General features: G+C 40.5%; 2 protein-coding genes and 1 pseudogene across 10 annotated transcripts; 2 read left to right on the top strand and 1 right to left on the bottom strand.

Annotated features, from left to right (window-relative positions):
- Positions 1–26,720: 26,720 nt before the first annotated feature.
- On the top strand, positions 26,721–27,782 carry LOC122898885 (annotated as a pseudogene).
- An 8,026-nt stretch (positions 27,783–35,808) lies between these two features.
- On the top strand, positions 35,809–83,303 carry HEATR1 (HEAT repeat containing 1). 3 transcript variants are annotated; one of them, XM_044239400.1, is made up of 45 exons: positions 35,809–35,854; positions 36,169–36,342; positions 36,886–37,102; positions 39,273–39,414; positions 40,456–40,557; positions 40,976–41,116; positions 41,879–42,090; positions 42,243–42,376; positions 44,044–44,146; positions 45,029–45,139; positions 45,556–45,673; positions 46,688–46,792; positions 49,395–49,490; positions 49,926–50,014; positions 50,879–51,090; positions 51,969–52,090; positions 52,569–52,760; positions 55,035–55,218; positions 55,363–55,499; positions 56,194–56,386; positions 59,231–59,400; positions 59,772–59,930; positions 61,211–61,453; positions 61,726–61,857; positions 62,663–62,766; positions 62,930–63,073; positions 63,713–63,831; positions 63,944–64,065; positions 65,633–65,761; positions 67,341–67,571; positions 68,949–69,075; positions 70,857–71,017; positions 73,849–73,895; positions 73,993–74,116; positions 74,727–74,867; positions 75,333–75,622; positions 76,278–76,428; positions 77,569–77,727; positions 77,885–78,019; positions 78,174–78,278; positions 78,368–78,536; positions 79,017–79,171; positions 79,728–79,886; positions 81,939–82,047; positions 82,997–83,303. In XM_044239400.1, the coding sequence occupies exons 2-45, from the start codon at positions 36,201–36,203 to the stop codon at positions 83,083–83,085; spliced, it is 6,426 nt and encodes a 2,141-aa protein (XP_044095335.1). In that variant the 5' UTR covers positions 35,809–35,854; positions 36,169–36,200; the 3' UTR covers positions 83,086–83,303. The 3 variants fall into 3 exon arrangements, with proteins under 3 accessions (XP_044095335.1, XP_044095334.1, XP_044095336.1); XM_044239399.1 differs by having other exon boundaries at positions 35,813–35,890; XM_044239401.1 differs by lacking the exons at positions 78,368–78,536; positions 79,728–79,886; positions 81,939–82,047; positions 82,997–83,303 and having other exon boundaries at positions 35,813–35,890; positions 79,017–79,165.
- Positions 82,041–132,031, bottom strand: LGALS8 (galectin 8). 7 transcript variants are annotated; one of them, XM_044239403.1, is made up of 12 exons: positions 131,941–132,031; positions 104,317–104,463; positions 95,320–95,408; positions 94,187–94,397; positions 92,406–92,525; positions 91,682–91,738; positions 90,882–90,908; positions 90,633–90,755; positions 90,075–90,163; positions 89,157–89,322; positions 85,725–85,859; positions 82,041–82,931 (listed from the first exon to the last, which is right to left on the bottom strand). In XM_044239403.1, the coding sequence occupies exons 2-12, from the start codon at positions 104,356–104,358 to the stop codon at positions 82,806–82,808; spliced, it is 1,185 nt and encodes a 394-aa protein (XP_044095338.1). In that variant the 5' UTR covers positions 104,359–104,463; positions 131,941–132,031; the 3' UTR covers positions 82,041–82,805. The 7 variants fall into 7 exon arrangements, with proteins under 7 accessions (XP_044095338.1, XP_044095339.1, XP_044095340.1 ...); XM_044239404.1 differs by lacking the exon at positions 131,941–132,031 and adding an exon at positions 131,824–131,931; XM_044239405.1 differs by lacking the exon at positions 91,682–91,738.
- Positions 132,032–144,179: the final 12,148 nt, after the last annotated feature.

Here is a 144,179-nt window from a genome sequence, read left to right as displayed (position 1 = left end):
TCTGCAAAGCAGGAAGAGAATTCTCACCAGAAGCTGACCCGTGCAAGAACCTTAATCTTGGCCTTCCAGTCTCCAGATCTGTGAGAGAGTACATTTTTGTTTGTTTAAGCTTCCCAGCCTATGCTATTCATTATGGCAACCCAAGCTGACTAACACAGAGGGTAATACCAGAAAAAGTAAGACTAGCAGGCAGGGAAACAGATCTTTTAGAGCCTCATGCACTGGGGTAAGGAATGTACAAACTTCATTACCTGCTGTGTGCTAGCTAGTGGTAGGTATTTCAGCTGTCTCTTGCTGCCTAGACACCATCCTAAAACTTAGTGTTTCACAACAACTCTCACCATTTTTTTGCTCATGATTTTGTAAGTTGGGCAAGGCTTGGTGGGGACAACTTGACTCTACTCTCTGAGGTGTTGGCTGAGGTCATGAATGCAGTTGCACTCAGCTGGGGGCTTGCCTCAAGGTAGAACAACAAAGACAGCTTCCCTGCTTACATGTTAGGGAACATACACCTCAGCCATGGCAGCTGGGATGGATGGGGATTGGCTGGGTCTTTCACTTGCCATGTGATTTCTCATGATTTAGTAGTCTACCCTGATCTCTTCTTTAGCAACTTGATCCCAAGAGGGTGAAAGCAGAAGCTACAATTCCTCATAAGTTTTGTGACTGGAAGTCTGAGAATGTCATTTCTACCGCATCTGCCTATATCAAAGGAAGGCAATTATATTTTACTTCTTGATGAGATAAGTGGCACACATGGATGGGTAAATTGTTGGCACAAATCTTCAGGACCCATCCATTATCATCCTCCATCTGGCCACAATGATTCACTTCCCCCCTAATACTCTTCAGAGTCTCATCCAATTATGGTACGAGGCTTGAGGTCTACTATCTTGTGGTTTGCTTCAGATCTGGATGTCGAAGAGGCCCTTCAGATATGACTCTTCTTGCTTTAGATATCCATGGATTATATGTTACCTACGTCCCCTGCATCTAATCTCTAATAATGAAACAGAGATAGTTGCTATTTCTGATGCACAACAGTCACTGGTCCATAGCAATTATGAAATCCATCCAAACACGTATCATGAGCTCCCTCGACTCAGGACTGAAAGAGCACAAGAAGGTCCTCATTTATGGCCCCATTCTCCTGTCGGCGATGTGGTTTCCTGATGCTGTATTTCCCATTGCTCTTGGTTCCACCCTCTGAGCTCTTGACTCTGCCCTCTGTGTCATCTTCCATTTTACATGGTGATTGAGCTGGTTCTGCTTTCAGCCTTCATCTCATTCAAAGAAAGTGGGGCTCCAAAGTCTCATTTCATTTTGAACTTTGTCACCTTTAGTCTAAACTGGTACAATTCTTTTAAACTCTTTGTGGGCTCTCATTTATCAAATTATAATCCATTTCATTAAACAAAAACCACATTCACAATTCTTTCCAAGACAACCTCCTCTCTATTTGGGGCTATAAGTCAGGGTGCTGTGGAGTAATGTTCTTTAGTTTCCCAGAAATCTCAACAAAGGGATGTGGGAGGGCATCACCTTATAGCTTTATGAGACATTAACAAAGAGTCTTAGAGAAATTCTTATCTTTATCTTGATCCTAAAACCATGTTTAACTAGCAATACCCTGGATTTCATCTTTGTCTTGAGACTATTCTTATTTTAAGAATCTTCTGGAGGTGCCTGGGTGGCTTAGTCATTTGAGCACCTGACTCTTGATTTCAACTCAGGTCATGATCTCAGGATCATGAGATAGGATCCTGTGTGGGACTCTGTGCTCAGTGGGAAATCTGCTTGAAGATTCTCTCCCTCTCTCTCTATTCCCTTCTGCCTGCTTGTGCTCTCTCACTAAATAAATAAATAAAATAAAAAAGAATCTTTTGTTCATCTGGACATGTTGAAAATAAGAAATAGTTTCACCTCCTAACTCATCAATTCCTGGATCAGAAATACATCCCCTAACTTGTGCTTGAAACTGAATCATTCCCTCTTTAGCTCATCTCTCTCTTTCCTTTCTTTATCACAGACAGTTAAAATAAGTCAGTTGGCACTTTCCACATTCCACTAGAAAATCTCTTTGGCAAGCTTGACAAATACATTAGGTACATGTGTTAGCTTAGTACATTTTGCCCCTCTGTAGCACACACTGTCCTTTCTCCAGCTGTCAGGGTGGTTCCTTCATTGCTCTTCCAGCCTCCATCATGGTCTTATCACCACTCCTGTGGTCCCCACCTGTCTGAAACCATAGCCAACAGCATGCATGTTAGGTTTTTTGTTACAGCAGCAGTCCATTTTCAGGTACTCATTTCTGTAGCAGTTACTATTGATGCATGACAGAACAGCCCCAAACCTAATGATTCAAAACAACTGTTGTTTATTATTTCTCACAATTCTGTGAGAATTGTGAGGATTGAATGAGAAATTCTTCTGCTCTCCAAGTTGTTGGCCAAATCTCACTTATGTGTCTGTATTCAGCTCATAGACTCAGTTTCCTGGAGAGAAGACTTCTTTCATATGCCTAGGGCCTTGGGCTGACCATTCTCCTTCACGTAGCCTTTGTCTCCATGTGGCATTTCATCCCCCAGCACCTCTCCACGTGGCCTCTCTTTCCAGCAGAATAGTCAGGACTGCCTTGCTGTATGGCTGCTGGGTTCCAAGAAAGCCAAGTGCAAACTACCGGGCACGACATCACTGCTTTTTGACTCTACTGGTCAAAGAAAGTCCCAGAACCAACACTGATTCTAGGAGAAGAAAAACAGATGGGAGGAGCATGCACAGATGGAAGAAATTGTTAGTAGCCATATTTATAGAAACAACTCCCCCATCAGGTCCAGCCTCCCCTCTGCATCCCTCCTATTTCCTCCCCTAAGGCCTTGCAGAATTCTGAGCTTCTCTGGTGAGGACTCAGGAACTCCTCTGAGTTCCTTTTGATGCAGATTTCAGCTCTGACTTTGATCCCTGGTTTGCATTCATAGGTTTCTACGTTGCTCCTAATGTGACAACTTTAGCTTGAACTCTTTCATGGGTATGGTAACTAAATCTCTTTCTTGCTCTTGTTGAGGTGAAAATGGCTATTATTATGAATAGCTAATACGTATGAAACCCATTCTCAGTACCAAGCAAACCTTGAGAGTGTTTCATTATTTCTGAATTGCAAATAAAGAAACTGAAATCCAGAAGGGTTAGTTAGATGGCCCTTGGTGGCAAATGGGATGCCAGGGACTGGAGCCTAGGCTCTTTGGGTTAAAAGCTATCTGCATAGGGGCACCTGGGTGACACAGTCAGTTAAGTGTCCAACTCTTGGTTTTGGCTCAGGTCATGATCTCAGGGTCTTGAGATCACGCCCCACACTGGACTCTTTGCTGAGTGCAGAGTCTGCTCAAGATTCTCTCCCTCTCCTTCTGCCCCGACCCCCCTGCACTCTCTTTCAAAGAAATAAATAAATCTTGGGGGGTTAAAAAAAATCTGTCTGCATAATTCCAAATCTCTACTTCTCTTTTCCTGAATCGTGGCACTGTAACTCCTGTCAATTCCCCTCATCCATATTAGGTTCTAATTCCTCACTCCCCTCCCCAGGGTTAGGGCCATGCAATGTCCTAAGATGTTTCCTAATGCTGGTTCTGTGTTTTCTTTCTTTTTTAAAAAATTAAATACATACTTTGTTGAGATATATTATACATACAAAAAAGTATAGTGTATAGCTTGAAGACTTTTTTTTACAAGAAGTACTTACTACTCAAACCAAGAAATAGAACATTACCACTCTCCCAGAAACCCTCATGGCCCTTCTCAGTTACTAGCTCTGCTCCACAAAGATAACTATTACTATTGTTTCCTTTATTACAGATTAATTTGGACTATTTTTGCACTGCATGTAGTTAGAATTCTGTGTATTTTTTTAACCTGGCTCCTTTCTGCTTGACATTCATAAAAGAATCAGTCATATTACTATGTGTAACAGTGGCTTATTTATTTTCATTTCTTTTTTTTAAGATTTTTTTGAGAGAAAGAGTATAAGCAAGAGGGGCAGAGGGAGAGGGAGAATCTCAAGCAGACTCTGTGCTGAGCAGGGAGCCTGATGCGGGGTTCAATCCAACAACCCTGAGATCATGACCTGAGCCAAAACCAAGAGTTGGGCACTTAACTGACTGTGCCACCCAGGCACCTCTTCATTTTTGTTTCTTCATGGTGTTCCATTGTATGACCATTCCACAATGTATGTGTCTCTTCTTCAGTTGATAAACATCTGGATTGTTCCTATGGTAAGCTATTACAAATAATGTTGCAGCAAACATTCTTGGACAACCCTTTGGGCACACGTAGCTGTTGAGCTTATACCTGAGAGGTCTGCAATTACAAAAGAATGACTTTACAAAGCATTGGTACCAATTTTCACTTCCACCAGCAGCATAAGAGAATTTCAGTTGTTGCACATCGTTTCCAACACCTGGTATGGCCGGTCCTTTTAGGCTTAACCCTACTGGCAGTGTGTAGTAAGATCTCGTTGCAGCTGAATTCAACCACAGGCTGCAAATGTGTTTATATGTTTATTAGACATTCAGATGTTGTCTTTTTTGAAGTGAGTATTAAAGTCTTTTGCGTTGTCTTTCTTTTCCATTGTAAACAGTTCCTTAAATATTCAGTTCCTTAAATATTAAACACTTGTCCGATAGACCGATCGCAAATATTTTCTCTATTCTTTGGCTTGCTTTTGCAACAGTCTTAATTGTGTTTTTCAATAAACTTGTTTTTTAAGTATCACTGCTCCTAGGTGGCCAGTTGCTAAACTACTTCCCCTCCTGGGGGTCACAATATTTCCTCTAGGCCCTCTCTAATGCTACCAACAAGGACAACATCTCTTGTTGGCTACACTGAATACCCTCAGAGTTCAGTGCACCTGTTCCTGTCCTTCCAGAAGCTTGCTCCATCCCAGTAGCAGATCTGGTTCCAAGTTCTGGCACTTTCCTGTCTTCTCAGGCTCCTTGCAGTTAACTAGCTGTGCCCAATCGTGTTCTGAAGAAGAGTTCAGGGTGTCCAAACAATTGACTTAAACATGAACTTTAGAACCCATCACCCTGTGCATTGGGGGAGTCCTAGGTACTCTATTTCCTTCTGTCTCAGTAACTTAGGATCAAATACCATTTCTAGCTGAAGGGAACTAGAACATTACAACCATGGTTATGGATCACCCAAGATACCTCCGAAATTTAGTGCCAGGCCCCTAATCTGTGAAAGAAATTGTGCTATGAGAAAATGACACCCGTAAGCCAAATTGAGAAATTCAACAAATAATTATTGAGTGCCTGATATGTGTTTTCACTGTTCCAAACGCTACAGAAATAGCAAATGAAAAAAGAAGACACCAACCCATGCACACATGGCACTTATGTTTTAGATGGAGAAATGAGTAGCACACAAGCCAAGTAAGACCTCTAACATGTTAGTAGTGCTAAGGAAAGGAGGAAAGAGTGTCATGACAGTGGTAGTGGGTTGATAGTTTTAGACAAGATTTCTAGGTAAGGGATCACTGAAAAGGCGACATTATAGCAAAAACCAGAAAAAGAAAGAGAGTCAAGATGATACTTGGGGGGAGGAACATTTATGACAGAGGAAACAGCAAGTGCAAAGATCCTGCAGTCAAAGTATAGCTCTTGTGTAAGAAAAACAGTGAGGGGGCACCTGGGAGGCTCAGTGGTTAAGACTCTGCCTTCAGCTCAGGTCATGATCCTAGGGTCCTGGGATCGAGTCCCGCATCGGGCTCCCTGCTCAGCAGGGAAGCCTGCTCCCCCCTCACTCTCTGCCTGCCTCTCTGCCTACTTGTGATCTCTGTATGTCAAATAAATAATCTTAAAAAAAAAAGAAAGAAAAGAAAAATAGTGAGTATCAAAAAGGCAAGAATAGCTGGAGGTGAGAGAGAAAAGCAGAGAAATAAGAGAAGAGGTCAAATAGATATAAGATGGGTAAGCTTTATAGGTCATTGACCTACAGTATGACATAGGCCTATACTAATTTGGTATAGTGCTGCTCAGATGCCAAGTTCACTGTGTGTTTAAATAGTGAGGTGGTTGTAATTTAAGAGTTGTTAAGAACAGCTTAATGCACTTGTATCAGTCTCTTTATCTCTTTTTGTTTGTCTACTTCATAAATCCTACCTTGGGGGCCATCTGGGCTGAACTTTCTTTTTCATCTTCCCTTTATTTCCTGTCTCTCTCTCTCTCTCTTTTTTTTTTCTTTTTCTTTTTCTTTTCTTTTGTCTCTCATTTGGGTGGGGAATCCTGATTGCTCAGAAGTGTTCCAGGGTGCACCTTGACTGCACCAGAGTTGATACATCCAGCTACATCTGTTCAGTCATCTCCCACCAAAATGACTAGGAGGCAGAATGCCCAACAGAAGAAAAATACAGAGGATGGACCTTCTGCAACAGAGCTAACGGCTATCAACATAGACAATATGTCGGAAAGAGAATTCAGGCTAACAATTATCCAGGCAATAGCTAGGTTGGAGAAAGCCATGGATGACCAAACAGAATTGATTGGGGCTGAACTGAAAGTGACCAGACAGGATGTTCACAATGTTAGGGCGGAGCTTAAAGCTACCAGGGAGGAGGTCCGCAATGCTCTCAATGAGTTCCAATCTAATCTAAACTCTCTCAAAGCTAGGGTAACTGAGACAGAAGATAGAATTAGTGATCTGGAAGACAAACAGATAGAGAGAAAGGATCAGGAGGAAGCCTGGAACAAACAGCTTAGAAACCATGAAAACAGAAGCAGGGAAATAAATGATGCCATGAAGCGTTCCAACATCAGAATTATTGGTATCCCTGAAGGGGAGGAGAAAGAAAGAAGTCTAGAAGATATAGTGGAGCAAGTTCTTCATGAAAATTTTCCCAATCTCGCGAATGGAACCAGCGTTCATGTACTAGAGGCTGAAGAGTCTCCACCCAAGATTCTACATTCCAAAAAAACATCACGACACCTGATAGTCAAATTGAGGAATTATAATTGTAGGTATAATCTCTTGAAAGCCGCCAGGGCAAAGAGGCTCCTTACTTACAGAGGGAAGCCCATCAGAATAATGTCAGACCTGTCCACAGAGACCTGGAAAGCCAGAAGAGGCTGGCAAGATATATTCAGGGCACTAAATGGGAAGAACATGCAGCCAAGAATATTTTATCCAGCAAGACTGACATTCACAATGGATGGAGAGATAAAGAGTTTTCAAGACCGGCAAAGCTTAAAAGACTATGCAAACACCAAGCCGACACTGCAGGAAATATTAAGGGGGGGTTCTATAAAAGAGGAAAAATCCCAAGAATAGCATTGAACAGAAATATAGAGACAGTCTACAGAAAGAAAGACTTCAAAGGTAACTCGATGTCAATAAAAACGTATCTATCAATAATCACTCTCAATGTGAATGGCCTAAATGCACCCATAAAATGGCTCAGAGTTGCAGATTGGATAAAACAACAGGACCCATCCATATGTTGTCTACAAGAGACCCATTCTGAACCTAAAGATACACGCAGACGGAAAGTGAAGGGATGGAGAAGCATCTTTCATGCCAATGGGCCTCAAAAGAAGGCTGGGATAGTGATTCTCATATCAGATAAATTAGACTTCAAACTAAAGACTGTAGTCAGAGATACAGAAGGACACTACATAATCCTTAAAGGGACTATCCACCAAGATGATCTAACAATTGTAAATATCTATGCTCCCAATATGGGAGCAGTCAAATACTTAAGAAAACTGTTAATCAAGATAAAGAGTCATATTGATAAGAATACACTAATCGTAGGAGATTTTAACACACCTCTCTCAGAATTAGACAGATCATCGAAGCAGAAAATCAATAAAGAAACAAGAGGATTGAATGACACATTGGACCAGATAGAGCTCATAGATATATACAGAACATTCCACCCTAAAACAACAGAATACTCATTCTTCTCAAGTGCACACGGAACCTTCTCCAGAATAGACCACATACTGGGTCACAAATCAGGACTCAACTGATACCAAAAGACTGAGATTATTCCCTGCATATTCTCAGATCACAATGCTTTGAAACTGGAGCTCAATCACAAGGAAAAGTTCTGAAGGAACTCAAACACCTGGAAGCTAAAGACCATCTTGCTTAAGAATGCTTGGATCAACCAGGAGATCAAAGAAGAACTGAAACAATTCATGGAAACCAATGAGAATGAAGACACTTCGGTCCAAAACCTATGGGATACAGCAAAGGCGGTCCTAAGGGGGAAATACATAGCCATCCAAGCCTCCCTCAAAAAAATTGAAAAATCCAGAATACACCAGCTGTCTGAACACCTTAAAGAACTGGAGAATCAACAACAAGTCAAACCAACTCCACACATAAGAAGGGAAATCATCAAGATTAGAGCTGAGATCAGTGAGGTAGAAACCAGAGATACAGTAGATCGTATCAATGAAACTAGAAGCTGGTTTTTTGAAAGAATCAATAAGATCCATAAACCATTGGCCACACTAATCCAAAAGAAAAGAGAGAAAGCCCAAATTCATAAAATTATGAATGAAAAGGGAGAGATCACAACGAACACCAAGGAAGTAGAAACAATCATCAGAAGTTATTATCAACAGTTATATGCCAATAAGCTTAGCAACCTAGATGAAATGGATGCATTCCTGGAAAAATATAAACTACCAAAATTGAACCAGGAAGAAATCGACAACCTGAATAGTCCGATACCTGGTCACGAGATTGAAGCAGTGATCAAAAACCTCCCAAAAAACAAGAGCCCAGGACCTGACAGATTCCCTGGGGAATTCTACCAAACCTTCCAAGAAGAAATAACACCTATTCTCCTGAAGCTGTTTCAAAAAATTGAAGCAGAAGGAAAACTTCCAGACTCTTTCTATGAAGCCAGCATTACCCTGATCCCCAAACCAGGCAAAGACCCTACCAAAAAGGAGAATTTTAGACCAATATCACTGATGAATATGGATGCTAAGATTCTCAACAAGATCCTATCCCACAGGATCCAACAGCACATTAAAAAGATTATCCACCATGATCAGGTGGGATTCATCCCTGGACTACAAGGATGTTTCAACATGCGCAAATCAATCAATGTGATACAACAAGTTAATATGAGAAGAGAGAAGAACCACATGGTCCTCTCAATTGATGCAGAAAAAGCATTTGACAAAATCCAGCATCCGTTCCTGATTAAAATGATTCAAAGTATAGGGATAGAGGGAACATTCCTGAACCTCATCAAATCTGTCTATGAAAGACCCACAGCAAATATCATCCTCAATGGGAAAAAGCTTTCAGCCTTCCCGTTGAGATCAGGAACAAGACAAGGATGCCCACTTTCACCACTCTTGTTCAATATAGTATTAGAAGTCCTAGCAACAGCAATCAGACAACAAAGAGAAATAAAAGGTATCCAAATTGGTAATGAAGAAGTCAAACTCTCTCTCTTCACAGATGACATGATTCTTTATATGAAAAACCCAAAAGACTCCACACCCAAACTACTAGAACTCATACAGCAATTCAGCAACGTGGCAGGATACAAAGTCAATGTGCAGAAATCAGTGGCTTTCTTATACACTAACAATGAAAATACAGAAAGGGAAATTAGAGAATCAATTCCATTTACTATAGCACCAAGAACCATAAGATACCTGGGAATAAACCTAACCAAAGAGGTAAAGGATCTGTACTTGAGGAACTACAGAACACTCATGAAAGAAATTGAAGAAGACACAAGAAGATGGAAGACCATTCCATGCTCTTGGATGGGAAGAATAAACATTGTTAAAATGTCTATACTGCCTAGAGCAATCTATACTTTTAATGCCATTCCAATCAAAATTCTCCCGGTATTCTTCAAAGAGCTGGAGCAAATAATCCTAAAATTTGTATGGAATCAGAAGAGACCCCGAATCACTAAGGAAATGTTGAAAAACAAAAATAAAGCTGGGGGCATCACGTTACCTGATTTCAAGCTTTATTACAAAGCTGTGATCACCAAGACAGCATGGTACTGGCATAAAAACAGACACATAGACCAGTGGGACAGAGTAGAGAGCCCAGATATGGACCCTCAACTCTATGGTCAATTAATCTTCGACAAAACAGGAAAAAATATACAGTGGAAAAAAGACAGTCTCTTCAATAAATGGTGGTGGGAAAACTGGACAGCTCTACGTAGAAGAATGAAACGCCACCATTCTCTTACACCGTACACAAAGATAAACTCAAAATGGATAAAAGACTTCAACGTGAGACAGGAATCCATCAGTATCCTAGAGGAGAACATAGGCAGTAATCTCTTCGATATCAGCCACAGCAACTTCTTTCAAGATATGTCTCCAAAGGCAAAGGATACAAAAGCGAAAATAAACTTTTGGGACTTCATCAAAATCAAAAGCTTCTGCACAGCAAAGGAAACAGTCAAAAAAACAAAGAGGCAACCCACAGAATGGGAGAAGATATTTGCAAATGACAGTACAGACAAAAGGTTGATATCCAGAATCTATAATGAACTCCTCAAACTCAACACACACGAAACAGGCAAACACATCAAAAAATGGGCAGAAGATATGAACAGACACTTCTCCAATCAAGACATACAAATGGCTATCAGACACATGAAAAAATGTTCATCATCATTAGCCCTCAGGGAGATTCAAATTAAAACCACATTGAGATATCACCTTACACCAGTTAGAATGGCCAAAATTAACAAAACAGGAAACAACATGTGTTGGAGAGGATGTGGAGAAAGGGGAACCCTCTTCCACTGTTGGTGGGAATGCAAGTTGGTGCAGCCTCTTTGGAGAACAGTGTGGAGATTCCTCAAGAAATTAAAAATAGAGCTTCCCTATGACCCTGCAATTGCACTCCTGGGTATTTACCCCAAGGATACAGATGTTGTGAAAAGAAGGGCCATCTGTACCCCAATGTTTATAGCAGCAATGGCCACGGTCGCCAAACTATGGAAAGAACCAAGATGCCCTTCAACGGACGAATGGAGTATTATGCCTCCATCAGAAAGGATGAATACCCAACTTTTGTAGCAACATGGACGGGACTGGAAGAGATTATGCTGAGTGAAATAAGTCAAGCAGAGAGAGTCAATTACCATATGGTTTCACTTATTTGTGGAGCATAACAAATAGCATGGAGGACAAGGGGTGTTAGAGAGGAGAAGGGAGTTGGGGTAAATTGGAAGGGGAGGTGAATCACGAGAGACTATGGACTCTGAAAAACAATCTGAGGGGTTTGATGCGGCAGGGGTGTGGGAGGTTGGGGTACCAGGTGGTGGGTATTATAGAGGGCACGGATTGCATGGAGCACTGGGTGTGGTGAAAAAATAAGGAATACTGTTTTTTGAAAATAAATTAATTAATTTTAAAAAAGTAAACCTGAAAAAAAATAATGAATACTGTTATGCTGAAAATAAATAAAAAATAAATTAAGAAAAAAAAAAAGAACAGCTTAATGTAGCCCTGAGGGAAAAGAAGGAAGAACCATGGGAAGGGAAGGGCTGGGACCCATACTTAAAGACCAGGGGCTTCACTGGCTGGCGGGTTGGGGCACTGAGATCCTGAGTCCACAGAGACAAGAAGATTCAGGGAAAGGTGAAAATGTGGGAGGCCATCGACAAACTAAGACACAGAGGTTCAACTGAGTCTGGCTGACTTCCAGAAGACAATTAATAAATGAGAAGAAGACTGAGATCACACTGAGAGATCTTACTGGCTCACAGCTCATTATTCAAGAGTCAACTTCTCTCCAGTGTCACCCTGCTTCAGGGTCATTCTCTACTACTTTAAGTTATTGTAAACATATTTTGAATATGTTTTTCATATTTTCATATTTTTATATTTCAAAATATGTTTTTCATATTTTGTGAAGATTTTGTAAATCTAATCTGTAAAAAAAATAGTCCATCTTAACTACTGAGTACTAGAAGTGAGACTTCTTTTATTATTATTTTTTTTAATTCATGGTGTTGTCTGTCATCTTTAGCAACTCCAACTTGCTAGACATATTTTGTTAGCTCTGACTCTCTTCTTTTTGACTAGTCTATCTTCCTTCTTCCCCTTCCTTCCTTTCTTCCTTTCTCTCCCTCCCTTCCTTCCTTCCTTCCTTCCTTGCTTCTTTCAGAGAGAGAATGCAGATTCCATGCTGAGTGTGGAGCCCAACATGGGGCTTGAATCCCAGGACCCTGAAATCATGACCTGAGCCAAAATCAAGAGTTGACGACTTAACCAACTGAGCCATCCAGGTGCCCCTGGCTAGTATTTTTTTTTAATAAAATGTATTTTTCTTTGTTGACTCGTTAGAACTCTGATTTTATGTTGAATTGCCAAAGTTGTTAGTGATCCTTCGTATAATAAAAGTTGAGCACAGCTTGCATGGAGCACTGGGTGTGGTGAAAAAATAATGAATACTGTTTTTCTGAAAATAAATAAATTGGGGGGGAAAAAAGTTGAGGTATCTCTACTCCTGTGGGCTGGCAATGTGAAGTAGGCAGGTGAACAGTGATGCAGATCACACAGTCTTTCTGTTCTCGCTTTCTTCTTACTTTCAGAGGCTCAGGATAAGTGAAGACTTAGGGCATCATTGATACGTACCAAGGTTACTGAAAACTTAGTGGTTCAAAGTGGTTCAAAACAACATACATTACATCACACTTCCTGTGGGTCAGGAATCCAGGAACAGCTAGCCTGGTCATCCACTTTTGCATTTTATAAACCTGCAACCAAGGGGTCAGCTGGGGTAGTCGGTGTCCACTCATCCAGACTGAACTGGGGAAGGATCTGCATCCAAGCCCACTGGATTGTTGGCAACATTCAATTTTTTTTTTTTAAGATTTTGTTTATTTTATTTATTTTTTTTTGTCAGAGAGAGAGAGAGAGAGAGTGCACACAAGCAGGCAGAGGCAGAGAGAGAAGCAGGCTTCCTGCTGAGCAGAGAACCCCACGCGGGACTTGATCCCAGGACCCTGGGATCATGACCTGAGCAGAAAGCAGATGCTTAACTGACCGAGCTACCCAGGCATCCCTCAACATTCAGTTCTTGGTGGGTTGTTGGACTGAGGGTCCCAGTTTCTTCCTAGCTGTCCACAGGAGGCTGCTTTCAGTTCCTTGCCATGTGGGTCTTCCCCTTAATCACTTGTTTCCTCAGAGTCAGCACGAAAGAGAGTCTTCTGATGAGACTGGTGTTACAGTTGTATGCAATGGAATCACATACAAGTTTTTCACCTTTGCCGTGTTCCATGGGTTAGACTCAAGCCCCAAGCCTCAACCACATGAAAAGGAGATTTGGATAAAAGTAACGAAAGCTAGTACAGGGGCTGTGGGGCCACTTTACAGTCTGTCTGCTGTACGTTTCTTTGTGACATGTTGGGGCCAGAAACACTAAACATACTCAAGAATTCCAAGTCAACCTACCATCAGAGGGGGCACACATTTTGGCAGGACCTGGTCTTCCCAGGAGCCTCTCCTTCGTGTTTCACACAGGAGTTTCCTGATGTTATCTGCCTCCCTTCCTTGGCACCCAAAGACAGCTAAACCTTATAGAGGAAAAAGGTTCTACTTCTCCTCACTGTTGCCACAACTCTCTGGACCAGGTGAGGTATAGATTGTAAGGTCACAGATGAGCTTCATTTGGGTGACACATATTCAGAACTTCTTGCATACATTTTTTTTAAACACATCGTATGTCTTCCATAGCCTAAATGTTTGGAAAGTACTTAAATACATTATGATACCCATACATTAGAGTACCCTCAAATTATGTAGCTATTAAACAGAGATTTTAGCATGGAAAAATGTTTCAGAGGGTGGAGAAAACATTAAATAACAGTAACTATTTCAAAATTGATTCCTTTGAAATATATGCATCTATGTGTGTAAATGTTAAAAGTGATTCTCTCTAGGTGGGTAGGATAATGGGTGATTTTATGTGTCTTCCTTTAACTTAGCTGTATAACAAAATATAACAAAATGTATTGCTTTTGTAATAAAGGGCCAAGCTTTAGAAGTTTTTTGTATCTTAAGTATTGCTAGGTTCCCCAATAATGGGTCTGTGATTAAAGGAGCGAAACTGATATAAAGTGAAAGTCAAGCAAAGCTTTATTCTGCACCAAGCATCAAGAATCAGACCGAATGTTCAGGGCCATACCTCTTACAGAGAGGGCGACCTCTCTCTGCTTCACAGACTAGCTTTTAAGGGCAAAGGCCATGTGGTTGGGCCTGGCCACACACAGGTGGCCAATGAAATTGTAACACACAGAGAAAGCTGCACAGTCATGTTAGGTCACACATAAGTGACCAATTGAATTACAATTTACCCTAGTAGATATTTGAACCAGCCTATCACCTTGGTCAGAACTGGCGCCCAAAAGGTGCCCAAAGGGTGGGGCTCATACTCCTTGGTAAATAGGGAGACAGTATGTGCCCCTCCACTGATCGGATGTCTCCACCTGGCCTGAACCACCCTTGTGTATTTGGGCTTTGTTACCTGGGACTGGTTTCCGGGACTTGTTTTTAAGTAAGTCCCCTGGGGGAAGGGTGGCAGGGACAGTTTAAGTTTTAAACAACAAAATTATCGTTTAACTGAATGGAAGTGTTCTGGCTAAATAGGTCCTTACAGTATGATCTGTCTGCAATGAAGGACCTGGGTTCTTTATCTCTGTATTTCTATCCCCCAGCATAACTCCCTTGATCATATTAGGTTCTTAATGGATTTTTTAAAAGATTTTATTTATTTGAGAGAGAGAGAGAGAACGCATGAGTGGGGAAAGAGACAAAGAGAGAGGGAGCAGACTCCCTGCTAAGCAGGGAGCCCAATGAGGGGCTCCATCCCAGGACCCCGAGATCATAACCTGAGTCACCCAGGCAGCCCAGGTTCTTAATGTTTTCTAAACAAATACATGGATTTCAAAATATTTAAAACTAACATCAAGATATTCTATGGGACTATGCAAACAACGCTAATTTATATACTTCATTACAAATAAAACACAAACAAAATCTCCCAAACCTTTGCTCTGTTTTTTCTAAGAAACCAACTCCATTCACCTGCCCCAGTGAATCAACTATTCTAGGAGGTAAGTGTGGCAGACCGCATGGCTATTGGTAAAGGATGGCTTAGACAAGTGAAATTTACAGATAATCAAATATTTCTTGTTTTATTCTATAGTTCAAATTGTCTTCTCTGATAGAACTTTGGAAAAGAGTACTAATATGTAGAAAAATCAATGGAGTTGCCATTACACTTCCTGCTTTGGATCACCCCTAGAAAAGGTGACCATGAGCACTCAACCCGGTTTTGATCTTCGGGATGGAGAACGAGGAAAAATAATGAACCAAACTCGTAACACTTGAAATAGTGGGAATTTACTGTACATAACCCTTTGGTATTTTGTTTACTTCACCCAAAATAAACTGTTGGGTAAGGGATTTTTTCCCAAGAATACTGAATGGTAGCATATCATAATATGTTCATAAACTGTTATGTCCACATTGCCTTTTCATGCTTACGTCATTTTTAAGGCTAAGGAGGAAAATACAATACTTATTTTCTGAAGGAGAATATTGGAGCACTGAAAGAGCCTGAAGAACTGTTATAATGTTATTGGGAAATTCAGGCCCATTAAATCATAGAAATTGATGTTTTTGATCAATCTATCTGCATTAAGTGTGGCTGAGTTCTTTTCACCCCTCTTTATCGGTTTCCTGATCCCTAAAAAAATAAAACAACAAATAACAAGGTAGTTGGTCTTTTCATTTTCCCCTCATAATTTCTATACATCGTGATGGTTAGCTCCGTTTCCTCCTTTTAGCCCACTCTGCCGAGCAAATGTTCTCAGGCACACGCAGATGAGCAACAAAGCCATCCACCATCATGACTCTACCCAGAGTTCACTGGTGTATTTCATCTTGTTGGGTTTTCCTTTATGCTTGTAGGTTCAGCCCCAATCCCGTCTAGGTTCAGACAACTGCTCCATTTTCCTCCGTGTGCCGTTTTAACAAAACAAACAAACATACAAAACAAACAACAACAAAACCCTGGAGAGCCTGCCATGTGCTGGACACTATGCTAACCTCTTGCTGAAGGATGGGATGGAAAAAGAAAAGCAAGCAGATAGCCCAGTTTCAGCAGCTCCTTTCCTGTGCCCAGATGAGTGATTTCATTTCTCTCTCATTCTGCAACATACCTTCTTCCTCTACCTTTTCCCATGAAGTCCCTGCTTGGAAGTCCCCTGCCTTTGTACCTGCTGTTCCAAAATATGAGATCCTCCCTGGCAAATTGGCGGCCAGTCTATTTCCCTCCTTTCTCTCTTTTCGTCTCCTTTCCTTCTTTATCAAAGTTCATTTTTCCTTCAAAAAGGGCTTGCATGGAGCACTGGGTGTGGTGAAAAAAAATAACGAATAATGTTTTTCTGAAAATAAATAAATTAAAAATAAATAAATAAATAAATCCGATTTGACTTCTCCACCAACAAGTGTTCTCACAAATCAATCTGAGGTTTCACTCTTCTTTGAGGAGTACCTAGAATTGAATATTATTCCCAGGAAAAATGTTCAGTAAGTACTCTTTCAGGTTATATTGGCTTCCAAATTTTCTTTAAAAAATTTTTTTCTGTTGTCAAAGGTAAACATTCTTTTGATGAAATGAGAGAACACAAGGAAATATAGAGAAGAAAATGGAGATCAGAGGCTCACTCACCCTCCAGAGCAAATGTTAATATTTGCATACATTTTTTCAAGATCTTATTCTATGCATCTGTGATTGCATATAAAATATATGTGTTTATTGAATGGGTATAATTGGAGATACACATTTGTTGTACTTCTTTTTCTTTTTTTTTTAAGCATATTTTATTTATTTATTTATTTATTTGACAGAGATCACAAGTAGGCAGAAACAGTCAGAGAGAGAGGGGGAAGCAGGCTCCCTGCCAAGCAGAGAGCCCGATGCGGGGCTCGATCCCAGGACCCTTGGATCATGACCTGAGCTGAAGGCAGACACTTAACCAACTGAGCCACCCATGTGCCCCTAAATATTCTTTTAAACACAGTATTTTTTTTTAATTTTTAAAAAAGATTTTATTTATTTAACAGAGAGAGATCACAAGTAGGCAGAGAGGCAGATAGAGAGAGAGGAGGAAGTAGACTCCCCAGTGAGCAGAGAGCCCGATGCAGTGCTCGATCCCAGGACCCCAGAATCATGACCTGAGCTGAAGGTAGAGGCTTTAATCCACTGAGCCACCCAGACACCCCTAAACATTGTATTTTTAATGCCTACCCTGAGGTACTTTCAGATGTTACCCTTCATTTATTAATTGAAAAAAAGACCAACCCAATAATTATGGGCATTCCTAAACACTGGAATAGTTTAGAAACCATCTAAGGAAACCTAATACATATATGTGGGGATATATACACCAATGTGCTAGTTGCAGGATTTTTAAATGGTTAAAAATTGGATTCAGTCTAAATGGCCATCATAATGGGAATTGTTAAATAAATTAATTTATCTCAGTACCAAGAAATATGAGGCTACAGTTGGAAAAAGTGTCCATGATATACCGTTCAGTGGAAAAAGCAAGTTATAGGACATATATAGGGTTTGAATTTTATTAAAAAGGATATATTTATAGGGTTTCCTGGGTGATGCAGTTGACCCTCCGACTCTTGGTTTCAGCTCAGGTCATGGTCCCAGGGTTGTGGGATCAGAGCCCCTTACATAAGGGCCCTGCATTGAGCAGAGAATCTGCTTGAGATTCTCTCTTCCTCTCCCTCTCCTTTTGTCCCTCCCCCTTGTGCTTTCTCTCTAAAATAAATAAGTGTTTAAAATGTATATATGTATATTTACTTAAATGTTTATAGAAAAATGTGTTGAGATTTATTTAAATGCTTGTTAAGAACTGTGTAGAAATGGTACACACCATCTATAGTTTAAATTTTTGAATTTCCTAAAATTAAACTTAAGCATGTGGGAAAAGCTAATACTGCTCTTAATTTTTAGGTAAACAAAAATGTCATGTATTTTATCTGACGTAATGGAGAACAGTGGTCCTACGCATCCCGAATACCAAAATGGCACTAAAAATAATGACTATTGGAATAAAGCTTTCTCAGATATTGTAAGAACAGATGAGGAAACATGAGAGGAAATTCCTCTGTACTTTGGGAAATGATTTGTGTGCTCTATTGGAAAGTCTGGGTCTTCTGTGTAACTATGGATCCAAATTAGTTTTAATCCTGCTTTTGTGGATTAATGGCTAGGGAAGTGGTCAGGATTGGTCATGTAAGTGAAGCATGGTAACTCTAAATGAATATTGCTATGATTATTATGATGATAAATACAGAAAAAAATCTTGAGGAAGATACATTGTTGCTCAAGAGGCTCAGAAATTTATTTGCCTGATAGAAGCAGGAAATCATACATTTTATTTACTTCCCTGAGAGACAGGAGATTTGACTCGATCTGCAGAAAGTCAGGCATTCTGGTAAAGGTCTCTCAAGGCCTTCTTTAGTAGAAAAAGTACCCAACTGGGATTTTAAAAACCTGGAATCTGGTCCTATCTTTTTTCCTAGCCATTTGAGTGATTTGAAAAAAAATTACTTCACTTCTCTGAGGCTCAGATTTTTCTTCCCTCACTAAAAGAATGATAAAAAATAATGCATTGTCATTGTAAAAATTTTAAGCAATATTTAGTATATAAAGTCAAAATGTGCTTTGTCTCACTTTCCAGGTCTGCTTCACAGTGGAACTACTGTTAAAAATTTGGTGTATATCACTCTACACATCCCCCTATAAGCACTTAAATATATATATTTTAGTAAAAATGGGATTCAACTCTATATATTGTCCTATAACTTGCTTTTTCCACTAAACAGTATATCATGGACACTCTTTCCAACTGTACCCTTAAGCTAAGATACAGAGCTTTCCTAATTTATTTAACAAGTCCCATTTTGATAGGCATTTAGACTCACCTCAATTTTTAACCACCTAAAAATCCTACAACAAACACATTGGTACATATATCTCCATGTACATGTATCAAGTTTCTTTAGGATAGCTTTCTAAAAATGGAACTGCTGAGTTTTACATATTTCGGATTTGTGTAGTGGTACCAAACTACCCTCCAAAAACATACCACCTGATCTTTCCCCCAACGGAGTATGAGAATGCTCCTTCCGCACCCCTTTGTCAACACTGAATGCCATAACCTTTTCATATTCTGCCAATCTGATCAGTGAGCATGGACTCTTATTGAAAATTTCTTTTTTTTTTTTAAGATTTTATTTATTTGACAGAGAGAGTACAAGCAGGGGGAGCACCAGGCAGAGGGAGAGGGAAAAGCAGGCTTCCCACCAAGCAAGGCGTCCGATGTGGGCCTTGATCCCAGGACGCTGGGATCATGACCTGAGCCAAAGGCAGTCCTTAACCCACTGAGCCACCCAGGTGCCCTTGCTGAAATTTTCTTAAGCTACAGTATAGAGTTGGGTTTCATGATTTCCACGGACATTTGGGTTCTAAAATGCTACATGTGGAAAACAAAACTGCTTTGTCTAAAGACATGCATGTGAGGTTTCATAATGGATTTTTCTGGGCCATTTCTGACCCTTCTGCAAAGGTAGAATGCACAGTCCTGTGAGTTTCTGCTGAGAATTCCAGAGTGGTAGGACATCTCGTTAGAGTTAGGGGACTCTCCATCAACCTCATCTGAAAGAAAGACAAAGGTGGCTATTTTCAACAATTTTAACTAAAAGGGAAAAAACAGAGTAACAAAAAACAAAACAAAACAAAACAAACAAAACCCAGAACAAAAGGCTAAAAACATAAACCTTCCTTCAGTATTGCATGTAACAGAACAAGGACAAAAGCTCTGTATTTAAAATATAGCATTTGGGATGGGGAGGGGGTGTCTGGGTGGCTCAGTAGGTTAAATGTCTGCCTTTGGGTCAGGGTGTCTCAGGGTCCTGGTTCGAGCCCCAAGTGAGGCTCAACAGGGAGTTTGCTTTTCCCTCTCCCTCTGCCCCATCCCCCTCCATCCCACTCATGATTTCTCTCTTTCTCAAAATAAATAAATAAATCTTTAAAATGAAATAAAATATAGCATTTAGCAGGGACTCTGTAACTATCGATAATAACTCCACTGATGAAACTTTCTCCATTCATGTCTTCTTTCTGGCTAAATCTACTTAAATATGTAGATTCTATGCTAACACAACTTTCAGTTTCAGCCCTAGAGATAAAAAAAAAGATGATGACAGAGCAGTGGAAAATCTACCAGGGGAAGGTTAGTTTGATTGATGTGACCTTCTGGCTGCCGCACTCAGTTGTTCCATTAAGAGCTATAGTGTCTTTTTTGTAGCAGTTCGGAAACCATCTCTAGAGTTAGGGCACTAGTGAGTTTCCCCAAGCTCCAATTTTAAATAAAGGCTAAGGTCTTAATTACCTACCATTGGTTTTTTTGTTTGGTTGGTTGTTTGGTGATTCCTTTCCGGTAGCCCTTTTTACTTCATAAAATCCTTGTGCAGTTTTAAATCTTTCAGCTTTTAAAATTCCAATCAGGGGCACCTGGGTGGATCAGTGGTTTAAAGCCTCTGCCTTGAGCTCAGGTCATGATCCCAGGGTCCTGGAATTGAGCCCCGCATCGGGCTCTCTGCTCAGCAGGAAGCCTGTTTCCCTTCCTCTCTCTCTGCCTGCCTCTCTGCCTACTTGTGATCTCTGTCTGTCAATAGATAAATAAAAATCTTTTTAAAAAAATAAATAAAATTCCAATCAATTATACTCTAAGAATGGAGGAAACAATTTCTCAATGGCATCTGTAGGGACAATTATTAAAATGTTAACATAACCCCAGGACTGAACTATTGCAGTGATCTCGTATGGGTCTCTGCAGCCAGTGGATACCCTTTTGACCCAACCTCCACTGGAGTCCAGAGTCACCACCTACAACGTCCCTGCCCTTTAGAGCAGATTTGTCTCAGAACGTCTCTCATATCTGACTGCAATCTCTGGATTCCACCTCCTTCCTTGCCTTTTTCCCTCCAGCACAACCCATGTTCCACTTAGACTGACAGCTACCCAAATACTTGGCTTTCATATCTGTGCTTTTTCATGGGTGGTCCCCTTGCCCAGAAGGACTTGTCCCCAAGCATGTCATCCCCTTATTTGTCTCTATTTGACCTTTCAAGATACAGCTGGATTGTCAGCTTTTCTGAGAAAAGGAACTCTCCAGGGAAAGCTGACCCCTTTGTGCCCTCAATCTCTGGTCTCCTGCCTGTTAAACAGAATGGCAGAGGCTATTTTAAAAGGCTGTCTTCTTTATTGGACTCTGCTAGTGCTTCCTGCTGGCTAAATCCAGACCCTCTGGATTGGTCATCTTTCCAGCATTTATCAAGTGGTGGGACATACTGCAGAGAAACTCTAATGTTAATTGAAGTGACTTGAATTGCATGACATAAAAGCAAATCTGATATTACTTGGAAACTCATTTTATTGGTAATCTTGGCATAAGTTCCAACAAAGCATCGTCAAAGAAGGGACACTCACCAAATGCACAAACTACTAATGATCCCTGTCTGTGGCACAGTGATCCCAAGGTCCTTATAGGAAGGAGGTATGAGAAAGATTACGTTCTGTTATTTCTATAGTGTTCTTGGTCCTTCCTGTACACTAGCCATGGCTCCCTAAAGATTCTGAGACCTTCTGAAATGTTTGAAAGCACCTTCAATGAAGAGACAAGACTAACAACATGTGTGAAGTGTAATGTGACTGACTTTGTTAGCGTTCATTTAATTAATTTTTTTAAAGGTATAATGTCCTCTTTCCAACCTTCAAAATGTTCAAATAATTTTGACCTGACTGATTTTGGAAATACATTTCCCCTTTACCTAACAATTCAAAACAACTGCCTTATATAGAAATATGTTATCCTTTAATTCTAAGATTCTTTAACATCTACAATTATAGTTTTAGCCTATAATTGTTATAATTACATTGACTTTTACAGAGAGATCCTCCGAGATACATAATGAAAAATCTCCCAATGTCTGTATAAGAATATTAAACAGAGTGAATTCATTTCATTACTCCCTCTGTTGTAGAAACCTGACTTCTTGAACTGAATGTCTTTTAAAAAGTATGTTCTTTGTTCTGAGGCAAGAGAAAAGCCTTTAAAGTAGCAAAACCCCAAATACTCACTGTGTTTAAATAGGTGTTAGTATATTATCTCTAGTTAGCTATACAAAGTTATTTATGGAGAAAAATGCTGACGATACTTGTTAAGGTTTAAATATTAGAGGCCGATTTAAAATGGAAAATACCATGTAAAAATGATTGGAATGCATAGATAAATCAGAAAAAGATCTTGATTATTTCTGTTTAAAACTACCAAAGTATAGTTTTCAAAAGTTTATATTTAAAATACATTCTTACATGAACTGAATTTACATTTCATTATATATAACTGTACATTTAAAGATCCACCATCCCACATGATAAAGTGATAACAGTCTGTTTATGGCTGTGGAATGTTGGATTGTTAACAGGCATCCAGAAATGGAATTACTAAGTTAATGAGTATGAACATATTTTGAGTTCCTGGTGCATATTTCCAAATTACTTCAGAAAGGGTGACACCACTTCACAGTATCATTGATAATGCACAAAAATATGAATTAAAATCTGCTTTTTCGAGGAATAAACGTTACTTTCATAAAATTTTGCTAATTTAGTAGGTATGAGGTGCATTATTCTAATCTACATTTGTTTACTTTCTAACAAAGTTGAATATGTTCCCATAAATTTGACAGTTAGATTTTGTGTGTGCGAATCCTTTGGTTATGTTTTCTGGCTACCTAGCCATCGAAATCTTAGTGTTTTTATTATTATTATGAGTTGTGTGTTATGTATATATATAATATTATCCTTTTATCTTCTGCATTTGTTGTAGAAGAACATCTTCTATATTTATGTATATTTGTTTTTTCATTCTGCTGCTTGTCTTTTGTTTATGCATTATTTAAAAAAGCATCAGGGCACCTGGGTGGCTTAGTCAGTTAAGTGCCTGACTCTTGATTTGGCTCAGGTCATGATCTTAGGGTCGTGGGATGGAGCCTTGAGTCAGGCTCCATGCTCAGCATGGAGTCTGCTTCTCTCCCTCTCCCTCCCCTCCCCATCTACCCCCTCTGTGTATTCTCTCTCTCTAAAATAAAAAAATAAATCTTTAAAATAATTTTTTAAAAAAAGCATCAGATATTTGAATTTATAGTATATCTGCTGATCTTTCCCTCTAATAATTGTTTTCTGAAGCATCTGGGAAGTTCTCTCTCACATCATCCCTCAAGTTGTTAAATAAGGAATTCCAGGGCGCCTGGGTGGCTCAGTGGGTTAAAGCCTCTTCTTTCAGCTCAGGTCATGATCCCAGGGTTCTGGGATCCAGCCCCACATTGGGCTCTCTGCTCCATGGAGAGCCTGCTTCCTCCTCTCTCAGCCTACCTCTCTTGCCTACTTGTAGTCTCTGTCAAATAAATAAATAAAATCTTAAAAAAAAAATAAGGAATTCCATTTTCTGTTTCTTCTACTAGTTGAGTTTTTATATAATATTTTTAGCATTTTGATTATGATAAGACTCAGTGTCTTTTTCTTCCTGTTTCTTGTGTGGGTGTTTATTGAGCTCCCCGAATCTATGAATTCATCATTTGTCATCAAATTTGGGAAATGTCCAGCCATTATCTCTTCAAATATTTCTTTTCTGTCTGCCCCTGCCTTTGGGGATTCCAACTGCAAATAAATCCATCCACTTAAGGTTGTGTCATAATCTAGTGGTACTTCGTTCATTTCAAAAAACAATTCTCTGTGGGTGTTTTGTTTTACATAGTTTCTATTCCTATGCTTTAGAGTTTACTAACCTTTTCTTTCCTGACATCTACTTTGCCATTCCGCCCATTCAGTGGATTTTTCATCTTACACATCATAGTTTTCTGGTCTTAGAGCTCAATGTGAGTTAAAAAAAAAAAAAAAACACCTATGTCTCTATTAACTTTTTGAACATATAGGATATAGTTATAATAATTGATGATTGTCTTTGTCTGGTAATTCCAATGTCTATGAGAGTTCTGGGTCTGTTTCAATTGACGTTTCTTCGTTATGTATCCTATTTTCTTCCTTTTTGTGGGCCTCATCCTTTTTTTTTTTTTTTCAGTACCAGGTATTGTGAAAATTACCTTGTTGGGTGGTGGATATTTTTGTATTCCTTTAGACATAATTGAGTTTTACTCTGGAATATAGCTAGGTCACTTGCCATCAGTTCTCTCTGTCATGTCTTGCTGTGTTGGGTGGCGCTGGGCAGTGCTTACGTCCAGCCAGCTGCTCCAGTTACGCCACTTCTGAGGCAAGACTCTCCTGTGAACTCTACCCAGTCACGAGGCTTTCATCTCACTGGGAGGAATAGGCTCTATTCTTGGTGCTGTGTGAATGTGGGCAGTGTTCCCTCTAATCCCTTCAGATGGTTCTTTCTTCATCTTTAGCAAACTAGCAAACTCTGACCAGTACTCAAGGGGGAATCCCTGCAGATCTCCACAGCTCGCTCGCTCTCTCTCTCTCTCTCTCTCTCGCAGGGTCTCTCTTCGTCAGTAAACTTGAGCCACCTCGCTCTCCCAGACTCTTAGCTTCTCATCTTCAACTCAGAGAATCCACTGTGCTCTGCCTGGGTTTCACCTCCCAGGTTTCCTATCCTCAGTCTCTGGCCAGGAAACTCTCCCAAGAAGGTACACTGGGACAACAATGGGGCCACTTCTTTTTTATCACGTCTCTCTGAGATCACTGGTAACTTAGTTGCCTGAGGCACAGTGTTTTAAAAACCATTGTTTTGCATGGAGCACTGGGTGTGGTTCATAAACAATGCATTCTGGAACATTGGAAAGAAATTTTAAAAAATAAATAAAAATTAAAAAAACAAAACAAAACATTGTTTCTTACATTTTGTCCATGCTTTGGTTGTTTCCAGTGGGATTGTTACTATAGTCCCTGATTACTCCATTCTGTTGAGAACTATGATTTCTTTAGGTATTCTGCAATTAATTCTTGTGTATGGATTGAGGTGAATATCTATTTTGATTTTTTTTTACTCCACCCAAATTACCTACCCTAACATCAACTCTAGTGAATATTTTCTTCCTTGTCTTTAATATTTACCTTGTGCTATATTTTGGGGTACATTTCCGCATTAGCTCTTTGGTACTGTGGCTCTATTACTCATTTTTTCCCCAGAGCTATACTCTTTTACCTGGAGCTTCTTTGTCATATATTTTTAATACCTGATAACGCTAATCTACCTTATTATATTTTTCCATTAAATTTCCCTCTGAGAATTTTTATTTTTTTAAGTTTTTTTTTTAAAGATCTTGTTTATTTATTTGACAGACAGAGAGCACAAGTAGGCAGAGAGGCAGGCAGAGAGAGAGAGAGAAAGAAGCAGGCTCCCTGCTAAGCAGAGAGCCCGATGTGGGGCTCAATCCCAGGACCCTGGGATCATGACCTGAGCCGAAGGCAGAAGCTTTAACCCACTGAGCCACCCAGGCACCCCACCCTCTGAGAATTTTTTAAATGTATTCTGTTATACTTATTCTTCTACATCCATTTGGAAAACATTTTGTCAAATCTTTAAAACCATTCTGGGATTTTTCTTAAGACTGAATTATATATGTAAATTAACTTGGAGATGACACATAGACATTTTATATAATATTTGTCTTCTTATCCAGGAGTGTAATATATCTATCAATCTTTACTACTCACTCAAATGAGTTAATTTTTCAGAAGTTGTTATTGTTTTTTTCACAAAGATCTTACATATTTCTCTCTCAAGTACTTAGTGTTTGTGTGTTGTTACTGGAAATGGGCCTTTATTTTGTCAGTTTGCTTTCCTACAATTACAGATAAAAAGCTATGGATGGGGTGCCTGGGTGGCTCAATGAGTTGGGCTTCTGCCTTCTGCTCAGGTCATGATCTCAGGGTCCTGGGATCAAGCCCTTCGACGTCTGGCTCTCTGCTCAGCAGGGAGCCTCCTGCTTCCCCTTCTCTCTCTCTGCCTGCCTCTTGGCCTACTTGTGATTTCTCGCTCTGTCAAATATATAAAAGCTTAAAAAAAACCCAAAAACCTACGGACATCACATGCATGTAGTGTATATCTGTGTGCTTATACTCATGCCTATTTAGTTTCCTATATTCCATACTATATTCATGTGTCTCTAGAACTGAGTCCTTGGCTTCTGTATTTAATCATATTACCGGGAAATAATGGTATTTTCACTTCTTTATTTGCAATACTTAAATAACCCACATTAAACTAAACTGGTTTATGGAGTCTTGAAACTAGATACAGCATAGTTATACTACAAAAAAGTATTAGTCCAGCTCCCAAATAGAACCGAAAATAAGCTGAAATCTTCAGAGAAGTCTTTTTAGAATACCAAAGGGAGGAGGGGCACCTGGGTGGCTCAGTGGGTTAAAGCCTCTGCCTTCGGCTCAGGTCATGATCTTGGGGTCCTGGGATTGAGCCCTGCATCAGGCTCTGTGCTCAGCAGGGAGCCTGCTTCCTCTTCTCTCTCTGCCTGCCTCTCTGTCTACTTGTGATCTCTCTCTCTCTCTGTCCAATAAATAAAGTCTTAAAAAAAAAAAAAAGAATACCAAAGGGAGGCTCTCTGCTCCTCTCCATTGAACAAATAGGGGCATCTTCTGGTGCAGTGCCAGCCACCTCCCCGAGACACGATGGTGAGGGTTGGAGTAAACGGATTTGGCTATGTTGAACACCATGTCGTCAGGGCTGCTTTTTATTCAGGCAAAAGTGGATATTGTCACCACCAATGACCCGTTCATTGACCTCAACATATTTCAGTATGATTCCACCCATGGCAAGTTCAATGGCACAGTCAAGGTTGCGAACGGGGAAACTTGTCCTTAACAGAAACTCCAACTCCAACTTCTAGGAGTGAGATCTTGCCGACATCAAATGGAGTGATGCTGGTGCTCAGTGTTTTGTGGAGTCCACTGTGGTCTTCACCACCATGGAGGAGGCTGGACCTCACTTGAAGGGTGGGGCCAAAAGGTTCATCATCTCTGCCCCTTCTGCTGTTGCTTGCATGTTTGTGATGGGCGTGAACCATGAGAAGTATGACAACTCCCTCAAGGTTGTTAGCAATGTCTCCTGCACCACCAACTCCTTGCCCCCTCTGGCCAAGGTCATCCATGACAATTTTGGCATCATGGAAGGACTCATGACCACAGTCAATGCCATCACTGACACTCAGATGACCATGGATGGCCCCTCTTGGAAGTTCAAGGGGCTGTCCAGAGCATCATCCCTGCTTCTACTGACACCAAGGAGGTAGATGAAGTCATCTGTAAGCTGAATGGGAAGCTCGCTGGCATGGCCCTTGTATCCCCACCCCTGACCTGTCAGTGATGGATCTGACCTGCCACCTGGATAAAGCTGCCATGTACGATGACATCAAGAAGGTGGTGAAGCAGGCATCAGAGAGTACCCTTGAGGGCATGCTGGGCTCCATTGAGGACCAGGCTTGTCTCCTGTGACTTCAAGAGGGGCCCCCTATTCTTCCACCTTCAGTGCTGGGGCTGGCATTGCTCTCAGCGACCACTGTGTCAAGCTTGTTTCCCGGTATGACAATTACTTTGGCTACAGCAACAGGGTGGTAGACCTTCTGTTTCATGTGGCCTCCAAGGAGTAATAGCCTCCTGGACCACCAGCCCCAGTGAGAGCAAGAGGAAGAGAGGGGCCCTCAGCTGCTGGAGAGTTCTTACCCCAACTCATCCCCAACATGCTGAGAATCTCCTGACCTCTACTACAGTTTTCTTCCCAGACCCTTGAAGAAGGGGGGGGGGAGGTCTCAGAGAGCCCTACCTTGTCATGTACCATCAATAAAGTATACTTTACCCAGCCAAAAAAAGGAATACCAAAAGGAGAATACAAATGTAACACAAAGAAAACGTCTACAATTTTTTTCTCTGGTTACTTCCTATCCAATACCATCTCACACACAGAGCTGCTCTGTTCTTCAATTTATCGCCCAACCTCTTCTCTACCCCCTAATTCTCCAAAGCCAACTCACAGAGAGCTGAATCCTTCCCCTTCATAACAATCATCTAAACTTTCCTGGATTTTCCCGTAACTCTTTGTCATTATGTTTCTATTAATTTCTCCTTGCTGGTTTTCCTAGGTCTCTACTTCACCGCCCAGTTCTCTACTTCTCTGGGACCCTATTCACACAAAAATCTCCCCCTAACAAACATTCAATGGAAATTAACTTAGAATGTGGTGGGGCGGGAGAAAGGGATTCAAGACACCCATACCTACAGTTTCCTGTGTTTGTTAAACAGATGACTGCATAATTCTCATGTACTACGAAAATCTAAACGTTTTCAAATCCTGTGGGTCTCTAAATGTTTAAAGGCCTTCCTTTTATTGCCTTTAATAATATATTGAAAATTACATGAACCAATGTTTATATAATTTTATACAATTTTCAAATTTAAAAAGTTCGAAAGCTGCTGCTTCACGGTTCCTGGGGATACTGTTTAATGCCTTCTGGGGTCAGGAAAATGCTTCAGTGCCATCTGCTGGTTCCTAGAGCTATATCAGGTAGTTATTCTAATTGCTTGCCAAATCCTTTATTTTTTTTTTTTTCTCCCCTTTAACTTCCCGGTTCTCCTTGACTGCATTTCAAAATAACCAGAAAAATAATTGCCATTTCCAGTGACAGGACCACGAGTATTCAAATTAATAATAATATAATAACCTTGTTTGGGACAAAATATGAAGAACAAATATTTAACTTCTCAGTTTATTGAACTAATCATGTATTTGTTGCCACTAGACTAAAGTGTAAATTTCACATGCTGAATTGACATTGCTCATTACATGCATCTTATTTCATTTGTCACCAATGGATATATTTGCAGGTAGATAGTGTCCCATGTGTTGTGATATATGATGCAAATAATGTACAAACAAAAAAAATTGGAAGCTTCGGAATAACTTACTTTTATTACTTTTAGAATATTTTTAAGTCATTTCTATAACAATACTACTTTCATTTGATATACATTTCTTGAACAGGAAGGCGATACAAACAGAGACAGTTTACACATACTTGTTCAGCCAATAAATATTTACTGTCAACCACACCCCAGGCATGTTACTTCACAGGAGGGATTTAAAAGTAAGCATGAGAAAGCCCTGATTTCAAGACCACCCTTGGGCCAGGGTAAAATCTACACCCTACATATTACAAACACATTTTTTAAATTTGCTTAAAAATGTGGGAGGTGGAGCGCCTGGTGGCTCAGGGGGTTAAGCCTCTGCCTTCTGCTCAGGTCATGATCTTAAGGTCCTGGGATCAAGCCCCTCAGCGGGCTCTCTGCTCAGCAGGGAGCCTGCTTCCCCCTCTCTCTCTGCCTACTTGTGATCTCTCTTCCTCTGTGTGTCAAATAAATAAATAAAATTTAAAAAAAAATGTGGGAGGCTGGGATGGCTGGGTGGCTCAGTCATTAAACGGCTGCCTTCGGCTCAGGTCATGATCCTAGGGTCCTGGAATTGAGGCCTGCCTTGGGCTCCCTGCTCAGTGGGCAGACTGTTTGCCCCTCTCCCACTCCCCCTGCTTGTATTCCCTTTCTCATTGTCTCTTTCTCTATCTCTCTCTCTCTGTCAAATAAGTAAATAAAAATATTTTTTAAAAAAATGTGGGAGGCTGTCTCTCAAAATCTGCCTTTTAGCCCTGCTGTGGCATAACCTGTGAGCCTAAAAATCCAATCTCTGATTTGTGTGTTTAAGAGTCAGGGAAACAGGTGTTTTGTCCTGTGTCCCCAGCTAAAAGAAAACCCTGTTTGAATGCAGGGAAGACTTATGAGTTGTACTGCTTCTGGACCCTGTGTCAGAGTGTAAGGAAGATTTGTATGTAAAAGGGCTTAGGCAAGAAAGAAAAGACAAAGTAATTAACTTGTCACGTTCTTCCTCTCAGACTGCATGAACATAATAGACTTTGCATAATGAAGTGTTATTTTTAAGTAGTTCCAAACGTACCTTGTTGTTTCCTTTTGTTTTCTACTTCATGGGTCTGGATGTACTCATGAACCAGCAAAGTGTTCTCAACAATTGGATATGGTAGCTCAAGACTGTTTATAGTATTAAATAATTCATATGACACATAAATTTGAAAAAAAGGTAGAAATAAATGTAACATGAATGAAGGGTAATACAGATTCTATACATTGGTAACTAGAGGGACATTGAATGACAAGCTCCTGAATATTCAACTCACAATTTTTTGTGCAAGAAGTTTTTCTATTTAATTATTTATTTATTTGACAGAGAGAGAGAGAGAGAGAGAGAGAGAGAAGATGAGGGGAAGGGGAAGAGGAAGAGAGAGGTACAAGTAGACTGCCCACTGAGCAGGGAGCACAAGAGGGGGCTCCATCCTAGGACCCTAAGATCAGGACCTGAGCTGAAGTCAGGCACTTAATTTACTGACTGAGCCACCCAGGTGCCCCTTGGGAAAATATTTAATAAGCTAATAATATTTACAAAAAATTTAAAACTTAAAATTTATTTAATCTTATTTAAAAATTTGTCATTAATTATAATATATTTTGCCTTCTTAAAAGAAAGATAACTGTTGGGGTGCCTGGGTGGCTGGGTTGGTTAAGCATCAGCCTTTGGCTTAGGTCATGTCCTGGGTCTGAGCCCCACATGGGGCTCCCTGGTCAGCCAGGAGCCTGCTTCTCCCTCTCCCTCTGCCACTCCCTTTGCTTGTCTCTCTCTCACATGTGCTCTCTCTCTCTCTCTCTCAAATAAATAAATAAAATCTTAAAAAAAAAAGAAAAGAAAAAAGATAACTGTTGAAAACAAATGAAAAATAAAATGCATTGGCTTTTTACTTAATATTTTTATGAAAATATATTCAATTTTTGCATACTTGGAATAGAATAAAATTTTATTTTTTAATCTTTTTGATCATTTTTGTCAAAAGAACACAATTTATGAAAATTTGGGTGAAATAACGTGATTGGTAATTTTGCTGAAATGAAGGCAAAATTTTATGGAAAAAATATATATGGAATGCATTAACTCTACAAGTCTTTTTTCTTCTTTTTAGCTCTATACGTCCTTATTATTCATTCAAAATCATCAGTCAATCAACATTATACCCAGATAGATACAATAATTACGTACTGTCATCTTTTATATTTTGTCACCTTTCATTTATATACAAACATTTTTATTTTGTCATTATAAATGTTAACTTGTCAAAAATAGTGGTTGTAACAGTTAACAGTGGAGGAGGAGTTAACAGTGTATTAGGTTAACTTATAACTTTTTTAAAAAGATTTTACTTATTTATTTATTTGACAGACAGAGATCACAAGTTGGCAGAGAGAGAGGAGGAAGCAGGCTCCCTGCTGAGCAGAGACCTGATTCGGGGCTCAATCCCAGGACTCTGGGATTGTGACCTGAGCGGAAGGCAGAGGCTTTAATCCACTGAGCCACCCAGGTGCCCCTAACTTTTAAATAATTAGGGGCACCTGGATGGCTCAGTCAGCTGAGAGTCTCCCTTTGACTCAGGTCATGATCCCAGGGTCCTGGATCAAGCCCCACATCAGGCTTCTTGCTCATCAGGGGAGTCTGCTTCACCCTCTTTCTCTGCCTGCCACTCCCCCTGCTTGTGCGCTCTCTCTCTCTCTCTATCAAATAAATAAATAAATAAAATCTTTTAAAAAATAAATATTTAGACTAATGATAGGTGGGTCTCTATTTGCACACTTGCCCAGCTTCCACCATCTGAGGAGCAGATTTACTGTCAGCCTGTATGAAGACAGTATTCAAAAGAGGGGACACAAGAAATAAATAGGCAAGCAAATCAGATTGTTCTAAGTAGTCATAAATGCCATGGAGAAAATACAAGCTTGGTCTGTTGGATGGATAGAAAGATGATCTGTTGTGACCAGAGTGAAGTGAAGGTCAAGATCAGTCCTATCTGAGGTGATCTCCATTTTGTCAAGACTTCTCATTCAGGTCTCTGCTTAAATGTCGCCTCCTCAGAGGGTTCTTCTCCAACCACTCAAACTAATGATGCCTTTTCTCGGTCCCCCCTAACATACGGCTTTGTAGTAGTGTCATTATAGTACTTATCACATTACCTGATGCTTTTCTGGTTTATCAATTTGCTTACTGCTTGTCTCTTCCTGGTGGAATGTAGGTTCCATGTTCACCACTATATGCCTAGCCTGGCATAATGTACACATGGGGATTAAAAGGGGTAGGGCGAAGGAGGTAGGATAGCCTTTAAAAAACAACTTACCCAGGGTGCCTGGGTGCCTCAGAAGCCTCTGCCTTCGCTTGGGTCATAATCTCAGGGTCCTGGGATAGAGCCCGAATAGGGCTCTGTGCTCAGGGGGGATCCTGCTTCCCCTTCTCTCTCTGCCTGCCTCTCTGCCTACTTGTGATCTCTCTCTCTGTGTCAAATAAATAAATAAAATCTTTAAAAATACAAAACAAGCAAAAAAACAACTTATCCATTCAAATCCCTCTTAGAAACTGTGGGGTGGAATAGAGTCCTTGCCTCAAACAGTGATTGAATTGAGGAACAGAATTCATCACTCTACTGTAATGACATCCCTCATCAGATGAAAGAGCATATGGTGAAAATATTGACTCTGAAAACCATGTTTATCCTTGCATCAAGAAATATTTATCAGCTACAGCTGAAGTTGTGGATTTAATGAATGTAAAGTAGCAAAAGCCATGAAAAGGATTCTTAGACAACTGATATTTTAAATTCGAATAACAACTGAGAAGGTAAGTTTGCTCTGGTCCTCAACTGAATAATCAAACCAGGAGACAGGCATATAATCACAAAACCAAGGAGGAGATAATCGAAACACAATCAGGAATAGATCTAAAAATTCTTCTAAAATGGTGGAAAAGATGTAATTCAAGATCATGGTATTTTAAAAAATAAACCCATATTTTATATATATTTTATATTATATATATTTAAATAAACTCATATTTTATATATATTACATATATAAAATGCCTATACAAACACATAAATGTATGTATATATAAAATGAGTCTCTGACTTGTTTTCTTTCCTAGTTTACTTTCAAAATAAAATTCAACATGGCACCATTGGAGCTGACATAGAAAGGCATACAATATTTCAAAATGAAGCAAGCAGAACTAGGTAAGCCTAGTTCTTCTTCTTCTTTTTTTTTTTTTTTTTTAAAGATTTTATTTATTTATTTTACAGACAGAGACCACAAGTAGGCAGAGAGGCAGGCAGAGAGAGAGGAAGGGAAGCAGGCTCCCCACTGAACAGAGAGCCCGACGAGGGGCTCGATCCAGGACCCTGGGATCATGACCTGAGCTGAAGGCAGAGGCCTAACCCATTGAGCCACCCAGGTGCCCTAAGCCTAGTTCTTTTAAACAGGGTGGAAAGACCATGAAGGAAAAGACATTTATGAACATCCTCAATGGAGGAACCATGAACTTTTTTTTTTTTTGGACAGAGAGAGATCACAAGCAGGCGGCGTGGGGGAGGACGGGCAGGGGAAAGCAGGCTCCCTGCTGAACAGAGAGCCCGATGCGGGACTTGATCCTAGGACCCTGAGATCATGACCTGAGCCGAAGGCAGAGGCTTAACCCATTGAGCCACCCAGGTGCCCAGGAACCACAAACTTTTTGCCAGCTGCAAGCCCTCAGCCTGGACTTAATTCCCTCATCAACAAGACACCTGAATCTTTCAGATTCTTCACTTTGAAAGGAGGCAACTTGATTTGACAAATTTCAGCCCTTCATTTATCTATTACTCCAATCAAGCCCAATTAACATACTTTCAATTCCTATTTTGCATAGAGGACCTACAGGATAACAGCACTCATGACCTTTCAACTTTACATCTCTCTCCCCTCCTTGTCTTCCTCAGAGCATGTTCAAGTTCCTGCCTGAATTTGTCTCCCAAATTGCAATTCTCATAGCCCAAATAAATGCCTGTTTGCTCGAATTCTCAGTGAATTATTTCTTGGTTGACAAAGAGTTGAACCAAACACCTGTAGCACTTTTCTTTTTATTTTCATTTTTATAAAGCTTTAAAATATATATTCAGGGGGCGCCTGGGTAGCTCAGTGGGTTAAAGCCTCTGCCTTCGGCTCAGGTCATGATCCCAGAGTCCTGGGATCAAGCCCTGCATTGGGCTCTCTGCTCAGCAGGGAGCCTGCTTCCCTTCTCTCTCTGCCTGCCTCTCTGCCTACTTGAGATCTCTGTCTGTCAAATAAATAAATAAATTCCTTTTAAATATATATATATATATTCAGGATTTTTAAGTGAAAAAGCAAATTTATCTTGTAGATAAAATGGTATTGATTTTTCATTTCTTACCACTCTTTAACTTCTCCCTAAGCTGATTGTTCTTATAGAGGTAAAATTCCCTTAACACATAAGGACAAAACAATCTGAGAGATGTGTTTGTGTGGGTAAAGTAGATACCACCAGAATTTTTAAAAATCCTGTTATCCTCTTAAGGCAATTAACACTACATGAAAAAGGAGATTATTAACTATCTGTAGGAATGACTGAAGAGATTTTTAGGTTGTTCCGAATGTTGCTAAAGTAAAACAAGAACAAAAGACTGTGTTAAAAGCAGAGAATATGCATTGAGTATAGAAGCAGAGAGCCCCCAAATCTGTAACTGTTTCCAACAAGCTGCAGGGAAGAGGGTTATTGAAAGGCTAACACCCTGGCACCGAAAAGTCCATTTTCTGAGAGAAATGAATGCATCCGGAACAGGTATAGGATATGCAACACTCCTGTGCCCTGGGTAGCTTCTTGGAGAGAAGTCCTCTCTGTAGCACTTAAGACACTGCTTTGGAAATAGACGGTGGTATACCCATATGGAACACTCTTCAGCAACATTAATCTTTAATGATGCCAAGACCCAGCGGTTGCCTGGGGCTTGGAGTGAGAATGGGTATCACAGCAAAGGGGCAAGAGGGAAATTTCAGGGACCATGGAAACTGTGTCTGTGTCTTGACTGGGGAGATAGTTACATCTTCTACATCTTCATTTGTTAACACTCGTAGAACTGTTGAACTGAGGTGGTTAGTTCGATTGGTAAGTTGTATCCCAACAGGGTTAACTTTAAAAGGGAAAAAAAAATCAGTATGCGCTCTCCAGGAACGCAAAGTGGTGACAAGCAGGCGCGCACTGCGCGAGCTCATCTCCTGAAATCCTCCGCCTTTCCCCAGTTTATTAAGAAGGTAACAAACTCAGAAAGATGAAGTAATTCGGTGGAGCGCACACAGCACAGGGACGTCAGCGCCGGGATTTGAGCCCAGCCAACGTGACTTCGCAGCTCACATTTTTAACCCCGGACGAATCTGGTGGTGCACAGTAAAGGCTGGAAAAATGTATGTCTAATAAATGCTACCAGTTACAGATCCTTAATGCTCACAAAAGGTTCGCCCTGAGACTGAACCCTTCAAGCGCAAACCGCACAATGCGGAGAAGTAACCCACACCTGGCGAGCTCAACGCGCATCAAAACCGCCGACTGAGCAAGAGCCTGTAAGGCGAAGGGGTGGGGCTTCGACGCAGGGAGGTGGAGTCATCTTATCGCCTTGCTAGTAAGCTTGTACCTCTTCTCTTGCCGTAGTGCCTGAAACCGGAAGCTCTCCTTAAGCGTGCTCTCGATTTCCGGGCGAGAGCCGGCCGCTTGGATACCATGTGCGGGCTGCTGTGAAGACCGGTTAGTCTGTACGCGCCTCCCTCAGTGAAGTTCCCGGTGAGCAGGAGCTGTAGGGCAGTAGACGATATACCAGCGGAGGGGGAGGTGACCGCGGGTTTTCGAGTATCGCGGAATCAGGGCTGAAAAAGCGCGGCCCCAAGATCTTTAACTGTGGTGTCTGCACCTTAGAGTCCGAGAGTCACGGGGCAGGCGGTGTGTGTCCGGGACAGCGCTGAGTGCGAGGGAAGTTGCTTGTATGTGAGCCATTAGGGGCTTGTAGTTAAGCCACTCTGTAGTTTTTCCTGGAGACTTCTCACGGTGGCTTTGTTTCCTAGCCTGTGTTTTTAGGAATCCGCCGGCGTGAGAGATGACGTCCCTAGCTCAGCAACTCCAGCGACTCGCCCTCCCTCAGAGTGACCGCAGTCTGTTATCGAGAGATGAAGTTGCTTCTTTGTTGTTTGACCCCAAGGAAGCGGCCACCGTTGACAGGGACACCGCCTTCGCGATCGGTGAGTTACCCGTTTACTAAGAAAAGCTTTGAAGCATTTGTTTTGTAGATGTTAATGTATCGTTTTTTCTTCGGACTCTCCCTCTTTTTTAGCAGTTTCTGACTTGTTGTTTAGGGGTAGAGAATAACAAATAGCTATGTGCTAGATGCTTGAAATGTATGTAGGTAGCGGCTACCTGAATTTCACAGGTTGAAGAAACAAGGAGGTTGACTAATGGGTAAAGCGAAGAACCGCTGAAAAAGGTCTGGAGGCAGTGACTAGGTTCCAGGAGGAATCTCCTAATCCCTAGGAGGACTAGCCTAGTTACTGAGAGGTGTTTGCTTGTTTTTAAAGGAGTGGCTTCTGCCCTGCAGAACTTTCCTGTTTTTAGGGAGGGAGATAGGATTTATTTTTTATGTTGAAAATTAGAAATCTATGTTTGGGACTGTATTACAATTATACCTGCTAAAAGGATACAGAGATTTTGGGGGTAAGTTAAATTGTAAAGGGAGCCAAGATGAGTTTGCTTGCAAATAATTGTTAAATCATCTGGCCTTTTCCTAGGATGCACTGGCCTGGAAGAGCTGCTGGGGATCGACCCTTCCTTTGAGCAGTTTGAGGCACCGTTGTTCAGCCAGCTAGCAAAAACGTTGGAGCGCAGCGTTCAGACCAAAGCAGTGAACAAGCAGTTGGATGAAAACATTTCATTATTCCTTATTCACTTGTCTCCTTACTTCCTACTGAAGCCAGCACAGAAGTGCCTGGAGTGGTTGATTCACAGGTAACAAATAAAATTACAGAAATAATTATGAGCAAACAGCTTTGATCTTTAAAAAAAAAAAAAAAAAAAGTATTGAGAGCACTTAAACAATTTAAAGCTGAGAAATTAGATATATTAAGAGATTATATCTGTTGGGTAAGATAAGCATATCCCCGTTAAACTCACTTCTTTTGATAGAACTAGAACTCCTAGAGATCTTGACTAATAGGCCAACTTCAGGGGCACCTGCATGGCTCAGTTGTTGATTGTCTGCCTTCACCAGGGGTCATGATTCCCGGATCCTGAGATTGAACCCCACATTAGGCTCCCTGCTCCACAGGGAGCCTGCTTCTCCCTCTCCCTTTGCTTGCTGCTCCGCCTGTTTGTGCTCTTTCTCACTAATAAAAAAAAAAAGAAAAGAAAAGAAAATAGGCCAACTTCATTTGTTCTGAGGAGCTCATGTTACTTTGCTGTTACAAATTATTACTGCATATTTGGAGCAAAGTTGTCCTTGACTACTTTGTTGCTGAAATAACAAAACCAATGCTTGGAGAAGAGGAAACTAGTATCCTTTAAAATATTAGTATCCTCTAAAATACTAGTATCCTCTAAAATACTGAAAAACAATAATAGATAGTGTGTATTGAACATTTTTGTACGAGGTGCTGTGGTAAGCACTTTGCATGCGTTCAGTGCTTAGAGCATTCCTATGGAAAAATAGTTGTACTGTCCCCATTTTACCATATACAGAGTTGAGGTATAGTTAAGTTACCTATGTCACGTAACTAGTACGCTGAGACACAAAATTGTTTCCAGGGTTTAATCTTTTATCCTCTCTGGAAATTGTCTTGGTAAGTATACTCAGTTTTATATTCCCACTTAATTTCCATCACATCACAGCTTAAACAGTTTTGTTTATTCTGCCATGTGTTATGTTTTATTTGTGTGTTTGTTTATTGAATTCTGTTTATTTGACAGAGAGACAGCAAGAGAGGGAACACAAGTAGGAGGAAGCAGGCTTCCCGTTGAGCAGGGAGTCAGGGCATGATCCCAGAAACCTGGGATCACAACCTGAGCCAAAGGCAGATGCTTAACAACTGAGCCACCCAGGTGCCCCGTGTAATATGTTTTAAAAGTAGAAAGACCTGCTATGTCATTAATTGGAGACATGGGGATAAAGTTATTTCCCTTCTGGAAGCAGTTGAGTCATTGGGAAAACATAAGTTTAACTTGGGTCTTCTGATTATCAGAACATTAGATTCATCAGGTGAAAAACGAGTCTGTAATATTTCCCTTTTTCTTCTAGTATTTAATCTCCTCTCTCCAATAGATCATTAGTGTAAAGAATACTTGTATTTGTGTAACTTATTTACTAAGCAAACATTAAGTTCGAAACAAGATGAGTAGGCCGCTTTGGTTATTGTTTTAAAATAAAGGTGTATGCAAAGATTGGGGCATGTTGTGCTACCTGAGGTAGAGAGAAGCTTCATGGAGAAAGTAGCTTCTTGGCTAGTGAGTTTAGAGTTTAGTTAGACATGAGGGATCACTTCACTGGGAGAATTAGGAAAAGCATTCTGAAAAAGGAGATATTTGAGCTAGGTCTTCAAGGCTAGAAAAGATTTAATGTATCTGATGTAATTAATGAATCACTTACTATAGTAGAGGAGCCAGTACAAAGTTCTGTGAAGTTCAGGGACAAATTATGTATGGTTGTACTTTAACAAGTTTTTTGTTTTTTTTTTAAACTCAAGGAAAGTAATGTGATTTTCATCAGTCTTCTGGTTTTAGAATTCTGATAATTAGGGAAGCTGAGGAAGCTGCAGAAGGTGAACTTATTAGAGCATGGAAAGGAGCCAAGCTTTACTGTCTAGTTGACCAGTTGCTTTTCTGTTGGTTTGACCACAGTGATCACACGGTTTTATTAATTTAATAATAGGTTAAAAAAAAAAAAACTGAAAGTGAATGGCATGTAACTTTTGGTATTGAATATTAAAAATAATACTGCATAAGAGTTGACCAAATCCTGCAAAATAGTTATCATTTAATGCCCTTTATCTTATAGTTATGTGTTTGTTTTCACTGATATTTATTCTTAGTAGTTTTAATTCATTGATAAACAATTTGGACATGTAAGGAAATACATGCTTGTAGGTTTTGTATCAGTGTGACTTGTTTGCTTTTCTCCCCCCAGGTTCCATATCCATCTTTATAATCAGGATAGCCTCATTGCTTGTGTTCTACCATACCATGAGACAAGAATATTTGTACGGGTTATACAGCTCCTAAAAATTAATAATCCAAAACACAAATGGTTTTGGTTGTCACCAGTTAAGGTATGATTATTGAATGACACATGTTTTACTGAATATTGAGTGTGGCAGTTCAGGCTAGGAGGAGGACAAATGGGGACAAAAGTAGACTAACTGTAGGACCATGGAAAAAGTTAACCTTAGGCATAATGTGAGGTCAGTGATCAGAAATACAGCTTAAGAGTTTGAATGTAAAGCACTTGAACTAAAGGGTATTTAAGAAGAGAAAGCCAAGCATGATAAAACTTTTATCACATTACTTCCTCTGCTAATAACATGAAGACCATTTTTGCCCCTACTCTACACACAGAAAGTGAGGGTCTCTAAACACAGTTGTTTCAGGTATGCAAACCCCACTCACTATTAAAGTTCATTTTAGATTCTCCTTTCTTTGATTTATTCAATATTTATTAAGCACCCAGTACATGCCATGCATGATGCTAATAAGCAGTGGGAATAGCAATATAAGTTTTCTGTGTTCGTCGTTTATTTCTGTTACTAGTGTTATTGTAAAGCGGAGAGAGCCTGTCAACATTGGCTGAAAAAAACGAATCTAACTAGGGGAGGTATTAAGAATCTGGAGAGTACAGGGGCGCCAGGGTGACTCAATGGGTTAAAGCCTCTGCCTTTGGCTCAGGTTGTGATCCCAGAGTCCTGGGATCGACCCCTGCATTGGGCTCTCTGCTCAGCGGGGAGCCTGCCTTTACCTCTCTCTCTGCCTGCCTCTCTGTCTACTTGTGATCTTTGTCTGTCAAATAAATAAAATCTTAAAAAAAAAAAGAATCTGGAGAATACAGACTTAGGTAAATACATAATGAAAATGCAAAACATAAGTAGGCAGTATTCGCTGAGGGTCTGCACCCTGGCTGCTCACGTCCTGGATTTCTAAACTTTGTGCAGTTTTATATGTTAATCTCCTATCTACCACAAGCTGTATGGAGAGACTGTATATTTTGTATTTATGAACTGAACCAGTAGGAAGTTGTTACTATGGTAGGTACTTTAAAAAATAATAATTGTTGATAGATGTCCTTAATGATAGTTGGTTCTTTCTGTCTATAACAGCAACACGGAGTGCCCTTAGCTAGGGGAACTTTGATTACCCACTGCTACAAAGATCTTGGATTCATGGATTTCATTTGTAGTCTGGTGACAAAATCTGTGAAGGTGAGTAGTATCTTGTTTCATGACTATATAGTTCCATTAAAAGATTGCTTGCTTGGAATGGGGAAAGCCTGCTAAGGCATTTCCTAATTACTATACTTTGAAGAAGTTCCTTTGAAGTGAAAGAGCATGAGCAGTTCGATCAGTCTTGCATCACTAAAGATGTTTTCCTACAAAAATTATTCTGTTTCCTGCCAAATTCTCTTTATAATGACTGTTTAAATAAAAAGATGGTCTAAAAATGTCAGGATTGTTCATTCTTGTCATATTTAATTAAACTATTGCATTTGTGTATTTAATATTGTATGTGGTAAAAATAAACATGTCAGCCTGAAGTAGTTGAGGAGAGCTGTAAATATTCTTACACTTTTATCTAATTGGGCTTCCACTTTTATATGTACTTTGTGTTTTTTTGTTCTAGGTGTTTGCTGAGTATCCTGGGAGTTCAGCTCAGTTGAGGGTGCTCTTAACTTTTTATGCTTCTACCATAGTGTCTGCTTTAGTGACTGCTGAGGACAAATTGGATAATATAGTTGCCAAGCTGTTTCCATACATCCAAAAGGTTGGCCTTGCTCATAAGTAAAGTAGATTATTTTGTACTTGAAGGAATTTCTTGGCTTTTAAAAATTTCACTTGATGATAAATATTTTAAAATTGGTCATTGGTAAGATTTAATTTTTTGGTTAAAAAAAAAAAAATGACTTGTCTTAAAAACGTGACCAAAGTGGGATCTTAATAAGGGATCCTTAAGAATTAATGTTGGCTATTTGGCCCTGCCGCTGTCTTCCAGATCTGGTTTTTTAGCAGTCATGTTAATTCACTGGAAAAGGAATGGATTTAAAAATCTCATCAAGGCATTGACTCTTATTCTTTTTGCAATGACTGACTTGACTTTGCAGTGTTTCTTCATCTCAAGTGCCTTGTTGCCTATCACCCTTCTAGATCCCTCATGAATTTACTGCTTTCACTTCCTACTGGTGTCCCCAAATTATTATCTTTAATCAGACACTGTTTTGTTTCTGAAGTCTCCTTTACAGTGGTGGGTGTTTGCCTTTAGAAGGGCTATTGGCTGGCCCCTGTTATCAAAAATTGTGGATGTTTGAGTTGGGAGACCTTCTGACATCCCTCCTTTCATCCAGGAGACTTATCTCTATGTGCTCAGGAAAGGAGGTTGACTTCTGAAGTGTGGTTGACTCTCACTTTGTGTTAGGTAGTATTAATCTCTAATTTATGGCATTTTCAATTTGTCAAGGTAAAGTGACATTTTAAGTAGAATTCAGTGCTATAGTTTATAATTTTTCCTTATATCTTAACAAATATTTAGGGATTGAAATCATCTTTACCAGATTACAGAGCTGCCACATATATGATAATATGTCAGATTTCTGTGAAAGTGACAATGGAAGACACCTTCGTTAATTCGTTGGCCTCACAGATCATCAAAACACTGACCAAAATTCCCTCTTTGATCAAGGATGGATTAGGTTGCTTGATAGTGCTCATGCAGAGACAGAAGCCAGAGAGCCTTGGAAAGAAGTATGTACAATTGAATTGAAAAATGATAATAATTAAAGAAGAAAGAAGTTATTTTGAATAATTCTTTCAAAGATAAATTTTATACTGGGTTGTTTTTCTTTAAATTGCCGTGTATTTGACTTCTGAAGTTAACATGTACTTATTTCTCAAAGGCCATTTCCTCACTTGTGCAATGTTCCTGATCTCATTACAATACTTCATGGGATTTCTGAAATATATGACATCAGTCCTCTTCTGCGTTACATGCTTCCCCATCTGGTTGTCTCCATTGTTAATCATGTTACAGGTATGTGGTTTTACATTTTGTGTTGAGAAACTAAGATCTGATTCTAAGATTCTGTGTCTAAGATCTGATTCTTTTTTTTTTTTTATTTTTTTATTTTTTTAAGATTTTATTTATTTGACAGAGAGAAATCACAAGTAGGCAGAGAGGCAGGCAGAGAGAGAGAGGGGAGAAAGCAGATTCCCTGCGGAGCAGAGAGCCCGACGCGGGGCTTGATCCCAAAACCCTAGGATCATGACCTGAGCCGAAGGCAGAGGCATTAACCCACTGAGCCACCCAGGCACCCCAAGATCTGATTCTTTTAAAATAGGAATCACATTCATGTTTTTATCTTTAAGCTATTTAAAGGTTCTAATTAATTGTTCGGTGTCATTTATTGTTCTGTGTAATTTATTCTTAATGTGAAAAACATTTGAGGTGGGGAGTAGGTTGGTTGAAGGGAGATCCTTCCTTATTCATTGAAGGATCTACTCAGAATTCTGTTTTGTTTTGTTTTTTAATGTGTGTTTTGTTTTTTTACCTATCTGTACGTGAAGACGACTATGGAATTATTTTAAAATGATTAATGTATGTTGCCAAGTAAAACTTCCCTTTCTCATTTAGATATTTAATGAACTTCAGTGACTCATTTATACTCAGTTGCCAAAAACGTTTTTCTCCTTTGAGTCTTTGACCATAGACCAAGAAAATCTCATACATAAAAATCCAAATTTTAAAAAAGTCTTTAAAGTAATTAAAAGTGATTATTTCCATTATTTGCTTTTTATCCTTCAATAAATACAGAAAGACAAGAAGAAATGCTTGGTCCTATTACCACTTAGGCTAAGAAAGACATACTAAGGAAGACATCTCTAAATTATGTCATCTGTTAAAAATTAAGTTTGCTTACCCAGATCTTGGTTTACATAATGTTTTTCAGAAACATGACTAACATGTATAAAAGTACATTTTTCCTATTTTGGTGGTGATGAGTAATGTCCCAATCTTTGAAGGCAGGGCCAGCATCTGACTCAAAATACATCTATGGTCAGTCTGGAATATTAGATGACAGCTCTTGGTTCAGTAAGGTGTATCGAGATGATGATTGAGCTTGTTTTCAGAGCTAGTTTATTAAGACCTAGGCTTGGGGGCACCTGGGTGGCTCAGTGGGTTAAGCCGCTGCCTTGGGCACAGGTCATGATCTCGGGGTCCTGGGATCGAGTCCTGCGTCGGGCTCTCTGCTCAGCAGGGAGCCTGCTTTTCTCTCTCTCTCTCTCCCTCTCTGCCTGCCTCTCGGTCTACTTGTGATCTCTCTGTCAAATAAATAAATAAATAAATCTTTAAAAAAAAAAAAAAGAAGACCTAGGCTTGGGTCCCTACTTCAGCCCCTTCTAATATGACCTGGAATGAGTGTTTTTTGGACTTCTGTTTTAATAAGATAGGCATGAAAAACTTGTTAAAAATAAAGAGAATTTCAGGTAAAGCATAGTGAGGGTAATGTATACAAAAATATAAAAATATATAAATGGCTAAATAGGTAAAATACACTTTTATAAACAGGTAAAAAGCTGGTTTCAGATGAATACGGTTTAAAGTTATTTCTATAGGAGGGTTTTCTGCTATAAATAAATTTAATAATGTAAGTGCAAAAAACTTTCCCAATCAATTTTAATTTATGTTGTATACTAAAGGAGAAGAAACTGAAGGGATGGATGGTCAAATCTACAGGAGACATTTAGAAGCTATACTTACAAATATATCACTGAAGAACAACTTAGACCATTTGTTGGCTAGGTAAGAAGGTATTATTTCTGACATGCTTTTGATTTGTATTTTTGTGGTTTTGTATACTTTTTAGAATTGGCTAGCCGTTTTCCAGTATGTCTTTATGATGTGCTTCTAGATTTGTCAGTATCATTTCACTAATTAGAAGTACTTAGTGGCACTAGAAGGAAAAAAATTGCTCATGTGTGATCATGGAAAGTTAATAGTTAAGCTAAATTTGGGTTATAGCTACATGTAACTAGTGGCTGTTCAGAGTTTCCTATTAATAAATGATCAAAGTGCCTGAAGCAATACCTCACAGTTGGCATTTAGTAAATATCAGTTAGAAACTTGATACTGAGGGTTGGTGTGAAATGAGGGTTGTTTCTTATTTTTTTGTAAAGATAGTTGTTTCCCATTTTCTTTTTTTACTTAAAGGGCAACTTGATATAAATGCAAAGAATGTAGGCATTGCATTCACACATGGGCTTGAATCCTGCCTCCCTCATTTCCAGGAGAGTAGAGTAGTAAGTTCTGAAGGTCAGACTGCCTGGATCTGGTTTTGCTATTGTGTAACTTTGGCCTGTCTGCTGGTGTGTGTCATTCCTGCTACTTGCTCACAGAGTTGTCTTGTGAATTTCATGATAGTATACATGGGAAGTACTGTGAAGAGTGTGGGCCCCTGGATCAAACTGGAATTGAAAACACACAGTAGGACTCACTAAGTGTTGGCCATGGTGCTTCTCCTCCTTCGATCTCAGGCAAATTACAAGAATTCTAAGCCCTGGTTTTTGTCTAAAGTAAGAATGACTTCTACCTTGTGGAAGTGTGGCAGATAATATTTCTAAAGCATCTAGAACATAATGAGTACTCAGTAAATAGCTCTCATGTCTGCTGGTACTTGTTTTGCAGCCTTCTTTTTGAAGAGTATATTTCATATAGGTCACAGGAAGAAATGGATCCTGATAAAGTATCTTTGCTTAATGAACAGTTTCTTCCACTTATCAGACTTCTAGAAAGCAAGTAAGTTGTGTGTTTGTGCCGTTCTCTAATGTGTGCCTCTTGATTTATAAAAAAATTCACAGGTCACATTGAAATAAAGTAAATGAATTCTAAAGAGGCTGTCCTTTTTGTTCCCCCTTGAGGAAGACAGGTGAGGGATTTAGGTATATTTGAAATTTGACTTTCATATAGGGAATAGGGGCTATGTGGAGACTATAGAGAGTCTAATTTTTTTTTACAGAGAGACTTTGTTGCAGTAGTCATAGTTACAGATTGATTAACATCACCAGGTTTTACATATACCATTTTACGTATATGTTTGTTAAAATTTTAAGTCTCAGTAATTTTTGAAGTTTTATTTATGTTTTTTTATATGTATAAGGTGCATGTGGTCAGTGACTTTACCAAGAATAATTAACTCATTAATTTCTTCCCAGATATCCCAGAACATTAGATGTTGTACTAGAGGAACGCCTAAAAGAAATTACAGATCTAAAAAAACAAGAACTTTTTCATCAGTTTATCTCTCTTTCCACAAGTGGAGGAAAGTATCAGGTAAGTTTTTCTTCAGAGAAATTACTACAAATATGGGTATATTTGTGTGGTTCTTTGATGATCTCTAGAAGGAAGTTTGCTACTTCATACCTTTCTTTGGAAAACTTTATGGACAGGTGAGATTTAATACATTTTACCTAGTTCCCTGAAGTAAGGCCGTGAGGCAGGGGTTGAATCATTGGAAAAGGCACAGTAATTTAAGTAACAGAAGGGATATGTGTTTCAGGGAGAGTATTGTTTGGAAATGTTACAGATGATCATCAGCAATCACTAAAAGGTAGCTTCACGTAGTTTCCAGCATTTTCTTATTTTTGTCCCATACCTGTACTTTCCAGTGCAGTACCCATAGCTGTATATGGCTGTTTAAGTCATTTATTCAGAAAAAGGGAGGTAGATTTTAATTTCATGAGCATGTTAGAAATTTCCTGGTGAGTAACCCTGAATCTTTCTACTAGAGGTTAGGTAGTTCTTAAAATTAGCCTTGAAAATAAATATGAAGAAAAACTTGATTGTTTTGGTTTTTCTTTTCCAATAATTAGACTTTCATTTTTAATGGCATTTCATTCCCAAATCTTAGTGAAGTAAGTTGTCATAAATCTGTCACTGTTGTATCATTTAGATAAATTGCTTTCTGTCTTCAGTGACCAAGTTTTTAAATTTTTATTTTCATTTAGGTGCTACTACAATGATTTATTTTAGGTACTTCTCAGTCTGGAGTCAGATCTACATAAAGAATGTAAAGTTACTTCATAGAATTGCTTCACTAAATAAACCTACCCATAGACATGAGGGTACTCAAAGTCACAACATTAACAATATACATTTTGTTCATCTACTGTAACTTATACCGTTCTAGAGACAAAGATTTTACTTTATTTCGTGGTGTCTGAAGTTAAATTGTTGTTATCAAATGTGTTGGGCATTTTGGGATTTTTTTTCTAGTTTTTATTCTTGATCAGATGCTGTTCAGATTTAATGGCAAAAATAATTTGGTGATTGTGATGAATCCTATAGTTTCTAGCAGATTCTGATACTTCCCTGATGCTCAGTCTGAATCATCCACTTGCTCCTGTGAGGCTTCTGGCCATTAATCATCTGAAAAATATGAAAACATCAGAGGTTTGTATCAGACAGCTTCATTTGTGGTATTTTTATCCTTATGGTGAACAGTGTCATTCTAGAATAAGAAATTGAAGTTACCAATTATAATTAATATTGTGTAATTACAGATATAAGATTAATAAAGCAGAGGAGAGTGTACCCGACAAAGATTTAGGACCATACATACCAGCAGGCAGCACTTTTAACTTGTGTGTGCTCTAATAACAACTGTCTTCACATGTTTCCACGTTGCAGATTATTATTTAGCTTAGTGTTTTTCAGACTAGAATTTCTAGATTATTTACGGAGGCTCACAAATTATCTGAGAATGTTTTAGTTTTGAAATTTGACTTTGATAGTCTCAAGTTCAACATGAGTATATTTGGGGACATGGGAATGAGAGCTTTTGGGACACCGTTCATGATCTCAGTACCTGCAGTTGTATTTGTGTTTCACATTTTGGTCGCTGCAAGAAGTAAGTACAAAGGCTGACTTAATTTGTAAATAATGTCTTTATACCAAAATGGTATTTTAGAAGACTTTGTAATGATTCAAATGAAGCAGTATTTTTCATACTTAAGCCATTCAAACAATACCTTCACGATTTTTGGTTTGTTTGCTTACTGTTGATACTATGTTTTTAAAATTTTTCTCCCACTTTTAAATGGACTCATTTTTACATAGCCATCAAATCATGGGTTTGAAGAGCTAATTGGTATAGATATTTTGCTGTAGTTACTATAATTGAAATGGGAGTGTTCATTGCTGTGATATCTGAAATCCTCTTGTATATGTACTACTATTAGCATATTTGGAAAATTTCTGGAATAAAAAAAGTGGTCCTGGAGTTGTTTCCCCATGGCATGTAGTACTACAAACATGCTGAACTCAAACTTGTGTCATGGTTGGTAGATCCAGATTTATGTCACAAGTAGAATTTAATTTCAGCTGATCGTAATTACCCTAATAAATACATTTCAGTTTGAGTTTTATTGGCTTTATAGGGTTTTTAAATATTGGACTTCAAATTTTTTGTTTTATATTTTTGATATTTTTATATTTTTGAGTTATTTAATTTTAAAATGATCTGTAAATAATAAAAGTATTAGGATCTGTGAGAATGTTTCTTTAAAAATGTTTGATGTAGTATTCAGATTTATAATCTATTGATTTTGATTCATTTCTGATCTGGCATAAGGTTATGTTTCACAAACTGCTGATAAGTATGTGCTATTGATTTTTTGTTTTTTTTTTAATTAAACTACTGAATTCTGGTCTTTGTTTTGATGGGAAGATTCCAGTGTCTAGAATGAAAAAGGGATTCCTGGAAACTCCTAATACTCCTAAAGCTGTTCTCAGCCTTCTTTTACTCTTAATCCCTACCTCCCCTGTCCTTTTCTGGATCTGGTTAGATTTTCAGTAAAAGGCACTGTATACATCTACCTTTTAGGTTCAATATTGTCATTACAGTTACTGTCTTTCTCTACATGCTTTGATTTCACTTTCCCTTCTCCATCAGTGACAGAACATAGATCCTATTATAGAATTTCAGATAGGGATATTTGGCTACTTGTTAGCTCTAGAGAAAATTTTGGTGACATTTGGTACATGAGGTTTGAGCTTCAGTTTTGTGAGTTCTAGGGGTTTGGGTTTTATCTCCCAACAGAGAGCCCTGTTACTTTTTTATAGCATTATAAAAAATGCCACCTACAGGTAGGGATATATTTAGGTTGGCTTGTAGTCTTAGTTTTCCATTACTTTGAATGATTATATGCTTCATTTTCTTTTGTTAAGAAAAATAAAATCTCTTTTGACAGACTGGCAACTGGCTTTTCAGCAGATGTCCTTATCCTTGTAAAAATCTTGATAATGATAGCTAACTTTTAATGGTACTTACATTGTGTAAGGCCTTGTTCTATGCACTGACAGGTATTATTTCATTTTGTGGCAGTCCTTTGAGATAGGTGCTATTATTAGCTGTCTTTGATAGACAAGAACAGTGAGACCTGGAAAGGTTAAGTAACTTGCTACAGGTCACACAATTGGTAAGTGGTCGAGCTAAGATTTAAACTAGACGTTCTGGTTCTTTAGTCTATGTACTCTCAATATCCGGGCTCTTGTTTAGCAAGATGAACTTTTTTTTTTTTTTTTAAGATTTTATTTATTTGACAGATAGAGATCACAAGAAAGCAGACAGGCAGGCAGAGAGAGAGGAGGAAGCAGGCTCCCGCTGAGCAGAGAGCCGGATGCGGGGCTCGATCCCAGAACCCTGAGATCACTACCCGAGCCGAAGGCAGAGGCCCAACCCACTGAGCCACTCACGTGCCCCATAGCAAGATGAACTTCTTAATGCAAAACTTATGTTTGGATTATACATATTCTATGGTATTTTCAGTAGAAACTGGGAAAAGTTTGTACCAAATGATTACTCCTCTAAAAAGACCCTTTAGAGATTATCAAGTTCAGTGCAAGTATGCTGAGTGTTTGAGTTTGTCTAGGGTAGAGCCTGTATTTCTTGACTGATAATGAGTGCTTTTCATAAAACTAAGCTTTCTTTTTAGTGTAAACTCTTAGGAGGTTTTAGCAATAACCAAATTTAAATATTTTTTCTCTTGCTTAGGAGAGTGTTGATGAGTCTTTCATAAAAGAAGCTATTTTAACCCGATTAGGTGATGATAGCATAGATGTTGTTTTGTCAGCTATAAATGCATTTAAGGTGAGTGAATTTGTTTGTTGAAATACACAGTTTGTAAATATTTTTTCATTCCCAGGTGATTCTCTGCTCTAGGCAGGAACATATTTGGAAATTTTTCCTTCATTGGGAATTTGTTCTCCTGAGAGCACAGACTTAAGCCTGATTAAGGAAAGCTCATGGGAAAAACTAGACTGCAGAGTTTTATGTATATGGAAGTTCTTCAAGAAGGAAATGTGCTTTGTGAATTTTTATCAGTAGTAAATACCTTGGGATCATGGAAGATTGTCTCATAAATGCCACTTTTGAGAAACTGTTCTCATAAAGCTTTGAAATTATATGAGGACTGTTGGGAGATAAATTCTTTATAATTCACTATATTTTTAAAGTTCATTTAACAAGTACCATGTGTATCTGAAGCAAGTGAATATTTACTTATGTATGTTTCTTCCCCTTTAGATTTTCAAACAATATTTTAGTTCAGAAGTGACGGTTTCAAATCTTCTCAGCCTCTTTCGAAGAGCAGAACTTTCAAAAAATAGGGAATGGTATGTATTCATTTCTTCTCATACTGTTTTGAATTGACAGAATTCTATGTCCATTTCAGTTCTATTTTCTTTCTTTACATTTTTGCATCTTATAATTTAGTTACATGGTCCTTTGGTCATGGTAGTGGAATGGATGATAATGTAACTTGTGCATCATAAAAAGAAAGAGGGTTTGTGGGGGTTCTCTATGTTTGAAATTTTCCTTAATAAATTTTCTTAATAAAAATTTTCCTAATAAAATGGAAAGATTACATAATGAGTGACATAAATGGTGAAATCTGAGAAGTAGGGTAGGAAGTAATTTAATTTTCTGCTTTATATAATTCTATTTGATTGTTTTTATAAGGATAGTATATTACTTTTTAATTAAAAGTAAACATTAAAATAAGCTCAGAGGCACATGGTCACCTGTAGTGTTTGATGTACTCTAGTTACTTCATTTTTCACATCTAAACTTTTTGCATCGAAAAAAATGACCTAAGCTCCTGGGGGGAGGAGAGCATGTCTTACAGATTTTTGTATCTGTCATATTTAGTTCTTAAGACACATAGTATGTGTTTTTATTTTTTTTTAACTTATGAGTGAATCCTTCATTTTTAGTGGAGTTGAGATATGTTGTGAGATACATGTTTTATGTTATAGTCAACCTAGTGATTTCTCAAAAAAAAAAAAAAAAAAAAGCAGTTTACAATTACTGTCTCAAATAGATCCCTGTTAGCATGGATTTTGAGTGATTGGGGTCTCTCCGAATAACGTGTTTGGTGAGATCAGGATAGTGTCAGTTGAGCAGGAACAATATAATAATTTTTTTTGCTGAATTTAAGTTTCTCATGGGTCCCTTAGCCAAATTTGTTTGTGTTTCAGGTACAAAGTACTTGAGGTAGCAGCAGACATACTAATTAAGGAAGAGATACTGAGTGAAAATGATCAGTTGTCAAATCAAGTGATGGTGCATCTGCTGCCATTTATGATTATTGTCAATGATGATATGGAATCTGCTGATACGAAGATTGCCATATATTTATCGAAATCCGGAATTTGCTCTCTGCACCCTGTATTAAGAGGCTGGAAAGAAGGTAAAAAATTTGGTTGCCTTTGGGTATGGGGGTGGAACCAACAACACTTTAAATACTTTAAAAAGAGGGGAGTCTGAGTGGATCAGTGGGTTAAGCCTCTGCCTTCAGTTCAGGTTATGATCTCAGGGTACTGGGATCGAATTCCACATCGGGTTTTCTGCTCAGCAGGGAGCCAACTTTCCCTCTCTCTCTATCTGCTGCTCTGCCTCCTTGTGATCGCTGTCTCTGTCAAATAAATAAAATCTTTAAAAAATGAATAAATACTTTAAAAAGAAAAGTACAATTAAAAGTTGGCTCTAATCATTATTTGAAATCATGTTTGCTATGGTCTGTGTCAGCAAGATTTTTAAAAATTTTTGCCAAGGTCAGAAACCTACGGTTGACTCTTGAACAGCATAGGGTTGAATGGCATGTGGATACACTTAAATGCAGGTATTTTTTGATAAATACAATATTCTAAATACATTTTCTTTTCTTTATGATTATTTAAACACTACTTTTTTTTCTCTAGATTACAATATTGTAAGAATACAGTATAGCACACTTAAAACATTAAAGGTGTGTTAACTGTTTGTTATTTGAAGGCTTCTAGTCTGTAGTAGGCTATTAGTAGTTAAGTTTTTGAGGATATATGCAGATTTTCTCTTGTGTTAGGGAGGGGCATTGGCAACCCCATTCCCCACGTTTTTCAATAGTCAACGACAGTAAAAATGAAGCTGACTCAGAGATAGATTCAGAATTGGATAAAAGGAAAAATACAGAGCAAACCTTCACAGGAAAATTGAAACTTTTGCCTAAATTTCTTACTCTACAGAATTCATGAGGTGAGTATTAGTGATACAAGTGTCCTCTGTGTTCATTTTTTTTTTTTTTAACAGCTCTTGAAAATGTGGTTAAAAGCACAGAGTCAGGAAAACTAATTGGTGTAACAAATCAGAAGATGATTGCATTATTGGCTGACAATATAAGTTCAGGGGATCCTTCTTCAATGTTAAAGATGGTACGTATGCTGTCAAAGACCACCCCTGGACTTCCTAAAATTTTATTAGATTCTCAGTGTTTGGTTTACTAGATTTTTTAAAATAACTTTTACATTTTTGACTACTTTGTTATGCTTTAAACATGTATAGTTTTACATAGTATGTTCCGCAGAGTGTTTGAAATCTTCTACATTTTATATAATTTTTTTGTGGTTTTACATTGGACTATAAGAATAGTGTGTCTTTTTTGCTTTCTTGTTTCCTGTCATTTAAAATATAAAGTCATATATTTTTTAAATAACAATCTCTAAAAGGATTTTTTTTTTCTTTTGCTTTAGTAAATAAACCTGTGTCAAGGTTTTAGGAGTATAATTTTAAAGCATTTATCCAGTTGCCAGATGCAATTATGTTCATTATAATTCTGAGATTATTTAATTTTATTATTACTTTAGAAATCAGTGAAGAGCTATGAGTAATGGAGTATGTTTATTTTTCAAGGTGGAAGATTTAATAAGCATTGGGGAAAAGGAGTGCTTTAGCCTGAAGCAAAAAGTGACTTTTCACGTGATCATGGCTGTGCTTGTTTCTTGCTGTTCATCTTTAAAAGAAACTCACTTCCCCTTTGCGATCAGAGTCTTCAGTTTATTGCAGAAAAAAATAAAGAAGCTTGAGAGTGTGATTACTGCGGTGGTAAGGAGTGCACAGTTTTTGGAACATTGAGTAAAGTGGCAGCCCGGCTTACTAATCACAGCAGCACTGAAAATTGGGGGCTGAAATGCTAAATCTTTGGATGTGAGGGGTGAATGTGAAGCAGCCTTGGGCAGCAATAGGTAGAAAGTTAGAGAATTTAATTGAATTATAGAATTTCAGGGTTGTGATGTTTTGTACCTGATAGTTGACTCTTCCCTGTATTATCTTTATTAATTACCGGAGTTATACTTAAATACACTTTGTGATGAAGAATTCACTAGGCATGTTATTGCTTGAACAAAATATTTACTTTATTCTGTTATTTACTAAGAATTGATTTTTTTTTTTTAAAGATTTTATTTATTTATTTGATGGACAGAGATCACAAGTAGGCACACAGGCAGGCAGAGAGAGAGGGCGAAGCAGGCTCCCTGCTGAGCAAAGAGCCCGATGCGGGGCTCGATCCCAGGACCCTGAGATCATGACCTGAGCCGAAGGCTGAGACTTAACCCACTGAGCCACCCAGGCGCCCCACGAATTGATTCTTTTTAAAATAATTTGAGTGATACACTTGAGAGGGGTGTGAAGGGAGAGGGAGAGGTAAAGAATCTCAAGCAGACTCCTCAGAGAGCACAGAGCCCTACATACCATGGTTGTACAATCCTGAAGTCATGACCTGAGCCGAAACCAAGAGTCAGACGTTTAACTGAGCCACCCAGGTGCCCCAGGAGTTGATCTTTTGTATTATTTTAATATTACATCAGATTTGGATCTCACCAGCTTACTATTATCTTTGACAGTATTGGCCAAAGAACATGTTTCAGTTGTTTGTATTTTTACCTAGTATCACATCTTGAGGTAATAAGATGATTTCTTTTAATATTTTTAATGGTATTTTGTTTTTATTTGTCTTCCAATAATCAGAGAGCTTTTCATTTTAGGGTTCGCTGAAAGAATCACACTTTCTTACATTTACACATACCCTGAGGGTTTTACAAGTTCTAGCCATAGTCATTGTTACCTAAAATTATGTAAACTTGAAAAGCACGAATTTTTCAGAGTTCCTGGGTGGCTCATTCAGTCAAGCATCTGGCTCTTGGTTTTGTCTCAGGTCATGGGATTGAGCCCCACCTCAGCTTCTATTCTCAGTGCGGAGTCTGCTTGATTCTGTCAGCCTCCCTCTTGTTCACATGTGCTCTCTTTCTCTCTCACTCTCAAATACATAAATAAAAATCATAGAAAAAAATATAGAAGAGTGGTGGATTTTTATATTTTATAAAGTAGCTCAGATAAGCCCTTCTTAATTTCTTTGTTTTGTAGAATGTAATAACCTGAATGGTATTTGCCCTTGGTATTAAAAGTATGGACAAGGGCGCCTGGGTGGCTCAGTGGGTTAAGCCGCTGCCTTCAGCTCGGGTCATGATCTCAGGGTCCAGGGATTGAGCCCCACATCCGGCTCTCTGCTCAGCAGGGGGCCTGCTTCCCTCTCTCTCTCTCTGCCTGCCTCTCTGCCTACTTGTGATCTCTGTCTGTCAAGTAAACAAAATATTTAAAAAAAAAAAAAAGTATGGACAAACGGATTGTTTTTTATATGTGCAGATAACATGCTGTTTTAGTACTCTTTTTTAAAATTTTTTTTTATTATTATTTTTTTTTATATTTAGTACTCTTTATAGGAGTCCTGAGTCTTTCTGGCTGCAGCAGCACACTGAGCCAATGAAATCCCTCATTAGAGACATTTTCTCAAAAGTCTGGCTTTGGGTTATTTTCCTTCTAAGTTACTAATTTGCAGTCTTCTGTACAGGGTCTTGTTTATCATTTTTCTTCATGTTTTCTCATGCTGCTTTTTAGTATCTGCTGTATAATTTTTAAACACCCTCACATTTTGCTACTTGTATAGACCTATTTAAACCCCATTAGAAGTATGTGACATGAGAAAGCTCCCTTTAAGGGTCTCCTGGAAATCCAACTCCTTTCTCTATAGAAATGTGCCATTTAATAAACACAATTTCTATGGATAACATTTATTTTTAGATATGTATTTCAAGGAAATATAGATAAAATGAAACTGTGGATAACTTAATCTTTTTGTTGTGAATAGTGGTAGTTAAACCTCCTTACAAATTTGGTTAAAGCTGTTAATCCTGTCCTCAAATGCTCATTGAGACGAAATTTTGCATATTACCCAATCATATATCATTGCAGTTCCCCTGTGTATAATCCATGTTCAAAACTCCTTCATATTTATGCTCTTTGTTTCCTTTACTATTTCAGGAAATCCCTTCCGAATGGCATTTTGAGCTGATGATGGACAGAGAGATACCAGTGGAACTGTGGGCCCATTACATAAAGCAGCTCAATTTGGCCCAGCGTGTTGCCCTGGAGGACTCTGTTTTACTCATATTTGTACTGAAAAATTTTATTCATGCACTGAAGGGTCCTAAATCTTTTCCTAAAGGTAGGACAAAGTGTGACTTTTGAATGTGATACTCAAGAAAACAATTATTTTCTCCACAACTATTCTTTGTTTTGAGTGAAAAGTTCCCAGCACGTATTCACATAAGTTTATTCATCGTTTCTCTCTCTCTTCATGTCCATGTAGATGATATATGGTGGAATCCCGAGCAGCTGAAAGAAGATAGCAGAGCCTATCTGCGCTTGCTTATTGGGCTCTTTGAGATGATACTCAGTGGTACTGATGCCACTCATTTTAGGCTTCTGATGAAACTTTTCATAAAGGTACTAGGCTCATCTTTTTCAGGCATACTCTTCCCTTTCAGAAGATATAGCAGAGCATTTATGACAGTTTTTTAATGAAAATGAAAGTAGATTTTTGAACAGTGCAGAGTATGGGGTAATATACATGGGCCCTGTGAGGTAGTGGTATCATTATGACACCAGTCCGTAGGCCAGAGACTAACATTGCTGCATGCCTAGTAGTGTGTTAGGCCTGTCATGTACTTACTAATCACAATTCATTACCAGTGAGAAATTGCTGTTCAATGGGGTAAGTTAGTTGTGCAACTCAGTTAAGAAATTTCATGGACCTCCATGTTGCTAGGTCCAGCAGTTAAGTCTCTGTTCTTGTCTTACCCCTTTCAGCAGCATTTGGCACCACTGGTGACACTTACTCCATCTTGGAATTCTTTCTTAACAAGGCTTCCCCCTCATCACGAGTCTTGGTTTTCTGCTTATTTTCACATATTGTTACTGTTGTCCAGTGTGTTCAGAGGCAAAGTTATAGCAAGTCCTTTGGATTCATTTCCATACTTCTCGTTGGTTAAAATAAGTATGGAAAATTTTAAGTAATGGGACAGGGCTTTGTTGTCATTGCAACAAAGTGTTTTCTGTAATTGTACACTAGTGTAAAGAGGATTTGGAACCAACTAAATGTGAGTAAAAATTAAACTTCACTGTTGTTTATTTAATTTAGGTGCATCTAGAAGATATTTTTCAGTTATTCAAGTTCTTCTCTGTTTTATGGACATACGGGTCTAGCCTTTCAAATCCACTTAACTGCAGCGTGAAAGCAGCATTGCAGACTCAAGCTCTTTATATAGGTTGTGAGATGCTCTCTGCTCAGAAGGCACAGGATAAACATCAGCTGGCATCTGTATCTTCTCCAGGTATCATGAGTAGCGTGTTGTGTTCTGTCATGATCAACTTTAATGCTTTCTCTATAGGTAGTTTATGTGGGTTATAGTTGGGAGAATTTCTTTTTAACTTTTTTTTCTGAAGAGTACTCACAGTGTGTGCACTTTCTCTGCTCTCTACATGTATGTATAAGTTAAGTGTATACATATAAATTCTTGTGTATAAACTGTATATATGTATATATAAATTACTATTTTTTTTAGATTTTACTTATTTGAGAAAGAGGGCATGCACACCAGCAGGTGGGGAGGAGCAGAGGAAAGGGAGCCCGACATGGGGATCGATCCCAGGACCCTGAGATCATGACCTGAGCTGAAGGCAGGCACTTAACTGGGGCACCCAGGAGCCCATATATAAACTACCTTTAATCACCAAAATGGGTTGTTAATATCCAGCTATTCATGTTCTGCGTTTCATCAGTGAAGGGTTACATGGAGAAGCCACGCCATTTAATACAGTTCTGTATTCATCTGCCTACTTAGAAAATGGGTCTCCAATCAGACAACCTTTCTGAATTTGTCTCTTTTTTATCATGTGTAACTCATTTTCAGGTTGGGCACTCACTAATAAAACACCCCCAAGTTTAAGTTTATTAAGTTTATTTTTTGATAAAATGAAATTTGCAAATTTCATGAAGTTGATGAACTTGATACTAGAAAATAGGTACTTTAAAGCTACTGACCAAAAAAATTTTTTAAAAAGCTACTGACAAATGAGAGGATCTGGCAGAATTAGACCCTGTAGCGATTAAAGATGAGAGAATTGATAAGGATGATGCATATGATTGATACTTCAGACTGGGATGATTTTAATGTCAAAGGAATAAGAGTGGCCCTTGGGAAATTTGAGGGTATTCTAGATTTTTTTTTGTTAATTCTAAAATTGCTTCTTTTAATTTTTTTTATTTTAAAGATCTATTTATTTGACAGAGAGACAGACATTGAGAGAGGGAACACAAGCTGGGGGAGTGGGAGAGGGAGAAGCAGACTTCCCACAGAGCAGGGAACCCAATGTGGGGCTTGATCCCAGAACCCCAGGATCACGACCCAAGCAGAAGGCAGATGCTTGACGACTAAGCCACCCAGGCACCCCCTAAAATTGCTTTTTATAAATGTTTTGTGAAAGTAAAGTGAATGATCATATGTTTTTCCCAAAATTATTTGCTTATCTTTCATTAGCTCTGTGAAAGAGCACATAATTACAATTGTAACCAAGATTTTGTTAAATACAAGGTAATGTACATACATAGATTTTGAGTTTTACTTATAAAATAAAATCCCATGAATATAATTTCTTTACCATTTACTGTAAAATTGCCTTCCCTTTTTTTAGGTAGACTTACTTTAAGATTTTTTTTTCCAGTTTTTTTTTCTGCCTTAGATGAGAAGACCCTCCTGTACATCTTTTAAACTCTTTATTAAATTTATTTTAAACTTTTTATTAAATTCTTTAACAAAGTATTACGTATTATATTACAAGTATTCTATAGTAGTACTTTATATAAGAATTTATTTTAAAATGTCTGCAAATTGGGCGCCTGAGTGGCTCAGTGGGTTAAGCCGCTGCCTTCGGCTCAGGTCATGATCTCGGGGTCCTGGGATCGAGTCCCACATCGGACTCTCTGCTCAGCAGGGAGCCTGCTTCCCTTCCTCTCTCTCTGCCTGCCTCTCTGCTTACTTGTGATCTCTCTCTGTCAAATGAATAAATAAAATCTTTAAACCAATCTTTAACCCAAAATTATGAACTCTTAATATAATTAGCCGTATCAGTTTGAAAGGAGAAAACCCATATCATTTTCCAAAAAAACTGAAAAGGCATTAGATAAAAATCAGTAATTCTAATTAAGTGGCAGCAAAAAAAGAGTGAGTAATAAAAATACTTCTCAAATCAAAAGCTAGTATTCTTAACTGCAGAGTTAAAAGCATTACTTCTAAATTCATTACATTACTGGGCTTGGTTCTAGAAGTAGTAGTTGGCAGCAGTAGCTCTTTCAGATACTGACGGAATGTATGAATAATAAAGCTCTAGAATTTTTAGGTGGATTATTAAATGGGACATCTGGCTAGCCATTTGGAGACATTAAAAGTTTGACTCCAATCTTATTCCTTAGACAGAAATTTCATGTGAACTAAAGATTTCACATTAAAAAAACAACACACAACTTAGCTCTAGTGGTAGAAGAGAACATGTGGTACATGTGGCCTCTATCAGAATATGAAGATAGACACTTGAACAACTGACTCAGTGTGGGGAGGGCCTCTCTAAGCAATGTATAAAACTAGAAGAAAAATTAAACTAATTTCTGCTTTAGAAACTCCAATGTCCACTAAGGACAAAATATTTGCAAAGCCTGATACACAATGGGTAGTTTATCTGCATACTTGCAAGGATGTATGTAAAGAGATATTTGTGTTAGCAGTTACAGTGCTGAGAGATAAGGAGCAACTGAGTCACCAGCAAGGTACTGGTTTAAAAAATATAGAAAATACAATGGAGAACCATACAGTTTTAAAGAATGATTTAATTTAGATATACACACTTAGGTAGAAAGCACTTCAAAATAAATTGAGATGTAATCATTCTGTGTGTGTGTGTGTGTGTGTGTGTGTACATTGTGTGCTCTGCTCTCATTTGTATGTTTTCAAAAGGATGTAGTAGCATATAGCTAATAATATTTTGCTAGAGTAGTAAACAGTGAATGGTCTTCAGAGAGAATTTCAGTGAGGAGGAAAACTTCGACATACCCTCTGGTACTATTTAAGTTTTGTACTGTTTAAATTTTTTAAGTTGCTAAATATTTTCCCCTTTGGTTTTAGTGGTCATATCTCTACTCATTAATCTGGGAAGCCCCATAAAAGAAGTACGAAGGGCCTCCATTCTTTGTCTCCAGGCCCTCAGTGGAGTGGTGTCTCAGTTCCACCTGGTAATAGATCATTTGGTTCCTAAAATAGAGGAGATCACCTCAGATGCCACCTATGTTGCTCAGGTAAACTCATTATCAAAGAAGATTGATCGTGTGCGCATGCCTGTGTATACCTGTGAACAGTTTTGTTCTCTTTTGACATTTTGCTTTGTAGGGATTTTGATCCAGTCACGTCACTGAAATTTCAAAATTGATGTCAATATCTGCACAACTTTCTCTTACCGTTTTTAAAAAAGATAGCATACAGTGTTTCAGTGTGTGGCTTTTGATAGTACTAACTTAGAGGTATTGTACCATTTCCTGTTAAGGTTTCAACAGGAAATGAAAAATGATTCACTATCACGTGATTTGGAAAAGACTCTTCTATGATTAGTACATTTAGCCTTTATAGTTTCTTAACCCTTTTTTATCTGATTTTCTTTTTGGTGTGCTAGGATTTAGCTACTTTGTTTGAGGAACTACAGAGAGAAAAGAAACCGAAATCTCATCAGAAGTTATCTGAAACTTTGAAAAACGTACTCAGTTGTGTATATAGTTGCCCATCTTACATTGCAAAAGATTTGGTGAAAGTACTTCAGAAAGTCAACAATGAGGTATGTGCAATTCAGGTGGCTTACACATTCCATGTAATATTACTAAACACTATTGTATCGGCTAATGAGTGAGGAAAACATTTTCAGGAGTTACAGATACTCACTCAGAAGTGAAAATTTTCTTTATAATTTGGGAGAGGGAAGTGAGATGTAGAAACAGAGGACACAAAAAGCAAGTACTGGTGGATTTTTTTTTTTTTCCTATTTTAAAATTGTATGTTATCCCTACATAATCATTTACTTGAAGTGAATTTAAAAAAGTAAAAACATGGGGAAAAACACTGAAGATGCACTGCTGAGAAAACTGTTGGTTTGTGTCTTCTGGTGGAAATCCTACACAAGATAATATATTTGGACATAAGCATGAATATTCCAGAATCCTTTGTTCATTCATAAAATGTGTGTGTTTGAACATTATTTCTGGGGAAATCCATAGCTTTCATTATGTCGTCAGGGAGGCCTTGGCACAAAGGAGGTTGTGAATCACAGGTTTTTGTGATGGCACATGTGATCAGACTGTTCCAAAGTGCGTGGATGCTTCACCAGTCTCAGACTGACTGCAACGTGGAGAACTAAAGCAGGGGTCAGTGGAATGAAAACCGCATGATCAGATTTTCCTGGTGGCAGCCAACAGATGGCATTGAGCGGCTTTGTGTCATCCCTTGTAGTTTAAACTAGGAATTGACTGTCTGTTCTGTGAAAGACCAAATAGTAAACATTTGTTCTGTGGGCTCCACAGTCTTTTCTTCTTGCAGGTGCTTGGCTCTGCCATTGTATTGTGAAAGCTGGAGCCAGTTATGTAAACATGAGCTTGGCTGTATTTCAGTAAATAAAATTGACCAAAACAGGAGGACTTCTGGATTTGGCCCACGAGCCATAATGTGCTGGCATTTGGTTTAGTTGTTAAAGACCTCACATACATAATTTGGAAGTTCTGTTTGAGGAAATATGCAGTGTTTGCTAAAATTTATTTTTGTGGTCGAAAACTTTAGTTTGTGTTTCTTGTTATCAGAAAGTCTTGGGATACCTACAAATTACTCCTCATTTCTGAAGGGTTTAGAGCTTTTGACTATTATAAACTGAACCATCAGAGAGAGCCTGAGTGCTGAATTGGATTAAATAGCCTTGTTCCTGTTCAAGGGATCATCTTTAATTGGGTTTTTTCTCCAGGCTAAGCTCCCAGGCTTGTAACATCATATCTTGGGATGTCTTTGTAAAGCAAGCAAAAATATAGGTGTCAGTAGAGATAACTGTTTGCTAATAAATTTCTCCAACTTTAGATGGTGCTTTCTCAGCTGTTACCTATGGCTGAACAACTGTTAGAAAAAATCCAGAAGGAGCCGACAGCTGTCCTAAAAGATGAGGCCTTTATTTTACATCTCACTCTGGGAAAATATAATGAATATTCAGCTTCCCTTTTACATAAGGACCCAAAGAGTCTAGATATATTTATAAAAGCTGTACATACAACAGAGGAACTTTGCACAGGAATGCCAACCATTCAGATAACAGCTCTTGAAAAGGTCAGTGACTTTTTTAAAGACTAAAGTATGTTCAAGCTCTTAAAATTTTGTAATGTTTTACTTGGAGAACCTAAAGTGGACTGGACATGTTTTGAAATGGATATGATCTGTTTGGCCTGCTTTTGCAAAATTGAGTGATACATAGGTGTGATAAAGCTGCATTTTAGCTGACAAAATGGGAATAATATTACATCATAAAAAAGAACTGTTTAAAGGTCATTTTTGGGATTCACATTTGTTGAGCTCAATTGCCTTTTTTCTACCTCCTCTAGATTACAAAGCCATTTTTTGCAGCTATATCAGATGAAAAAGTTCAGCAGAAGCTTTTGCGCATGTTGTTTGATTTATTGGTGAACTGTAAAAATTCACATTGTGCTCAGACTGTTAGCAGTGTTTTTAAAGGGGTAAGTTATGCAGCTTCTATAATTTGTTTATTATTGTTCTCTTCCAAGTAATACCATGTTTAATCAACCTCTGATAATCCAGTGCTTTTAGAGTGTCAGATGTTAGCATTAATAAGAATCATGGACAAGTAGCTCATAGAGAAGTGCAGAATCAAAATTATAAGTCTTCACCACGATTTTTATTTTGTGAAATATTTATATTTTAACCAGGTTGGGTATAGTGTTAGTTTGGCTCTTACATTAGATGGGATCTATTTGTTTTATGCAAGGATTTTCAGTGGAGTACTACTTAACGGAGTAATCAACGGGTTCTACTTAAATAGTTGTTTGATGACATGTATATTGTGGAATTGAGCATGTGCTCATTGGTTTATATGTATATTAAAACATAGCTGTACATCAGAACAACCACTTAGTTACTTTGTTTTGTTGCTAAAAAGAAAACACAGAAAACAAGTTCACAAAAACAGGTACTAGTATGGGGAAGTCCTAGTATGCAGATTCACCAGTTCTCAGTATTTAACATATTTTCTTAGATTTCTGAGATGCGGATTTCTAAGTGAAACAAATTAAGCTACAGAACAGTGTGTATACTACACTCCTGTTTGTGTGGTGTTTTCGTCTTTATACAGCTGTTAGGACATGGAAAAGAATATGGTGGCATTTGCTTTCGGGGTTTGGGATTGGTTTGGGCTCTAAAGTCCTAGGTAAATGTGAAAGTGGACATGGACATTTAAGTCAACATCTGTTTCTCTAAGTTTATCCCATGAAGTGTATCATCAGTCATTCTTCCTTCATATTTCAGATTTCTGTTAATGCTGAACAAATCAGAATAGAACTGGAGCCACCAGACAAAACAAAGTCCTTGGGCACAATTCAACAAACGAGAAGACAAAAAATGCAGCAGAAGTAAGAGCTAGGAGTGCAATGAAAACATGCTATTTATTCCCCGGTCCTTGAATGTTATGAAACTATTATAATATTTTGATGCCCATTAATTTGGCATACATAGTATGATAATTTTTACTTTGCATTGATAGTGTTTGCTTTTCACATATTTTCTGTTTCCCAGAAAATCACAAGATCTAGAATCTGTTCAGGAAGTTGGAGGTTCTTACTGGCAAAGAGTAACCCTCATCCTAGAATTACTGCAGCACAAAAAGAAACTCAAAAATCCTCAGATACTGATACCAACTCTTTTTAACCTGCTGTCAAGGTACTGACACTTGCCTTTGCATTTGATCTATGAGAGAATAGGATTCTAATTCATGCACATCTTACTTAACATTCTTTTTTTTAAATATAGTCTTATCTTAACTAGTCTGTAAAATAAAGCAAGTTAAGTACTGTAGTTGAAAGGTTAAAAGAAAGTTGTTAGGTACCCATTGTTAATGCCCAAATTGATCATCCTCTTGTGTTGTATACTAAATGGCCATTCCCCTTATAGCCTGCTTCCTAACTTTCAGAAACGAGTTCTTGGGGCATGCCTACTTTAAAGATAAAGGGAGAAACCCGTTATGGTTTTTAAGTATAAATTACCAGATAGCTGTAGTGTTTGCCATTGTATTGTAGATAAAACTTGTTTTTGTCTGAAGAGAATGTAATTCTCAAGGTTCTCTAAGATTTCAAATAGGTTGATGGAGAGTACAACAGAGAAGAGAGATAAAATTTGACATTAAGCACCTGCCCATATGAGAAAAAAAATCAGTTAGAATCTTGTTTTTTATAGGCTGTGTTTAATGTAAATATTTTAGTTATTTCTAAGTAAATATGCTTTCTGGAAAGTGGTCATTAATGCATAAGTGAAATTGTGTAACTTCATTTCCCATTATGTCTTTGCCGGGGGTTCCTGAAGGAGCTTAGAACCTCTGCCACCGGAGCAGGGAAATATGGAATACACCAAACAATTAATTCTTAGTTGTTTGCTCAACATCTGCCAAAAACTGTCTCCAGATGGTAGCAAAATACCAAAGGGTATGTACTTTGTTGGAAGGAAACGATGGAAGGATTACTTGCTTTGCGTGCATATGTACCTACCACTTAGAGGTTTTTTTTTTTTTTTTTTTTTTTCCCCTCCTCACTCTAGATGTTCTGGATGAAGAAAAATTCAATGTGGAATTGATCGTTCAGTGCATCCGTGTTTCAGAGATGCCGCAGACCCATCACCATGCCCTTTTACTTTTGGGTACTGTTGCTGGAATATTTCCTGTAAGTACTAATGATTTTGAGACTTCAGATATTTTGATATTTTTTTTCTTCAGAGGAAATGCGTAAGTGCTCACTGGTCTGAATTCAGTCGACTTTGGGTCTTATTGGTGGGACTCTTAGCCCTGTCTCTTAACAGTTGTGGCACTGTAGCTGGTTGATCTTGCTAAGCTTCAGGTCCTCGTCTTGTAAAATGGCAATAATATTAACCTTCTTTGTAGGATTATTGTGAGGATGTGACTGGGTAGTTTATGATTTTCACTTAGCACAGAGCCTGACACCATGTAACTTCTAAGCAGTAGTGTTGGTGTTCCTTGACAAAAATTACCATCCCACTGTCCTCAGACAGCTTTTGTCCAGTGAGTTGAGAAAAAGTACTTTGATTATAAACTACCTCGGTGAGAGAAATCCTGTTGCTTATAGAAGTACATCTTTTGAAGGTAATTGAGATTTTTTTTTCCTGTTGGGGATTGAGGTCACAGGTTCTTAACCTGGGGTTCTCTGGGAGCTTTAGCGGTCTTTCAGTATACTCAACATCACATAGATTTTATGCATATAGAACTTTTTTCCTTGGAAGAGAATCAGTAGCCCTCAGAGGAGTTGATAACTAGAAACAATTAAGAATCATTCATATTTTTTCTTTGCTTTAATTGAAATATAGTTAATATACAATAAAATTCATCCATTTAAATGGGTTCTACTATTCACTGGTTTCAGTATGTTGACAGAGTTGTATAAATATCACCATTCTCTACTTCTAAAACATTTTCATCACCTCCAGAGAAACCCCATACTCATTAGCCATCACTCTTTTATTTCCTGTATCACTATAATTTCTGCCCCTGGCAAACACTAATCTACTTTCTCTCTCTTGGTTTACCTGTTCTGGACATTTCATGTAAATGGAATCCTATTATATGTGTGCTTTTTAATGCTTTACTTCTTCCACTTAGCACAATGTATCAAGGTTCATGAATGTTGAAGCTTGAGTCAGTATTTCTTTTTTATGGCCAAATAATATTCCAATGTATGTATGTGCCAGATTTTGCTTATTTGTTGGTCAGTTGACAGACCTTTATTTCTGTGTTTGGGGTATTGTGAATTACGCGCTGTGAACATTTGTATATGAGGTTTTGTATAAATATGTTTTGTGTTCTCTGGTATATACTGAGGTGTGGAATCTGTGAGTCAGAAGTTAACTTTAATTTTCTTAGAAATAGCTAAACTGTTTTCCAAAGCATCTGTATAATTTTGTACCCACTGGCAGTTATGAGAATTCTAATTTCTCTAAACCCTCTCTGCTAGCTGATCTTTTTTTTTTTTTTTTTAAAGTCATTCTTGGGTGTGTGAAGTTTCTTAGGATTTGGATTTTGCATTTCCTTAAATGCCTAATGTTGAGCATCTTTTCATGTGCTCATTGACCATTTATTTATCTTTGGAAAAATGTCTTTGGGAATCCTTTGCCCATTTTTAAATGGAGTTGTGTCTTCTTTTATTGCTAGACTATAATGAATCATTGATATTTGGTGTGCTTAAAATGGAAAATGTTGAAAGATGTATTTTCTTTCAGGATAAAGTTCTACACAACATCATGTCTATTTTTACATTTATGGGAGCCAATGTCATGCGTCTAGATGATACTTACAGTTTTCAGGTTATTAACAAGACTGTGAAGATGGTTATTCCAGCACTTATTCAGGTAAGCTGTCTTTATACCATCAGTAGTTTTTTATTGTTTAAGTGTGCTGCATACCCAACATGAAGCCCACCACAAGGCTTGAACTCATGATGCTGAGGTCAAGACCTAAGCAGGTAAAATCAAAAGAGTCAGACGCTTAACTGACTGAGCCACCCAGGTGCCCCAGGTTTTTTTTTGTTTGTTTGTTTTTGGTCTTTAAATTTTTACATAGTATGAAAGTAGAAGTAAAAAGTGATATTAAAAGCCTTTCTGAAATGCTCAGGTATTTGTGCTTCTTACATTTTAGAATGCTGAAGCTAATAATTAGTTTTAGTAACAATGTCCGTTCCAAAAATACAAGGAAACATGCGTAACTGTTTGCTGTGCTAAAGGGGTAGAACTATACCTGGGGCTTAATGTTACACTGACAGAGTGAATTTAAATTTGCTGTATATTGCACTTGGATAATACTGTTATGCAGGTTAGTGAAGGTAGGACATTTTAGAGTTACAGTGGCAAATTTGTTAATTCAACAAACATTTTCCAAGTGTTCTCTAAGAGCCATGTACTCAGAGATGATTGAGTCTCTGCCAGGAAGGATGAACCATTTGAAACTAAAAATCATCCTTAAAAATAAAAGAGCTTGATCATCTACATGAATTTTCTGTTTATCCCCACCTGTTGTTAGTGTCTTCTTCACATTATTGGCCATTCCAGGGATGACCGTATTCAGCACTCATCTTCTTTTAATCTTGGTATTAGGTTGATACTCTCTGTGTCCAACAAGTTGGCCAGTACAGGACACAGATATTAAAAGAAAAATAACTGTATGCATCAACATCATATATGCCAGTTGAATAGGTCTGTGCTGAAACAGTTCAGAATAAAAGATAGCACCCATGAGCCAGGAAGACCACAAAGTTTCATAAGAAATACAATTTGAACTGATAGGAATGAAGGACAGGATTTGCTTGATGAAATGACAAGGTCCAGGAATGTGTACAGTGTGTGTGTGTGAAGAATGTAAGTTAGAGTGATGTGTGGAGTTCAGAGTGTTGAGACAGAGAGAAGTAGAGGGCATTGGTTCATTCATTCTTGCATTCAACAACCGTATTTGTTGTATCAGTTCCAGAGTTCAGTGGTTTGACCATTATTCTGTAAGCAACAGGGAGTTTTTGGCCTTTTCTGTGTTCTGCTTATGTAGATTATACCCATTCTTCTCCGGGCAGAACACAAATCCTTCTTGTTGCGTGCACGTTCCCAGTTGGCCTAAGAGCAGACTTGTTCTGAGTGCCACATACTTGGGATCTGTCATTTAATACCTCCAGTTGGTATCTTTCCCCATGTGAGTCTTGTTCATACAGATGATAAATCTTTGTGGCGGGGCTCACATCCTACACATTATATTCCCCTCAGGGGCATGCACTCCCTGGTATGTAATCTGTCCTCACTGAATATTTACTAATAGGTCCTTGATTATTCATGTTCTTTTGATCATTTTTGGGGGGGGCACATCTGAAGGCCTTCCCAGGTCTACCTGAAAGCTTCCTTGTGAAGGGTTATTTGCTCCTACTCATTGTTTCTACTTGCTGTTCTGCAGTCTGATGGTGGAGACTCTGTAGAAGTCACGAGAAATGTGGAAGGAATCGTGGTGAAAATCATTAACGTGTTTGTGGATGCGCTGCCGCATGTTCCAGAGCACAGGCGCCTGCCCATCCTTGTTCAGCTTGTCGATACATTAGGTGCAGAAAGATTCCTCTGGGTTCTCCTCCTCCTGCTCTTTGAACAGTATGTCACTAAAACAGCGCTGGTGGCTGCCTATGGAGAAAAGGTCAGAGTACAGGGTGGGGTGACTAGAAGGAAATGCTGATGTTTCACACACACTTCGTGATACTTTCCAGTTCATGTGTAGGGCCAGTGATGCTTATGTCTGTTATTTACTTATTCATTTGTTTGTTTGTTTATTTTTTAAAGATTTTATTTATTTGATAGAGATTACAAGTAGGCAGAGAGGCAGGCAGAGAGAGAGGGGGGAAGCAGGCTCCCTGTTGAGCAGAGAGCCCTACGAGGGGCTTGATTCCAGGACCCTAATATTATGACCTGAGCAGAAGTCAGAGGCTTAACCTGCTGAGCCACCCAGGCACCCCTACTTATTTATTTATTAAAGATTTTTATTTATCCATTTGACAGCACAAGCAGGCAGAGTGGCAGGCAGAGGGAGCGAGAGAAGCAGGCTCCCCGCTGAGCAAGGGGCCTGATGTGGGACTTGATCCCAGGATTCTGGGATCATGACCTGAGCCACAGGCAGATGCTTAACCGACTGAACCACCCAGGCATCCCACTTATGTCCATTATTTAACAGTACTTGCTCAGAACTGTTTTAAAAGATATTTTTTACTTTTTTTTTTTTTTTTAAAGATTTTATTTATTTGACAGATCACAAGTAGGCAGAGAGGCAGGCGGAGGGTGCTTTGGTGGGGGAAGCAGGCTCCCTGCTGAGCAGAGAGCCCAGTGTGGGGCTCCATCCTAGGACCATGACCTGAGCTGAAGGCAGAGGCTTTAAACCACTGAGCCATCTGGTGCCCTGTTTTTGACATTCTTTACAGTTGCTTTCAGAGCCTGTGGCACTCCGAATACCCTCAGTAGCAATGGATTATTTGCTGTGGGTGATTGGACTTTCCTGAGAACTGGTCTGTAGTTCCATGCTAGGTGGTTCTGTTTTAAGCCTAACACAGTACGGCTATAAAGTAATTAAACTGTGTCTCTTGAAAATGGTTTTGAAGGCATTTCATGGGGAAGTGGAGGAGTGTCAGGATCATCAAAATTGTCACAACACTGGTGATTGTTTTTAAGAGCCCTGTTTGCATAGATGAGGATAGAACTTCTAGGTCAAGGTTAGGCTTTTAAATGACTTTTTAGACAGAGGATCTGGGATAGGTCTAGATCTACCCTAAGTAAAGGAACATATTCTGTTCTGCTAGAAATCACAATGCAGATTTTCCTGGAATTAGGCCCACACAGTTCTCATAAATTGGCTTTTTTATGTAGGACATTTTGTAACTCATTCATCTGGGATACACATGACCATAAGGAACAATACGTAATGCCTTTGCATGCTAAGAAATATTTTTAAAACATTTCCCTAACGTGTACTTACTAACAAATTGGTTAGGTATAGTTTTATTACCTTTTTCTCTTCTTTGTACAGGATGCTATTTTAGAGGCAGACACTGAATTTTGGATTGCAGTCTGTTGTGAATTTAGTGTCCAACATCAGATACAAAGCTTGATGAATATTCTTCAGTACTTAATAAAGTTGCCAGAAGAAAAAGAAGGTAAGCGTTAAGTGTTAATTACTGTTTCATCTGAAAGATTAAGAGAAGCAGAAGACTGTGCATGTTATCCTTAGAGCACATAGTACGTTTTTAGAAGGGTTTTTTGCAAGTAACTTAATAATTTTTTTTTTTTAAAGATTTTATTTATTTATTTGTCAGAGAGAGAGGGAGAGAGAGCGCAAGCACAGGCAGACAGAGGCAGAGGGAGAAGCAGGCTCCCTGCCGAGCAAGGAGCCCAATGTGGGACTCGATCCCAGGACGCTGGGATCATGACCTGAGCCGAAGGCAGCTGCTCAACCAACTGAGCCACCCAGGCGTCCCGTACTTAATAATTTTTAAATTATGTATGATTGTGTGTCTTCTCAAGTCCTTGTGGAAAATAGAAAGTAGGACTTGAGCTCACCTCTCCTCACACACTGGCTTTTTTACTGCTTGGCTTCTGTGGATGTGTTGGCTGTGGAGTGTTACTAGGGGCACCAGGATGCGTTACGGTAAAATGACAGCAGGTTAGCAGGGACTTAATAGCTGTCTCTTGACTTCCCATTAAAATATTTGTGAAGAGACAGGAAGAAGAAAAACAGCACAACTTTGGTAACTAGGGGCGCCTCAGTGGCCGTTGGTTAAGCATCTGGCTTTGGCTCAGGTCGTGATTCCAGGGTCCTGGGATCAAGCCCCATGTCGGGCTCCTGGCTCACCGGGGAGCCTGCTTTTCCTTGTTCCTCTGCCTGCCGTGCCTCCTGCTTGGCTTGCTTTCTCTTACTCTCTGTCAAGTAAATAAATAAGAACTTTTTTTTTTTTTTTTTTTAAGATTTTATTTATTTATTTGACAGACAGAGATCACAAGTAGGCAGAGAGAGAGGAGGAAGCAGACTCCCCCGCTGAGCAGAGAGCCCGATGTGGGGCTCGATCCCAGGACTCCGGGATCATGACCTCAGCCGAAGGCAGAGGCTTTAACCCACTGAGCCACCCGGGCGCCCCAATAAATAAGATCTTTTTAAAAATAAATAAATAAATAAATATTAAAATTTTGCTTTGTATGTGAGTCTAGAAAATAATTCCACCAGTGAGACTGGTTTAAGAAAGGGTTTGATGTGTTCTTCATTCTCTGCCTTTTGAAGCAGAGCAGCAAGGAGTCCACAGGGACTATTTTTTGTACAGCTAGCTGATTTGGCCCTGCAGCGGCTTGTTTGATCCTCCATTCTGCTTAGGTCTGGCAGGGACATACCAGCCTGGAGAGCTGTATATAGTAACCTGTTTATGGAAGAAGTCTTCAATTAGAGTCACTCTCTAGGACAGTGTTTTCTAAGTGGCCCATTGTGGACTCCTAATTACTGTATCTTCAAACCCTTCTATATTAGATAAATGTGGATATGGGATTCTACAAACTTTTAGGAGACACATCTGTGAACTTTTAGAATTAAACGTTGAAGCTAGAGAAGACCCTTCCTTTATTCTGCCCCGGGCCATTAAGTCAATGCCTCTGGGGCTTCAGGATTGGGAATAGATGCAATACTAAAAGACACATTTTGTAGTGCTTTTGTCTTTCATTTGCTTGTCTTAGTTGCCTTGGGTATTTTTTGTTTGTTGTACTCCCAGGACTCTTGGATATGTTAATAAATATACATCTTTTACTAATTCAGAAGATGAAAAACTGGGTGTGGTAGATTCACAAATTCCAATCAGAAAATTATATCCCATGTACCGTGCTCTTTATATCCATATCTTTCTAAAGATTTCACATGAAGATGAGTGAGGTCACTTGTCATCTTGTTCTTTTTCAGAAGCTGTTCCCAAAGCTGTATCAACTAAAAGTGAATCACAAGAAGAAGTGCTACAGATTTTTAATGTAGACACTCACACTAGCAAGCAACTGCGGCATTTTAAGTTCTTGTCAGTGTCCTTCATGTCTCAGCTCCTGGCTTCCAGCCATTTTATCAGAAAGGTGATATGTTTTTTAAATGTATTTATGAAAAAATTATTTTTTTTGAAGGAACTATTTTGAAAAAATTATTTTTTTTGAAGGAACTATTGTTTAAAATAGTAAAAAGAGATTGGCAAATATAAAAACATGAGGCAGCCCTTAAAGATAAGAAAAATACAGTAGACTTTACCATAAACAATTTGGTGTGATCTGTTTTGGCTGTACACATGTAAACCCTGCCACTCCATCGTTCCACTCTCCAGCGGTACACAGGCATACCTTGTTTTACTGTGCTTTATGGTGCTATGTGTATTTTGTTTTTTTACAAATTGTAGGCTTGTGGCCTCATGCACCAGTTTTCCAACAGCAATTGATCACCTCAAACTTTTTCATTTTATTTGGTACGGTGACCTGTGATAAATGATGACGACTTGCTGAGAGATCAGGGGATGGTTAGCATTTTTTAGCAATAGGGTATTTCTAAGGTATGTACATTGTTTTTTTTTTAGATACAACACTATTGCACATGTGATAGACTACAGTTAGCATGAATATAGCTTATATGCCCAGGGAAACTTACATGCCCAGAAAGTTCATTCGACTCACTTTACTGTGATGACTTTATTGTGCTGGTCAGGACCTGAATCTACAGAATCTTCGAGGTATGCCTGTGCACCCAGCAGAAACATACACACAAGCCAACGTTTAGCAGACGTGCTACAACACATTGAGGAGAACTCCCGTGAGAGCGGTAGTTGTGGTAGCCCAGAACTGGCAGCAAGCCAGGTGTGTGTGAACAAGAGGTGAAGTGTCCGTCGACATAAATGGACACGAGTGAATCTCAAAAAGGCAATAGTAAAAGAAAACAGGCAGACACACAAGAATACGCCCTAATTCCAGTTATGTAAAGTTGAGAAACAAGCACAACAAATCTGTGGTGTTAGAAGTAAGGACAGTGTTTACCTTTGGGAAGGAGGGAAAGAGTGGTAATGAGATCAGGTAGAGGAAGGATTCTGAAGTGCTTCTAATTGTAGGCTCTTTCTTTATCTGCAAACAGCAAGCTGTGATTTAGATGTCTTCCTGTTTGTGTGTTAAACTTTACACACAGGAAGAAGGAAATACAGAAGCAAAATGAAAAGGAAGGATTGGGAACATCAGAGTGGTTGAACATTAGAAAGTCTGTTCTGTTTCTACTGCATGAGCGGGTCAACAGGGGAAACCGTATGACAATTGAAGAATTTATAGAGAAATCATTAGATAAATTCAGTACTTATCATGGTTTAAGAAAAATCCTCCTAGCCTCCAACATGGATGGGAACTTCCTTGGCCTAATATAAACCAGAAACTGGTTTATATCCCACTTCTTAATGAGACAGACATTGTAAGTCTGGAACAAGGAGGATGTCCTGTCCCATTGCCGTTTCTATTCTGCAAAAGAATGGAGCCTAAGAATCAGAAAACATGGTCACCAAGCTCCTAGAGCGAATAATTCATTTTGCAGGCTTGCTTGATAGGGGTTAGTGTGGACACTCCTGAGGATCCGCCTGCCGAGGACAGTGGTGGTGCACGAGCAGTCGGAGGGGTCACACCCGTGCAAAAGCGAGGGAGGTGATGATGTGGCGGGAGCTTTGCGAAGTAGGTGGGGAAAGAGAACTGTCCTATAACTAGAACCACCAGGGTTTGTTTTCCATTGGGGGAAGGAAGACTGATCTCACACTGTATACAAAAGATAATTTTAAGTAGATTGTGAAAAGGAACACTTAGAAGAAAATTGAGAACAGTGTGACCAGAGGATGGAGAATTAATTTAAAAGTTCAGTTCAACAAAAGGCCACCATAAACAAAATGAAAAGAAAGCCACAGTTACAAAGTTCATAAATTCAGTTCCCCTAAGAACATCTGGCAGAGAATATGAATTCACTAAAAAGGGAACAGAAATGGCCAATTAATATGCAACGAACTACATTCCTAGTAGGAAGGAAATTGCAGATTAAATGGTAATGCCACTCTGATGTCCCTCAGATTAGCAAAAATTTAAAAGCTCTTACTACCAAGAAGTGGCAAGGCTGTGGGGACACAGTTATTTGTGTCCACAGTGACGGCTAAGGTCTCTGAATAGGGACTTCAGAAAGCACACGGCAGTCTCCAGGTTGGAGATGCGCATCTCCTCTGATCTAGCCATTCCCTTTCTTGGGTATGTGCCCTACAGAAAGGGGCCCGCTTGTTCAGGGAGATAAACAAAAATGTTCTTTTCTAATGTTCTTACCAGCAGAAGACATGGACATAAACCAAAATGTCCATGGTAAACAGAGGTGGATGAGCAGATACGGCATGGTATGTCCTGTGATGTATGCAGGGAGCACTGTGTGCCTTTAAATAAGCACTAGGACGACATGAGTTCCCATAGACAGATCCCAGAACTCCCATATTCCCAGAAAAGCACATTGCCAACTGCTGTGTACTCTGACTGCATTTAACGGCAGGTTCAAGTTGGTGGGGCTGGGGGTATTGGGAGAAGGGAAGAGGGAGCAGTACATGGGACTACACCTGTATCTGTAGTGTTCAGGATCTTAAAATCAGCTAAGAGTTAAGGAAAGCATTTCATAAAATATCATAAAATTAGTATAAAATATAATAAAATATGCATAGAATAGCTAAATTAAGGGGAACCAGAGTTCTTGAAGTATGATGGGGATAATCTGAACCTGATTAAATTGTAAGGTCAGAAAACAGCCCCTGGGAAGTTTGAACTGAATAGTCTTAGATAGCTGAGTTTTACTGCACTTACCTCAAATGATGTTATTACTAATGTCCATACTGTTCTGATGATATGATGTTTTCTTTAAAAATTAGGTAGTTGAAAGTGGTGGTCCTCAGGTTTTAAAAGGCCTTGAACAGAGGTATGTTACTTTTTTTTAACTTGGAAATAATTTCCAACCTTATATCAAAAGCCGAGAGTCGTGCACAAAATTCTCATATGAGTCTCCTTTGTTTTAGGTTGCTGGAAACAGTTCTTGGCTATATTAATGCTGTAGCACAATCCGTGGAGAAAAATGCAGACAAACTAACTGTGAAATTTTGGCGGGCACTGCTGAGCAAAGCCTATGACATGTTAGATAAGGTAGGTTTTCATTTCTCCCCATCTGCTATGTTTTGTTGACTGTTTATGTCATCTTGAAATGATCTGACATAACAAAGTTTTACTTAAAAAATAAACTTAGCAATAGTCTTTTCTTAATATACTGCAGCTCACATGTTTCTTAGAAAAGAATCCCTTGATGGCTAGAAAGAAATTCGTCTGTAAAAGGATTGTTTCCCTACCAATTATGAGAACATGTGTCTCTGTCTCAGAACATGTGTCTCATATGCTTTGAATATTCAGACATCTAATACTGTATTATGTTCCACTTTATTCAAGTGAAATAGAAAAATACCTCTTTAGGTGGAGTGTTGGGGGATACTAGAAATATCACTGGCCTTGACATTAGGATCACTGTTCAAAATCTAACTACAAGGCTTGGAACAGTTCACTTACTCTTAGCATCAGCCTTTTTTCCTTTTTTAAATAAACATGGTTAGTAATGCGTCCCTGAAAGGTTAGTCTAAGAAATAAGAAAAAGGATCTCTAAGTGCCTGGAACCTAGAAGCTCTGCAGTGAATAGAAGTCTTTCTTATTCTGAATGGATCTTCCTTTTTAAAAAATTTTTTTGTTCATTGTGACTGCCATCTAGGTCAATGCCTTGCTGCCCACAGAGACATTCATTGCTGTGATCAGGGGGCTGCTGGATAACCCATTGCCATCTGTACGCCGGAAAGCACTGGATCTTTTGAACAATAAGCTACAGCAGAATATATCCTGGAAAAAGAAAATTGTAAGTGGAGTCCATATGCTGGACCCATTTACCATTCTTGGCTTTATCACAGCACTGCATTTAACTCCCTAAGTTCATCCAGTGGTACAGTTTGAATAAGTGTATCATTTTCTGAACATAATGCCGTTGAGGTGTGTTTCTAACATGTGATGTTAATTCTTATAGGAATTGTGGTAAGAGTTCTTAGAATAGAATCTCAGCCTAGTGGAATTCTTGCTAATAAGGGCCAGATGTTGTGGTTTAGCATACTGCTTTAGCATAATTCTGAAATTGGTCACAAGCACATTCACTGGCTCAGTGGTAAATAAAGCAGGTGGGGAAACAGTTGCTTGTGTAGAATTGTTTGGCATAGGACGTCCTGATCTGATTTCCATTTAGACGGTCTCAAACAGTAAAAGTGGGAAAATGGACTAGTGTTTTATTTTGCAGCTTTAATTATATGAAAATCTTGGCTGACCTCTTCAGGTTTATCGTTTCCTCAAACTGGTTCCAGTCCTTTTGGCCATTGTGCAGCATAAAAAAACGACAGTAGAAGAACAAGCAATAAACAGACAGACAGCATTGTATACCCTGAAGCTTTTATGCAAGAATTTTGGTGCAGAAAATCCAGACCATTTTGTCCCAGTGCTGAACACTGCAGTGAAACTGATTGCACTGGAAATGAAAGAAGAGAAGAATGTCTTGGGGAGTGCTCTGCTGTGTGTGGCCGAGGTGGCCTCCACCCTGCAAGCACTGGCCATCCCCCAGCTTCCCAGGTGGGCTGACTGGGACCTGGGATGGGAACTGTCACTTTGGGTTTCTGGTACATGTTGAAAAATACGTTAGTGGCTTTTTTGCCTCTAAGTAAAAGTTACGTAACCTTAGTTATAGACGTGATCTTTGCTTCAAGCTAAAACCTACAACATTATCATATCCCTTTATGATGGTTATTGTCCCCTGATTTTTCATTCCCCTTTGGCCTGCTGTAACTAGGAAGTGTAGGGGGTAAAGTCCCTCTAGAGGGCCCCATCTCTTTGGGCAAAAGCTGCATCCTGCTGCCCACATTCTGAAGTTGGATGCTCCTGCTTTGGTATTTACTGGTTGCGCAGCCCTGGGCAGTTTACTTAGTCTGTTAGAGCTTTGCCATCTCTAAAACCAAGATTGTACCTCCCACATGGGATTCGGGTGGGACCATGAGTGTAAGGGTTTTCACACAGTGCCTGACACATAGCAAATGTTAAATTGAGAGACCCCGTTATTTTTAAAAATTACTGCGTAACCATGGGTACTGGGAGATCTTGCTCTTGGACTCATAACATGTGCAGACGCCGTTTTGTGGACTGTGCAGTGAGGTGATGTATCAGGCACAGTTTGGATTTTTTCATGACTTCAACTTAAAGTTACGCTGCAACTCTTGTTTTCTCATTTTAGCCTGATGCCATCATTGTTGACAACAATGAAAAACACCAGTGAGCTGGTCACTGGTGAGGTCTATCTGCTCAGTGCTTTGGCGGCCCTGCAGAAGGTTGTGGAGACCCTCCCACACTTCATCAGCCCTTACCTAGAAGGGGTCCTGTCACAGGTGAGCCACAGTGACCTCAACATCTTGTCTGAGATGGCAGGGGTGGGAGAAGAGGACAAATTACAAAACTAACAATTTTGTTTATTCTTTAAGTTTTTAGTTTCTGTTTCACAGAAGGCTCTTATTTCTGAAAGCTGTCTTGCTTTTTTAGTAAAAGTTCCCTTTTTCTCTCCCATTGTCCCACTTGCTTGATTGTGACAGTGATATGGTTATTGCTGTCTTGCAAGGCTCCTCTCTCTCGATTTTGCAGAATGTGTTTTATTGCCTTTCTTCTGCCTCCCCGCCATGAGATTTTTGGCATTAGGCTGGTAGAGCTGCATTTTATTACTTCTTACAGGAACTAGTGTGCCCTGTTTCTAACACGGATTTTTTAATCGTAAGGTATCTTTCAGAGCAGGATTCCTCTGTCGTAGTTCACTGCATACTTGGCAGATAGGCAGCAGGCAAGTGACATTTCTAACTGAAAATGCCCCCAAAGGATCCTTGTTCTGTTCTGTCATTTGCCATCTATGAGGTTAGGAGCCTTAACTGCCATGGTGAAAATTACTTAGCTGATTCACACACTCTATAGCTAAGATTTAAATTACAGAAAGGGACCACTGCATCTGAGGAGCTTTCTCGGAAGAACTGGACTTTCTCATGGTCTCTGCATTCCTGTCCTCTAAAAAAACAAAAACAGAAACAAAAGACAGTGGGAGTGGGGCACCTGGGTGGCTCAGTGGGTTAAAGCCTCGGTCTTTGGCTCAGGTCGTGAAATCAGGGTCCTGGGATCAAGCCCCACAACGGGCTCCCTGCTCAGTGGGGAGCCTGCTTCCCCCTCTCTCTCTGCCTACTTGTAATCTCTCTCTCTCTCTCTGTCAAATAAATAAAATCTTAAAAAAAAAAAAAAGAACAACAACAGTGGGCATGCTCTGTGTCCTTCTGCCTTCCACCATGTATCTACATCCCTGACTCCCACCTGGGAAAGAGGCATCTATTCATTTTTCTCTACAGATATTCAGGGCTGGCTTTAAAAGGGATTCTGTGTGAAGCGCACTGAGCTTTCGGCAACCACTGTCATCTGAACTGAGTTCTGTAGTGTGCAGACATTGTCAGTGAGTTCTAATACTGGCTTTGATCACTCTCTTTATATTCCTACAGGTGGTTCATTTGGAGAAAATCACTAGTGAAATGGGTTCTGCCTCACAAGCTAATGTCCGTGTCATATCCCTTAAGACGACACTGGCTACCACACTCTCACCCCGAGTCTTACTGCCAGCAGTCAACAGAACGTACAAGCAAATTGAGAAGAACTGGAAGGTTAGATCATACTGGGTATTAGACTTTGGAGAAGGGAGATACAGTACTAAAATTCTTAAGTTTTCCCTTAAAGAAGAGGATTAATTCCTCAATGAATGCATTAATGAACTCTGAGAATATTAAAAATTGGCACATCTCTTTACTCTGTCACTGGTAGAACCACATGGGTCCATTTCTGAGCATCCTGCAGGAGCACATTGGGGTCATGAAGAAGGAGGAGCTCACCTCCCATCAGTCTCAGCTGACCACGTTTTTCTTGGAAGCCCTGGACTTCCGAGCACAACACCCTGAAGTAAGCTTATTTCCTCTTCCCCAAATCCTAAAGTTATCTGCCTGTTTAAGAGCCAGAGAAAAATCTCGCTGTGTAACCCGTTTTATTTGTGGAAGTTATTGAGAGCCAGATGTTAGTAATCTGGCTAATAGATCAGATGCTCTTTTGTTTTCAGAATGATCTGGAGGAAGTGGGAAAAACAGAAAATTATATCATTGACTGTCTAGTAGCCATGGTTGTAAAACTTTCCGAAGTCACGTTCAGGCCACTGTTCTTCAAGGTAGGCTTTCTTCTCCCACGTCTCCTTTGTATCCAGATAGAAACGGTACAAGAGAAATAGAATAAAGTAATCCTACTTGATCTTTTTAGCTGTTTGATTGGGCTAAAACAGAGGATGCCCCAAAGGACAGACTGTTGACATTTTACAACTTGGCGGATTGCATTGCTGAAAAGCTGAAAGGGCTTTTTACTCTGTTTGCTGGCCACTTGGTAAAGCCTTTCGCTGACACCTTGAACCAGGTGAACATCTCCAAAACAGGTTGGTAGCGGACTCTAGTTCAGTGGACACCTTTACTCTTGCTACCTTACACACGGTACAGTAAGTGTAAGTGTAAGGAAGGTGAAGTTTTTACTTCATGGTCAGTTGACAGGCATTGAAGTGTTTGTTTCAGGGTAATGAAAGCGTGTTATGGTCAACTGATGCACTTGGGAGAGAGAATAAAGCACATGGGCACGAACTGTAAGTTCCTGAAAGGAACTGTAAGACGTTCAGACTGGCGCAGTGCGCACTGCCCAGTGACCCACTTGACAGCTGCTAATTGAACTTGCCAAACTAAGTGATCTGAGAATCTTCTCCTAAAGAAGTTATGTATCCAGAGCCATTCATATTGTGCCTTCATCCTGATTGTTTTATCATTTTAGAAATACCGTTCTGTTTGTGGTGGTAATAATGATTTGAATTTAAACATTGGCGATTAAATTGTGAAAAATTTTTTTTCACTTTCTCTCCTATCTACAGATGAAGCGTTTTTTGATTCTGACAAGGACCCTGAAAAGTGTTGCTTGCTCTTACAGTTTATTTTGAACTGTTTGTATAAAATCTTCCTTTTTGATACTCAGCATTTTATCAGTAAAGAGAGAGCAGAGGCCTTGATGATGCCCCTGGTGGACCAGGTAACCAAATAGAACCATCTCTTTTTGACAAACAATGAGGAAGCCGCCATCCCTGTTAAGGTGTTACTAGATTTTAACATCTACTAAAAATTACAGCTGCTGGGTTTTAATCTCCAGACTTCTTAATGAAATTTTTATTTCAAAATTGATTTTTGTTTTGAATGGAAGGAACTTCTCTTCACAGTGGTGTGTACTAAGTCTTACTTTTGAATTTTTCAAATGAAAGGCATGATATAAGGCATCATGGTTAGATTTTTAATTTTCTAAACTTGAATTTATTGAGAATGTTTCAGGACTTGCTGCTCTCTGGAAGAACTCCTGTCAGCTGTTCTGCTAGAGGGAAAAGAGTGATGCTAAGGGCTAGGAGAGTCTGAGCTCCAAAAGGTGGTAAATTTGTTCTAGAGAAAGTACTAGAATTACACCTGGAAAAAAAAAAAGTTACCTTTTGAGCCTGCTGCCATCATGAAAGAGAGTGAAGAATTACTTACACATTGGGTATTTTTTCAAACAGAAAGGAGACTTGTTGCTCAAAGTCCTTGTCTCTCCCTCTTTATAGCTAGAAAACAAGCTGGGAGGGGATGCACGCTTCCAGGAGCGGGTAACGAAGCACCTGATCCCCTGCATCGCGCAGTTCTCCGTGGCCATGGCAGATGACTCCCTTTGGAAGCCGCTGAACTACCAGATTCTGCTCAAGACCAGAGACTCCTCACCCAAGGTAGGAACCGTGGTTGACAAGCATTGAAGCTGTGTGTTCACCATACAGTCTGAACAACCTTAAAGCAGTCAAGGATATTAGGACCCTGGTAAATCTGCAGGGACACAGCTTGTCGTGTAGAACTAGAGGATGCTTATGAGGCAGAAGTTTGAGCCTGACAAATTTTTGGTTTTTACCTAAACGCTATATATAAAAAACAGAAGTGCTCTCCCCACCGCAGTGTGTTAGACCCAAGTACTAACATTTTTGTAAATACTTCGAAATTTTGAGAAAACCTGAATTCCACTGTTTAAGTGTCTTTGTGTTCCCAGAGACAGTCTTTCAGTTTGCCACAGAATATTCCTTTGAGTTAGAACAGTGTATTATCTTCACTGTAATTTATCAGGCTTAGGATTTTGTGGAATCGTGAAAGGTAAGCAGCTCACTGGCCTGCACGAGGATGAGTGGAAATTAAAATCCCATGTCTGAGTGTCAGTGTTGCCAAACTGGTTAGCAGAGAATCACCATTTCTCTAATTATCATACAGGAGCCTCAGTGAATAATACAGACCAAAGCAAATTTTATTGAAAGGTTTTGTACTTGAAATTCATAATATTTATTTATGAGAACAATGAAGCTGTTTTCATGAGCCCCCAGATTTTATTTAAGATTTTATTTATTCATTTGATAGGCAGAGATCTCAAGTAGACAGAGAAGGAAGCAGGCTCCCCACTGAGCAGAGAGCCCGGTGTGGGGCTCAATCCCAGGACCCTGAGATCATGACCTGATCCGAAGGCAGAGGCTTTAACCCACTGAGCCACCCAGGTGCCCCGAGCCCCCAGATTTTAAATTGCAGCTTCTTACAAAGTTGCAGCATGAAATTTATTTTAATGTTTTGACTGTATAGTACCAAGAAAGTCTGGTTTGAATGTAGGTGGTTATAGATGCTTAAGTCATTTTGCTGTATCTGAATATTTTTTTAAACGATCCAAAACTAGAAAGAAGACTGGTACAGCTGCTTTTTTTTTTTTTTTTTAAGATTTTATTTATTTATTTATTTGACAGAGAGAGATTACAAGTAGGCAGAGAGGCAGGCAGAGAGAGAGGAGGAAGCAGGCTCCTTGCTGAGGAGAGAGCCCGATGCGGGACTTGATCCCAGGACCTTGAGATCATGACCTGAGCCGAAGGCAGCAGCTTAACCCACTGAGCCCCCCAGGCGCCCCGACTGGTACAGCTTTGATTTTAAGCTGAATCACTGGAGGACCTGGTTGGTTTAGTCCATTAAACATGCTTTTAGCTTTTAGCCCCTGCATTGGGCTCCCAGCTCAGCAGGGAACCAGCTTTTCCCTCTCCCTCCTCCTAGGCAACACCCCACCATGGGGTGGGGGGAGAGGCTGTGCTTTTGCTCATGCAATAGTTAATTAACAAACCTATTGATCTTATCTTTTGTTTTTCAAAGGTAAATCACTGAGTGCCTGACAACCACTTGCATTACTTCTCATAGACCAGTCATGTGAGACACCCAAACTTTAATTCTGTGCTGAGCATGAGACCAGAGCCAGTGCCCAGCCCCTCCCACAACTATAGGGTGACACAGGGTTCTGAGGGAGGGACCAGCGATGCTCTTCAGCCAGGCCAGCATCATCTCCAACAGCCAGGCGAGCCATTGAGTTCCAGCATACATAAATTTAGGATGACACTCTTGAGTTTTTGTGTCTATCATTTTATTTATTTTTAAAGGAAAACGTGGGGGTGCCTGGGTGGTGCAGTCAGTTAAGCTTCTGACTTGGTTCAGGTCAGATCCTGATCTGAAGGTCATGAGACAAGCCCCACATCCGGCACCACGCTCAGCATGGAGTCTGCTTAAGATTCTCCTTCTCTGTCTCTACCCCAGCCTCCCACCACCTGCACTCACACGCATGGCGCCCTCTCTCCGGTAGGAGGGGGCAGGGAGAAAATGTTATAAAAACAAATTCGCATTGGGCCCTGCAGCACTGGAAGATACTTATAAAACATTGGTTTGTAGAAGGTTGCTCATATTAAATCATCATTCTTTACCTCTGTCCCTTTTAGGTTCGATTTGCTGCTCTGATTACCGTGTTAGCTCTGGCTGAGAAACTAAAGGAGAATTATATTGTCTTGCTACCAGAGTCCATTCCTTTCTTAGCTGAATTGATGGAAGGTAATTCCTAAATTACTAAGAAATAATTAGAGTAAAATTCTGTGAAAATGTACTGAGTGATAATGGGCATGTGGATAGAATGGGGTGAGCCCTTGGCTCCCATCTTCCTTCTACACCCCATCTCCCGCTGCAGACGTGGGAGGCGGAGTTCCTGTTTTGAGTAGGGTGAGGGAGTGCGTTAGGGGACCACCAGGTGTTCATAAGAAACTTCGTTTACACTGTATTCACTACCTGTACTTTGGTGTTATGATGGTTAAGATCGTCCTATATGGTTTTTCATCAACCTTAGATATTTCTATCCTTGAGTATCCTGGTCCCCAGACATAGGGCTATTGTAGCAGAGTGTCTAGTGCCATTAAGATGGCAGTAGATGAGCTGCCTGTTAGTAATGACCATTTACTCCATGCTCTGCATGCAGGATCTCATTTAATCCTCATGCTGGGCTATATGCCATTATCCCTGTTCTCATAAAGGAAGAAACTATAGAGGCTTTGTAAGATTCTAATAAAGTGGGACAGGTAGAAGTAGGGTTGGAATCCAGCTGTGTGCACCTGTGGACATATGGCACTCATGCCACCATGCAGCCCGAGGGAGAAGCGTTGAGGTCTTAGCCAAGTAGACAGATACTTTTTCATGTTAGTGGTTCGCTACTTTTCTAAAAGTACATTCACCTCTGTTTCTTATGTCCTGGATGAGGGGCATCACTAGGAATTTGGGAGTTTCGTTAGTGTACCACTGTGTTGAGGGATCCACATTACTCAGCTTCCAGGTCCAAAACCAAGAAGGGAACAAAGACAAGAAGGGGGCATGCGGAGGAGGGGTTCCACGATGCTCTCTGCTGCATTTCCCCCTGGTGACCAAACAGTGGCCACAGAATGCAACACCTGAAGTATGAGATGAGTGGTTATTGAAGCAGAAGATTGGTTCAGTTTTTATTTTTGTTTTTTAGATGAATGTGAAGAAGTAGAACATCAGTGCCAAAAGACTATTCAGCAACTGGAAACCATACTGGGAGAGCCGCTCCAGAGCTACTTCTAAATGTTGGGCTTTTGGTGTTTCTTCTTTCTTCCTCTGTTCAGAGGTCAGATTTTTCATATTTTTATTTTTGGGTGTTTGGTACCATATTACTTTTGGTACCCTGACCCCTATATGGACTTCTTTATAAAACTCCTGCCTGGTTTGTGCTCCCATAGAGCCTCTCCCACCCCCTGTATATAATGGCCGAGAGAGTAAATGGTACCTGGTGTTTGTTTGCAGTCTGTGTTTGTTTAAACATTTGTTGGAGTCTTTTCTGATTGAAGTTATTGATACTATGGCTGTGTTTAAGTTGGGCACTCAGAGGTGAAAATACCTCATTTAGACAGTAAACCCTAACTCTTTCCAGAAAGGGAAGTCCTCTGTGCATGTTGTGATCTCACTTACGGTAGCTCTTCAAGACAAGGACACACACTCAGCAGCGCTTCGGACTGGAAGCTATTTGGAATACTTTTCATTTTGGGTACATGACACTTCAGCCCTAATTTTTGTGTGTGTGGCCACAGAGGGAATTAGTTCTGGAATACATTTCCCACTTACGACTAGAATTGTCTTCTTTACCCTTCAGTCTTTGGGGTGCCACAGTAGTGGGCTGTGGAGGCAGGCCCCAGAAACACTAGGTGGCATGGCTCCTCCGGGATTAGAAGTGATCGCATTTCCACCGGTGGTGATCCAAGAATTACTTGTATGAGAAAGTATCATTTGTTTCAAAGCTTTGAAGTTTTCTAATCTCTGATTGTCATGTGAAGCAAAGGCTTAAAGAAAATAAAACCTGTCTTTATTCAAGGCATTTTATTTACTTATGCCTTTTTAAAAAATTTAGAGCATCTAAGAACTTCCCATAGAATGTTTAGTTTGAAAGCCTCTGTTATAGAAATTTAGTGAGGAACTGAGACAGAGAAGTAAAAGGCTAAACTGCAGCGTCAGAGATGCAGCTTGGGAGAACTGGGCACTCCCAGCTAAGAAATGTCTTGGTAATAAGATTAATTCGTAAGTGCTAACAGCTTCTTTTTAAAATACTGATTTTTTTTTTTTTCCTGTCACAGAACTTGTCTTATGGCTTAATAATACCTTCATGTGTAACAAAAGAGCAAACATAAGTATGGTTAGGTATTAGCGAAAACAATATATGTGGACTTTTATTTTTCTCTGAATGGCCTATAGTCTGCATGTCTTAATCATGCCCTCTGATGTTCTTTTTAAAGGGGGAAAAAAAAACAAAACCCTGGGGGATTCCTTCTACAACTTTTGCAGTGAAAGTTTAAGAGGCAACATAATTAATTAACATGAATAGAAAAGAATTAAGTGTCAGAAACTTCTACCCTGAGTACCTCTAAAAAAAAAAAATCAGATTGCTAGTTTTAGTCTTTTTGGTATATGGGTACAAATAATTTCTAACCAAAACCTGTAACGAAAATATTTCTAAATGCTGGCAGCATATTCAGCCCAGGAACTTAACATGATAAAATGATCAAACTGATTCAGCTTTTTTACCTCCTTACTCCCAAGCCTTTGAAATTTCCTGTAACAAGATCTGACCTGTAAGAATTGTAAAAGAACTTCTGCCAACTCACTTCAAAGAATAGAAAAAATTATAGAAATGCAATAATTTAACCTGCTGATACAAGTCTGATTTTAATCACTTACAGTGGAACAGTGTTTTGATCTCTGTCGCTAATGATGAGGGACTAACCTTTAGAGGAGCAGAAAGGCAGGGTTCGTTTGCATAGGGACAAGCAACAGGTTGTTACACCCCCTCTCTGCCCCAATGGCTAAAGTCCTGTGCCTTAAATTTTCTGTTGGGGTATGTGCAGACCTCGGACTCATCCTGAATTCAGGTACACTAAGCATTTACTGACAGAGACATCACTGGCCTTGAGACTGACATCAAGTTAATTTTAATATGACTGGTTTTGTTTTGCTGCATTTTTTGCCTTAATCTTTGTGCCGTGTTCAGATTTTGTAGTGTTAAATTATTTGGCAATGCTTACAGCTAGTAAAGCTAGGTATTTATCATGCCAAAGGAAACTGCGAGATGGAAGGCAACATCAGTCCTTTCCATTATGGGATGTGATTGAACTTTAGGTATGAAAGTGATCGCTGGAGAAGTAGTGTTTCAGAAGTTAGTTTATGTAGGTGACTTCACAGCTGAGTAATTATCTCTGGTTACTTTATGTGACTAATGCCTGTGGGAAAAGCAGTGGCATGATGTCAGAGCACAGAAGATTCTGAGCTTGAGAACAGGGAATATTGCACTCCACTGTATACTTATGGCCCCACACAGTGCTGACAGAAAATAAGTACTCCCTGTATATCAGCTTCTGTACCAACAGATACTTATTGAATGTGAAGATTTAAAAAAGAGGCGGCCAGGGTGGGAGAGAGAATAGAAAGACCTGAATAATGACTGTACGTTGCTGTTGCCTCAAATTTCCTTATTCTGTGCTAGACAAAGCCACACTGTCTGGCAAGGACTGAGAACGCCTAGTAGGACTTATACAAGCTCATCTTAATATATATATATATATATATATATATATATATATACAAATATAACAGATGCATTTTAACAAGGCCAGTGTTACATAAGTCATTTTGTATTTCAGTTTTTGTAGCAAGCATATCAGCTACCAGCTCCTTACTTCCAGTAAGTGAATATCTCCATCAATTTCCAGTGTGTCGATATCGCTAAGCTCTTTAAATCTGTGTTTGTACTCCAGGCTGTGTACACCATTTACTGCAACCTTGAATTCTCTAGCGTCGCAATAAATTATCATCTGGAAGGAAAGTACACACAACGTTAGTGGCTCCCCTTGGGTTTACTTTATACCAATGTTCTCCCAGCCTGCTGCTGTTAAACTTCAGTGTCTTAGAAGTTATTTGGTAGTAGCACCTTCTGCTTTGTCCCACTCAGGAACTGAGTATGCTTGGAGCTTCACACTGTCCCTATGGCCTGAGGCCTTCCTTCCCTCAGCACATTTCCTCTGCTGTCCTCTTTCCTGCCTGTTGTCCCCCCTCTCCTGCCAGTGTTCAGGTACTGTAATGACGCAGGAAACTGCCGCCACATTGGCACTCACAGAGAAGCAGATTCCAGCTTACAGTTGAAAACCAGGGGACCTGGATTGGGACTTTTCTGCCTTAAACTCTAGGGTCTTAGACAAATCTTATAATCAAAAACCAAGCTTTTGCACTCTATAAGATTGCACAGCTGCCTCGTGGCCCTGACTTCCCTCCCAGTTCAGCACCTCTTGGTCTCCATTTGTTTCCCAAAAGCTCAGGCTTCTGTGAAACCATGGAGGAATTCGCATTCCGACAAAGATTTCAGTTCTGATTGGTGACTAGTGTGAGTCTTTGAGAGGTGTCTTTGCCTAAAACTCAAAACAGTGAAAACCAAAAGAAACTCAAATCCCTTTAATTCACTTTTACACCTAAAATTCCTATTTCTGATAAGACATTCCTGCTGCCAATCAGCCACAATTCTGCCATTTGTTCTCCACTCCCGCTAAAAGGACCCATGTGGTGAACCTGCACTATGTTCTCCCGACTGCGTCTTCCCTCTGTCAAGGCTTCAGCAGAGCCGAAAGGAGCAGCCCTGCTGCTAACCCGGCTCCATCCCCAGGGGCCAGGCTGAGGCAAAACCTAAATCTGCAAAGAAGCAAAGAGTGTATTTATTCTTTTGCTCTGACTAGTACAAAGGTACCTTTGACAAAATCTCAACACAAAATACAGCCTCGTGCCCGGAAGGGGCAGTGGAGGGGCACAGTGGGAAGAGTCTATCAGTCACCACATGGTACCAGAGCAGGTGGCACACCGCTGCCTTACCGGCGGGCGGGACATCTGCAGCCCAGGGAACACACTGCCGCTACACAAGTATGCAACACACAAAAGACAGACCCAGCACGTGCACCCGAATGTTTATAGCAGCAATGTCCACAATAGCCAAACTATGGAAAGAACCTAGATGTCCATCAACAGATGAATGGATCAAGAAGGTGTGGTATATATACACAATGGAATACTATGCAGCCATCAAAAGAAACGAAATCTTGCCATTTGCGACAACATGGATGGAACTAGAGCGTATCATGCTTAGCGAAATAAGTCAAGCGGAGAAAGACAACTATCATATGATCTCCCTGATATGAGGGAGTGGTGATGCAACATGGGGGCTTAAGTGGGTAGGAGAAGAATCCATGAAACAAGATGGGATAGGGAGGGAGACAAACCATAAGTGACTCTTAATCTCACGAAACAAACTGTGGGTTGCTGGGGGGAGGGGGGTTGGGAGAAGGAGGGAGACAAACCATAAGTGACTCTTAATCTCACGAAACAAACTGTGGGTTGCTGGGGGGAGGGGGGTTGGGAGAAGGGGGTAGGGTTATGGACATTGGGGAGGGTATGTGCTTTTGGGTAAATTGGAAGGGGAGATGAACCATGAGAGACTATGGACTCTGAAAAACAATCTGAGGGGTTTGAAGTGGCGGGGGGGGGGGGTGGGAGGTTGGGGTACCAGGTGGTGGGTATTATAGAGGGCACATCTTGCATGGAGCACTGGGTGTGGTGAAAAAATAATGAATACTGTTTTTCTGAAAATAAATAAATTGGAAAAAGAAAAAAAAAAAAAAAAAAGACCCAGAACCTCCAAGAAAACATGGAACAACAAAATCCCTCACAACCACTGGATGTTCTAGAACAGCTCATACCAACGTGATTTGATGATTTAAAAAAAAAAGTTTACAGAACTGAAATATTTTTTTAAAGACTGTAGTAGGTAGAGTGAATTTTAAACAACGAGGAACAGAAGATACTGGTTAAAATCAAACTAATAGTATAATGGAATAATCGAGAATCTTAAAAAAGGCAGGCATTTGAAGCAGAAAAACCGATCACTATAGATAATTAACAGTGGTCTAAGAGGAGGATAATTACTGTTCTTGAGATACAGAACAAAAGTTAAAAATGATTATTTAAAAGAATTCTTGTCCTTTTCCATTTTATTACAGAACCAAACTTGGGGTCAGTTCAAAGAACAAGTAATGTCACTGGTTTCCTGTCACCAACCCCAGGGGTCCACTTCCTTCTGGAGCAGTCACCTCTGTGTCCTTCCAGTGAGCCCCCTGTTACCTTTTATACCTGGACTCCTGCCTAGCCAAGAAAACCCCTGTGCTACACTCCCCCCCCATCTTGTTCAAATCATCCCCTCAATCTAGAAAAGTCACCTTTCACTTCACCCTCCTACATCCTTCTGAATTCCAAACCAATATCCACACCTTCCAGAGAACCTCCTACAACTACTTCACATTGGTCACAGCATGTACCAGGAACTTACGAATACATATGAAATGTCTGAATGCCGTCTTCTATTCAGCCTTGATGTTCCTGCTGTTAACTACTACTTTTGATGAGTCCTTAAGAACTCCGTGTAATGGTCCAGAGCATGTGACCGTTTGTAGGATGGAGAAGCAGGACCTAAATCAGTGACCCTGAATGACCATGTAAGGCAGTGCTTCACCTAAGCTGGTGAGCGGACCTATCCAGCCACCCAGCATCCACGTCTCATCTGCTCAGCATCCAGAAACATTTTGGGAAAGGCTGTTTGACCATAATATTCACACACTTGGGGGACTCAGGACCGTATGTCTTTAAGTTCTAAAGGGTCTAAACCTCTTTTTCCTCGAATATATACAAACAGGACTAACCTGGAAGAAAGGACTGCCACCTAAAGCTACATATAACCAAGATGGCAGGTGACAGAGCAGACAATTTCATGGTTCCTGTGTCCTCAGGTTCACTTAGCATTAGCCTAAATCTGTCTTGAGGCACAAGGTTCCTGTTAAAATTCCTACAAACTAATATGGCACCACATAGTAATAATTCCAATGCAAACAATGTGCTATTCTACTTGCTATGCCATTTATGCCAATCAAAATATTGACTATATTTTGAATGCTTTTTATATGCACAGCCTCCAAATAACAGCTAAATGCAATCTCCACATGGACTTGATTTTAAAAGACCATTTATCCTATCCCTCCTCCCAGGATTCTTTGCTCTGGCCCATAACGTAATCTTACCTCAAAGTACATCCCAGGACTAAATGGGAAACAGGTAATATTTCTCTCTTCTTCTCCCCAGGCCTCGTGAAGAAAAGAGTTTCTTACAAATGCTTTAATATTGAGGCGTGGGTTCAAGTGAAGAGCAATATCCTTTGATTTTCCCGATACGAGGTTAACATTAAAGCTTTTGAGAGAATAAAGAAAATTAACCGGGAGTCAGCAGTGCTCTTCCTACAATTTTTAACAATCAGAACTGAGCTCTCTTCACAGCTACACAAAACGTGTGCACACACAGACTCAGGAATATGGATGAAGGTAGAGTTTTAAATTCAGAGTTAGCATTCCACTGATGTAAATATGCTCTTTGCAAAATAAAAACCTAAAAAACTTGAACATTAGAGTTGAGGCCACAGATCTGGGTGGGAGGCAACTGAAGGGTTAGAGCAAGTAACCGAAATGCTTGCTTCAGGCTGCAGCCCTCTCAAGTACTGTTCTCGGTCAACGTTTACAGTTGTTCTGTTCTTCAGTCTATTGCTTTCTAGGAAATAGGGGATTTCAAGCTTTTGAATGTCTCTAGAAAAGGTTCTTCAGAAACTCTACCAAGTCACATGACGTAAGGGGCCCGAACAAGTCAGCGGACCTCCCGGCTGCCCTCAAGTCTTCAAGGCACAGGTGGGCTTCCCGGACAAAAGTACCACCCTCCTGTGTGGCTACAAAAAGCCTAGCTCAAAACCCTGGCCTTCAGTCCCTGATTCTGCCACCAGCTCGTTAGCAGTCTTGCTGGCAGCCTGACCTCCCGATGCTTCGACAGCCTCACCTTTGTGGTGAGGATCAGGACACTAGGCCCACGCCCGTCTCCCAAGACTGTTAGGGGAAGAAGACAGGAAGAGACGTGTGTGAAAAGTGTTTGCACTCCTCCTGGTAACTGGTACTGACCCTTTGGCAGTTTTATTCACTTCTCCTTTAATGAAAACGGTTCGTCCAGGGCCCATTGAGGAGTTCAGCCTCGCAGTAAACGGCAGAGTCTGAAGAGAAACCACAGTGAGCACTAGAAGGCCTGCAGAAAGCGACCTCATGGGAGAAAACTGTCCGAAGACACGGGGCCATGGTTAAAGGCCTTCCCCCTGTAAGCCCCAGCGATCACTGCCTGGCTCACAGCCAACACTCAAGGAAAGCATCTCAGAAGAGGCAATGAATAAACGTGAAGTGGGGCCTGAAATCCCACGTGTGAGTCAAGCACACTCTGAGAAAGTCGCCTACGCTCAGGGCCGTGCTCCACGTTCTGCCTGAGGGAAGCGGCCCAGGTGGGAGCATTATAGAAACACACACTCAGCCCAGAAATACGATGCCCAGCGGACTCTCCTCTGTCTGGGGTCCGCGCAGAAAGGCAGAGTGGCTGCTCGGGGCTTCTACTGAGGGCAGAAGTTACACATTACCAGCTAATTCAAACTTAATCGGTTATACAAAATTAAGAAAATTTTTGGTTCTTCAAACCTTTGACAAACAGCTGGTAGGTAGTATTTTGGCGCAAGTCAAAGTGTGATGGGCAGTCGAACCTTTGCTCTTGGTGTAGACAGTTCTGGGTACGATTTTAGAAATGTCTCCTCTATTACTAGGCTGTTGGGGAAAGAGTTCTGCAGTAAGGTGGGGAAGGAATGAAGCTGTCTTCTAAGGTTTAAACTATTCACGTCCTGGGCGATTTTAGAAAATGTTCCCTGTTATAACCTGGGCAGAAATACTTACATAATGTGGCGTGTCGGACTTCAGTACCTATTGGAAGAGAAAGTCAAAGTGAAGACATTTGAAAGGGAAAAATGCATTTACTAACATGAGCAGTCAGTGCCGATTGCTTACAATGGCCAGAGCCGGCGCTTCCTGACGGTGTGGTGTGGAGCTGTGAGCAACCGGCTGCTCAGGCTGGGGGTACAGCCTCATGGCCCTGGTCATCTGAAGCCTGTATCCTCTGGCATAGATTACTTTTTTGTAGGATTACATGTGAACTTCAGACCTATTTTATTTGTTCTTTCTAAGGTGCTCCCAAGATGCTGAGCTACTTGGTAGTATTATTATTCCATCTTGGTAGCTTAGTATTCCATCTATTAGGTCACAGGTTCCGAGACCATTAAGGTATCACTTTGTCCATTAATAACAAAGACTGTACTTGTTCCTGCCAGCGAGAAGATACATGTGGGAGTTCATGTGCCAATGCACTGTGTTCGGTATTTATAAATACTGTGACAGTTCTCTTCCACAGTTAAGAGTGAGAGGGGTTTTTTTGTTTTGTTTTGTTTTGTGTTGTTTTTCGTAAGAATGGCAGCTAGTGGGCAGATGCACTGAGAGCTCAAGCATCTGCACAACTAACAGGGCCTGGGACAGAAGGAAAAGCCTTAAATTTTCAAATGCTTACTTCAAGCCTATTAATATTAAAAATAATTTTTCGCATTAAAAACATAATTTTTAAAAACTCAGCCTACCACCTGATTTACATGGCAACTAAAAGAACATTTTCAAACTGGTGGTTCATTAAAAGATGTAATATTTACATTTTCTTTACTTATCTCTGTCAGTTCCAGAGTAGATGCTTGGGTACTTCTGAAATCCTGAAGATAAGATTAATTTTTAACATCCATCAGAATTCTAAATACAACCCTCCCTGACATATCAAAAACAATTATAAATAGTACTAAACATGAAAATATGCTTGAAAATTACAATCCAAAAATGTACTTAACGTAAGGGTCCTCCCCCCACCCCCAATCAGACTGACAAGCATTACAGAGACTAAGAAGGAGCATCGAGAAGAATGTGGGCGAGCGGGCACGGCTGCCGAGACTATAACGTTCCTGGAAAGCTCTCTGGAGGGTGAGCTCGCCAGCCCTCCAGCTGCTATCAGTTGTAACTTAAAATGCAAATACCTTTTGACTCAGACTTTCTACTTCTAGGAACTGATCTTTGACAAATCCTCCATTGTATTCCTGTGTCAAGGAATTTGCCCCTGTTAAAAAGGGTTTTTGTTTTGTTTTGTAGTCACTGTTTTGGGTTTTGTTGTTGTCAGAGCCATACAAGATTTGAGATCCTATAGACACTGAAGCCCTGGCCCGGACATAGCAAACTACCAGTCTGAAAGATTCACTTCCAAGAAATTAATACACTAATGACGGAAACATTTATAGAATTTTTACCTTAACAGAAGACACTAAAGATATTTCCTACCGTTTCATCAGAAGACATCAGCGAAGAAGAGCCCAGCGGTGGAAGGGTACTCACCGAGCTGAAGCTATAACCAACTGAGTGGATATTCACTTTGCCATAAATGCCCAGAGTGTCTACTTTCCCTGGGCTAATCCTGTGGGCATAGAGCAGTATGTGTTTCCCATTTACAGCCACCTACATGGACAGAGAAAACAGCCCAGCACCCCCGGAAAAAAACAACAAAAAAACCAATTAATACATTTATTAATGCATCCAAATTTAAATCATGTTTACTTGGGTTTAGTGTCTTCTCTCACAGGTCTGCACATTCCATGTCTGACCAAACTGACTGGAAGCATCCATAATATTAACAATGTTTCTTAACTTCCTCTGAGGAACAACCGTGGACCCTCCCTGTCCACCGACAAATTACGCATTCATGAATACAGATGTGCATAGGCATGTGTGTCCCCGTGCAAGTACATGAGACACTGGGCTTCAAAGTCGCCCAATCCCCTTGTCCTGCAAGCCTGCCACCCCGCCCGCTGTCCTAGAGGACCACACTCTAAGGAAGACACCCTGCACACCACAGGTGCTCAGTAAATCTTGTATCTGCTGAATGAACACACATGGGCCAGCTACTCAGTTCAGCTTCAATTCCTACTGTAAGTGGGAAAAGGCTCACCCTCAAGGCAAGGGCTGCTGTTGGGAGGAGACCAGAAAGTCACTCCCGAGCATCCTGAAGCACCGGGCCTGCCAGCAGGGACCCACACCACTCGGCTCCGCGGCCCTCCCTCCCAGACAGGGGATGTCAGGAGAACACAGGCCACATGCAGACCATTCCCCGACCTCCAGGAGCTTAAAATCCCACTGGTTGGGTAAAAGAAACCCAGAAGAAGGCACCGCAGTACAGGAAGGAGTGTTTTAAAGAATGCTGTAGAGACAAGTGCTCAGAAAGCCAGGCAAGGGAGGGATAAATGGCAGCTGGGCGATTCAGGGGCGTTGTCTTGGGAGCATATACTGAAGGACAGAAAGGACCTGCACCAGAGATGGGGAATCTTCCCTCTAAGGCGAGCGGATCTCAGGTCTGGGAAGTTCGAGGCTCCACGGGGCTTGCGGGCCAGTGCGCCCTGTCCAAAGCCTCCAGGGCCACCTTCTGCCTCACCCCTACATGCTAGTACGGGCAGGGTCTTTATCGCTTGAAGCCAGTGCTGGTATTTACTATGCATAGGACTTCTACGAACTCCTCTGCATCTAAAATCTCATGATCCTAAAGAACTTGTGGCGAGGGCACCTGGGTGGCTCAGTGGGTTGGGCCTCTGTCTTCGGCTCAGGTCATGATCTCGGTGTCCTGGGATCGAGCCCCGCGTCGGGCTCTCTGCTCAGCAGGGAGCCTGCTTCCCCCTCTCTCTCTGCCTGCCTCTCTGCCTACTTGTGCTCTCTCTGTGTGTCAAATAAATTGAAAAATAAATAAAAATTAAAAAAAAAAAAAAAGAACTTGTGGCGAGACTTAACTCTGATTTCCTATTCATCTGTGAGTTCCGGATGCCCCCACATTTGGGTCAGGTGATCACGGTTTACTATCCCAGTTAGAGGATGCTGTGCTGATTCGGATCTAAGCTCAGCCATGCTAGCAGAAATGAGATCAAATAAAAAGGCCTGGCTACCCTGGACACATATTACGATGAAACACCAGAGGCAGTCACAGGTGTGCACCACCTCACATTCAGGTACTCCCCTGGCCCGTGCTTTCGAGCCAAAGGATGGAGCCAAAGGATGAGTTCATGGACATGCAGAGCTGCCCTGGGTGCTTATGGTCATTAATGAGGATTCCACTTTCTTTCTCCAAAACCTACCTGGAATTTATCTTTCAACACCATAATCACAATTTCAAAAGATTTTTCTTTTTTGAAAGGCACATCGTAGGTGATCTCTTCCCATCCCCATTTTTCATTTTTCAGAGTATTGCACACGATGCAGTCAGACCACTTGAAGCGCGGATTGAAATGAAAGGCCACATCAGCACGCGGCTTCACGCTGCTCCCGCACTGCAGATCGACCTGGAACCTGCGAGAGCAAGGAGAAAGGGCCGTGTGGGAGCCCAGAAGGAGGCTGCAGGGGGAAGCCCAGCAAGCACAAAACTCCAGCCTCAGAGACTTAGGACTGAGCCTCTGTTCACTCACCCAGGTGGCCTAAATACCTTCTTACAGAATCTTCCTTTCCTTCCTCAGTGCAGAGCCCTGAGCTGGGGCTGGGGCCCTGTCTACGCAGAGCAAGAGCCCACGTTTTCCAGCCTCCCTGGAAGGCAGGTGGCCTCCGGTGCCCGAGGTTCTACTGAGGTGCAGATGCTCAGGGAAGACTCGAGAATGGCCCCAGTCAGCCGGCATCTGTCTTTTGTCCACTCCCCTCCACTGCCCACTCCCCCCAAACTCTATAGGCACCCACCCAGCTACCCAGACCTGGTGTGAGGGCTAGGTTTCTAGCTGCCACTAACCATGAGAAAAAGGACCCAACCCCAGGGACAGCAGAACCGTGAGCTGGGAGAGGCCTGCTCCTCTAGATTCTACAGAACTTCCTAGAAACATGTGGGCTATTTTCTTCAGACCTGACTTTCACTTCTTACTTAAACCGCTGTCATCCGGGCCTCAGAGCTGGCCCAGCTCGAACTCAAGACAGCCTCATCCAGTTTGTACCAGAGCAAGCGTCAGACAACTCGCCCGGAACAGATCATAAGCAATGCTGTGGGAATGTTACACTGCAACTTGACCTTGTCCCTGGGGTCTGACCACGATTCCCATTGCTAACTAGATCTCTAATACTTTACAGCAGTAAAATAAAACATCCAAGTGAACTTTATCTCAGCCGCTCATTCCCATCTCCTCAGCACCTGGGCCATTGATGAAAGCAAAACGAGGCCTCAAAGTACCAAAACAGTCTCCCCACAAAAAGTTCAATCTTGTTCCTTTTTCATCTAACACGATGGCTTTACCTGTCCGAATCACAGGGAACATGCCCACGTATTACAATCAAAGTTCCAGGCTCCAACTGCCCAGGAATGGTTCCAACATAGGGGATTACCTAGGAAAAAATAATTTTAACAAGTGGATGTTTACAGAAAACAAAGACTAGATTTTTGAAAGGATGCATGTAAATCTCAGAATCTAGCATTTTCCAAGTCACTATTCAAATAGGATAGTGACAGGCTCTGAAACATCCTGGAGTTCTTTAGAGAAAGACACAGCTGGAAGTTCGTAGAACTTTTTATTTGGCTGGGGGCTTTGTGAAATGAAATGTCTACTTAATAGGATAATTCTGCTAACAGAAGTAACAACTTGCTGTAAGTCCTCTCCCCCTCCCCCTCCCTTTCCCCTAAAGTTCCACTAATGATCCGAACATGGAACTGAAACCACGCAAGGCCCCAAGCCCATGCTGATGGAGGCAGCAACATTCACTTACTGCCTAGGGAGGGGGCTCCAAACATAGTCCCTTCTCCACACCTGGGATCTGAGTGTCTAATCTTCCCTGCCAGGCTTCCAGACCCTTGCTGGCAATCAGAACCATGTGATCTTAGGATGCCTATGGTCTCTCAAGGCCTAGAACCCACCTGGCCTGGCTTGATTCAGTCTGCAGACTTAGGTTGTTAACACAGTATCCCGGTCTCTGCCTGCCCCTTTATCACCTGGAATTCAGCCTTTCTGTCTGGGTTGGGACACACTATCAGATCTTGTCACTCCCTTTCCCCAGAGTGGACTCCACCATCCTCCCCACCCACTGGCTGCGTTTCCTGCATCAAGACCATTGCCCCTTCTACTCAGGGGAATCTGAGCAAGACAAGCAGGCCAGACGCCATCATGCCCTACACCAAGCTCACTCCAGTTATGATAAAAATGCTAAAGTCTATCCATAGTAGCCCTGATCATCAGGAAATAAGACCTAAAATGAGAGAGCATATAAAAGTAGTTGTAGAGGGGCACCTGGGTGGCTCAGTGGGTTGGGCCTCTGACTTTGGCTCAGGTCATGGTCCCAGGGTCTTAGGATCGAGCCCCCACATTGGGCTCTCTGCTCGGCGGGGAGCCTGCCTCCCCCTCACTCTCTGCCTGCCTCTCTGCCTACTTGTGATCTCTCTCTGTGTCAAATAAATAAATAAATAAATAAAATCTAAAAAAAAAAAAAAAAAAAAAGGTAGTTGTAGATTCGTTGCTCCTAAACGGAAAATCTCAGTTCAAGGGCCATCTCCTCCATGAAGCTTTTTTCAGACTCCATGGGCCAACAGACTTAACCCCTCTCCAAGGATCCCTCACAGCACATGAGACACTGCCTCAATTTTAAGCTGCGCAGGGCAGGCCTCAGTCGGCACCTTTAGGCGCCCACAACTGGGGTCAGGAGATGATCAGTGGTTACATGGTGAGGAGTTAGTGCTCCTCAGCCCGGAAACTGGATTCCGGCAAACCACACATATGCCGTGGAGTGGCAGCTGAGCAGCGGCAGCTCAACGAGCGTGCTGCTGCCTTGACCAGTGAGCCAAGCGATGGCCGAGCACAGCAGGAAATGACTGAAGCCAGCTGTCACCTAGTGGGGTGACAACTGCTGAGAGCAAGGAGGGTGGGAGGAACAGAGCCCATCACACCAGAAAACACAAGACACGCACAGGAGGCTACTGCCCCACACCAGAGTTGCTGGGTTTTGCGTGGAGAGGATACGGAAGGAATTACACTTCCACACTGATCTGGGCCACGGCCAATTCCAGGAATAGCCAGCAGCACCCTTCGCAGGGTGAACCTCTTAATCAACGAAACAATCTTCGTGACTTCGAATTTTATATACATTTCAACTGTATTTATGCAGAATGATGCAAAAAGCTTAGGGATATAAATATTAGTGAGAAAAAAGCCTGTAGAACTAGACACAGTATGATCTTAGTTAAGTTAATGATAAACATAAAAAAACCCCACTGTAATGAAAGAATGTTAACAATAGTTTTCTTAAGGAATGGGATCTTAACTTTCTTCATGTATTTTTATATTTTGCAGATCTCTATGATAAGCATTTATATATATTTTTTTTTAAAGATTTTATTAACTTGTTTGACAGAGAGAGATCACAAGTAGGGAGAGTGGCAGACAGAGAAGGGGGAAGCAGGTTCCCCGCCGAGAAGAGATCCCAATGTGGGGCTCGATCCCAGGACCCTGAGATCATGACCTGAGCTGAAGGTAGAGGCTTAACCCACTGAGCCACCCAGGTACCCCCATTTATATTTTTATAACAAGTTTTTATTATATATTTAACTTAAGGTTTGGAAACTTTCTGAGACCAGTAATCTATTCCCGTCACTGCCAATAAGTTCTCCCCAGTTGTTGATAAATTGTTCCAGTCTGAGAAAAAACAGTGCTGAACACCTTCACCCTCTGCTGTTTCAGCTGTCTGCATGAACACTTTCTACATAGGAAAGCACCCTCCACGGTGTCAGTCATACTCAGGTGACTGGGACGGTGTGAGTGACACAAAAGGCTCTGCAGCCCACTCCTTGAACTCAGCCCTCTGCAAAAAGGGAGAAGGGTATTGTTTTGCAGGCAAATGTCAGGCTTCGGATGTTTCACCAATAATTTATGTAAAAAAATTAAAAGCCAGTTCTGATCACTCTGGAGACAATACCGTAAGCCGAAGCCATACTTGGGTTTAGTGTTACCTGCCGGAACGTCCTAGCTGTCTCATCCTGCTCTGCCTGTTGTAGGATTACTTCCGTGATGTCTGCTACCCACAAAGGCCTAGGCGGTGGCTACAGCTATAAGAAGTATGTGAGTCCTGTCTGGGAGGAGCTTATAACGCAGCTGGGGAAAAGTCGGAGCCCCGTGGAAATGGGATACTCTGGCTGTTCAGAATCACAGTCTTCTCCCGTATCTGGAAGATCCTCCCTCAACCTCATCCAGACTGCAGGGAAGGGCAAGGGCATGGGATGAATCCCCATCACTTGGGACTGCCAGACCTCCCCAGACGGGAAGTCAGAACCAGGGCAAGAAGCCAGAATCAGAGTGCTGGTTCGGCCGGTGGGCGGCAGTGCTCCCTGGGGTCGGAGGCACAGCTGGTCCAGGTGGGGTTGCCAGTGCAAGGGGACCATCTTGGGGGAAGAGGGGTAACAGTCGTACAGCACAACTTTGCGAGTCGTCTGTGACTCTGTAGTTGCCAAGGGTGGTTCTTCAGTCCTGCTAGAGATCCTCAGAACTACTGGGTGTCAGTGAATAATGCCTTTTCTGCTCAGACTGGCTCCTGTGCTTGCAGCTGCAAGCTCGAAGCTCAACACCTTCAAATATAGGGCAGAAGAGGCCAAATCGGTGCTCCAGAAACCATTCCAGGTTGCCCAAATACAGCTTCTAAGGAGGTGTGATATGAGCTGGGCATTTAGGAGGGGAAAGCCAGTTCAGGAACACATGCTCATCTATAAAAGCAAAGAGGCAGGAAAAGATGAAACAGATCTGGCAGACATAGGCAGTAAGGGGGCAGTACAGAATGCCTGGGTGGCTCGGTTGAATGTCTGCCTTCGGCTCAGGTCATGATCCCAAGGTCCTGGGATAGAGTCCCAGGTTCCTTACTCAGCAAAGAGCCTGCTGTTCTCTCTGCCCACTGCTTCCCCTGCTTGTGCTCGCTCTCTACTCTGACAAATAAAATCTTTGAAAAAATTAAATGGGAGTGGGGGAGAGTTCAAGACAGAGGGTCAGACTGCAGAATGAGATCATGAAAGCAGGGCTTGGGGATGCAGTCCAGTTGGGAACAGCACAGTGGAGCACTGGGCATTCACGGGGAGAGTGGCTACTTTAGGGAACCGGAGATAAGGATAAGCGAGGCTGATGGCAGCAGACATGGGGAGACGTAGGGAGGAAGAGACACACACAAGAACTACTTCCAAGGGAACGATCTACAGAGGGCCACCATCTAACATGGTCAAACTGAGGAGGAAACCAATTTCAGAAGGAAGAGGAGTATCATTTTGAACATGTCTGGTGTGACGGGTTGGGAGAACAGCTAAGAGCACATACACTGAAAGGAATAGCGATACAAGGGCCACACGGGATGTGAGAGGCCAGGACTCATGCTCTGAGTCCAAGAAGAGAGGGTTACTGAAGGTATCAAGGCATGAAACCTAAGAGAATGGAAAAGCTGGGGCAAAGGTTTATAAAATGGTTTGTAAACTGAGGGACTATGCAGAAGGGAGTTCACAGACAGACTGCCAGCGCTGCAAGGACTCCTGACGAGGTTGGCCCTTGGCTGGGGTCTAGGAACTTGGATCTGGGGAGAGCACCCACCACCCACACGGCTAAGGGTGGTGTCCTGTACTTAAACTGCAAGCCACGTGCAAGCTTCCCCAGTGGGAGGCATTTCACATGCACAGCTTGTTGCTGGGGGGTTTCAGTGGGTCCAGGGGAGCCCACTGGGGGAGGGCCTGCAGAACCCGGCACCTGGTTTCCTCTGGACTTCGCCCCAGGTGCCTTTCCCTTAGTGACGTTGCTCTGTATCGTTTCGCGGTAATAAATCACAGGACTCTGATTAGGACTCTGTGCCAGTGAGTCATCACGCCTGGGTGTGTGTGTCAGGGACCTCGATGCGGGGGATGGGAAGAGAAAGGAGAGAAAGCCCAGTCAGCTAGACACATCAAGGAGGTCAATTTCCACATGGGAAGACTGTCAAAATCCTTAACATGGATAAATAAGGAAGATTTTTTTAAAAAGATAACCAAGGGGGTATCATGCCCTTTGATCCAGTGATTCCACTTTTACAGACTGACCCTATAAAATTCAGGCATACACCAGGCTGTACCCCACAGCACTGATGGTATTTTCATGGAATCATCACAAAAGCCAACAGTCCTTTAAAGAAAACTGGCTGAATAAGTGACAGTACACCCATACCACGGGCCAGTCGTGCAGCCAGGAAGATACGCGAGGCAGTGCCACATGTACCGAAATCTCCAAAACGCATTCACTGGGGAAGCAGCACACAGAGCAGTGTCTATGCAGGCACACTCGGAGAGACTGTGGGCTCAGCTTCTGGACTACTTCAGTAAAGTGCATACGGCAGTAAAGCTCTTTAGATATGCTGTTTTGTTTCCCAGTGAGGAAGAAGTTGTATTTACATGACACCACAGTCTATTAAGTGTGCAATGGCACTACACTTAAAACAAAAAGTACTCTTAATTTAAAAATACTGCTACAGGGGCACCTGGGTGGCTCAGTGGGTTAAAGCCTCTGCCTTTGGCTCAGGTCATGATTCCAGGGTCCTGGGATCGAACCCGAATTGGGCTCTGCGCTCAGCGGGGAGCCTGCTTCCCTCTCTGCCTGCCTCTCTGCCTACTTGTGATCTCTGTCAAATAAATAAATAAAATCTTTAAAAAAAACCTTTAAAAAATAAAAGTAAAAAATAAAAATACTGCTAACAAAATGCAAACCATCATCTGAGCTTTCAGCAGGTTGTAATCACTGATCACTGGAATTGAAATGATAATAATGAAAAAGTCTGAAGTGTTCCAAGAATTTCCAACCTGTGACACAGACACGAAGACAGCAAACACTGTTGGGAAAATGGTGCTGACAGGCCTGACGTGGGCCTGCCACAGACCCTCACTTTGCGAGAAGCACCACAAAACGAGGTCTGTAGTGAAGAAACAGGATCAACAAGAGTGATACAACACACACTCTGGGATATTCACGTGTACTCTCAGAAAAGCTATACAAAAAACTGGTAAATATGGTTGCCTTCAGGGAGGGGAACCAAGCACCAGGGCAGAAGGAAAATTTATGGCTTAATGTAACCCTTAAATACAGTTTGAACTTTTAAAAATGATTTACGCATACTGTCATTAGATTTTAAAAATACTAATAAAAAAGTGAAAAGCCACTGGGTTTGACATAAATGAAATTAAATTTGGAACACAGATTATCCTCAAACTATTCAGGGCTTGGCGGCACGGGAGGAGGCATAATTAAACAGCAGAAAGGCATGGAAAGAAATGGAAACCCGCAAAAGGGAAGCTGATTCGGGGAGGGAGACATGACTTTAGTTATAAACTCCTCAGTCCTGAAAGGCCGCCAGAGCATCTAAGAGCATTAGGTAAAAGGCCAGAACTGCTCACATACTGTGTACATACTCAGAAGGTCTAACAGTGATCAGTAAAGACAAAAAATGGAAATGACTATTAAAGACAATGAGGAAATTAAGAGTTAAAAAAAAAAATCAGAGGGCAGAGCTGTGGTGAGGGAATGAAGACTGCAGAACGGATGCTGTCTCAGGACACTAGTCTGCAAGGGGACAACAAGAAGGACATGGGGCTGGATGAGACCATGGAGGTTAAGATTTTACTCTTTTGGGGTGCCTGGGTGGCTCAGTGGGTTAAGCCTCTGCCTTCAGCTCAGGTCATGATTTCAGGGTCCTGGGACGGAGTCCCACATCGGGCTCTCTGCTTGGCGGGGAGGGAGCCTGCTTCCCCCTCTCTCTCTGCCTGCCTCTATGCCTACTTGTGATCTCTGTCAAATAAATAAAATCTTAAAAAAAAAATTTAAAAAAAGATTTTACTCTTTTGTGTTTTAAGATTCAGTGGTAAGGCAGAAAGGGGGCTACTCAGAATACAAAGGAGAGAAGGATAAATGTGGAAGCGAGGTTCCCAAGGAGACTGGAAGGGTGTTTTGGCACCGGGTGGAATGAATGTTAACCGCCAGTGTAAGTCACTGCTAAAGAGCGTCTTAACCAGCTCACACTCGGTCACAGATTAAGAACTGCATAAACAGCAATCAGTGAAATGAATTAGGTATGAGAAAGCACACAGAACAAGTTACACAGTGCACTCTGCTTTTTCCAAGAAGACAATGTGGACAGAATTTGCTGCCAAAGTGGATGGAAACATTAGAAACATTAAGAAAAATTAAAAGACAGTAGTTTCTGTGTCTTCCTAAGTCAACGAACACACGAGTGTCCGCACTGCTTAAACTCTTCTCCCATCTGCAGCTAGCTGCCCTTCCACTGTTCAAAACACAATGGGTAAAAGAAATAAAAGCTGCCAAGTAATTTAGGGATTCTAAGTCAATCTACTAGGATACTGTACAACCTAGACTTAACAAGAACTATTTTCTTGCACTACAGTTATTTTGTTAGTGAGGGTAGCAGTGTGAGCACTTGGTGCTATGAATATTTCTTTAATAAGTTAAAGACGGAGCACAATGTCATTTTTTTTAAAGATTTACTTATTTTAGAGAGATTGAGAGACAGAAATAGAGAAAGGCATGGGGGGTGTTGGGGAGTAGGGAAAGAGTCCCAAGCAAACTCCGCACCAAGCACAGAGCCCAACGCAGAGCTCGATCTCATGACCCTGAGATCACAACCTGAGCCAAAATCAAGAGTAGGACGCGTCGCCCCAGCAAAATGTCATTTTTGCTATTCAGGTCAATCTTTCTATCTCTACCCTTTTCTGCTTGTGAAAACAGACTACAAAACAGAAAAGCTTAAAAAAAAAAAAAAAAGGAAAAGAAAGAAAGGCTATCTGCCAAAAATCTTTACTGTCGAGGAATGTGTCACCATAAACTACCCTCAGAGCAGCAGTGAGGCCACATGGACACCCTGGCTGTTTCCCGCCCTGGAGCAGCACTGTCTCTGGGCCCTTTGGCAGGAAATGAACGTCAGTGTACTCTTGTTTCGACCCTTCAGCTGAATATGCTAAACCCAGAAATTACAGAAATCATTGGTGTGCTTATACCAGGATGCACAGGGATTTTAGTCTAAAAAATGACTCTAAATTGCACTCTGATGAGGCACCTTCGTGCAGAAAGGGCAGAACTGCAGAGCGTCACCCGACCATCCCTTCCGCCTCCTGGCAGGAGTCAGGACTGTACTCCGGGCACCCTTGTGGACAGCTTTTTTTTTAATCTTTGCAGAAAGTCCATCTATAACCTTGAGATGTTGTTGCTGTTGTTTTTTAAGTAGGCTCCACGCCCAGCCTGGAGCCCAGTGTGGGGCTTGAACTCACCACCCTGAGATCAGGACCTGAGCTGAGATCAAGACACTTAACCAACTGAACTACCTGGGCATCCCCAACCTTGAGATGGTTTTTAACTTGAAGATACAGAAAATCATTTTAAATGTCTCACTGACTTCAAACTCGGTCTTCCTTTTTAAAGGACGCCTACTACTGAAGGCTATTTCTTCTAAAATGGAACTTGCTTAAGTGCTGGTTGTCCCTGCTCTGCATAATGACATCAAAACCTGGATAAAAGAGAATTACAACTAGAAAGTAACAAAAAAAGGGGACCACAAACTCTAATGAGACTGGCTTACCTGCTTCAAGGACTCACACCCTGTCTCTCTTGCCCACCAGTCTCCTAGGAGGATGGTTACAAAAGAAAAGCAGCAACTCTACCTCAGACCTAAATTCAGGATTCAGCTTCAGATATGTGGAAACCAGACATTTCTAAAAATTGTTGCCACCACATAAAACTAAAACAAGTTCATTACTTCCCAGGATATTCCTGAAACTTCCAGCAATTACAGTCACTGGGGCTCTTGGACCACAAGGCCCTAATTCTTCTCTTTTGCCATCTTTTGACCTTTTCCCCATACAAGTACGAAACAGTATTTGAAAGGCAGAGGGAAAAGCTGAGACATTTACTTCTCATGAACCGGGTCTAATGAAAAAAGAAAATTAAAAATTTGTAGAGCAATGAATCCATTTACCTTTGAAAATTATGTCCTGTGACTATCTTCCCAGAACCACCAAAGCTGGCTTTCCCGCACTGTACCTCCATGCTCTCCAGTCAGAACACTTCCTCACCACCCTGTATTGTCACCGTGACTTCGTCCTCCACTAGACTGAGCTCCACAGTCCCTGTCACAGTCCCTTTCCATATGTTTACTGAATTTGATGTTCTCTTCTCCCCAGCAATGGACAATTAGTATCCAATTGGATTTGCTCTAAATCCCGCCACAGATAAAAAGTATAGCAATCACTTACCGGGTTATAGATGATATTCTGCAGGTTTGTCAAGGACAACATCACTCTTTTCCACCTTAATGTTGGTTGAGGTCTCTCTGTGTAGGATCTAAGACTTTAAGCAAGTTTCATTTAAAGGCTTCCCAGATTGAAACTGATGCTCTTGCCCTATGTAAAATTAAAAGAAAGAAAAATTAGCATGCACTATTTTTCTTTTTAACCATTTTTAATTTAAATTACAAATTATTTTACTTATATCTACCAAATAATAGGATATTACAATCAAAGCTGTGACCCCAATTCTTTCATTGTATACGTGCACACTAAATAATTTTGTTCTTGAGTGCACATGAAACCTTCTCCAAAACAGACCACATACTGGGTCACAATTCAGGGCTCAACTGATGCCAAAAGACTGAGTTATTCCCTGCATATTCTCCGATCACAATGATTTGAAACTGGAACTGAACCACAAGGAAAAGTTTGGAAGGAACTCAAACACCTGGAAGCTAAAGACCACCTTGCTTAAGAACGCTTGGATCAACCAGGAAAACAAAGGACTGAAACAATTCATGGAAACCAATGAGAATGAAGACCATTCGGTCCAAAACCTACGGGACACAGTAAAGGCAATCCTAAGGGGGAAATACATAGCCATCCAAGCCTCCCTTCAAAAAATTGAAAAATCCAGAATATACCACCTATCTCTACACCTTAAAGAACTGGAGAATCAACAACAAATTAAGTCAACTCCACACACAAGAATGGAAACAATCAAGATTAGAGCAGAGATCAATGAGCTAGAAACTAGAGAAATAGTAGAACGCATCAATGAAACTAGAAGCTGGTTTTTTGAAAGAATCAATAAGATCGATAAACCACTGGCAAAACTAATCCAAAAGAAAAGAGAGAAGACTCAAATTAATAAAATTATGAATGAAAAGGGAGAGATCACAACTAACACCAAGGAAATAGAAACATCATCAGAAATTATTATCAACAGTTAAATGCCAATAAGTTAAGCAACTAGATGAAATGGATGCATTCCTGGAAAACTATAAACTTCCAAAATTGAACCAGGAAGAAACTGACAATCTGAACAGACCAACATCTAGTAACAAGATTGAAGCAGTGATCAAAAACCTCCCAAAAAACAAGAGCCCAGGACCTGACGGATTCCCTGGGGAATTCTACCAAACTTTCAAAGAAGAAATAACACCTATTCTCCTGAAGCTGTTTCAAAAAATGGAAGCAGAAGGAAAACTTCCAGACTCTTTTTATGAAGTCAGCATTACCCTGATCCTCAAACCAGGCAAAGATCCCACCAAAACAGAGAATTTCAGACCAATATCCCTGATGAATATCCCTGATGACACTAAGATTCTCAACAAGATCCTAGCAAATAGCAAATAGAATCCAACAGCACATTAAAAAGATCATCCACCACGACCAGGTGAGATTCATCCCTGGGTTGCAAGGACGGTTCAACATTCGCAAATCAGTTAATGTGGTAGAACAAATCAGTAAGAGAGGAGAAGAACCACACAGTCCTCTCAATTGATGCAGAAAAAGCATTTGACAAATCCAGTATCCATTCCTGATTAAAACACTTCAGAGTATAGGGATAGAGGGAACATTCCTCAACTTCATAAAAGCTATCTATGAAAACCCACAGCAAATATCATCCTCTATGGGAAAAAGCTCACAGACTTCCCGTTGAGATCAGGAACAGAACAAGGATGCCCAATCTCACCACTCTTGTTCAACACAGTATTAGAAGTACTAGCAACAGCAATCAGACAACAAAGAAATAAAAGGTATCTAAATTGGCAATGAAGACGTCAAACTCTCTCTTTGTAGATGACATGATACATTATATATGGAAAACCCAAAAGACTCCACCCCCAAACTACTAGAACTCATATAGCAATTCACTAAGGTGGCAGGATACAAAGTCAATGTACAGAAATCCGTTGTTTTCTTACACACTAACAACGAAAACACAGAAAGGGAAGTTAGAGAATCGATTCCATTTACTATAGCACCAAAAGCCATAAGATACCTGGGAATAAACCTAACCAAAGAGGTAAAGGATCTGTACTAGAGGAACTACAGAACACTCATGAAAGAAATCGAAGAAGACACAAAAAGATGGAAGACCATTCCATGCTCCTGGATCGGAAGAATAAACATTGCTGAAATGTCTATACTGCCTAGAGGATTCTATACTTTTAATGCCATTCCAACCAAAATTTCACCAGCATTTTTCAAAGAGCTGGAGCAAACATTCCTAAAATTTGTATGGAATCAGAAGAGACCCAGAATTGCTAAGGAAATGTTGAAAAAGAAAAACAAAACTGGTGGCATCACGTTGCCTGATTTCAAGCTTTACTACAAAGCTGTGATCACCAAGACAGCATGGTACTGGCATAAAAACAGACACTTGGACCAGTGAAACAGAGTAGAGAGCCCATATATGGACTCTCAACTCTAAGGTCAAATAATCTTCGACAAAGCAGGAAAAAATATACAGTGGAAAAAAGTCTCTTCAATAAATGGTACTAGGAAAATTGGACAGCTATATGTAGAAGAATGAAACTTGACCATTTTCTTACACCGTACACAAAGATAAACTTGAAATGGATAAAAGACTTCAACGTGAGACAGGAATCCATCAGAATCCTAGAGGAGAACATAGGCAATAACCTCTTCGATATCAGCCACAGCAACTTCAAGATATGTCTCCGAAGGCTAAGGAAACAAAAGTGAAAATGAACTTTTGGGACTTCATCAAGATCAAAAGCTTCTGCACAGCAAAGGAAACAGTCAACAAAACAAAGAGGCAACCCATGGAATGGGAGAAGATATTTGCAAATGACAGTACAGACAAAAGGCTGATATCCGGGCGCCTGGGTGGCTTAGTAGGGTAAGCCTCTGCCTTCGGCTCAGGTCGTGATCTCAGGGTCCTGGGATCGAGTCCCGCATCAGGCTCTCTGATCAGCAGGGAACCTGCTTCCTCCTCTCTCTCTCTCTCTCTCTCTGCCTGCCTCTCTGCCTATTTGTGATCTCTCTGTGTCAAATAAATAAATAAAATCTTAAAAAAAAAAAAGGCTGATATCCAGGATCTAGAAAGAACTTCTCAAACTCAACACACACAAAACAGGAATCATGGGCAGAAGACATGAACAGACACTTCTCCAATGCAGACATACAGATGGTTATCAGACACATGAAAAAATGTTCACCATCACTAGCCATCAGGGAGATTCAAATTAAAACCACATTGAGATACCACCTTACACCAGTTAGAACGGCCAAAATTAGCAAGACAGGAAACAACGTGTTGGAGAGGATGTGGAGAAAGGGGAACCCTCTTACACTGTTGGTGGAAATGCAAGTTGGTGCAGCCAATTTGGAGAACAGTGTGGAGATTCCTTAAGAAATTAAAAATAGAGGGGCACCTGGGTGGCTCAGTGGGTTAAGCCGCTGCCTTTGGCTCAGGTCATGATCCCAGGGTCCTGGGATCGAGCCCCGCATCGGGCTCTCTGCTCAGCCGGGAGCCTGCTTCCTTCTCTCTCTCTCTGCCTGCCTCTCTGCCTGCTTGTGATCTCTCTCTGTCAAATAAATAAATAAAATCTTTAAAAAAAAGAAATTAAAAATAGAGCTTCCCTATGACCCCACAATTGCACTACTGGGTATTTACCCCAAAGATACAGATAAAGTGAAAAGAAGGGCTATCTGTACCCCAATGTTTATAGCAGCAATGGCCACGGTCACCAAACTGTGGAAAGAACCAAGATGCCCTTCATTGGACGAATGGATAAGGAAGATGTGATCCATATACACTATGGAGTATTATGCCTCCATCAGAAAGGATGAATACCCAACTTTTGTAGCAACATGGACAGGACTGGAAGAGATTATGCTGAGTGAAATAAGTCAAGCAGAGAGAGTCAATTATCATAGGGTTTCACTTCTTTGTGGAGCATAACAAATAACATGGAGGACATGGGGTTTCACTGCTTTGTGGAGCATAACAAATAACATGGAGGACATAAAATTTTAAATTTTAAAATTTAAAAATTTTTTTAAAAAAATTAAAAAAAAAGGAAATTAAAAATAGAGCTTTCCTATGACCCTGCAATTACACTACTGGGTATTCACCCCAAAGATACAGAGGTAGTGAAAAGAATGTTCATAGCAGCAATGGCCACGCTCATCAACTGTGGAAAGAACCAAGATCCCCTTCAATGGACAAATGGATAAGGAAGATGTCCATATATATTATGGAGTATTACGCCTCCATTGGAAAGGATGAATACCCAACTTTTGTAGCAACATGGACAGGACTGGAAGAGATTATGCTGAGTGAAATAAGTCAAGCAGAGAGAGTCAATTATCATATGGTTTCACTTATTTGTGGAGCATAAAAAATAACACGGAGGACACAAGGAGATGGAGAAGGGAGCTGAGGGAAATTGGAGGGGGAGATGAACCATGAGAGACTATGGACTCTGAAAAACAATTTGAGATCTTTGAAGGGGTGGGGTGGGAGGTTGGGTGAGCCTGGTGGTGGGTATTGTGGAGGGCACGTATTGCATGGAGCACTGGGTGTGGTGCATAAACAATGAATTCTAGAACACTGAAAAGTAATTAAAAATAAATGAATAAAAATTTTGGATCATCAGTGCAGGAAATAGTGATTTAAAATATACATTAGTAGAGAAGATGGTTCAAAATGGCCACATAGGTAGATCCGGAGCTTACCTCCTCCCAAGGACACAACAAACCTACAACTACATATGGCAAACCTCCTTCTAAAGGGGGACTTGGAAACTGGATGAACAGCACTTCCACAAGACACAGCCTGAGACAGGTAGAGGAGGCAGAAATCTTGTCTCACTAATGGAAAAACCACACCCAGGCATGGCATTGCACAGTCCAGACAGATCTCAAAGGTATGGAAATTTTCCCAGAGGAGTAAGAAATTCAAACTCACATCAGGCTTTATATCCTGCACAGATGAGATGGCCCCCCAAACAACTGGCCTTCAAAACTGACAGGGAATCACCCATACAAACTATAGGAATCTAGGGAGGGAAAACCCATTCTTAAAGGGCCTGTGCAGACTCATTTGACCCAGAAACCAGCACAAAAATACCAGACAAGAAGCACAGAGACTACAGGTAAAGGAGACCCCCTATTAACTTTGGGCCACCTGTTGGAGAGGCAGGGGACACTGGTTCTCTCCCCGGGACTGAGATACCAGTGGCAAGCCATTTTTGCTGTCTCCTTCTGTCATGCTGATCCGCCCTCTAGACTGCTAGTGTCAGGGGGTGCACGCTGCTGAGAGCCCCACATGACCCTGTGCTTCTGTGTGGCCTCACAGCCAAGGGGGCGATAACCCCGCCCACCAGAGGAACCTGGCAGCCAGGTGGCTGGGAGGACAACTTGCAGTCCAAGCACTGCAAGGAGTCCAAGCACAGGAGGTCACGTGCAGCCCACACAGGGGAAAGCCCTGAGCAACGATGGTCTATGGAGGCCTAGGGGACTGTGTTTCTGTGCCCCATAGGACATCTACATACAGTCGCTCCTTCAAGACTGGGAGACATAGAGAACTACCTAATACACAGAACCAGAGACAGGCAAAATGAGGAGACAAGAAAATATGTTCCAAACAAAAGAACAACAACAACAAAGAATAAACAAAAAATAAATAAATAAAAATGTAAAAAAAAACCGACAAGACAAAACTTCAGAAAAAGAACAAAACAGAAATAAGCAATCTACCCAATAAACAGTTCAAAGTAATGGTCAAAAAGACACTGACCTAGGGAGCAGAAATGAGTGCACATATTGAGAACTTCAACAAACAGAAAATATAAGAAAGTACCAATCACAGTTGAAGAATACAGTAACAGAAATGAAAAATACAGTAGAGGGAATAAACAGCAGATTAGATACAGAAAAATGGATCAGAGGTCTGTAAGACAGGGTAGTGGAAATCATCCATAATGAACAGCAAAAAAAGAAAATAATAATAAGTTTAAGTACAAGATAGTTTAAGGGACCTCTATGACAACATCAAGTATACTAACATTCACATTATAGGGATCCCCCCCAAAAATAGAGAGAGAGAGAAGGCAAACAACTTTTTAAAGAAATAATGGCCAAAAAGTTCCCAAACCTGAGGAAGGGAACAGACATTCAGGTCCAAGAAGCACATGGAGTTCCCCCCAAAATCCCCCCCAAAACCGAGATAAATCCATGCAAAGTCACGTTACAATTAAAAGGTTAAAAATAAAGTGAGAATCTTAGAAGCACCAAGAGGAAAAAAAAGGGCAGAACCCCCCACCCCTTGGATTATCAGCTGATTTTTTTCAGCAAAAACTTCTCAGGCCAGGAGCGAGAAACACAATATATTCAAAGTGCTAAAAGGAAAAACTAACAAACAAGAATACTCTACCCAGCAAGGTTATCATTCAGAACTGAAGGGGAGGTAAAGAGTTTCCCAGAAAAGCAAAAGCTAAGGAACTTACTGCATCAACACTAACTGGCTCTACAAGAAATATTAAAGGGACTTCTTTAAGGAGAAAACACCATAAGGAGAAGTAAGAAATACATTTTAAAAATCTCTCTGGTAAAGGCAAACATATGGTACAGATAGCAGATCAATAACAGAGAAAGTCAGCATGAAGGTTAAAAGAAAGAGTAGAAAAATCAATTCTATCTACAATAATTACTCAAGGGACACACAAAATAAAAGGATGTAAGACATGACATTAAAAAGACATGGAACGAGAGTAAAAACGCAGTGCTTTTACAACAGGCGCCAACTCACGCAACCACCAGCTTAAAACAGACTGCTGTATACGAGGTTGTTATACATGAACCTCATGGTAACGACAAACTAAAAGCCTGTAATAGACAAACATGCATAAAAGAGAAAGGAATCCAAACATCACATGGAAGAAAGTCATAAAATCACAAGAGAAAAAAAGGAAACTACAAAATCAACCAGGAAACAACCAATAAAATGGCAATAAATACATACTTTTCATTAATTACTTTTAATGCAAATGGATTAAATGCTCATTAAAAGACTTAGGATGGGGGCACCTGGGTGGCTCAGTGGATTAAAGTCTCTGCCTTCGGCTCAGGTCATGATCTCAGTGTCCTGGGATCGAGCCCCGCATCGGGCTCTCTGCTCAGCAGGGAGCCTGCTTCTCCCTCTCTCTCTGCCTGCCTCTCTGCCTACTTGTGATCTCTCTCTGTCAAATAAATAAAAATAAAATATTAAAAAAAAAAAAAAAGACTTAGGATGGCTGAGTACATTTCACAAAACTAAACTAAACGAAACGGGGAAAAAAAACCCCCAAAACAATAAGGTGGACTGTAAGGGCCTATTTAGCCAGAGCTGCTCCACCTTGGTTGAACAGCCATTTTGTTGTTTATGCAGTAAAACCTAAACTGACCCTGCCCACCCCACCCCTCCGCGGGAAACCAGTAAAATGTGGTCCACCAGTCCCTGGTAACAGAGCCCAAATACAAGGACGGGGAGGGTCAGGTGGAGATAACAGAACCCAGCTGCAGGGATGAGTCGGGCCAGGTGGAGACATCCAATCAGTGGGGCGGGCATACTGTCTCCCTAGCTACCAAGGAGAGTGGGCCGCACCTTTTGGGCGCCAATTCTGACCAAGGTGATAGGCTAGTTCAAATAGCTACATGGGGTGAATTGTAATTCAGTTGGCCACCTGTGTGTGACCTAGCATGACTGTGCAGCTTTCTCTGTGTGTTACAATCTCATTCGCCACCTGTGTGTGGCCAGGCTCAACCACATGGCCTTTGCTCTATAAAAGTCTGTGAGGCTGGGAGGGGTCCCTCTCTGTAAAAGGCGGCCCCGAACGGTCAGGTTTGATTCTCGATGCTTGGCGCACAAATAAAGCTTTGCTTGACCTTCGCTTTGTATCAGTCTCGCGTCTTTGATTACGGGCCTCTCAGGAGGAATGCTGGGAAGATGGAGAACCCTCAGCCTCACCCTGTTCCACAGACAGAATTAAACACCCATTTCAGCATAAAAAACCAGAAAACAACCTGAAGGCAGAACAAACTCCAGAACTAAATGCAGAGAAAAGACCACATGTAAGAGGGCAAGAAGGGTGGAAACACAGTGAGAAGCTAAACAGACTATGAGCCTCCCAAAGATGGGAGGAACACGCAGGCCGGGAGAAGGGGAACAGACTATCACACTAAGATCACACGGGGAAGATGAATTCCCTTAATATTTGGCTTTGAAAGCCAAAGTGGCTGAATTTTATGAGTCTGTTCAACCAGCGGGACTTTAAGTCTGGAATTCTAAAAATCAGTGGGCCCAGCTGTGGAAGAGCCCAGAGAATGAGCAGCTCAGTCCTTGCCCTTAAATAAAGAGTCAAACAGGGACGCCTGGGTGGCTCAGTGGGTTAAGCCGCTGCCTTCGGCTCAGGTCATGATCTCAGGGTCCTGGGATCCAGTCCCGCATCGGGTTCTCTGCTCACAGGGAAGCCTGCTTCCCCCTCTCTCTCTGCCTGCCTCTCTGTCTACTTGTGATCTACTTGTGATAAATAAATAAAATCTTTAAAAAAAATAAAAAAAGAAAGAGCCCAACAAATAGCCTAGAGAGATACAGAACAGAAGCAGCAATTTGAAACATGCTTGGGGCCCATGGGAGGGAGATTTATTTACTAATCGCAGGTCCTAGAGGGGCAGGGGTCACTGGGGTACTCTGTCAGGAACAAAGAAACTGACAAGCACCATTTCCCTCCCCCGCCTTCCCCCCAGCATAAATACAGAGCAATCTGTGGGAACAAGCGCTGTGCTGACTTTCACTACCTAACTTGCTTCCATCCCTTCCCACACCCTTGGCTTCAGGCATATGCCCCTTCAGCCAGGCGTGCTTCAGTTCACTTCTGGACCTCTGCTGTAGAAAACCAGCAGTGTGCAAACCTTGCTAACACTGCTGCCCACCACACACACACACACACACCCCCGTCCCCCATGTTGCAGATCTACAGCCTCCAATACACTTCTGGATGGGGCCCATTCAAAGCCGGGCCACAAGCCAGGCAGTGTGCAAGCAGCCCTGGCAGGGGCTGGCCTGACTCCCAGTGACTACTGCCCCAGGGCGAGGGGAATATGACCACACACACCAGTCTGAATGCTCACCCAGCAGAGGAGTGGAGGCAGACATCTGCTCTGACTGCAGGTCCCACCCACCAACTAAAGCTTCATGGGGAACAACACAGAGCACCCAGAAGTTCAGAGCTACCACAGCTCTGGCAAATGCCTGTTCTCACTCAGCTCAAGTCCTGGCAGCCCAAAGACGGGTCCACTCACACTGCAAGGACCAAACACTGCCCACAACAAAGAGAGCCACTGAGGATGAATGGACTGAAGTCACAAGGGGCTCAGCCACCACAGCAGGATGCCTATAACACACACTGGACACACCCCTGAGGCACCAGGTTCCAAAACGGGGATACCACACTAGAGGACACTACAGGAAATCCTCATAAAGCTACAACTTTCAAGACCAGGAGACATAGGTGACTCTCCGAACACAAAGAAACAGACACAGAGAGTTAGACAAGATGAGGAGACAGAGAAATAGTTCCCAAATGAAAGAACAAGACCAAACCACAGCAAGAGACCTAAGCAAAATGGAGATAAGTTATATGCCTGACAGAGAATCTAAAGTAATAATCATATCACTGGATTTGAGAAAAAAGTAGAGGATGTCAGTGAGACCCTGAACAGAGATAAAGAAGATCCAAGCAAAGATGAAGGACAAAACAAATGAGATTAAAAATACACTAATGGAATAGACAGCAGGGACCAAAGCAGAAGAATGAATCAGTGACCTGGAAGACAGAGTAATGGAAAGTAATCAAGCTGAGCCGATAAGAGAAAAAAAAAATGCTAAATGAGAACAGACTCAGGGAACTCAGTGACTCCATCAAGCATAACATTTGCAGTATAGAAATCTTAGAAGGAGAAGAAAGAAATAGGGGGCAGAAAATTTATTTGAAGTAATAGCTGAAATCTTCCCAAGTCTGGGCAAGGAAACAGATATCCAGATCTATGGGACACAGACACCCCCCAAAAAATCAACCCAAAGTGGCCCACATAACGACACAAAGTAATTAAAATGGCACAAAAGTAGTGATAATGAGAGCATTTAAAAGTAGCAAGAGACGGGGCGCCTGGGTGGATCAGGAGGTCTGCCTTTGGCTAAGGTCATGATCTCAGGGTCCTGGGATCAAGCTCCGAATCAGGCTCTCTGCTCAGCGGGGAGCCTGGTTCTTCCCCTCTCTCTCAGCCTCTCTGCCTACTTGCGATCTCTGTCAAATAAATAAATAAAATCTTAAAAAAAAAAAAAAAGTAGCAAGAGAAAGAGAACTCCATAAGCCTATCAGCTAATTCTTCAGCAGAAACCAGGCAGGCCAGAATAGAGAAGAATGATATATTTAAAGCACTTAAAGGAAAAAAATCTGCAGCCAATAATACTCTATCAAGCAAGGCTGTCATTCAGAATAAAAGGAGAGGTAAGAGTGCATGACCACTAAACCAACCCTACCAGAAATGTTAAAGAGGACTACTTGAGCAGAAAGGAAAAACCATGAGTAAGAGTAACAAGTAGGAAACACAAAAGCAGTAAAAATAAGTATATCTGTAAAAATCACTCAGGCCATGTATAAAATAAAACAATGTAAAGTACGATACCATCTACCTAAAATGTGGGGAAAGAGAAGTGAAGAATAGGTTTAAAATTAAGCAATCATCAACTTAATGCAGACTGCTATATATGTAAAATGTCATTTACAAACCCAATATTAAACACAAATCAAAAATCAGTAACAGATATGCAAAAATAAAAGAGAAAGAAATCCAAGTAAATCACTGAAGAAAGCAGACTTACCATTAGAGAGGGGAGCAAGGGAAGAATGGAATACAGAAGAAGTATAAAAACAACCACAAAGTTAGTAACAAAAGAGCAAAAAATACATACCTATCAATAATTATTTGGAATGTAAATGGAATAAATGCTCTAATTAAAAGACAAACGGTTGGGGGGGTGCCTGGGTGGCTCAGTCTGTTGAGCATCTGACTCCTGGTTTCAGTTCAGGTCAAGATCTCAGGGTCCTGGAACTGAGCCCAGCATCAGGCTTCACTCAGCATAGAGTGCTCATCCATCCCCCTGCCCCTCTGCTCCTCCCTGTGCTTGCATACGCCCACGCTTTCTTTCTCTAATAAATAAGTGAATAAAATCTTTAAATATTTTTTAAAAATCTAAGATCTTTAAAGAATAATAAAATAAATTTTTTAAAAAGGACACAGAGTGACAGAGTGGATTTATAAAAAAAAAAAAAAAAAAAGACCAGGGGTACCTGGGTGACTCAGTTCAATTAAGCATCTGAATCTGGTCATGACCTTGGGGTTCCGGGATCAAGTCCCACATCAGACTCCCTCTCCCTCTGCTTGTGCTCTCTATCTGAAATAAATAAATTCTTTAAACATACACACACACACACACACACACACACACAACCCATCTATATGCTGCCTACAAAAGACTCATTGCAGAACTATAGACACATGCAGGCTTGAAATGGGGGAATAGAGAAACATCTGTCATGCAAATGAATGTCAAAAGAAAGCCAGAGTAGGGATGCCTGGGTGGCTCAGTCAGTTAAAGCCTCTGCCTTAGGCTCGGATCATGATCTCGGGGTCCTGGGATGGAGTCCTGCATCAGGCTCTCTGCTCAGTGGGGAGCCTGCTTCCTCCTCTCTCTCTGCCTGCCTCTCTACCTACTTATGATCTCTGTCAAATAAATAAATAAAATCTTAAAAAAAAAAGCCAGAGTAAAAATATTTACACTGGGCAAAACAGACTTTAGAACAAAAACCATAACAAGAGACAAAGAAGGATACTATATAATCATAGAGGGAACACTCCAACAAGACGGAACAATCATAAATATTTATGCACCCAACATGGGGGCACCCAGATCCATGAAACGGTTAGTAACAAACATAAAGGAACTGACTGATAGTAATACAATAACAGCAGGGGACTTTAACACCCCACTTATATCAATGGACAGATCATCCAAACAGAAAAACAAGGGAACAGTGGTTTTGAATGACACTGGACCAGACGGATTTAACAGATATAATCAGAACACTCCAATCTGAGCCAGCAGAATACACATTCTTTTCAAAAGTACACAGAACAGGGACGCCTGGGTGGCTCAGTTGGTTAAGCAGCTGCCTTCGGTTCAGGTCATGATCCCAGCGCCCTGGGATCGAGTCTCACATCGGGCTCCTTGCTCGGCAGGGAGCCTGCTTCTCTCTCTGCCTCTGCCTGCCTCTCTGTCTGCCTGTGCTCGCTCTCTCTCCCTCTCTCTCTGACAAATAAATAAATAAAATCTTAAAAAAAAAAAAGTACACAGAACATTCGCCACAACAGATCATGTAACAAGTATGAATTTAAAAAGATCAAAACCACACAATGCTATGAAACTAGAAATCAACCACAAGAAAAAATGTGGGAAGAGTCAAATATATGGAGGTTAAATAACATGTTACTAGGGGTGCCTGGGTGGCTCAGTGGGTTAAGCCTCTGCCTTTGGCTCAGGTAATAATCCCAGGGTCCTGGGATCAAGCCCCCCATCGGGCTCTCTGCTCAGCAGGGAGCCTGCGTCTCACCCCCTCAGCCCTCTCTCTCTATCTGCTGCTCTGCCTACTTGTGATCTCTCTCTCTCTCTCTCTGTCAAATAAATAAATAAATAAAAACCTTAAAAAAAAATAACGTTACTAAACAATGAAAGGGTCAACCAAAAAAAAAAAAATCATACAGGAAATAAAAAAATACATGGAACCAGGTAGTGGGTATTATAGAGGGCACGGATTGCATGGAGCACTGGGTGTGGTGAAAAAATAATGAATACTGTTTTTCTAAAAATAAATAAATTGAAAAAACAAAACAAATACATGGAGACAAATGAAAATGAAAACACAACAGTCCAAAATCTTTGGAATCCGGCAAAAGCAGTTCTAAGAGGGGATGTTCATAGCAATATTGGCCTACCTCAAGAAGAAAAATAAAAAACCAAACAATCTAACCTTACACCTCAAGGAACTAGGGAAAAAAAAAAAAAAAAAGACCGAAACCAGCAGAAGGAAGGAAGCAATAAATACTGGAGCAGAAATAAACAATATAGAATCTAAAAAAATAGAACAGGTCAGTGAAACCAAAAGCTGTTTCTCTGAAAAGATAAACAAAATATATAAACCTTGGAGTGCCTGAGTGACTCAGTGGGTTAAAACCTCTGCCTTTGGCTCAGGTCATGATCTTCGGGTCCTGGGATCCAGCCCCACATCAGGCTCTCTGCTCAGCGGGGAGCCTGCTTGCCTTCCTCTCTCTCTGCCTGCCTCTCTCTGCTTATTTGTGATCTCTCTCTGTCAGATAAATAAAAATCTTTAAAAAAATTGATAAGCCTTTATCCAGACCCATCCAATCAATACAAATAACCAAATAAATACTAAAAAAAACCCAGAAATGAAAGACAAGATAAAACTGACACCACAGAGGGACGCCTGGGTGGCTCAGTTGGTTAAGCAGCTGCCTTCGGTTCAGGTCATGATCCCAGCGTCCTGGGATCGAGTCCCACATCGGGGTCCTTGCTCGGCAGGGAGCCTGCTTCTCCCTCTGCCTCTGCCTGCCTCTCTGTCTGCCTGTGCTCGCTCGCTCTCCCTCTCTCTCTGACAAATAAATAAATAAAATTAAAAAAAAACTGACACCACAGAAATATAAGATTAGTAAGAGAATATTATGAAAAATCATATGCCAACAAATTGGACAACCTAAAAGAAATGGATTAATCCTAGAAACATATAACCTATCAAAATTGAAGCAGGAAGAAACAGAATATTTGAATAGACCAATTACTAGTGATGAAATTGAATCAGAAAACAAAAAACACCCAACAAACAAAACTCCAGGACCAGATGGTTTTACAAGCAATTTCTACCAAATATTTAAAGAAGAGTTAATACCTATTCTCAAACTGTTCCAAAAAACAGAAAAGGAAGGGAAACACTTCTAAATTCATTTTATGATGTTTGCATTATCCTGATTCCAACACCAGATAAAGATACCACAGAAAAGGAGAACAGACCAGTATCTCAGATGAACACAGATGTAAAAACCCTCAACAGAATATTAGCAAATTGAATCCAAAAATACATTAAAAATATTCAAGTGGGACTTGAATGAGTGGGACTATCAAGTGGGACTTATTCTTGGATTCCCAAATCAATAAATGTGATACACCACATCAATAAGAGAAAGGATAAGAGGGGCGCCTGGGTGGCTCAGTGGGTTAAGCCTCTTCCTTTCGCTCAGGTGATGATCCCAGGGTCCTGGGGCCAAGCCCCGCATCAGGCTCTCTGCTCAGCAAGGAGCCTGCTTCCTCCTCTCTCTCTGCCTGCTTCTCTGCCTACTTGTGATCTCTGTCAAATAAATAAAATCTTTAAAAAAATTTTAAAAAGAGAAAGGATAAGAACCATATAATCATCTCAATAGATGCAGAAAAAGTATCTGACAAAGAACAACCACAATTCATGATAAAAATGCTCAACAAAGTAGGGTTAGAGGGAACATACCTCAACATAACGAAGGTCATATATGAAAAACCCACAGCTAATATCATCCTAAATGGGAGAACTGAGAACTTTTCCCCCAAGGTCAGGAATAAGATAAGAATGTCCACTCCTACCACTTTTACTGAACATAGTACTAGAAGTACTAGCCACAATAATCAGACAAGAAAAAAGAATAACAGGGATCCAAATTACTTAGGAAGAAGTAAAACTGTCACTATTTGCAGATGACATGCTTCTCTATACAGAAAACCCTAAGGACTCCACCAAAAAACCTACTAGAACTGATAAAGCAATTCAGTAAAGTTGCAAATTCAAAATCAATACATAGAAATCCACTGCATTTCAATATACTGATAATGAAGCAGCAAAAAGAAAAATTAAGAAAACTCCCATTTACAACGGAACCCAAAATAGTAAAATACCTAAGAATAAACTTAACCAAGAGGTGAAAGACCTGTACTTTAAAAATGATAAAACACTGATAAAAAAAAAAAAAAACCAAAGTTGACAAAAACAAATGGAAAAACATTCCGTGTTCACAGACTACAAGAACAAATATTGTTAAACTGTCCATACCACCCAAAGCAATCTACACACTTAATGCAATCCCTATCAATATACCAACAACATTTTTCACAGAACTGTTAACAAATAATCCTAAAATTTGTAAGAAGCCATAAAGTACCCCAAATAGCCAAAGCAATCTTGAAAAAGAAAAATGAAGCTGGAGGTATCACGATTCCAGATTTCAAGTTATAGTACAAAGCTTTTAGTAATTAAAACAGTATGGAACAAAAATAGACACAAAGATCAATGGAAAATAATAGAATGCAAATAAATAAACCTACAATGTTATGGCAAATTTTTTTTTAAAGATTTTTTATTTATTTATTTGACAGAGAGAGAGATCACAAGCAGGCAGAGAGACAGGCAGAGAGAGAGAGAGGAGGAAGCAGGCTCCCTGCTGAGCAGAGAGCCCGATGCGGGACTCGATCCCAGGACCCTGAGATCATGACCTGAGCCGAAGGCAGCGGCTTAACCCACTGAGCCACCCAGGCGCCCCATGTTATGGCCAATTAATCTCTGACAAATAAGGGAATATGCAATAGGGGAAAAGAATATGCAATAAGACATCCATTCCTGATTAAAACAATTCAAAGTATAGGAATAGAAGGAACATTCCTCAACTTCATAAAATCTATGAAAAACCCACTGCAAATATCATCCTTAATGGGGAAAAGCTGACAGCCTTCCCTCTGAGCTCAGGAACACAACAAGGATGCCCACTCTCGCCACTCTTGTTCAACATGGTACCAGAAGTCCTAGCAACAGCAATCAAACAACAAAGAGAAATAAAAGGTATTCAAATTGGCAATGAAGACATCAAACTCTCTCTCTTCACAGGTGACACGATACTTTATATGGAAAACCCAAAAGTCTCCACCCCCAAACTACTAGAACTCACACAGCAATTCACTAAGGTGGCAGGATCCAAAATCAATGTACAGAAATCAGTTGTTTTCTTATACACTAACAATGAAAATACAGAAAGGGAAATTAGAGAATCAATTCCACTTACTAGAGCACCATAAACCTTAAGATACCTGGGAATAAATCTAACCAAAGAGGTAAAGGATCTGTACTCGAGGAATTACAGAACATTCATGAAAGAAACTGAAGACACCAAAAGATGGAAAAACATTCCATGCTCATGGATCAGAAAAATAAACATTGTTAAAATGTCTATACTGCTTAGAGCAATCTATACTTTCAATACCATTCTGATCAAAATTCCACCAGCATTTTTCAAAGAGCTGGAACAAACAATCCTAAAATTTGTATGGAACCAGAAGACCCCACAGTGCTAAGGAAATGCTGGGAAAAAAAAAACCTGGGGGCATCACATGGCCTGATTTTAAGCTTTACTACAAAGCTGTGGTCAACCAAGACAGCATGGTACTGGCATAAAAACAGACACTTGGACCAGTGGAACAGAGTAGAGAGCCCAGATATGGACCTTTGACTTTATGGTCAAATAATCTTTGACAAAGAAGGAAAAAAATATACATTGGAAAAAAGATAGTCTCCTCAATAAACAGTGCTGGGAAAATTGGGACAATTATGTGTAGAAGAATGAAATGCAACCATTCTCTTACAGCATACTCAAATATAAACTCAAAATGGATAAAAGACCTCAAGGTGAGGCAGGAGTCTATCAGAATCCTAGAGGAGAACAAAGTCAGTAACCTCTTTGACATCGGCCACAGCAACTCCTTTCAAGGTATGTCTCCAAAGGCAAAGGAAACAAAGTGAAAATGAACTTTTGGGACCTCATCAAGAGCAAAAGCTTCTTTCTGCATGGCAAAAAAAAACAGTCAACAAAACAAGGGGTAACCCATGGAATGGGAGAAGATATTTGCAAATGACAGTACAGACAAAGGGCTGATATCCAAAATCAATAAAGAACTCCTCAAACTCAAAACACACAAAACAATCACATAAAAAATGTGCAGAACATGAACAGAAACTTTTCCAATGAAGACATACAAAGGGCTAACAGACACATGAAAAAAGGTTCATTATCATTAGCCATTAGGGAGATTCCCATCAAAACAATACTGAGATACCACCTTACAGCAGTTGGAATGGCCAAAATCAACGAGACAGTAAACAACATGTGTTGAAGACGATATGGAGAAAGGAGAAGAGTTAATACCTATTTTAATTCTGTTACACTGTTAGTAGGAATGCAAGTTGGTGCAGCCACTTTGGAAAACAGTGTGGAGATTCCTTAAGAAATTAAAAATAGAGCTTCCCTATGATCCTGCAATTGTACTACTGGGTATTTACCCCAAAGATACAGATGGAGTGAAAAGAAGGGCCATCTCTACCCCGATGTTCATAGCAGCAATGGCCATGGTCGCCAAACTGTGGAAAGAACCAAGATGCCCTTCAACAGACAAATGGATAAGGCAGATGTGGTCCATATATACAATGAATATTATGCCTCCATCAAAAAGGACGAATACCCAACTTTTGTATCAACATGGATGGGACTGGAGGAGATTATACTGAGTGCAGTAAGTCAAGCAGAGAGAGTCAATTATCATATGGTTTCATTTACTTGTGGAGCATAAGGAATAATATGGAGGACATTGGGAGATGGAGAGGAAAAGTGAGTTGGGTAAAATCGGAGGGGGAGATGAACCATGAGAGACTGTGGACTCTGAGAAACAAACTGAGGGTTTTGGAGGGGAGGGGGATGGGGGTGAGCCTGGTGGTGGGTATTAAGGAGGGTGTGTATTGAATGTAGCACTGGGTGTGGTGCATAAACAATGAATTCTGGAACAATGAAAAGAAATAAAAAAAAAGAATATGCAATAAGAAAAAGACATTCTCTTCAATAAATGGTGTCTGGAAAACCGGACATGCAAAAGAACTTTCTGACACCATACACACAAATAAACTCTAAGTGGATTAAGTACCTAAATGTGAGACCTGAGACTATAAAAATCCTTAAAGAGCACACAGGCAGTAATTTCTCTGACACAGGCCATAACAATGTCTTTCTAAATATGCTTCCTGAGGCAAGGGAAACAAAAGCAAAAATATACTGTTGAGACTACATCAAAATAAAAAGCTCTGCACAGCAAAGGAACCAGCCAACAAAACTAAAAGATAACCTAATGAATGGGAGAAGGTATCTGCAAATGACATCTGATAAAGGGTTAGCATCCAAAACATAATACAGAACTTACACAACTCAACACCAAAACCCCACAAATAATCCAATTTAAAAATAGGCAGAAGATATGAACAGACATTTTTCCAAAGACAACATCCAGAAAGGCCAACAGCCACATGAAGAGATGCTCAACATCACTCACATCAAGGAAATATGAATCAAAACCTCAATAGATATAGCTAAATAAAAAACACAAGAAACAACAAGTACTGGCAAGGATGTGGAGAAAAAGGAACCCTCGTGATGGAAATGCAAACTGGTACAGCCACTGTGGGAGACAGTACAGAAGTTTCTCAAAAAATAAAAAATAAAACTATTCTATGATCCAGTATTTGCACTACTGGATGTTTATCCAAAGAATACAAAAACAATCTGAAAGGATATATGCACCCCTACATTCACTACAGTGTTATTTACAATAGCCAAATTTTGGAAGCAACCCGAGTATCCATCAACAGATGAACAGATAAAGAAGATGTGGACTCTGTGTGTGTGTGTGTGTGTGTGTATATATATATATATATACATACATATACATATATATATGTATGTATATATACACACACACGCATACACATACACACACTGTGGAATATTATTCAGCCATAAAAAAGAATAAAATCCTGCCATCTGCAACAACATAATGGATCTAGAGAGTATAATGCTAAGTGAAATGAGTCAAAGAAAAATACCATATGATTTCACTCATATGTGGAATTTAACAAAAGGAAAAAATAAGAAACAAACCAAAAAACAGACTCTTAACTACAGAGAACAAACACAGGTACCAGAGGGGAAGGGCTGGAATATGGGTGAAAGAAGTGAAGGGAATTAGAGTACACTTACCTTCATGAGCACTGAGTACTACAGAGAATTGGACTGTAGACCTGGAATTAATATACCATTGTACATTAACCATACTGAAATTAAAATAAATTTTTTAGGGGCACCTGGGTGGCTCAGTGGTTTAAGCCTCTGCCTTCGGCTCAGGTCATGATCTCAGGGTCCTGGGATCGAGCCCCACATCAGGCTCTCTGCTCAGCGGGGAGCCTGGTTCCCCCTCTCTCTCTGCCTGCCTTCTGCCTACTTGTGATCTCTCTCTGTCTATCAAATAAATAGATAAAAATCTTTTAAAAAAAATAAAATTTTTAAATAAATAAATAAACATGCAAGACCTATCTATACACTGCCTACAGGAGACTCACTTCAGATCTAAAGACACACACCAATTCAAAGTGAAAGGATGGAAAAATATATTCCACACAAACAGGAAAGAAAAGAAACATGGCATAGCAATACTTATTTTAGGCAAAATAGATTTTAAAACAAAGACTGTAACAAGCGACAAGGGCATTACATAATTTTAAATCAACCCAACAAGAAAATGTAACAATTGTAAATACTTATTCACCCAACATAGGTGCTCCTAAATATATAAAGCAAATACTAACAAACACAAATGAATAAATTAACAGCAATACAGTTGGCTGGAGAGACCACCCAACCAGAAAATTAATAAGAAAACACTGGCCTTAGAAGATACGTTAGATCAGGTGGACTGAATAGATATATACAAAACATCCAATCCCAACACAGGAGATAGTAATTCTTTTCAACTACACATGGAAATTCTCTAGGAAAGACCACACATTAAGACCACAAAATAAGTCTCAATGAATTTAAAAAGGCTGAAATCGTATCAAGCAACTTTTCCAAACACAATAGAATGAAACCAGAAATCACTTACAGTAAGAAAAAAAAAACCCTCCACAAACATGTTAAGACAAAGAACATGCTACTAAATAACCAATGGATCCATGAAAAAAAATCAGAGAAAATTTAAAAATACCTTTAGACAAATGAAAACACAACATTCTAAAACATACAGGAGGTAGCAAAAGCAGTTCTAAGAGGAAAGTCCATAGCCTACCTCAAGAAAAAGAAAAACAAAAAAAATTAAACAGTCCAACCTTACACCTCAGGAGAATAGAAAAAAAAGAAGTACAAAATTAGTAAAAGGAAGGAAATAATAAATATCAGAGCAGAAATAAATGGCGACAAAAAATGGTAAAGTTCAATGAAATGGGTTCTTTGAAAGAAACAATATTGATAAACCTTTAACCAGACTAATCAAGCAAAAGACAGGGTCTAATAAGTAGAATCAGAAATGAAAGAAGTTACAACCGATACCATAGAAATACATGGGTCATAAGAGACCACTACAAATGATTATATGCCAACAAACTGGACAACCTAGAAGAAATAGATAAATTCTTAGAAACATCCCATCTTTCAAGATTCAATCAGCAAGGATGCCTAGGTGGCTCAATGGGTTAAGCTGCTGCCTTTGGCTCAGGTCATGATATCAGGGTCCTGGTATAGAGTCCCACATCGGGCTCCCTGCTGAGCAGGGAGCCTGCTTCCCTCCCTTTCTCTCGCTCTGCCTGCCTCTCTGATTACTTGTGATCTCCTGTCTGTCAAATAAATAAATCTAAATCTTAAAAAAAAATTCAATCAGCAAGAAACTAAAAATCTGAAGAAACCAATCACTTGTGAATGAAATTGAATCAGTAATCAAAAAACTAATAAATTGAGAGGCAATGTGGGGGCTTTGGGAGGTAGAAAAAGAATACATGAAACAAGAGGGATCGGGACAAAGACAAACCATATGAGACTCTTAATCTCACAAAACAAACAGGGTTGGAGGGGTGGGAGTTTGGTTATGGACACTGAGGAGGGTATGTGCTATGGTGAGAACTGTGAAGTGTAAACCTGGCAATTCACAGACCTGTACCCTTGGGGCTAATAATACATTATACGTTAATTAAAAAAAAAAAAAAACTCCTAATAAAAGTCCAGGACTTAGAAACCTTCACAGGTGAATTCTACAAAACATTTCAAGAACTGTTACTGCTTATTCTTCTCAAACGCCTCCAAAAAACTGTAAAGGAAAGAATGTTTCTACTCCAAACTCATTCTACAAGGCCAACATTACCCTGATACCAAACCATACAAAGACACTACCAAAAAATTACAGGCCAATATCCCTGATGACCATAGCTGTAAAAATCCTCAACAAAATATTAATAAACTGAATTCAGCAATACATTAAAAAGATCATACATGTGCTCAGGTGGGATTTATTCTGGGGATGCAAGGTTCTTTAAATATCCGCAAATCATTTTGTTATGCCCCCAATAATGGGTCCGTGATTAAAGGAGCGAGACTGATATAAAGCAAAGGTCAAGCAAAGCTCTATTACACGCCAAGCATCAAGAATCTAACCGAACGTTCAGGGACACACATCTTACAAGACAGGGAGGGCGACCCTGTGAAACAGACTAGCTTTTTTTTTTTTTTTTAAAGATTTTATTTATTTATTTGACAGAGAGAGATCACAAGTAGGCAGAGAGGCAGGCAGAGAGAGAGAGAGGAGGAAGCGGGCTCCACGCTGAGCAGAGAGATCCCGGGACTCGAGATCATGACCTGAGCCAAAGGCAGCGGCTCAACCCACTGAGCCACCCAGGTGCCCCTCACAGACCAGCTTTTAAGGGCAAATGCCATGCAGTCAGGCCTGGCCATGCACAGGTGGCCAATGAGATTGTAACACACACAGGAAACACCACAGTGATGCTAGGTGACCAACTGAGTTACAATTTACCCTAGTAGACATTTGACCCAGCCTATCACCTTGGTTGGGATTGGTGCCCCAAAGGCTCCCAAAGGGTGGGCCCCATACTCCTTGGTAACTAGGGAGACAGTATGCATCCCCCCCCCCACCATTGATCGAATGTCTCCACCTGGCCTGACCCACCCTTGTATTTGAGCTTTGTTACCTGGAGCTGGTTTCTGGGACTTGTTTTTAAGTAGGTCCCCTGGGGGAAGGGGAGCAGGGACAGTTTAAGGGTTAAACAACAAATTTATTGTTTAACCTCAATGGAAGCTTCTGGCTAAAATAAAAATATAAAATAGGTCCTTAAAATTTAATATGCTGTACCACATTAACAAAACAGAATGAAAATCATATGAACATCTCGACAGATGCAGAAAAAGCATTTGCTTAAATTCAATATCCACTTTTTTTTTTTTTTTTTAAAGATTTTATTTATCTATTTGACAGAGATCACAAGTAGGCAGAGAGGCAGGCAGAGAGAGAGGAGGAAGCAGACTCCCCGCTCAGCAGAGAGCCCGATGCGGGGCTCGATCCCAGAACCCTGGGATCATGACCTGAGCCGAAAGCAGAGGCTTTAACCCAGTGAGCCACTCAGATGCCCCCTCAATATCCACTTTTGATAAAAACTCTCAACAAAGTGAGTACAGAGGAAACATACCTCAACAAAATAGAGATCACGTATATGACAAACCCACAGCTAACAACCTACTCAATGGTGAAAAGCTGAAAGCTTCTCCTCTCAAATCAGGCACAAATCTGCCCACTTGCACCATTTGTATTCAACACAGTACTAGTCCTGGTCCTAGTCACAGCCATTAAGCAAGAAAAAGAAATAAAAGGCATCCAAATTCGACAGGAAGAAGTAAAACTGTTGCTATTTGCAGATGACATACTATAAAAAAAAAAACCTAAAAAACTCTAAAGTCTCCACCAAAAAACTATTAGAATAAATGAATTCAGTAAAGCTGCAGGATATAAAAACCAGTATACAGAAATGAGTGCTTTTCTATACGCTAATAGTGAACTCTCAGAAACAGATATTAACAATCCCATTTACCATTACATCAAGAAGAATAAAGTACCTAGAGATAAATTTAATCAAGGCGGTGAAAGACCTAGAATCTCAAAACTCTAAGACACTGATGAAAGAAACTGAAGAGGACACAAATAAATAGAAAGATAGACGATGTTCACCGACTGGAAGAATTAATAATGTCAAAATGTCCAAACTACCCTAAGCAATCAAAAGATCTGAGGCAGGGCACCTGGGTGGCTCAGCAGGTTAAAGCCTCTGCCTTCGGTTCAGGTCATGATCCCAGGGTCCTGGGATGGAGCCCCACATCGGGCTCTCTGCTCAGCAGGGAGACTGCTTTCTCCTCTCCCTGCCTGCCTCTCCCCTTTGCCTACCTATGATCTCTCTGTCAAATAAATAAATAAAATCTTAAAAAAAAAAAAAAGATCTGATGCAATCCCCATCAAAATACCAACGGCATTTTTCACAGAACTAGAAAATATAATCCTAAAATCTGTACAGGACCACAAACAAACAGAACAAAAGACAAATATCCAAAACAATCCTGACAAAAAGAATAAAGCTGGAGGTATCATTCTCCGAGATTTTGAAGTACACTACAAGGTAGGGTAATAAAAAACAAAGAGATAAACAGAACAAAACAGAGAGCACAGAAATAAGCCCATGGTTACATGGTCTATTAATTTATGATGAAGGAGGCAACAATGGGGAAAAGACAGTCTCTTTAATAACTGATGTTGAAAACGTGGACAGCTACATGCAAAAGAGAAACTGGGCCACTTTCTTGTAACAAATAAAAAGATAAACTTAAAATGGGTTAAAAACTTATAAAATATAGGACCTGAAACCATAAAACTCATACAACATAGGCAGTAAGCTCTTTGACATCAGTGTCAACAGCATGTTTTTGGCTCTGTCTCCTCAGGCAAGGACAAAATAGTAACAAATGGGCCAAAAACAAAATAAAAAGCTTTTGCACAGTGAAGGAAACCATCAACAAAACAAAAGGGAAGCCTACTGAATGGGAGAAGATATTTTTAAACTATACCCCAATAGGGGTTAACAATGAAAATACATAAAATACATATATAAAACATCCAAAATACATAAAATAATACAACTCAGTATCAAGCAAAGAGTATGATTAAAAAATGAGGGACGCCTGGGTGGCGCAGTTGGTTGGACGACTGCCTTCGGCTCAGGGCGTGATCCTGGAGTCCCGGGATCGAGTCCCACATCAGGCTCCCAGCTCCATGGGGAGTCTGCTTCGCTCTCTGACCTTCTCCTCGCTCATGCTCTCTCTCACTGTCTCTCTCAAATAAATAAATAAAATCTTAAAAAAAAAAAAAATGAGCAGAATACCTGAATAGGCCTTTTTCCAAAGAAGACATACAGATAAGCACCAGGTACAAGAAAAGATGCTCAACATCACTAACCCCCGGGGAAATGCAATCCAAACCCACAATGAGAGATCACCTCACACCTGTCAGAATGGCTAAAATCAAAAAGACAAGAAATTACAAGTGTTGACAAGGATGTGGAGAAAAGGGAACCCTGGTACACTGATGATGGGAATGTAAACTGGTACAGCCACTGTGGGAAACAGTATGGAAGTTCCTCAAAAAATTAAAAATAGAACTGTCATATGGTCCAGCAAATCCACTTCTTGATATTTACCCAAGAAAATGAACAATACTAATTAGGAAAGGCATATATAATCTTATGTTCATAGCAGCATTTACAATAGCTAAGATAATGGAAGCAACCTAATGTCCATTAGTTGAACTGGTAAAGATGTGGTTTATATGTATAATGGAATATGACTCAGACATAAGAAATAACAGAATTTTGACATTCGTAACAAACACGGATGGATCTAGATGGTGTTAGGCTAAGTGAAGTATGTAACAAAACAGAAAAGAGACTCATGTTTCCAGAAGGAACGGGGTAGGAGGGATGGAGGAAACACGTGAAGGAAATGAAGAGACAGAATCTTTCAGTTATAAAGTAAATAATAAAAGGGATATAATGCAGAATATAGTCACTAATATTGTAACAATCTTGTAGGGTGACATCACCAACTAGACCCCCAAGACATGACCTTTACCACCCAGCTCCTTCTACCCACCAACCTTGGTATCCTGCATTTTTCCTTAAGCTCTTCTTTACAGCTTATGTCTTAATTCAGGCAAAAGACCCTGTGGGCATAATATCCCATGATGGAAACATCTCAATCAATAATTACCAAACGAGCACCTGGGTGGCTCAGCTGGTTAAGCGACTGCCTTGGACTCAAGTCATGATCCTGGAGTCCCGGGATTGAGTCCCGCATCGGGCTCCCTGCTCTGCAAAGGGGTCTGCTTCTCCTGCTTACCTCTCTCCTCTCATTCTCTCTCTCTCTCAAATAAATAAATAAAAATAAAAATAATAATGACCAGAGGAAGAACTCTGGTGGCCCTAAACCCCTGACTCAGGCTTGTACAGAAGGACCAAGGAGTGACCTCCAGAATAACCAACAATTACCTTGACCTCATTATAATACTAATGTAATACCCAGGAGAAGCACAAACTTCACTTACATAACAACCCTTTCCCCTCGCCTAGGGGAGTCCCAGCTTTGAAAGTTACTCCCCAGGATCTCCTTACTGGATGCAAATAAAGCTTCCTTTGTGGGACAGCTCACCCAGGTGTAGTTTCTGACTCACCAAGGAGCAGACTCCTGTTGGTTCCATTATAGTAACAGATGTTTACTACATATACACATAGTCAATAATACTGTAACAACTTTGTGGTGGTAGATGTTCATTAGATTTATTGTGATCATTTCATAAATAACGTATATAAACCTTATAAATACAGACTCAATGTTACACCTGAAACTAACACAATATATGTCAATTATTCTTCAATTAAAAAAGAATACCAAGTTCATCGGATCATGCAGGCAAGTTAGTAACAGCAGGAGGAAAGACGACGTTAATTGTGATAAGCAAAATTAGCACTAATTGTCCTTATTTTTGCCACCCAAATCCTAAAGTTGCTCAAACAAAAATAAAACCAAATAATAAATTCAGGATACATGCATAGAAAATCTCTAATTTGGAATTTATTACTAAAAATAAAATAATAGCAAAGAGTCCTGTACAATTACTAAAGATATTCATTTAACTCTTCTCGCCTGTAAAGTGAGAATAAGAATAGCATTCACCTTACAGGTTTGTTCCGATTAAATGAATTAATAAAACAGTGGAATAGTAAGTGCTTTATAAATGCTTGCTCTTATTTTAATAGGAGGCATTGCTCTTCCTCCTCCACATTAAACAAGCCAAAAAGAAAAAAAATCCAGGGGCGCCTGGTCCGTTAAGCTCTGACTCTGGCTGGGGTCCTGATCTGGGCTCCCAGCTCCCCGGAGAGTCGGCTTGTCCCTCTCCCTCCGTCCCTTCCCCGGGCCCATGCTCTCGCTCGCTCTCTCAAATAGATAAATAAATAAAATCTGAAAAAAAGAAAAAACCCAATCCCTTCGATAACAATGATATAGTTTCCCTTGTGGCTTATAACAGCAACTACTACCGGCGGGGAGGGGCGGAGGCTGCTGTGCATCAGCCGCAGCTTTAAGATAAAAGTACTCATCTGATAGAAGTTCACATTAACTAGCTCCAGGGAAGCCTTGAGGTCGTCGAGCAGAACTAAAAGAGAAACGAAAGTGAATCTTCCTACATTTACTTCCGCCAATTCTGTCACTACACCGCACCACAAATACGCAGTAACCGCATCTACGAGTTTCTATGAACAAAACACTGCCTCCCTCTAGGTTTACCACCTAACTGTAACCCCAGCCTGCCACCAATTTAGACTTTAGTCAAAGCCTCACAACCCTTCCGCTCCGTCAAATTCAGGAAGGGTGAATCCGAGCCAACAGAAAGGACAGAGATGCCACGGCCGCACTGATCACCGACATCAAGCCCAGAGAGTAACCCGGTTTAAACCCCAGGCTTGCGTGAAACCCGTCATTCCCAAAGGGACGGGTCCCGCTGTTTATTCGCTTCACAAAAAGCCACCATCACGTTTCCCCGACAGTCAAAGCTACTACGCTCCCAACTTTTTAACACTGCAGTCAAATGACTCGGCATCTAGAACGAACGCGTCTGCTGAGAGTCCGGAGAGCAGAGGAGGTTCGTCCCCAGGTGTCCGGAGCCCCCGGGGGCCGGCGGCGCTAGGCTGGGGCTGGGAGCCCGCAGGTGCGCAGGGGAGGGGAGGGGAGGGTCTGCGGCGGGGCAGCCGGCAGCCGCCGCCCGGAGGGCCGGGCCACAGGTCCCGCGGGGAGTCCCTCCCGGGAGCCTCCCGCCACCCCGCCCCACGCGGCCGCGGAGAGAACCTGTGGAACGGGTGTCCCCCAGACGTCCCAGACACCAAACTCCGACTCGCAGACGGCGACGTCTGGGGCCCCTCCTCGGCCGCCGCTCCCCCCGCGAACCGCCGTCGGTCGACTCACCCCGGGACTGGCGTCGCAGGCGTGCGGCGCGCACCGAGCTGTTCCTCCGCCGCAGCGCGTCCCCGGGACCCCGGGAGGCGTGGGCGACTACGGCAAGCCAGAGGAATCAGTCCGCCTCCGTTTCGCGGTTCGCAGGCCCCGGAGGGAGTCGCCGGCGGCCCCGCCTCCGTGTGTCGGGCGCGGTCAGGGCGCTGCGCGCGTGTGGCCGCGGATCGCCGCCAGGCGGACCTTCCGCCCTCGGCTTGCTGAGGGACGGACCGGGAGGGAGGACAGCTGCGTGTGTTTTAAGAATTCCTGAGCGCGCCCGCCTGCCTCTGCCCGGCTCGCCTGCCCCGGATGGGCTGGAAAGGAGAAAACTGGAGCACCCTGGGCCCCGCGTGTTCCGCCCGCGCACGTGTCCCGGCCTCTGCCTCGGGTCAGAGTGCAGATGGTGCTGTGAAAGATAACCCGCCCTGGAGGCGCCCCCTTTTGCCCGTACACAACCTGGGTACCCGTGACATGGGCGGGGAGCGGGTTCGGTACCACTGCACGGCGCCCAGCCCCGCGCGCCGCGTCGGGCTACTTTAACTTGGACTTGCCGCAGCTGTGGACGACTCGCCAAGTACTTGACGAGTTGGTTTTCTAAGTTACACGCCTCCCCTACGGAACAGTGCCAGCAAGATGGGGCACAGTTACGAGCAGACTTAGATGTCCAGTAAATAACCGATTTCTCAGTCAGGGACCCACACTGGCCGCTGGTTTGCTGTAAAAACAAATGCAAATCAAATTATGTAAGCTACTTGAACAGCTGGCTGCTTGCCATCTGTTTCCTATTAGGCACCGCAAAGATTTCATGTTCAAGCAATCGGCGTGGAGTCTGCCTGTCTCTCGCTCTCCCTTTGCCCCTCCTTCCCACTCTCCCACCCCTCGTCACGCACTACCCTCCCCTCCCCTCTCCGCCCACCCCCATTTCATGCACACTTCTGCGCGCTCTCTCTCTCAAATAAACTAATTAAATCTTTAAAAAAAGAAGATACTACAGTGGTGCCTTGTAGACTCAATGAGTAAGCCCCAATAAGAACTACATGTACGTTGTGACTTGTCGCATACATAGTTAAAATTATGAAAAAAACTTTGCAAAACAATTCTCTTGTTATGCAAAGCACTCTAATTTTTCATTTAAAAAACGCTGCCACTAAAATGTTTGCAAGACCCATTAGCGCGTTATCAACTGAGGTTTGAAAAACATTTTCAGGGATATATTGGAGTTGGATCATACTGGCTTGGGAGACCCAATTTTGCACTTCATTTCCATGCTGGAATCTTGAAATTGGCCACGAGTGGAAGTATTTACACCACACCACTACCACCTAAGGCTTTCCCCCACTCACCCCACCCCCAAAGCTGGATATTAAACATTTACCACCACATTACTGACTCTACTCCTATGAATGATACAGTACAGCGGAGAAAGCTAATGATGGAGGAGACAGGGGATAATTACAAGAGTGGTTCTTGAGATGATTTTGTCCCCGAAACACAGCAATAAACATTCAGAATATCAGTTCAAAACAATAACGTAGATGTTACAAATTATTTGCGGACAGTTGCCTTAGAGTTCCAAAGCTGAAGGGATCGTTTCTAGTTGCATCAATGTCTTTTCATCACTTTATTGACCTCTTTCCTCACCCAAGAAGACACACTTAAGAGGGGCTGCCAATTTAGAATTTGTACGATATAAAAAGAGTGTCTTAGAAGCAAAATGTGAACAAATTTTAGTGCCCCAATTTTATAAAAAGCAGTAAAAATAATTTTAGTTTTATGAGTTGAAACTGTATGCTCTTCTGGTTCCTTAGTAGGATTAACACCTTTAGAAAGAAACACCTGCCACAGTTTATTAATAACGTGAATCGTGTTGTTTACAGGTAGGAAGCACTTCTGGTGGTGATTTTGTTTGTTACTGTGTTGCTGTGTTTTTGTATTATAATTAAAATTTTTAATCTCCAAGCATTGATTGGATGGTGGTGCCAGGACTGGGAAAATAGGCCTCAAATCAATAATTTTGGAATACAAGTCAGGTGTGCTAAAACACTGTAAAGAACTTTAAGTAAAAACTTTGATGGGGCGCCTGGGTGGTTCAGTGGGTTAAAGACTCTCCCTTCGGCTCTGGTCATGATCCCAGTGTCCTGGGATGGAGCCCCGCATCAGTCTCCCTGCTCAGTGGTGAGGCTGCTTCCTCCTCTCTCTCTGCCTGCCTCTCTGCCTACTTGTGATCTCTGTCAAATAAATAAATAAAATCTTAAAAAAAAACTTTGATAGATCACACTGTGCATTTAGAAGTCAAAACTCTAGAATAAGAATAATGATATATTCTAGCAAGAATAATGATACAGATACATATAAAAGCACTATTTTAAAAAATCTGCCACAGGGCGCCTGGGTGGCTCAGTGGGTTGAGCCTCTGCCTTCAGCTCAGGTCATGATCTCAGGGTCCTGGAATTGAGCCCCACGGCAGGGCTCTCTGCTCAGCAGGGAGCCTGCTTGCCCCTCTCTCTCTGCCTGCCTCTCTGTGTACTTGTGATCTCTCTCTCTCTGTCAAATAAATAAATAAATTCTTTAAAAAAAATCTGCCACAATAGCTACAGATTTATAAGCTCTGAGAACATACACCTGCTTTTCATCTAGTCCTGTGAGAAAATTAGTCCTGAATTATGCAGATTTTAAATGATGCTGTCTTTAGGAATGCGTTATTTTTATTTATTTATTTTTTTTAAGTAATCTCTATACCCAGTGTGGGGCTCAAACTCATGACCCCAGGATCAAGAGTTGTATGCTCTATGGACCGGGCCAGCCAGGTACTCCAGGAGTACATTCTTCATGAAACTAAGCACTGATATTGCTTAAACATAGGTCTGCTTCCCAGGAAAATTTCATGGTTGGTGTCATCAACCTTTTCTGAATATCCCCCCTTTCTGTAAATAGACTCATTTCTTCTTTGAATTCTCTTGCTTTGAACTAATCTCTCTCACATCCCACTACTAATACCCATGAGCACTCAGCCTTTTTTCCCAACCTTCAGACCCCGTTGTGTTCAGATTCATCAGGCTTACCTCTTCTGTTCTACGGGATCATGTTCCTTATTCAGTCTTTTCAGGTGTGAGGAACAAGCTTCTAGAACTATGGTTTTGTCATAAAATAAAAGAACCTTGAAGATGTGAAAGATCTGCAGAGGAATATAAATTAAATCAATTCATCCCAATGGCCCAAAGAATGAGATGCTATCCTATTTTTAAACTACTTCTCTTGAAAGACTTGGCAGACGATGGTATGTTAAGGAAAGAATAGGGTATTGTTATTCTACATAAGAATGTATCTGAAATTATGTAAATTTTAAAAATGGAAACACAATAGAATACTTAAACTATGTATATTACAGTAGGTAGGTAACATTTTAGACACTAGGGATACAATGGGTAAAAAATATCTCTTTCCAAATGACAGTACAGACAAAGGCTGATATCCAGGATCTATAAAGAACTTCTCAAACTAACCCAAAACAGATAATCATGTCAAAAAATGGGCAGAAGACATGAACAGATACTTCTCCAATGAAGACATACAAATGGCTATCAAACACATGAAAAAATGTTCATCAGCACTAGCCATCAGGGAGATTCACATTAAAACCACATTGAGATACCACCTTACACCAGTGAGAATGGCCAAAATTAAAAAGACAGGAAACAACATGTGTTGGAGAGGATATGGAGAAAGGGGAACCATCTTACACTGTTGGTAGGAATGCAAGTTGGTGCAGTCACTTTGGAAAACAGTGTGGAAATTCCTCAAAAAATTAAAAATAGAGCTTCCCTGTGACCCCGCAATTGCATTACTGGGTATTTACCCCAAAGATACAGATATAGTGAAAAGAAGGACCATCTGTACCCTAATGCTTATAGCAGCAATGGCCACGGTCACCAAACTATGGAACGAACCAAGATGCCTTTCAACGGATGAATGGGTAAGGAAGATGTGGTCCATATATACTATGGAGTATTAGGCCTCCATCAGAAAGGATGAATACCCAACTTTTTTATCAACATGGACGGGACTGGAGGAGATTATGCTGAGTGAATTAAGTCAAGAGAAAGAATCAATTATCATATGGTTTCACTTATTTGTGGAGCATAAGAAATAACACGGAGGACATGGAGAGATGGAGAAGGGAGTTGAGAGAAATTGGAGGGGGAGATGAACCATGAGAGACTATGGACTCTGAAAAACAATCTGAGATTTTTGAAGGGGTGGGGGGTGGGAGGTTGGGTGGGCCTGGTGGTGGGTATTGTGGAAGGCACGTATTGCATGGAGCACTGGGTGTGGTGCATAAACAATGAATTCCAGAACACTGAAAAGAAATTTAAAAAATGAAAAACTAAAAAAAGAATCACTTTCCTGGAGCTTACGTCTAGTGGGAATTTGACAATAAGTAATTATGCATATGTATTTTTTTTTAATTTTTAATTTTTTATTAACATATAATGTATTATTAGCCCCAGGGGTACAGGTCTGTGAATTGCCAGGTTTACACACTTCACAGCACACACATTCCCCAACGTCCATAACCCCAACAACCCTCTCCCTACCTCCCTCTGCATATGTATTTTAAAATGCAGAAGAATGATGTCAGTAACTGTTAATGCCCCTTGTGATCTTTGTTCGTGCAAAGGAGCAGAGATTCTTTTTTTTTTTTTAAGATTTTATTGATTTATTTGACAGAGAGAGATAACAAGTAGACAGAGAGGCAGGCAGAGAGAGAGAGAGAAGCAGGCTCCCTGCTGAGCAGAGAGCCTGACGAGGGACTCCATCACAGGACCCTAAGATCATGACCCGGGCCAAAGGCAGCAGTTTAACCCACTGAGCCACCCAGGAGCAGAAATTCTTAATGCTGTTGGAAGGCCTCCCTCAGCTTTGCACTATGGCCAATGAGCTTTATCTGAGGCTCAATTACTGCTAATTGTAAAGGCCTCCCTGAACAACCCAATCTGAATATTTAACCAATCCTTTTTGTGCATGGCTAATCCTCTTCTAGCTAGTATTTACACAGCTCATTGTAAAATAAAGTAACAAGGGACACCTCAGAGGATGAATTTCTGAGACAGGTTAGAGCAAGCAAGAAATCCAAATGTTTTTTTCCGACTAGAAAAATGTGATTGAGTCCACATACTAAAACCTCTTTTTATTTTGGAAATGTAAAAACATACTCATCACTTGAGAGATGACAGGATGAATTTCCATGCGCTCATTGTCCAGTTCCAGCAACTATCAAGATGGCCTATCTTGTCTTGTCTGCACTCCCTCCCCACCACTGGCTCATTTGGAAGCCAATCTTCAGACTTCATTTAATCTCTAAAAATTTACAGGTTTCCTAAGATCCAGGTTCACATTTTTGGACAGAAGACCCCTAAGTGATATGTACTTTCAATTTGCAAGTATCAGGAGTCACTTAATCTCTGGTTTTTCTATTTATGCTGTCAAAACTGCCCAGTGATTTCAGATGATGTCAGCCTGACTCATCTGTTAAAAAGTTCTCATCAGTTTTTGATCAAATATTTTTAACAGCTACCTGTTGATGGTCATTGTCTAGATCCATTATTTTGTTAGGAACTGAAAACTGATGGTCGATCAATTCCATCATTTCTCCTACGTTTATGAGTTGGAATTCTTTTATAAGGAAATACAGTTCAGTGATCCCAAGGTGAAGTTCATACCAGAAAGGTAAGAGTTTGATTCTTTCCCTTTATGTAGAGAATTTCATATTTCACTCAACTCCCTAGCCTCCACAAAAGGTAACCAATGAATCATCTTTTTTTAAAGGTAATTATGAATTGATGAATATTAATATACTTGATGTGTTTCTAATTTTTTAAAATTTATTTGACAGAGATCACAAGTAGGCAGAGAGGCAGGCAGAGAGAGAGGAAGGAAAGCAGACTCCCTGCTGAGCAGAGAGCCAGATGCTGGGCTCTGGTAATCTTAGTTTCCTTGCTTTGGGCTATGACAAGATGTCCCAAGCTACCATTGTTATTTCCTGCTAAACCCAGACTTAGCAGTGTCTCCAATAAACTTTCAGGGGGAAATGGTATATAGAGACCACAAATTTGACTAGGAATGATTATAGCCACTGGGGTGGTTTCTAGACTTCTTCTGTAGGTGAAGCCAGAAAAATGTTTGTTAAAAAAAAAGTAGATATTATATATATTATTAAAATTTAAATAGTAAATATTATATAAAATATAATATTATATATATAAAATACTAAATGTATAAATATATTTTTAAATACATACTTAAATATATAAACACACACTTAAAATATGTATTTAATTAAAAATATATAAAATATAGGGGCACCTGGATGGCTAAGTCGGTTAAGTGTCTGGCTTCAGCTCAGGTCATGATCCTGGGGTGCTGGGATTGAGCCCCGCATCGAGCCCCACATGGGCTCCCTGCTTGGTGGGAAGCTTCCTTCTCCCTCTCCCGCTCCCCCCTGCTTCCCCCTGCTTGTGTTCCCTCTGTGTCTGTCTCCCTCTCTGTCAAATAAATAAATAAAATCTTTAAAATAAAAAAACACATATATATAAAATATAAATATATATCTGAGTTTATACTGATTTCATACAACTTAGGGATTACAATGTTTTCATTTAGCTTGTTTATTTTATATTTATACCGTATTTTAAAAGCTTGGTAAAAAATAAAATAAAATCTTAGTTTCTAACAACATTAACATATTTATTTGTTTTATTCTATTTTTTTCTTTATTCTATTTTTTCTTTATATTTATTATATATAAGGGTTTGGGGATAAAAAGTTAAATATTGTAACAATATGATTGCAAAACAAAATGAAGGATTATTTGCAGTTGCTTTCTGTCTTTAAGCTATATCTCACAAGCAATGTATAATATTTCTGTTTTAAAATAATTTCATAATACAAAATGATCTCCTGATCCACCACAATCCCTATCAAAATTCCAACAGGGCTTTTTTTAAAAAAAAAAATCTTTCTTTTTCTTTTAAGATTTTATTTATTTATTTGTCAGAAAGAGAGAGAGAGGCCACAAGCAGGGGGAGTGGCAGGCAGAAGGAGAAGCAGGCTCCCTGCTGAGCAAGGATTCCAAATGTGGGGCTCATTCCCAAGACTCTGGGATCATGACCTGAGCTGAAGGCAGACACCTAAAAGACTGAGTCATCTAGGCATCCCTCTAACAGTGCTTTTTGCAGAAATAGAAAAAAAAAATCCTAAAATTCATCAGGAATCTCAAGAGACTCTGAAAAATATGACAAAGCTCGAGGTCTCACACTTCCTAATTTCAAAACATCTTTTTTTTTTTTAATTTTACTTACTTTATTTGACAGAGATTACAAGTAGGCACAGAGGCAGGCAGAGAGAGAGAGGAGGAAGCAGGCTCCCTGCTGACCGATCCCAGGACCCTGGGATTATGACCTGAGCTGAAGGCAGAGGCTTTAATGCACTGAGCCACCCAGGCACCCCTGATTTCAAAACATCTTACAAAGCTAGTAAGCAAATAGTGTAGGGGTGGCAAAAAGGACAGCCATACAGACCAACAGAACAGAATAGAGAGCCCTGAACTAAACCCTCATGCATATGGTCAAATAATCTTCAAGGAGGGTGCCAAGACCACTCAGTGGGGAAAAGACAGCTTCTTCCACAAATGATGTTGGGAAATTTAGTTATTCACATGCAAAATTGGACCTTTACCTTACACCTTATACAAAAATTAACTCAAAATGGATTAAAGATTTAAACATTAAACCTAAAACTATACAATTCCTAGAAGGAAACAGAGGGGGAAAACTTCATGACTTTGGATTTTAGCAATGATTTTTTGGATATGACACTCAAAGCACAGATGACAAATTAAGAAATAGACAAACAGGACCATATCAAACTTAAAAATTCTGTGCATAAAGGTCACAATCAACAGAGTGAAAAGGCGACCCATGGAAGGGGGAAAAATATTTGCAAATAATACTTCTAATAAGGGGTGAATATCCAAAACAGATATATAAGAACTCCTACAACTCAACAACAACAAAAACAAATAACCCAAATCAAAGAATCTGAACAGACATTTGTCTAAAGCTGATACATAAATGACCAACAAGTTCAACATCACTAATCATTAAAGAACTGCAAACCAAAACCACAGTGAGATACCACCTCACAGTCCTTAAGATGGCTACTGCAAAAGAAAGGTCGGGGGAGAGAAAGAAATAAAGAAAAACTAACGAGGTTTGCCAAAGATGTGGACAAATTGGAATTTTTTTCCCCAAAGATTTTATTTATTTGACAGAGATCGCAAGTAGGCAAAGAGGCTCCCCGCTGAGCAGAGAACCCAATGCGGGGCTGGATCCCAGGACCCTGAGACCATGACCTGAGCTGAAGGCAGAGGCTTAACCCACTGAGCCACCCAGGCCCCCCAACAAATTGGAATCTTTAAGCACTGTTGATGGGAATGTAAAATGGGGTAGCCGCTATGAAAAACAGTATGGCAGTGCCTAAAAAAATTAGAGCTAAAAAAAAAAAAAATTAGAGCTAAAATTACCATATGATCCAGCAATCTCAACTCTGGTTATACATCCAGAAGAACTGAATGCATGATCTCAGAGGTGTTTGTACACCTGCGTCCACAACAGCATTATTCACAATATCCAGGAAAAGGAAGCAACACAAATGTCCTTTGATAAACAAAAGGAGAAACAAAATATGACATCTATAGTGGAATACTAAAAAGGAAGGAAATCCTTTTACATGAGACAACATAGATGAATCTTTTTTTTTTAAAGATTTTATTTATTTATTTGACAGACAGAGATTGCAAGTAGGCAGAGAGAAAGGGAGAAGCAGGCTCCCTGCTGAGCAGAGCGCCTGATGCAGGGCTCAGTCCCAGGACCCTGAGATCATGACCTGAGCCGAAGGCAGACCCACTGAGCCACCCAGGCCCCCAAAATAGATGAATCTTGAGGACATCATGATAAATGAAATAATTCAATCACAAAAAGACATCTACTTACATGAGACATCTTATGAAGTCAAATTCATAGAAACAGAAAGTGGAATAGTAGTTTCCATGGGCTGCGATGAAAAAATGGGGAGTTGTTTAGTGGGTATAGGATTTCAGTTTTGTAAGACGAAATAGTTCTGGAGATTTGTTGTACAACAATGTGAATATACTTAACACTACTGAACCGTGCACTTAAAACGGTCAAGATGCTAACTTTGATGTTGCGTTAACGACAGCTTTAAAAAACAATAATTTGAAATAACTTATCTCTGTGTGAATAAAGCACTAGCTGAATACACCACTAGATTCATTGGTTTCATTTTGCTTTCAATTTTGGGGGCTTGCTTTTAGTTTATTTCATTTTGATTTAACTTTGGATTATAATTTTATGAAATATTTACATGGTCCCAACACCAAATTTACAAACAAATCTACAAATAAGACACATTCGTGGAATCCTAGTTTTCAGCCCTGTCCTCTCCATCCTATTCCCGCCCTCTCCCTACACATAATATATGTCGATAGTTTTTATATTCACACTTGCACTGTAAAAAAATGATAGCACACTACGCATAGTTTTGCACTTTGCTCTTTTTTCAGAGATATTCTTTGTTTTTTTTTTTTTCCAGCTGCATATTATACTATTCTGTGGATGTGCCTGTGATATTGTAATTTATAGTAAGGTATTTGGGGGGTGCCTGGGTGGCTTAATTGGTTGAGCATACGGCTCTTGATTTCTTCGGTTCAGGTCATGATCTCGATCATGAGATCAAGCCCCACATCGAGCTCCGTGCTGGGCATGGACCCTGTTTCCAATTCTTCTCTCCCCTGCCCCTTCCCCCACCTCACATGTGTGCATATGCTTGCTCTCTCTCACTCTAAAACAAATAAAATAAATACAGTTTAAAAGAAATACACATTCGGTCTTTGTCCTCTTTTCTGGCACAGAGCTCCTTGGAATTTCCTAAGGGAGGAGAGTTGTAAAGGTGCCTTTTATTATGTTAATGAGGTGTCTTTCTGACCACACCTCCGGATGGAGGATGGTGGACCTTGGAGCCAACCATGTGACTGGAGAGCTGGAACTTTCTGTCCCACACACCTAACACACCCGTTAGGTGTGTGGGACAGAAAGGGGAAGGGGAGGAGCTGGAGACTGAGTTCAATCATGTGGCCAAAGATTAAATCATCCATGCCTATAATAAAGCCTCCATAAAAATCCTAAAGCACAGGGTGGGGGAGCTTCTGGTTTTCTGAACAACTGGAGGTTTAGAAAGAATGACCCACTCAGGGAAGACAAGGGAGCTTGGCACCCTTTCTCCATACCTTGCACCAAGCACCTCTTCCACCTGCTATTCCTGAGTTTCATCTCTGTTTAGAATAAAGTGGTAAGATGGTGAGTAAAATGTTTCTCTGAACTGTGAGCTACTGCAGCAAACTGAATGCAGGGAGGTGTCCTAGGAACCTCTAATCTCTGGTGGGTCCTTCAGAAGCACAAGTGCAACTGGCATTTGAGGTGTGAGGGGGCGGTCTTGTAGGACTGAGCCCTTAAGGCACCTGATGCTATCTCTGGGTAAATATGAAAAATTGGGTTGAATTGTAGGACACTCAGCTGGTATGGGAGAATTTCTTCTTGGTGTGGGAAAACACCCCCATCCCCCAATACACATGCACATTGGAATTGGATGCAGAATCTTTTAGTAGCATGGTTTGTTCAACCTGTGGACATTTTGGATTGTTTCTCATCTTTTGCTATCATAAATAATGCTTCAGTGTATAGCCTGTGCATATCTTTTTGTATTTTTGCACACTGTCTCTCTGGGGTAGATTCCTAGAAGTGGAATTTTTGTGTCAAAAGTTGAGTGCTATGTAATTTTGCTAGATACGAGCTAAAGCACTTTTTGAGAATTCATTCAAATCCTTTGTTCCTACTCCACTTTAGGAGAAGGTCCAGGCTACTGTGATGGGAAACGGGTGTTGGAGGTGAGGCCTGAGAGACTCTAGTGGAGAACATGTCCCCTGAGAGGCCTGGGGAGCCAAAACCAAAGGAGTGAGCAGGACTGGGAACCACACGGAAAGCCAAAGTCTAGAAGCCAGGAAGGAAAGCTAGGAGATTCCAAATAGGGCCCAGGAGGAAATATGGAAGCTTTCATCCAGGAACAGAAGTGCAGGAATAATAAATGCAAATGGGTTCGGAACAAAGGGGGAAAGGTCCAAAGGAATTAACCCAGAAGAGTGCTGCTCTTCCACATTCTCTTCTTGGCTGGCTGACAAGGTGTCATTGTATGTGTTTGTACAAGGACAACTAGCTGAATTCAGATGTGGTAGCTGCAATGCAGTCTCTACCTTACACGCCAAAGAGGCATGATGCTGTATCTCCAGGGGCAGGGCAATGAAGGTGGGGGGAAGACCACCTTCTTTAAATTTGCACAAAGGTGCCAAATGGCTGGGTTTAAGGGCTATGCAGAATGGAGAACAATCATCCACCCAAAATGTCCTTCCACCTAAGTGGTTATATTCACTTCTTTCTTTATAATTTAGTTATATTTCAGGCTCTAATATTGTACTCTAGAAAGATCTCTAGGAGAAAGGTGAGGCTAACTTTTATGGTCTTTTGCATTTTTTTTTTTTTTTGGTCTTTTGCATTTGAACCATAGTAAGGAGTTGTTTATTTTAACAAAATGCTTATTTATTTATTTTAATAAATAATTTTTTTTTAATGAAAATGGCTTTTAGGGAAGACTGTGACTACCAACTGGTGAAACCTGTGTTATGAGAGATGAGGCATGTTGATACTTTTGTTAATTTGGAGATGGGAGAGTCAGGAAAACAGCAAACCATGCATTACCTGGAGATGATATAGAGCTTTATTTAATGGGCTTTGAGCTTTAGAGCTGAGAAAGACAGGGAACTCAGGGCTGGCTTGACCATATGCTAGTTTAGAAAAGTGATCTGCAAACATTTCTGCCCACATAACCTTTAACCAGAATTTTGAAAAACTATGTAACCTTTCCTCTTACATGGTACTTGAAGTCCTTGCTAATGCAATAAGACAAGAAAAAAAGAAAAAAAGAAAAGAAAATGTGTACAGATTGGGAAAGTAGACATAAAACTGTCTTTCTTCATAGACAACATGATCGTTTGTGTGGAAGATCTGGAAGAATCAACCAAAACA

The sequence above is a fragment of the Neovison vison genome, chromosome 2, assembly GCF_020171115.1.
Source record: "Neovison vison isolate M4711 chromosome 2, ASM_NN_V1, whole genome shotgun sequence".
In the NCBI taxonomy this organism is placed as follows: domain Eukaryota; kingdom Metazoa; phylum Chordata; class Mammalia; order Carnivora; family Mustelidae; genus Neogale; species Neogale vison.
Note: the sequence above shows the minus strand (reverse complement) of the source record. Positions and strands in the feature narration are given on the sequence as shown.

Coding starts and splice junctions, on each gene's coding strand:
- HEATR1 (XM_044239400.1), top strand. CDS start 36,201: ATGACGTCCCTAGCTCAGCAACTCCAGCGACTCGCCCTCCCTCAGAGT. Junction 67,572..68,948: donor TGGCTGCCTATGGAGAAAAG/GTCAGAGTACAG, acceptor TTCTTTGTACAG/GATGCTATTTTAGAGGCAGA. Junction 71,018..73,848: donor CCAGCCATTTTATCAGAAAG/GTGATATGTTTT, acceptor TTTAAAAATTAG/GTAGTTGAAAGTGGTGGTCC.
- LGALS8 (XM_044239403.1), bottom strand. CDS start 104,358: ATGTTGTCCTTGACAAACCTGCAGAATATCATCTATAACCCG. Junction 85,860..89,156: donor GTCCTGGGATGTACTTTGAG/GTAAGATTACGT, acceptor CTTTCCTTCCAG/ATGATAATTTATTGCGACGC. Junction 82,932..85,724: donor GAGATATTCACTTACTGGAA/GTAAGGAGCTGG, acceptor CTCATACTTCAG/GTGTTGCATTCTGTGGCCAC.